The sequence below is a fragment of the Hyaloscypha bicolor genome (assembly GCF_002865645.1).
Source record: "Hyaloscypha bicolor E unplaced genomic scaffold K444scaffold_170, whole genome shotgun sequence".
NCBI lineage: Eukaryota > Fungi > Ascomycota > Leotiomycetes > Helotiales > Hyaloscyphaceae > Hyaloscypha > Hyaloscypha bicolor.
In genome coordinates, this window is record NW_020194672.1 from 3,868 (window position 1) to 123,901 (window position 120,034).

At 37.4% G+C, this 120,034-nt stretch overlaps 25 protein-coding genes across 25 annotated transcripts; 11 read left to right on the forward strand and 14 right to left on the reverse strand.

The window, feature by feature from the left end:
• Positions 1 to 26,752: 26,752 nt before the first annotated feature.
• Positions 26,753 to 28,565, reverse strand: K444DRAFT_543156 (P-loop containing nucleoside triphosphate hydrolase protein; the record flags this gene model as incomplete). Its single annotated transcript, XM_024875945.1, has 5 exons — positions 26,753 to 26,797; positions 26,871 to 27,612; positions 27,666 to 27,714; positions 27,782 to 27,872; positions 27,936 to 28,565. 5 exons carry the CDS (start codon positions 28,563 to 28,565, stop codon positions 26,753 to 26,755), a joined length of 1,557 nt encoding a protein of 518 aa, XP_024729473.1.
• Positions 28,566 to 30,417: 1,852 nt separating this feature from the next.
• Positions 30,418 to 31,365, reverse strand: K444DRAFT_668745 (uncharacterized protein). Its single transcript, XM_024887443.1, has 2 exons — positions 31,169 to 31,365; positions 30,418 to 31,122 (listed from the first exon to the last, which is right to left on the reverse strand). The coding sequence occupies exons 1-2, from the start codon at positions 31,268 to 31,270 to the stop codon at positions 30,613 to 30,615; spliced, it is 612 nt and encodes a 203-aa protein (XP_024729474.1). The 5' UTR covers positions 31,271 to 31,365; the 3' UTR covers positions 30,418 to 30,612.
• Positions 31,366 to 36,642: 5,277 nt separating this feature from the next.
• K444DRAFT_216083 (uncharacterized protein) lies at positions 36,643 to 37,558 on the forward strand. The gene is made up of 3 exons (XM_024871123.1): positions 36,643 to 37,360; positions 37,441 to 37,495; positions 37,553 to 37,558. The coding sequence occupies exon 1, from the start codon at positions 36,800 to 36,802 to the stop codon at positions 37,175 to 37,177; it is 378 nt and encodes a 125-aa protein (XP_024729475.1). The 5' UTR covers positions 36,643 to 36,799; the 3' UTR covers positions 37,178 to 37,360; positions 37,441 to 37,495; positions 37,553 to 37,558.
• Positions 36,910 to 39,871, forward strand: K444DRAFT_572898 (uncharacterized protein). The gene is made up of 7 exons (XM_024877374.1): positions 36,910 to 37,360; positions 37,441 to 37,495; positions 37,553 to 37,743; positions 37,809 to 38,440; positions 38,490 to 38,759; positions 38,807 to 39,197; positions 39,260 to 39,871. Exons 1-7 carry the CDS (start codon positions 37,276 to 37,278, stop codon positions 39,577 to 39,579), a joined length of 1,944 nt encoding a protein of 647 aa, XP_024729476.1. The 5' UTR covers positions 36,910 to 37,275; the 3' UTR covers positions 39,580 to 39,871.
• On the forward strand, positions 39,527 to 41,993 carry K444DRAFT_216098 (uncharacterized protein). Its single transcript, XM_024871124.1, has 4 exons — positions 39,527 to 39,781; positions 40,375 to 40,653; positions 40,707 to 40,871; positions 40,925 to 41,993. Exons 1-4 carry the CDS (start codon positions 39,775 to 39,777, stop codon positions 41,848 to 41,850), a joined length of 1,377 nt encoding a protein of 458 aa, XP_024729477.1. The 5' UTR covers positions 39,527 to 39,774; the 3' UTR covers positions 41,851 to 41,993.
• Positions 41,994 to 43,184: 1,191 nt separating this feature from the next.
• On the reverse strand, positions 43,185 to 45,112 carry K444DRAFT_572903 (acid protease). Its single transcript, XM_024877375.1, has 2 exons — positions 44,405 to 45,112; positions 43,185 to 44,337 (listed from the first exon to the last, which is right to left on the reverse strand). Exons 1-2 carry the CDS (start codon positions 44,943 to 44,945, stop codon positions 43,301 to 43,303), a joined length of 1,578 nt encoding a protein of 525 aa, XP_024729478.1. The 5' UTR covers positions 44,946 to 45,112; the 3' UTR covers positions 43,185 to 43,300.
• Positions 45,113 to 45,545: 433 nt separating this feature from the next.
• Positions 45,546 to 50,331, reverse strand: K444DRAFT_543175 (uncharacterized protein; the record flags this gene model as incomplete). Its single annotated transcript, XM_024875946.1, has 5 exons — positions 45,546 to 45,575; positions 45,626 to 46,711; positions 46,759 to 49,142; positions 49,232 to 49,814; positions 49,960 to 50,331. The coding sequence occupies 5 exons, from the start codon at positions 50,329 to 50,331 to the stop codon at positions 45,546 to 45,548; spliced, it is 4,455 nt and encodes a 1,484-aa protein (XP_024729479.1).
• Positions 50,332 to 51,902: 1,571 nt separating this feature from the next.
• On the reverse strand, positions 51,903 to 52,611 carry K444DRAFT_706026 (uncharacterized protein). Its single transcript, XM_024888119.1, has one exon. It carries the CDS (start codon positions 52,386 to 52,388, stop codon positions 52,110 to 52,112), a length of 279 nt encoding a protein of 92 aa, XP_024729480.1. The 5' UTR covers positions 52,389 to 52,611; the 3' UTR covers positions 51,903 to 52,109.
• Positions 52,612 to 53,153: 542 nt separating this feature from the next.
• Positions 53,154 to 55,178, forward strand: K444DRAFT_668750 (carbohydrate-binding module family 13 protein; the record flags this gene model as incomplete). Its single annotated transcript, XM_024887444.1, has 3 exons — positions 53,154 to 53,615; positions 53,660 to 54,015; positions 54,048 to 55,178. Exons 1-3 carry the CDS (start codon positions 53,306 to 53,308, stop codon positions 55,176 to 55,178), a joined length of 1,797 nt encoding a protein of 598 aa, XP_024729481.1. The 5' UTR covers positions 53,154 to 53,305.
• On the reverse strand, positions 54,901 to 56,618 carry K444DRAFT_600699 (NAD(P)-binding protein). Its single transcript, XM_024878634.1, has 4 exons — positions 56,419 to 56,618; positions 55,871 to 56,361; positions 55,690 to 55,816; positions 54,901 to 55,620 (listed from the first exon to the last, which is right to left on the reverse strand). Exons 1-4 carry the CDS (start codon positions 56,492 to 56,494, stop codon positions 55,307 to 55,309), a joined length of 1,008 nt encoding a protein of 335 aa, XP_024729482.1. The 5' UTR covers positions 56,495 to 56,618; the 3' UTR covers positions 54,901 to 55,306.
• A 1,274-nt stretch (positions 56,619 to 57,892) lies between these two features.
• On the reverse strand, positions 57,893 to 59,231 carry K444DRAFT_619880 (uncharacterized protein). Its single transcript, XM_024881599.1, has one exon. It carries the CDS (start codon positions 58,749 to 58,751, stop codon positions 57,999 to 58,001), a length of 753 nt encoding a protein of 250 aa, XP_024729483.1. The 5' UTR covers positions 58,752 to 59,231; the 3' UTR covers positions 57,893 to 57,998.
• Positions 59,232 to 65,495: 6,264 nt separating this feature from the next.
• K444DRAFT_619885 (uncharacterized protein) lies at positions 65,496 to 66,212 on the forward strand (the record flags this gene model as incomplete). The annotated part of the gene is made up of 1 exon (XM_024881600.1): positions 65,496 to 66,212. A coding segment is annotated over one exon (439 nt), but the record flags the coding sequence as incomplete, so codon positions are not given.
• On the forward strand, positions 66,052 to 67,614 carry K444DRAFT_619886 (uncharacterized protein). Its single transcript, XM_024881601.1, has one exon. The coding sequence runs from the start codon at positions 66,477 to 66,479 to the stop codon at positions 67,362 to 67,364; it is 888 nt and encodes a 295-aa protein (XP_024729485.1). The 5' UTR covers positions 66,052 to 66,476; the 3' UTR covers positions 67,365 to 67,614.
• Positions 67,615 to 67,979: 365 nt separating this feature from the next.
• K444DRAFT_479150 (NAD(P)-binding protein) lies at positions 67,980 to 68,945 on the forward strand (the record flags this gene model as incomplete). Its single annotated transcript, XM_024872967.1, has 1 exon — positions 67,980 to 68,945. A coding segment is annotated over one exon (966 nt), but the record flags the coding sequence as incomplete, so codon positions are not given.
• Positions 68,946 to 70,409: 1,464 nt separating this feature from the next.
• K444DRAFT_600710 (putative phytochrome-like histidine kinase PHY2p) lies at positions 70,410 to 74,912 on the forward strand. Its single transcript, XM_024878635.1, has 6 exons — positions 70,410 to 71,888; positions 71,938 to 72,041; positions 72,108 to 73,469; positions 73,523 to 74,206; positions 74,258 to 74,412; positions 74,471 to 74,912. Exons 1-6 carry the CDS (start codon positions 70,673 to 70,675, stop codon positions 74,607 to 74,609), a joined length of 3,660 nt encoding a protein of 1,219 aa, XP_024729487.1. The 5' UTR covers positions 70,410 to 70,672; the 3' UTR covers positions 74,610 to 74,912.
• Positions 74,913 to 75,552: 640 nt separating this feature from the next.
• Positions 75,553 to 77,613, forward strand: K444DRAFT_656387 (glycoside hydrolase family 125 protein). The gene is made up of 5 exons (XM_024886079.1): positions 75,553 to 75,933; positions 76,044 to 76,594; positions 76,651 to 76,868; positions 76,932 to 77,082; positions 77,145 to 77,613. The coding sequence occupies exons 1-5, from the start codon at positions 75,580 to 75,582 to the stop codon at positions 77,416 to 77,418; spliced, it is 1,548 nt and encodes a 515-aa protein (XP_024729488.1). The 5' UTR covers positions 75,553 to 75,579; the 3' UTR covers positions 77,419 to 77,613.
• A 56-nt stretch (positions 77,614 to 77,669) lies between these two features.
• On the reverse strand, positions 77,670 to 78,421 carry K444DRAFT_706058 (uncharacterized protein; the record flags this gene model as incomplete). Its single annotated transcript, XM_024888120.1, has 3 exons — positions 77,670 to 77,738; positions 77,818 to 78,277; positions 78,327 to 78,421. The coding sequence occupies 3 exons, from the start codon at positions 78,419 to 78,421 to the stop codon at positions 77,670 to 77,672; spliced, it is 624 nt and encodes a 207-aa protein (XP_024729489.1).
• Positions 78,422 to 80,383: 1,962 nt separating this feature from the next.
• On the reverse strand, positions 80,384 to 80,641 carry K444DRAFT_543186 (ankyrin repeat protein; the record flags this gene model as incomplete). Its single annotated transcript, XM_024875948.1, has 1 exon — positions 80,384 to 80,641. A coding segment is annotated over one exon (258 nt), but the record flags the coding sequence as incomplete, so codon positions are not given.
• A 231-nt stretch (positions 80,642 to 80,872) lies between these two features.
• K444DRAFT_509693 (uncharacterized protein) lies at positions 80,873 to 82,642 on the reverse strand (the record flags this gene model as incomplete). The annotated part of the gene is made up of 1 exon (XM_024873426.1): positions 80,873 to 82,642. A coding segment is annotated over one exon (1,770 nt), but the record flags the coding sequence as incomplete, so codon positions are not given.
• A 632-nt stretch (positions 82,643 to 83,274) lies between these two features.
• K444DRAFT_513896 (uncharacterized protein) lies at positions 83,275 to 83,619 on the reverse strand (the record flags this gene model as incomplete). The annotated part of the gene is made up of 1 exon (XM_024873524.1): positions 83,275 to 83,619. A coding segment is annotated over one exon (345 nt), but the record flags the coding sequence as incomplete, so codon positions are not given.
• A 756-nt stretch (positions 83,620 to 84,375) lies between these two features.
• K444DRAFT_543179 (uncharacterized protein) lies at positions 84,376 to 85,431 on the forward strand (the record flags this gene model as incomplete). Its single annotated transcript, XM_024875947.1, has 2 exons — positions 84,376 to 84,591; positions 84,643 to 85,431. 2 exons carry the CDS (start codon positions 84,376 to 84,378, stop codon positions 85,429 to 85,431), a joined length of 1,005 nt encoding a protein of 334 aa, XP_024729493.1.
• Positions 85,432 to 87,330: 1,899 nt separating this feature from the next.
• On the forward strand, positions 87,331 to 89,189 carry K444DRAFT_619894 (FAD-binding domain-containing protein). Its single transcript, XM_024881602.1, has 3 exons — positions 87,331 to 88,332; positions 88,424 to 88,782; positions 88,839 to 89,189. The coding sequence occupies exons 1-3, from the start codon at positions 87,379 to 87,381 to the stop codon at positions 89,074 to 89,076; spliced, it is 1,551 nt and encodes a 516-aa protein (XP_024729494.1). The 5' UTR covers positions 87,331 to 87,378; the 3' UTR covers positions 89,077 to 89,189.
• A 90-nt stretch (positions 89,190 to 89,279) lies between these two features.
• On the reverse strand, positions 89,280 to 91,018 carry K444DRAFT_572939 (glycoside hydrolase family 16 protein). The gene is made up of 2 exons (XM_024877376.1): positions 90,660 to 91,018; positions 89,280 to 90,606 (listed from the first exon to the last, which is right to left on the reverse strand). Exons 1-2 carry the CDS (start codon positions 90,751 to 90,753, stop codon positions 89,582 to 89,584), a joined length of 1,119 nt encoding a protein of 372 aa, XP_024729495.1. The 5' UTR covers positions 90,754 to 91,018; the 3' UTR covers positions 89,280 to 89,581.
• A 2,343-nt stretch (positions 91,019 to 93,361) lies between these two features.
• K444DRAFT_668762 (glycoside hydrolase family 2 protein) lies at positions 93,362 to 96,130 on the reverse strand (the record flags this gene model as incomplete). The annotated part of the gene is made up of 2 exons (XM_024887445.1): positions 94,495 to 96,130; positions 93,362 to 94,425 (listed from the first exon to the last, which is right to left on the reverse strand). The coding sequence occupies exons 1-2, from the start codon at positions 96,020 to 96,022 to the stop codon at positions 93,362 to 93,364; spliced, it is 2,592 nt and encodes an 863-aa protein (XP_024729496.1). The 5' UTR covers positions 96,023 to 96,130.
• A 5,370-nt stretch (positions 96,131 to 101,500) lies between these two features.
• K444DRAFT_543199 (uncharacterized protein) lies at positions 101,501 to 101,794 on the reverse strand (the record flags this gene model as incomplete). Its single annotated transcript, XM_024875949.1, has 1 exon — positions 101,501 to 101,794. A coding segment is annotated over one exon (294 nt), but the record flags the coding sequence as incomplete, so codon positions are not given.
• Between the last annotated feature and the right edge of the window lie 18,240 nt (positions 101,795 to 120,034).

The window sequence follows — 120,034 nt, forward strand, 5'->3', positions numbered from 1 at the left end:
GTCTCGGGATCTAAAAGCTCAGATAAATATTTCTATTTTTAAATCAAGCCTTTTTAGTCTCTTATTTCTCTAATATATAACCTTCTATAAGTAGTCATTCGGTGTTTTCTTTATATATATAAAACACGATTTTTTAGGATATAATTAATATTATTTATCATTATTATATGGGCTTAAAGTAATTAATTACGGGTTCTAAAGTTATGGGCTAGATTTTTATATTAATAATTTCCTGAAAAATAAATAGCTTAGAGAATTCTGAGAGTATATATTATTAATTAGTAAAAGAAGATTTCCGGAATTAGCTTATTATTTTGCTTTATATATAATAATAGTATAACTAGAGCCTTTTAATAAGCTAGTCCGAGATTTATAAGAAGATCTGAGATTATACTATTTATATACCTGAGAGCCCTTAGTAAGAGATAATAATTTTTATTATAAAGAAATTCGGTATTTTATAAATTAGATATAAAACTATATTATAATTAATATAGTTTATTAATTAGTAATTAAATAGTCTCAAATATTATCTTTTCCGGAAATTTAGCTATTATAGAAGCTAATATAATAGTATTTCATTTATCTAAATTTTAATATTTGAATTTAGGGCCTTTAAAAAAGCTATAAATATTAATATAAGCCTCTTTATATATATATTAAAAGAGCTAGTTATTATAGAAATAGTCTTAAGCTAGTTTCTTTAGTATAATAAGAAAAGCTCGTATTAGTACCTTTTATAAAAGCTTTATATATTAGTAAATATTAAAGAAAATAGTAAGTTTATAATTAAAATTACTATTAGATTTATTATACTTTTATTCTTTAGTATAGATCTTAGTAACTTCCCTAATAAGTTTTATAGTTAAAGGAAATTAGGGATTATTTAGATATAGTTATAATAATAGTAATAATAGAAATATACTATTTATTTCTAGAGCTTCTATACTAGTATATAAATCTAATAGAAATATAGAATGTAGTAATAAAGAAAGTAATAATAGTATAAGAATATTAAAGATAATAGGTTCTAGATATTTATTTTTTATAAGAGTAATAAAGTCTAATAGGATTAGTTCCTTAATAAAATCTGGTCTAGCTACTAATATATCCTTATTTAATTATATATACTATTTATTTTCCTTTATAATAATATATAGGATATTTATAATAGTATTAGTACTACTATTCTATTATATAAATATACTACTATACTAAAGAATCTTATATAAATATAGTATTTCCGGGAGTTTAAATTTATTAAAGTTCCCTTAATAAATAAAGTTCTTAAAGTTATATCTAAATAGCTTTTAAAAGTTATTATTAACTATTTTATAAAGAATATATTAAAATAGCTTAGTATTCAAGAATTTAGTTATCTTATTTATCTTAGTAAAGTTTAGGTTAATTTCATATTTCTATTTTTTTACTAATTTCTTGAAATTATTATTATTTATAGAGTAATTAGATTAGATAAATCTAATAAAGGAATTATTTACTATAGTATATTCCGCTATTATATATTTTATAGGCTTATATCTAGTTTAAGGTATAGTAGTTTATAAAAAGAATAGGTTTATAAAAAGAAAAGTAATTTATAAAATAAGTAGTTTATAATAAATATTATATTTGAAATAAATTTTTTATTTATAATAAGAAATTTAGGAAGTAAAATTTAAGGAGTAAAATATCGAGATTCTGGAAGAACTTAATAGTTTTAAAGCTTAAGAGTCCTAGAGATTTAAAAAAAGATAGTTTTTAAGAGGGTTTTATAGAAGTTAAATAGGAATAGAATAGGATAGTTAAATAACTAACTATTTTAGTACTTAGTAAGATTAAGTACTCTTCTTACTTATATAATCGAATTATAGGTAATAGGACTAATAGATATTTCTCTCTTTAATATAGTATAATTAGGCCTTAGTAAAATCAAATATTTTTCCTGCCTATATAACTGAATTATAAGTAATAAAATTAATAGTTATTTTCTCTTTAACTAGAATAATGGCTTTACTTCTAAGTAACTGAATCTTAGGTAAGTATAGCTTAATTCTTCCTGATCTATATATATAAATAGACTTTATTCTAATCTAAATATAAACTAATTAATATTAGTTTACTAGAAATATATAATACTATTATATAAGTATAGAAGTACTATTTATATAAGATTAGTAAAGTTATTATTTAGAAGTAGGAATTATAATATTATAGTATTAATATATAATCCCTAAATCTACTAAGCCTAAAGAAATCTAGTTTACTAGTTAAGTTATTAATAAGATGTGAGATTATATAATTATATCTCGTATTTTATATCTTATTACCTATATCCTATTACCTATTATCTATATCCCGTATCCTATATCCCGTAATTATATATATAATTCCCAGAGAAATAGCTATACTAATAATAAATTAATAAGAATATTTAGAAAAAACCTAAAGCTATTAATACTAGTTTTATATTCGGAATTTTCTCTTTATTTATATAAGTATAATAAAAGAACTAAATATTTTTTATAAACTCGAAAAAATATATAATAATAGAATTATAAGAAATTATAAGAAGATTAGATTTATTACCTAAATTTTATTTATATTAGCTTTTTTAGTATTAGGTTATAAGCTTATTTTTAGACTAGTTTTTAAATATAATTAAAATACTAATACTTATAAAACTAATAATTAGTAATTATATATTTGTTTTTATAATAGTAATAAAATAGTATTAGTATTTATACTAAATATTATTAAATATTAAACAAATATCGAATATTATTAGATAACTAGAAATTAAAGCTTTAGTTAAGATAGTTTAGATAATAATAGATTCGTATTTTAATATAGCTATTAATATAAAATATAATTCTATAATATTCCTAAAAAGTTTATTAAATAGTTCTAATAATAGTTATTATAATAAAATATTATTATTATATTATAATAATAATATATTAATAGATAAAGAGGAAAGAGAAGTATAGTATAAGTAGCTAAAGCTTAAATACAGGAATATAGTCACGTGATCCTATATATAACTACTAGTATATAGTTACTATATAATAATAGTTTATAATTATTATATTATAGTCTAATAATAAAGTTCTAAATTATATATTAATTTAGTAAAGAGACTAGAATAATAGTTATAATAGTAATAAGAAATTTTATTAGAAAAATATATTATATAAAGTAAAATATAATATTAAGAGAGAAAAATAGAATTAAAAGTTTTATATTTATAAGTAATAAGAATTTAGTAAATAAGTTATATAGTTTTCTAGTATTTATTAAAAATAAGATAAGTATTTTATCTAGAAAGAGTATTTATAAGATTTATAAAATAATTAACTTGAAATATATTAATAAATTAGAAGAGAGCTTTATAAAATGAAATAGCTAGAGATTCTTAGAATTATCTCGAGATCTAAAAGATCTAAAAAGTTACTATTTCTAATTCTAATTACTATTAAAGGAAATTTAAAGAATTTAAATAGCTACTAAGTATAATATTACTTCTTATAATAAGAGCCAGAATAGATTCTAATTTTAGTATCTTAATTTTACTCTAGTATATTATTACTTTTTTAATTTACTAGAAAATATAACTCGAAATAAAAACTATTATAGGATTCTAAAGTTCTCTAAAGCCCGGTTACTAGTAAATGTCTTTAAGTCTATAAAGCTATTTCTTTTATTAAAAGCTTTATTATAGCTATAGTTATATAGCTAAATATAATTCTTTTTTAAGTTTTAATATCTTTTAAAAATAAAGAAATTAGTAAAATTAGAGAAATCTCAAAACTAGTACTTTTATAAAGTAATTTTATAATTTATTTAGTATTATATATATTATATATTATAATTTTAATATATTAGCTATATATATATATTAAAAATAGAACTTTATATATATTTAGAAAAAAAATATTATTAGAACTAAGATCTTAGAAAATACTACTTTCTCTAATAATTTATAAAAGAGAAATAGCCTATTATTACTTGGGATACCTTATATTTTATTTATTTTCTCTAGTAAATATATAAGTATTATAGATTCTTCTAATTATTATTTATTTATTTTTTATTTCTTTTACTATTTCTTAGGCTATTATTACTTTTATTTAAGATATTAATACCTAATATAATAGAATATCTCGATTTCTTATATTATATTATAATTAGTAGAATTCTTTTAACTAAGTTAAGAGAAAATAAAGATTCTAAAATATAATTATAGAATAGTATTATAGTTTTATATCTAGTATATTTTATATTAAGGCCTTTTAGTCTTATTATAGTTATATAATAACTTATTTAAAAGATATAAAAAGAAATCTATTATAATATATAAAATCGGGATATTAGAAGGTTCTTATTTATTATTCTCTATTATAAAAAAGATCTATATTTGCCTCTATAATACTTATTATAATAGGTTTTACTTTTAAGTAATTTATTTTATTTTTTTCCAAATTAAATTAGATTATCTATAGAACTTTTATATAGGCTCCTATATTATACTTTCTAAAATAATAATATATTCTATAGCCCTATCTAATATATTACCTATTATTATAATACCTCGGCTCTAATAATTCCTTTATTTCCTTTTAAAAGCCTTATTATATTAATACTACTTTAAAATATATCTATTCTCTTATAATATCCTTAGCTTTATTATATACTAGAATTAACTAATTATAGTATTAGAGGCTGCGAAAATCAGACCTGAAATAGTATTATAATTAATTTGGTCTGCTTTAGATTTAGCCTAAATTCTTATAATAAAATATATCTAATTATCCGGAAAGAGAAATAGATTATTTATTAATATTAATATAGAAGAAAGAGTTAGGTTTTTAAAGGCACTATTAATACAAGTCTTCTTAGCTTCAAGTATAAATAATAGGCTTACTAAATGACTTATTAAAAAGTAAACTCGATTCTTGGTTCATATTTCTATATCTAGCTATAGCCAAATATAAGAAGAATTAAAATATAGGATTAAAATAACTAAAGAGTTAGGGATTAAAAGTTAAAAGTTAAATTATACTATAGAGAATACGGCTATATGTAATATATATAGGGTCGCACGTGACTTAAGGGCATGTAATAAACCTCGGATATTATAGGTATTAATTAGGGAAATTAGAAGCCCTTTAACTTTATAACTAATTATATATATATTATCGGGGTCTCCTATTTAGAAAGAACTTCTTTAGATCTTATAAAAGAGATAGAAATTAGTTTTATACTAAATTTAATATTATAGTTTTATAACTTACTAATTTATTCTATTATTTTATTACTTATTAATAAATACTTTATAAGCTAATTTCTTAACTCTTAAAGAAAGTAGTTTAATAAATAATTATATCTCGAAATCTGCGAAATATATAATTTCTTATTAGAGCTATTTCTATAAAGAAAATTAACTAGATTAACCCTAATATAAGTAATAGTAAAGGCTTATCTAATACTTTTAATAGGGCCCCTTAAAAGCCTCCGAGAGCTAGTAATAATAATAGAAATAATTCTAGTAATAATTAAGATATTAAGATTAATACTCAAGTTACTATTACCTAAGCTATAGAATAGAGCTTATATATTAAAGTTAAAGTACTCTAATAAAAGCAAGAATTAGTAGATATAATTAACTAATATATCTTATAATTAGAATAATATAAGAGTATTTTTAGAGATATCTTATAGTTTATTATATTTTATAGAAATTCTATTTATAAGTTTATTTTATCTTTCTTAATAATTCCTATTAGAGAACTTCCTGAAATAGAAATAGAAATTATTCTTTTTCCTAATATAATAAGCTTTAAAAATAATCTCGATATTATTTATTAGAAGCTATTATATAATATCCTAAAAATATATTTGAATTAAAAGAAGCTTTTTAAGATTTAGATACCTAATTCATATTATAAAAAGTTCTTTAAGAAATAAAAAATATTTATATTTTTTTAAGAAATAGTCTTTAGAACCTAACCTTAGACTTATAATAAATACTTTTTTAGAGTTAATTTTATTATAGATATTTTTAGAAATAAATCTTATAATATTTAAAAGATTATAATAAAATAAAGCCTATTATTATATAAGGTTTATTAGAAGTAATTTAAGGCCTATTTAGCTAATATACTTCAAGTATTTCAAATCCGTTAATAAGATATCTTTAAAGAGCTCCGAGATCTTTATTAGAAAAATAATAAAATAATTACTAAATTATATATTTAGATAATTAGTATTACGGGTATAGTATTTAGGGCTTAGAAAGCAAGATAAAAGATTTCTTATAAAAATAATTTAAAGCTAAGAAAGAGAAAACTAGAATATAAGAGGCTATAAGGAAGTATATATATCCTATAATATACTAGTTCTAAAGAAGCTTAGTTTTCTAAATATTTCTAATATATTCTAAATATATTTCCCTAGTAAGGTAGCTATATTATATATATCTAGAAGATATCTAGTATCTAGTAAGGCATTTCAGATACCGGATATCTGGAAATTATAATATTACTTTTTTCTTTATAATAAGCTTATTTCCGAGCTTTATAAAAGCTATTAATTTATCTAATTTTATACTATACTTCTTCCTAAAATAAAACTAGTATCTCGAATATAGATATTATATATAAAAGGCTAGTATCTTTATTATATAATCTAGGAGAATTTATTATTATTTTTATATAATTCTAAATAAGTATTATTTTTTATATAATCTAGCTAGTATTATAGGTTTTATAAAAGTTTTAGTATATTAATATTATTATTATAGAAACTCTATAAAACCAGGGAGCTATTACTTAGTACTAAAGCTAAATACTATACTAGATCTTTATTCTAACTAATCTACTAAATTCTATACTTTAGTCTATTTCTTACTAGCTTAATTATAATAACTCATTTAATACTATATTCTTATTTACTATTCTCTAGTATTAATAAAAATAGTTCCGGATTTACTTAATCTAGTAAAGAATTCTAGGGGTTTTTTTATAGCTTCTTTATATAAAAAACTAGGTATATTTTTATAATTTCTAGTAGTTTTAGAAGAAATAAGTAGCTATATTATTCTAGAATCTCAAATAGGCACTCTATTTAGTTCCCTAGCTTCTAATTCGGATAATTAGATTTCTAGTACTTTATAATAATTTATACTTTATTTCTTACTTTAAAATTAATTAAATAGTAGTATTTATTAGCTTATATTATATATTATTCCTATACTTGCTTTATATAGCCTTAGGTAAGTTATTATAATTCATATAATTAATTTACTAATACTTTAGTTTTATTTCTATTTAGCTTTTCTTTAGGTAAGTTAGCTTTAATAAAAAAGTTCTAGTCTAGAGAAATATAAGGCTTATAGCTTTTTTTAGTTATAAATAGAAACTAGCTAATAGTTTTATACTAAAGAAAAGCTTATTAATAATTAATTATAGTAATCTATTTATTCTAGTTATTCTAGTAATAATTAATATATAAGTATAATCTCTAATTAAAGTACTAATTAATAATCTCTATTTATTTATTTATTTAGGAATAATTAGCTATAAAGAGCTTAAGCTTTATACTAATTCTCGTATAGAACTTGTTTTAAAAATCGGATATAAATTAGGGTTCCTAATCTAATATAATTATTTCTGGAATATTTATTTAATATATTATATAAAATAAAAATAGAAGTACTAGCTATTTAGCTATAATTATATCTTATACGAGAATTATAATTAGGTATTTAAATAAGTAATTTATAAATATAGTAACTATATTATAGCCCGATTTACTTTCTAAATAGCTTTTAAAGTCTATAGTAATATATTACTAGAAGTAATTAGGAACTAGAAAGAAATAAAGTAAACTAGGCTTCTTATTTCTAGATATATATAATCTCCTATAAATATAATAATTACTATAGTATTATTTAATATTCTTGCCTATAAATAACTAGTAATATTACTTCTTTAATAGTTAATAGAGCTTTATATATCCAGGATATCTAGAAAGAGATTTATTATATATTTTATAAATTAGAGTAATTTATAAAAATAGTCCGAGAGTTATTTTATTCTTTATAATATAAAGTTTTCTATAATATAAAAAAAGGCTATCTTATAGTATTTAGATATTACTTTTAGCTTAAGCTATTATATATAGCTTCTTTAGATTCGGGAATATATAATTATCCTATAAGATCTTATTTATAAGTTATAAACTACTATACTTAGTAAGAGCCTCTAATAGTACTTCTATAGGAGCTATTATAGTAAAGTTTACTAGTAAAGCTTCTAAGAAAATATTTTCTTCTAGAAGAATTATATTTCTAATAAAGATATTCTTTTCCGGAAAGTCTTTAGTATATATTTGGTTTTTAGAACCAAATTCCGAATTAAGTAAGCTAATCTTATAAAATATTACTATAAGCTATAAGTTATAGATAATTTTCGAATTAATTTTATTTTTGAGAAAAAGTACTTAAGTTTATAATTTCTCCTTAATCTAGCCCTAAATATCTATTTTATCTTATTTTTATAATAAAGTATTTACTTATTTATTTAATTTTCTAAAATAATATATAAGCTTAAAATAATAGTAAAATAAAAGCTTAGCCTATCTAGCTTATTAAAAAAAGAGCTTTTTAGTAATTATAAAGTACTTTAAGATATAATAATTAGAATAGACCTTAAAGGAAATATTCTAAAAGCCCTTTAGCTTAGCTCTTTATTTCTCTAATACTCGAATTATAATAAGTATTTCTTTATTATATATATTATAATTAAGCTTTACTAGAAATATAATTTTAGAAAAATAAGCTATAGGATACTAAAGGCCTATTTCTAGGTCTTATTAAAAAAGTAGGCTAGTAATTATTTCTTTAGATATATTTATTTCTATTATTATAAGTAAATCTAAATTATAGTATTATAAAACTAGAATAGAAATTATAGCTTTTTTTAGATAAATAAAAGCCTTTTAGTATTATTTAGATTACTTAAAGAAAATACTCTTTTTTATAAATAAGATAAGAGGTTTAGTAATCCGTTTATACTTTCTAATAAAGTATTTATAAAAGTTATAAAAGCTAAGAAAGAACTATATATTCTTAATTATTTTTGGGAATTACTAGTTATATATTACTTTGACTTTATTAGAATTTATTTTAATACTAGATATAGAAATAATAAAGCCTAAGTACTTTATATATATAACTTTAAATTCCGATTTCTTAATATTTATTTAAAAGCCGGTAAGATATAAGTAATCTAGTACTTTTTATATATATTATTTATACTTTATTAGGTTTTCTAAGTAAATAAAAATATTATTAAGGTATATTATATAAAAGTTATTTAGATACTTAAAAAATATATTATTTATATAATATTAATATATAGCTAGGCTATTTATAAAAACTTTCTAGAAAATATTATATTTATATATTCTATAATAAATATAAAATATTATTAGCTCCTGAAAGTCCGGGTCTATAGCTATATAATAGAAAGCTTAGTAAATATCTAATTTAGTATAAATCTTAGCCTTAGATAATTAACTTAAAGTCTTATTAATAAGAGAAAGGAAATATTAGTTTTTCCGAGTAATATTATTTAGATAGTAGAAATTAATATAAAAGTATAAACCTCTATTTGCTTTCTTTATAAAAAGAACTAGTAAAGTAAAGAAAGCCTAACTAGCTTTAATAAAGCCCTTAACTAGATTATTTTCTAAGAAATACTTAATTTCTAAAAGCTCTTAAATAAACTATTACTAGAGAAATTAATATCTAATACTTTTAGTTTTCTTTAGGCCTTTAATCTAAATCTTATAATTATATAATCTATAAAAAGAAAGAATATTAGATTTTTTCTTAAAGAAAATAGAGGCATATTTCTTAAATTCCGGGAATAATATTTTTTATAGCTACTAAAGCTTTATTTCTCCTAGTTATTAATTTTCTAGGCCAGGAATAGCTTCTTTTTTCCGAATTTTAAGCTTTTTATTAATTTTATAAATAGAGATTTAACTAATAATATTATTTTCTTTCTTAATTATATAATTAAATACTATAGAAATAAGAATAGCTAGGTCTAATATTTACTTTTTATTAAGAACTTCTTCTTGCTTCTTTAGCTTTTACTTAAGTATTATATCTTAATTAGGTTATAGAAGCTTCTTTTCTATAGTCTTATATAATTCTCTCTAATTAGTTTAAAAGAAAAAAAACTACTTTAGAATAGAAGATTTCCAGAAATAGCTTATAATAAAATCTTATTAATTAGTATTCTTTTAATATTTCTTATTAGATTACTTTTCTAGCTATTACTATAAAGTACTAATAATATAACCAAATTATATAGATTTAGGCTTATTCTTTAGTTATATAAGTCTATATCTTCTATAATTAACTAGAATATTAATATATATTATCTATTTTCTATTAAGAATAATATTATAATTTTTAAAGTTTAGAATAATTATAGATATATTAATATTTTATTTATTAATTAGAAATAAAACTTCTATATATTTCTTAGTAAACTTAGCTAGCTTTCTATTAAAACCATATATAATATAGGGTAAGAGAAAGAATTATAGTTCTATTCCTAAAAATTACTTTATAAGCTAAGTAAGCTTTATATTAATAAAAGTATAACTATTAGCTCTAGTATTAATATAAAAAGAAAACTTAATTCCTAATTCATTTATACTAATAGTATAAGATATTATAAGAGTATTTCCTCTTATTAGATAAGTTAAGTTAATCTTTACTAAATTCATACTATAAGTCCCTAAAATAGAAACTTTCTTTAAAGGTATTTATTTCCCGGTTTTATATTAGAATTAGAGCTCGAATCTTTTAAATACTTTACTAGATTAGTATATTCTAGTAAAATAAGAACTAAGCCCGGCTTAATTCTAAAAAGAGCTATTTTGGTTTCCTTATTATATAGAACTAGATAATATCTAGTATAGTAGCCAAACTCGTTATAATTAAAATATTTAATAATTAAGAGATCCTTAGTCTTTATAAAATATTACTTATATTTATAAAAAAGTATATACTTAATAAGAATAATTAATATAGGTTTCTTAGGCTTCTTCTTAGAAATATATAAAAATATAATACTAGAAATAAACTTGGCTAGGATAGCTCCTGCTTTTTTATATTTCTTAGTTTTCTTATATATAGCTTTAATTTACTAATTATTAGTAATATAATACTAAGTAAAGCAAATAGTATTAATAAAAGAATTATTATAATATATATATACTAACTTCTAGAGCTTTAATAAGAGCTTCTTATTTAGTTTATATTTAATATTTTAAAGACTAATACTACTTTCTATAAATAATTATAAGAAAAAAATATAGAATTTCTAAAATACTTAACTAGAATATATTTAAAGCTTATTAAAGTTATAGCAAATATTTTATATCTTATTAGGGTTAGAATATAGCTTTTTTAGGTAGAAATAGAACTCTAAGAACTAATAGTACTAATTCGAATTATCTTTATTTATATAAGAATTAGTTAGGGTAAGAATATTATTAGTAAATTTACTAGAAATATAAATAATCTTAAGATTCTTTAAGAAATATAAATTAGTATTTCCTTATAGCTTATTCTTAATCTAAACTAGCTAGTTATTAAAAATAGTATAATCTCTAGTAAAGAGAATTAGATCTAGGAGCTTAGTAATTCTAGTATCTCTAAAAAAAATATAAGATATAAAAGATCCTAAATAGAAATAAGTAAGAGATAGTTCGGAATTCTTTTAAGAGAAATTTAGAATAGCTAAAACAGAAGTAATTAGAGCTATTATAAGCTAATTTACTATAGTTATATAGTATTTAATATTATCCTTAAGCTTAGTATTATAAAGCTTAGTATTCTCGAAAATAGCTTTATTATAATTATAGATATTCTTATATGAAATAGTTCTTTAGATATTCTCTTAGTAGCTTTTTATAATAATATTAATATCTAAAAGTAAGATATTAAGTTCCTTGGCCTATTTATATAACTCTCTAGTAATAATATAGTCTTTAGTTTCTAGAAGCTTTATAATAAAAGCAAAGAGTTCTATTTCTATAGACTTATTTATAAATTCTCCAGGAATACTAATGAGATATTTGGTTTGAGAAAGGCTACTAATAGGACAACCTAAACTAGTAGGAGCTTTACCGGAAGCCTTAGCAGAAGTTAATATAGTTCCTAGTTATATAGTATTCTAGAAAATTAACCTATTATACTTTTCCTCTATTATATTCTCTCTAGTAGTCTTATTACTAGTATATATATAGGGCCTATAAGGTTATAGGGTAGGGCTTGAAAGTAGTAGTTAGGTTACTAGCTTATAAGTACTTATTACTCTAGGACTTAATTAAAAAATAGCTTTTATTTAAGGTTTTTTAATTTTCGGGTTTTCGGGGGAATTTCTAATATACTACTAGTATATATTTATAAAGATATAAATACCTGATTTCTCTAAGAATTCTAAAGCTTTTTGCTTTTATTATTCTAGAGTCTATTACTTATATTTCTGAGGTTCTATTATCTTAGTAATACCTATATTACTAATAGTTCTAAATTAGTTTATTTGAAATTCTCTATAGGATTAAAGGAAATGAGCTTTAAATACTATTATAAATATAATATTTAGGGCTTAGAAAGCAAGATAAAAGGTCTTTTATAAAGATAATTCAAAGCTAAGAAAAAGAAAACTAGAATATAGGAGGCTATAAGAAAGTATATATATCCTATAATATACTAGTCCCGAAGGGGCTTAGCCTTCTAAATATCTCTAGTATATTCCAAGTATATTTCCCTAGTAAGGCAGCCGTATTATATATATCTAGAAAATATCTGGCATTTAGTAAGGTATCTCAGATACCGGGTATCTAGGAATTATAATAATATTCTAGAAAAAGTTAATTTCAAGTATAATTAGAAAACATTATTTAAATTAATATAGTTTATAATATAAATCCGGAACTAAGAAAACAAAATTATTATAAATATTATAATAGAAATAAAAATATTAATATTAATCTAGAATATATTTATATCTTTTAGTTTTATTATTTACTAATAGAAAAGTATATAAATTATAAATATATTTATTAATTTAATAGAAAATAATATAAAGGCCTATTTAAGCCTAAATAAAAAAGTTTTTCCTTTTTTCTTACTAGTAAATACTAGTAATTTAACTAAATTATTTTCTAAATCCAAATAGGAGAATTTAATTATAACTTAAATACTCGATTTAAAAATATCTAGAAATTAATAAGAAATATCTAGTTTACTAAATAAGAAAAAGAAAGGGAAACTAGTTAATTAAAATCTATATATAAAAGTAAATAAGTTATATTTAGGGAATCTAAATAGCTATTTTATTTTAGAAGAAATTATATTAGAATTATTAATATTTTAGGTTCCGAAATTAATAAATAGTATTAAGATTTAGCTATAAATAGTATTTTTATTAATATTATAATAGATTTCTTATTAAGAAAAAAGAAGAAAGATATAGAAATAGCTAAAAAGGTTTTCTGAAAACAAGCCAAAATAGAAGAAAAGCTATCCTATATAAAAGACTAAAAGAATACTATTTTAAGAAGTAATAAATAAAGAAATAGCCTAGCTAAAAATATAAATATTAATATTTCTAGAAATAAATAAAATAAATTAGAAACCTAGTATACTTTTAATTAAAATAAATATAGGATTTCTAAAGCTAATAATATTCTAATAAAACTATTAAAGAAAATATCTATTTTATTTTTAAAAACTTAAAAAGAAATAAAAATATTTATTAATACTTTAAAAATACTAGATCTAGCTATTATATTTTAGAACTAATAAATTAAGAATAATGCTTTTTATTTTATTATTTTATAAATAGGAAATGCTATTATATTAAATATAATTAAATAGACTAGAAGATTTATAGAACTAGTAGCTATAACTTATATAATAAATAAAATATTTAAGAAATTAGAAATATTAGTTTAGGTATCTAATACTAATAGAATTATTTAATTTAAAAGTAATAGTATTAATATTCGAATATTACTAGCTTATAAATATATTATATAATTTCTATATTTCTGATTTATATTTTAAGAATCTTAGAAAAATATTAAATATAAGGAAATAATTAATATTAGAATCAAAATTAATATCTTTTCCAAAAAGATTTCTAGAAATATTAGTAAAGTAGTATATAATATTATAGATTATTAAATATTTATTATTACTAAAGCTAAATTTGGATTTATAAAAATAATAAAGCTTAGAATTAAGATTATAAATAAAATAGAATATAAAAATATATTTTTTCTAGTTAAAGAAGCTTTAAAGATCCTATTTAAAGAATTATTTTTAGTAAAAATAAAAATAAAAATTATATATAAAAGTAATAATTTATAAGATAAAAGATTTACTAATTATTACGTGGCACCAGTCACGTGGTACCACTGCACGTGACTTAGCATGTAGCCAGTGCTTTTAGCCGGGCGTATAGCCTTTAGCTTAATTTAAGCTTTTTATTACTACTATAATATTACCTTATTATAATACTAATTCTAAAAATAACTAGAATACCTGTATTATTATTATTATAATTATTCTATTTTTAAAAAATATTAGAAAGTAGAAAAAAATAATAGTTTAAAAATACTAAATTCCTAGAATTAAGAAATTAAATAATATAAAATAGGAAACTAAAAATAAAGAAGAAAAATAGAGCCTAGTATTATATCTAGTAATAATATTAGAGGAAATAGAAAAATACCCGGATTTTTTATAAATTCTTTTATTTTAGGTTTAGGAATTTAGGAAATTAATAATATTTTTAAAGAAACTAAAATAGAAAAGATTCTAGTTAAAATATTATTAAGAGTAATTCCGGATTTAATAGAAAAGAAAATAAAAAGAATATTAAATAAAGATATTTCCTAATAATAAAGAAATATATTTCCGAAGCTATAAAACCTGGAATCTAAAACTAGAAAGAATTCTAAAATATATAAGAATTTAAGGAAAGTATTTTAGAATATTAGATAAAAAGATATTTTCTATATCTAAATAAAAAGAAGCTAAATAGAAAGATTATAAATTTCAGAAATTAGATAAAAATAATACTAGAGAAAATAGCTATAGCTTTTAAAAAAAAAGATAATAACTATAATTTATTTCTAGTTATAGGAATATATAAAATAAAAAATAAAAAGATTTAACTAGTAAATACTAATAATAGAATTAGAAAAGGTTCTAATAAATATCTAAACTAGTTTAAAAGATTCAAAGCTAGAGAATATCTATAAAAATATATTAGGAAATATAAAGATTATTTTTTACTAAAAATATTAGCTATTTTAAAAAGTTAATAACTTATTCCGGAATATTTTAAATAATTAAATATAAAGCCTAATAAGAAAAGAATTTTCTGTATCCTAAAGCTCTAGTACTAGTAATAATAAAAATACTATTAGAATATTTAAATTATATAATTCTTAAGAAATATAATAGACTTTACCGGAATTTTTAATTTTTAATTATAAAAAAAGTTATTAAAACTTATAAACTAATTAATACTATTATAAAAATGAATTTAATAATTCTATAAAATATTAATCTATTTTTATTTATTAATAAGATTTCGGAAGAATTTACTAGATATATTTATATTTTTTTAATTAATTTCTTTTCTAAATATAATTAATTTATACTAAATACTTATAATAGAAATTTAATTATATTTATAATATTTCTAAGGCTATTAAAAATAACTATATTATTTCAGGAAACTACTAATTCTATTATATAGTTTATATAAATTATTATAATTATTCTAGAGAATCTATTTCCCAAAATTATTATACTATTTATTAATAATATTAGAATTAAGAAATCTTATATAGATTATAATAAATAACTTATTTTATCTAATATTTAGCGTTTTATATTTAAATAAATCAGAGCTAGTATTAAAGAAAAATTATTATTATTATTAGCTTTATTTATAAAGTATTTAAAAGAAGTCTTTTAAGTTTAGAAATTATTATTTATTACTATATTTGAATTAAAGACTTTATAATTATTACTAAATCTATTTATTATTTAATAAGGAAAAATATAATATAGAAATAGAATAATAAATAAATATAAATTATATAAATCTTTTAAGAAAAGCTTATTACTATTTTAATACTTTATAAATTATATTATAATTTATTAGAAAATTAAAAAATAATTATATTAATAATAAATACTAGTCTAGATAAATAAGGTAAAACTTTTAGTTAATATAATAATAAAGAAAAAAAGAAAGTTATATAATATAAATTTAAAATAATACTAAATAAAGATATAATATTACTAAAAGAAAATATCGAGAACTAGTAAAGTATTTATAGAAAATATAATTCTAGTTATATAAAGTTTACTTTATTCTTAAACTAAATACTAATATATTTATTATATAGCTAAGTAAAGGGGCTATAGATTTTCTTAAAGCTCTAATTATTTATTAGCTAGTATAAATTCAATTATTTAATTTTAAAATCAAATATATTAAAGAAACTAAGTATATTACTATTAATAAATTATTAAAATATATATAATAAAAAGATAATACTAAAAATAATAAGAATATTAATAAATAATTCGTAATAGAGCTTAATATTATTAGAATAATACCTATTAAATAGAAAGTTTAGTTAAAAGAAATAGTTCCGGTTTAGTTATATAATATTATTTTAAGAAATCAGATTTCTAAAACCTTTATTAGATATTTGAATAATAGTATTTAATTACTAGAGATTAATAATTAAAGCCTTATTATATCTAAAAATAAATTAGTAATATTAAAAAATAATAATATCCGGAAATTATATAATAAAAGCTATAGCCTTTTATATATAACTTCTAATAAAATAATAAATAATAATATTAACTTTTATACTTTATTTAATAACCCGACTATTTTACTAGATCTTTTAGATAATAGCTATTTTAAATAATACTAGAATATTATATAATATCTTATAATACTCTTTAGATTAGAAGAAATATCTAGAATCAAATTTCGAAAGCTAAATAGAAAAGCTTTAAATTATAATATAAGAAATTAATTATTATAAAGAGTTATATCTAAAATATATCTATTTTGGCTTATTATTGATAACTAAAAATAAAGGGAAATTATTATTAAAAAGCTATATAATAAGATTAGATATACCGGGAAAAAAAGTACTTTTTATTTAGTAACTAGTTATTATTACTAGAAAGGTTATTATAACTATATATAAAAGTATATTAGTATTTATAAAATCTATTAATATAAGAATAAAAAAAGATAAGAAAAAGCTATATTTTTTTCTATTATTTTAGAATTAATATAATTAAATTATTAGATTATAAAGAATATAACTTATTAGTTATTATTAAAGATAACTTTTTAGAATAAATTAAAGCTAGATTTTTAAAGAACCTAACTAGTAAAAAGATTACTAAGTTTATTTAGGAAGAAATTATTTATAAATATAATTTATTTAAATAGCTCAAAATAAATAATAAATTAGAATTTAAAGAAATAGTAATTCAGGAATTTAATAAATTAGGAATTAATAGAATTATTATTTTGGCCTATAATTCTAAAAGAAATAATATAATTAAAAAAGAATATTAATTAATTATTTAAATATTTATTATACTTATAATAAGTAAAAAGAAGCCCTAAATAGATTTATTATTATATATTTTATTTACTAGTCGAGTTACTATATATAGGCTAATTGGATTTATTTTCTTTTATATAGTCTATAATAAGAAAGCTATACTATTTATAGAAATATATTTTCTAATCTAGAAAATACTTAAATAAAATAAAGCCTATAATAAAGAAATATTTCTAGAAATATATATAAAGCAGATATAAATAAGAAATAAAGATATTAAAAAAGCCAGAATAAAGAAAAATAGAAGATACTAAAAGAAAAAGAAGTAATTTAATATTATTTATTAGATTTATTTAAAGCCTATTTCCAAAAAGAATCTAGTTTTTATATATAATATTAAATTAATAAATTAAAATAAATTAAAGAATATAAAGTTATTATATTACTAATTTAGCCTATATAAAATAAAATATATGAATTAATTAAAAGAATACTATATATTAAAAGAGTTTAATAGTATTATATTCTAAAGAATATATACCGGGAATTAATTTAAATAATTTATTAAAAGAAATAAATTCTAATACTTTTCTAAAAACGAAATTAATAATAAATATTTTAAGATAGATATAAAGTTAGAAAAGAAAGTAATTATAAAATATTATAAATAAAATAGTATTTAGGAAATCGAAAAAGCTATTAGTATTATTATATATATTCTAAAATTACTAAAATTAGAAAAAATAAAATATATTTCTTTTATAAAGAACTAAAAGAAAGTATTTAATAATAGAAGCTCTTTTTAACCTAAAATAAAGCTTATTATTTTTAATTCTTTATATATCTTTTATTTTCTTTCTTCTAATTATTATTTATAGCCTTTTAGAAAATATTATTATTAGATTACTATTTTAGAAAATAAATAAGCTTTATTATTATTTATTTATTACTATTATAATACATTTTATTAAATAATATTCTTAATATAAAATTCTATTACTAGATCTTAAAAATTAAATATAAATTTTTTTTAATATAAATAAATAAGAAATCGAAAAGTTATCTTATAAACTCTTAATTCCGAATTATAATACTTTTTAGAAAGTTCTTATAATACAAATAGTTATTATATATAGAAAAGAAAAAAAGAAAAAGGCCTTTTATATATTTTTAGAAAAAAGGAAATACTAAACTAGAAGCCTTTTAAAAGCTTTACTTGCCTTTTTAGCTAGCTATTTTTATAGCTTATATTAGTCTAAAGCTTAATTATAATACTTATAAATCTCGATTTTAACTTGAATTACTATTATAAATTTATTTATAATATCTAAATAAACTTTCTAATTAGAAGCCTTATAAAAGAAAAGAGAAACCTTATTAAATCTAATAGTTATTTCCAAAGATATTTAATAATATATAATTCTAGAAATATTTTAGATATTAGATAAACTAGATTTATCTATTTAAAAGCCTACTTTATACCGAGAAATCTATTTCCTCTTTTATATAATTATAGCTATATTTAAAACTTATATCGAGATTTAATTAATATATTATATATTTCTATTTTTATATAAAGAGAACTTCTTTTATATAGAATCTATTCCCTAATTATAATACTATTTTATTATTAGAAACTAATTACTTTTTTAAAAAGCTAATATAATTTATTAATTCTTACTATTAATTTATTTTTTATTATTAAATATTACTTAAATAGTTAAGAAAATACTTTTAATTCCTATATCCTTAATACTAACTCAAAATACTAAATTTTATTATATTTTATATTTATTTTAATATTAATTATTTTAAATTTAATAATAGTATTATAAATTCTATTTATATTATTTTAGAATTATTTTTTCTATAATCTTTAAAGCCTTTAATATTACTTTCTTAAATATAAATATTATTTTAAAGCTCTAACTAATTAAATAGCTTTTTGCTATATAAAATCGACTTTAATAAATATTAAATAGTTATAATTAGCTTTTAAAAGAAATACAAATTAGTTTTAAAAAAAATTATTTTAAATTATTTCTTAATTCTATTATTCTAATTTCTTTTCTATTAATATTTATTTTATACTTTCCTAATATTTTTAATATATTTATATATCTTATCTTTTATATATTTCCTATATTATTTCTTTTCTTTTATATTATTCTTTAAATTAATAGAGATATTTCTAAATAAATAAAAAATTAAAATATATTTATATTATAAAATTTTTATTATTTTCGTCTATATTCTAATACTTTAGATATTCTAATACTTTAGATATTCTAATACTTTAGATATTCTAATACTTTAGATATTCTAATACTTTAGATATCTAATACTTTAGATATTCTAATACTTTAGATATTCTAATACTTTAGATATTCTAATACTTTAGATATTCTAATACTTTAGATATTATTACTATATTTATATTTCTATTATATTATCTTTTTATTTCCCTATTATTATTATTTAGTTTAATCTGCCTTAATTATTTTCTAGGTTATATTTTTTTCTATAATAAAAGCTTAATTCTATATTTTATCTTTTATAATTATTTTTAATTTATAATTATATTACCTTAAATATATCTAATTATAATACCTATTTTCTCTATTATATATACTATTATTTTAGCTTTGTTTTTTTATTAAAAAGAAAGAAAACTCGAATATATATAATATCTTTATATAATTTAAATCTATTCTAATTTATTCTTTATTTTAGAAAGTATTTAAAAGAAATCCTTATAATTTTAAGAATTTTTAATTCTATAACCTATAACTATTATACTAATAATATTTATATAATTCCTTTAAAAATAATAAAATAGTTAAAGAATAGGTTTCTTAAGCTAGTAAAGTATAATAGCTAGTTTTTATAAGCTATAGTATTATTAAAAGCCTATAAATTAATAGTATTAAGGTTTAGAATATTAAAGAAGCTTAGGTAATTATAAAACTAGACTAGAATTAACTAAGAAAAAGCTAAAGAATTATTAAGCTAATAATAAAGAATTTGAAAATATTATTAAAGATATTACTAAAAATAAATAAGAAAAGCTTAATAAAATTAAAACTATAGTAAATAGTTTTAAAACCAAGAATTAAAATAAAATCATATAATATAGTAAAGCCTTTAGCTAATATATTAATAATATCTATAATAATCTTAGTAAAAATATTTATAAGAAGTTATATTCTTTTTTTAAAATAAAAGCTTTAATATATAAAGTTATTTAATTAATTAATAAAGCTATTTTAGAATATATTAAAAATAAGAAGTATTAGAATACTAGTATATTTACTAAATTAGATATTATTAAAATATTCAAATATATTAAAGCTATTTCGGAATCTAGAGAATTAGTTTTTAAGCTATTATTAGCTAATATTTTTAAAGCTAGATAATATATCTTTAAAAATTCCGGAATTCTAATTAAAGAAATTTATAGTAATAAACCTTTTTCTACTTTCCGAAATAAGTCTAAAAAATAGATTCCTATTATAATTTCAGCTTTAATTTAATTAGATCTAACTAATAAAAATAAAGCTAATTTAATATAGCCTAGTAATAATTCTATTAATAAAACTAGTAGAACTAGTATAACTAGTTAAAAAGAACCTAATAAAAAAAGAGAATAAACTAAACTTAAAACTTCTAATAAATAGCAAAAATCCGAGTACTAGTCTAAATATAAGGCTAATAAAATAAAGGAAAATAAAAAAGAGGTAAATAAAAAGAAATTCTTTATTTTAAAGAAAAAAATACTATCTAGAAAAACTTTTATAACTATATTTAGAACCAAGAAATAAAAGATTAAGAATATTAAGTTTAAAGAAATTAAAAGTAATAAATATATTTATAAAATACTAGCTAAATAAAAGTTAATACTTGTTTAATAAAATAAGTATATCTTTAAAAATATATATAATAATATTTTAGGATTTATTTATAAATAAAAATATTATAGAATTAATAATGAATTTCTTAAAGCTTTTTATAAAATATATATTTAATAGCTTACTAATATTCTATTTATTAATATAAGAGATAAGAATATTTATAAGAATATTCTAAAGCTAGTTATTATAATTTATAAAATTACTAAAAGTAAGAAATATGTTTTTATTATTTGAGTAAATAAAGAGATATAGGATTTCTTTTTAGAAAACCAAGAGATTATAAAATATAAATATAAGTATTATATTTTTAATTAATTTTATCTAAATCTATAGCTTTAATTTAATATTATAATTTCTATTTCTAAATCTAGTATTAGTAATCTAAATATAAATAATTATATTTATAAAAAGAACTATCTGAAATAGATTAAAAAGTTTAGTATTTAAGAGCTCTTAATATAGAAAATAAAGATATTATAATTTTATTTCCGAAAAAATAATATAATAAGGTATAGAAATCTAGATAATAGCTATTTTATTTTAGTCTTTTAACTCTTAATAGCAGATCTATTAATATAGCTCGGATTTTATAAGGTATTAAATAAGTATTTTATTTATCTAATTATTTATTCTTAGCTAGCCTAATATTATATTTCTAGAAATATTAATTATAATTAATATAAAAGTAATATTAAAGATCTAGCTATTACTAAAGCTTTAAATAGGGAATTCTACCTTAATAAAAAGTATTAGAATATTAGCTATATATTTTTTTATAAATTATAAAAAAACTATTACTTTTAGTAAAAAGTTTTTTTTAAGAATATTAATTACTTTTCTATTCCTAATAATTTTAAGCCGGAAATAGTAAAGAAAATAGGCAAGTATTTACTAAAAGTAATAAAAAGAAAGACTTCGAATATAGTCTATTTAATTAGATAAATAAATACTTTTAGCTAGGTAATTTATAAGTCTGGAATTATAGGCAAGTAATAATTCTCGAATAATATAGAAATTAAAAAATAGCTTAATAATAATTTACTATTTAATAGGCCTTTTATTATAATTCTAATAAGTCTAGTTATTATTAAGAATAGAATATATAAAAATAAAATCTTTTATAAGGTTATGAAAGCCTTTTATCCAGAACTTTCCCTTTTTATTAAAAATTAATTTAAAAATACTATGAATAATACAAAATTCGAAAGAACTATTTATTTAAAATATATTAGTATAATATATAATATAATTTATTATAATAAGCCTTTTTAATACCTAGTAATAAAGGCAGAAATTAAGTAATAATTAAAGATAAATATTAATTAATATAAAGAACTATATCGGATTCAATATAAAAATATAGTTAAGCGGATTTGAATTATCTTTAAATAAGTTCGGGAGTATGAAATAAGACTATTTAAAGGTAATAGATCTTATTTTAGATATATTAAGGAGAAATTAGATTAGCTAATAGAGAAGAATCCTGATTATTTTATTATTTCGGATTCTAAATAGGATTTTTCTATTAGTTTTAGTATTTAGGAGACAAGTACAAATAAATAGGGGATCAAATATAATATAGTAGGCTATACCTTCCAAAAATCATATTATTTTAGCGGTTTTAAGGTTTTAGTTATATAGTAAAGGCTGTGGCCTTTTATATATAACTTGCGGGAACTATATAAGAAATCTGGTTTTTCTATAGTCCTAGATAATAATTCCTCCTCTATATTTAATTAATTAAGCTTTTGTATACTATATACTATTTATGCTTTACTATTTACGCTTTTAATCTTGTTATTTTGCTATCAAGTCACGTTTTATACTCTGGTGTATTTTATATGGGTTTTTGTCTTGTTACAGTTTCCCTCCCATAGTAGCCGGACAAGTTTATAGCGCTAATAAAAGGTCAAACGAAAGATTCGGGAGTACTATATGCTAGTTAGAGGAGCACTTTAGTAAGGTCAGTCTGTATTATCTTCATTAATCTAATCCAATGCATTCTTGAATACTCGATATAGCTTCTCACAAATCGAAGTAAAAGAATTACGAAATGCATCTAGCCTATTACTAATAAAGTTGGCTTTAATAATATCTGATCTAGATTTATTCGCCATAGTATCAGGCCATGTCTGTGCGGATGGAGCGATATTAAACTTTGGGAGAAGGTCGTCTATCGGGATTACTCCGGGTAAATTGTGAGGCTGAACTAGGGGTCACGTGCTATTTGACAGGAGGTATCCAAAATCTGCTCCAACAGAAACCCGGATTCCCGGGCAAAATTCGGTAAGGAAACTATAGCCGGGGTATACAGGAGGCCAAAATGGGTTCCACATTATGGTGCGCAGGCTGACTAAGAGCGTGCTCAGGATACTCAGGCTCTGCTCAGGCTTGCTCGGGCTTGCTCAGGCTCTGCTCCGGTATGCTCACCCTCGGCTCAGGTGTGCTCACCCTCAGCTCAGGTTAAAGCAGCAGTTGCTTACGTCCGCAGACTAAAAGGGAACCAGCGAAAGGGAAAAGTAATACTGAGTCTAGGGGTATCGGATCTTATTCTACTGGGCGCTTCCCAGCGATAATGGCGGCGCCCATGGCAGGATAGGGGAAATAGAAGCGCTTCCAATACAATCAGAAAATGATATTTTCTGTATATTCGACGTCTTTCCGCCCAATTCCCCAATATCGCTCGATATATTCAAAGACCCACAACCGGAAAATCAGATTCATGTGGATCTTTTCTGCACATTTGATGTCTTTCCGCCTGGTTCCTTAACCTCGCCTTATATCTTCAAAGATATAATCGTTTTAGAAATCGGAAGTTGGTCTCAATTTAGAGGCCACCGAGAATTCTTGGCCTTGATGTTAGTACTTATAAGAGGAGATAGTGTTTATAAGCGGGTTGGCATTATAAAGTTCTATGAATATTCTGGATTTTGGAGTGAAGCGTGGGAAATTCGGAATATTGATATTATTTGAACTTTTGCTTTAATTTAGGCTTGACTCAGTTATATTCCCATGCTTTTTATATAGGCCTGACTTTTCATGGTCTAATAGCGGTTCAGCGGCCTCGCAAAACTACGAACCCCCGGCGTCCAAACCGGCTATCTCTAGCATCAACGGCGATATATTCGTTGCCCAAAGAATATATCGCCAAGGACTAAGAGGAAATAGACCACATCTATTGTCATAATAGATAGCATGTTATTAAACGTTAGCAAAACAGTCATACTAGGAGACAACGAATAAGGCAGCTTATAGCAAGTACAATATTCTCGCAATCGCAGTATTAATTGCAGCTCTCGGCCCATTAATAGTAATGCTCTACGGAATTGTGCCTTTTATATGCTTGCGCACAACTATAACATTCTCCTCAACCCCATTCTCCGTTAAGATCGCTATTTTAGAGGCCGAATCGCCACTAATACGCTCTTTCGAATTCGGTTTCCTTATAACAATATACCGTCTATTAAGCTTAGCATCGATCCAGCGCTGTTTAGCACAGTGGTTCTCTGAACTAAAGGTGGAGATCAGGAGCAGTAACGGAACAATCTTGTCTCCAAGTGCAAGCAAAGGTAAAGAGCCGCATCTGCTTGTGATATTCGAGTCCACAGAACTTGAAAGTATGCAAGTCATGGAAAAGTCGTATACTGTCAGGGATTTGCCGCACGGTTTGTTGTACAAAGACGTGCTTGAAACCTCATGACTGTTACGTCAGCAGCCGCCGCTAGGGAAGGACTACTTAGCTAGCTGGCCCCCATAGAGAATAGATCATCTTTTTGCCCCTCTCTTTTGGCATTCGCCATTCGTGAGGACTAGGGAGGTCTCTCCCGTGACAACGACTCACTTGCCGCGTACGCTGGGAGACGGCGCTTCATCAGACTTTTGGAAATTCTTCCCGGAGGATTTTAAGTCAGATATCAGTTTTTGCCCGCTCCATTGGAAGCGCTGTAAGAATATTCAAACAGTCTCTCTCGCAGAGGGCGAAGGAAAGTTCACCACGACTCAGCTTGAGGATTGGTGCATCAGGAACCAATAGAGAGATCAAGAACATAAGAAACTAAATTACCAAAATTTGTTGACGTCTTTTGGTGAATTACCAAGTGAATTACCACCATTCTTGTCTCTGTATTGTGTAATTATGGTCGGTAGGGGCTCAAATGGAATGTTCCAGAAGACCCAGGAGCTCGGAAGCTCAAATTGTAGATCGTGCTGTTTAGGCTGTCAAATATCTTATAGATTTCTTCAGCTCTAGCAAAGAGATTTCTCTACTTCGTAAAGAAATGCTTCTGGATAGAGAGTAAGTAAGTATGGGTGCGAGAGGGAAATTGCATCTGGAAACATTGACAGAGCGATTCAGATTCGGTCTGTAATCCTTTGCTTCAAACTGCTTCAGATATTCTAGGACAACGTTGTATGTCTTGGTGTTAATGCAATCCGCTTTGTGAGTCCTTGCTACTACTCATTTTTCTGCCATTGCAATCCAGCACCACGATGGGATTCTCGCCTTCTCATTTTCCCATACTTCCACTCAATCTTGGGTTTTGAAGGATTCTCCAAAGATTTTAACTGCGTGATCCCAATTCTTCTCGTCACTCGACGTCCTGCCACTCACTATATTGCCCAAAATACTCCACATATATTATATCCAAGCCTACAAAATCCTCAACCTCACTCACAAACTTACCTTCATCATGGTTGCCCATTAAACTCTATCGGTTGGGCTGTTGTCAGGGTTGTACCTCGCTTGAAGAAGAAAAAGAAAAAGAGAGATCATTACAAGGCCTACTCTTCTAAGTTGTATTAAGTTACTAAATCTTTATATAAAAATATGAAAACTTTATATATAAGTATAAATAATTTATATATTTGTAATATAAAAAGTGAATTAATACAGTGTAAGAGCATATAGATCTTTTATTGTCGTATTAAAACTTATTTATGTTTGAAGTTGAGAGAAAAAGTGTGAGTAAGGGACAACCCTGGCCGCAGCGGAACGGAACCAACCTAGATTTAGTCCAAACTAAAACTTTTACCAAAATAGACCATATTATATCAGAGGCTTCTTTAAAGCGTGTCTAGGGATATAAACCTTAATTCAATATTTGCTATGGATCCCTATGTCAAGATCATCTTCATTCTTTAAAGAATTTCCTGCCTTTAAGAACATCAGGTAGATACTGTCGAACTAGATTTAGTTTCAATGTGGAAGGGTTATGCAACAGATAACAGGGGAAGATAAAACTATCTCACCTCCTGCCCAGGGCCAGAGTTGGAGTTCTCCCTATGTTCCATATCTATCATTTCTGCCGGCACGTTCCTGAGATGCATTGGCACTGGCAGAGCAGAGACCCCAGGCTCTTTTAGAGCCGTTAGAGCGCTGGCCAGGCCAAGAAACACGCTCATGCTCTTTTTAGCCCTGGCCAAAGCAACCGTAGCATGCGCGAGGCTTATTCGGCATTCTGGCATACCGATCTTTTCTACGGCAGAATAAGCAGCAGTGGCAAGAGATAGCAAACTATTATCAGCTATTCCAATATCATCAGAGGCAATTAGGATGATATGACGGGCTATCCATAAAGGATCTTCGCCAGACTCAAACATGCGTGCCAGGTAGTACAGAGCAGCATCTGGATTGCTGCCTCGAACAGACTTGTGAAAGGCGGACATTGTGTCAAAGCGACTGCCCCCTACACGATCATAAACAAGCGTTTGCGTCATCGACTTCTTGATGGTTTCTTTTGTAATGTCTGTGCGTGTCGAAAGGCTCATGGCGAGCTCAAGAAGATTCAGCGCAGTACGGGCGTCACCTGCAGCAAAGGCGGAAAGATAGGCTATCATTTCAGGGTCAAGAATAGGCGGTCGAGAATGATTTGGATATTCGAGTTCGAGGGCTCGCTCAAGTATATTCTCGATATCGCTAACGGTCAGAGTTTGGAGGGTGAAAGTGCGGCATCGTGACAGCAATGTACTCTGAATCTTGAAAGACGGGTTTCTGTGAATGTAAACGTGTGCTTCTAGTACGTTGTCGAGAGTGAGGAACCTTACTCGGTCGTTGCGCCGATCAATGTTATCAATCCTGACTCAACAGGCCCCACTGCAAAGGTAGCATGTCAGCTTCATTAGTAAGGAAAACAAAAGAGAATAAGCTAGTAAGTTCTTACAGAATATTTCTTGCTGTGACTTTGAAAAGCGGTGAATCTCGTCACAAAATATGATTGTATTTCGGCGTGTCAACTTCTGCTCGCTCCTAGCCTGTAAGACGGTAAATGCTTGTCTATGAAAAGTCCGCAACACAGTCATGAAACTGATATGTACCTCAAAAAAGATCTTTTTACACTCTCCTACCCCAAAATTTGTGCTGTTGATTTCTATGAACCGGCTGTTGACCATTGAAGCGATCACTCTTGCAATCGTTGTTTTGCCAGTTCCAGGACCACCCCACAATATCATTGACGGTATTCGGGCTTCCATGATTAGTTCTCGAAGCACACCTTTTGGACCAACTAGCTCTTGGCCACAGATTTCGTCGAGGGTTTGTGGCCTCATTCGTGCGGCGAGAGGGAGTTCGTTTTGAAAGGGGTTGCTAGCCTTCTGTCTTTTAGGAGCAAGACCTCCTCCAACAGCATCGACAGGATTGACGTCTGAAATGTGCGATGGTATGACGGATCCCACAGGTCTCTTGTTTCGAACTGCATTCTCATTATTTGTCTTCCTAGTAGGCGATCGCGACGTGTCAGCAGAGATAGGTGCATCTACTTTCCCCACTCCATTGACTGCTGCTCGACTTGCTGCGGGTCTCTGGAAGAAGGATGACACTGGTAATCCGCCATCCTCTTGACCAGGCTCGGGAGAGAGACCCTCAATGAAAGCTTGGCATTCTGAATCGATATGCTGGTTAATATTTGCCGACTTGACAGGTTTTGAACAAATTGGACATTCGACCATTGGAAACTAAAGACAACCTTAATTGTCCGGCGGTTTAGTGGCGGCGGAAGTATCGAACGATTGAGTGCTGTAACGGAGGTTCAAGCGAAATAAGATTAGTCGAATGCCTTGCTCTTGGCTAGAAGAGTTAAGGTGCGAGTAAGATAAAGATCCATAGAAGTAAATAAATGAGTCATGATGTGGCGACGATCACTAAAAGATGTGCTTTTTCTGACTGAGACATTAATGACACGATATCTCCGTGCAAGGGCCATACAAGACAGTGACTCTACCCCGCCCCCGGACCTGAACAAACCGCGATTCTCCGCTTTTGTATGAAAGCGCTACTCCGAGTGGCAAAGGGCACTGGCGGGCGTCGAGCACAGACCAGGGGGCCTGTTATCAAGATTTGGGTGGCGTGGGAAGGTTCCAGAGAGCTGGCAAGGGACCGAAGCAGCAGTTTTCAACGGACACTGGGAAACTGCTGGCGCCACTCAGCGCCCGGTGTTTCAATCCAGGCTCAAGAGCTTGAAGAAGTTCATGAGCGGCTTGTCTAATACATGAGACTGGTTTTGTTAGCACTAAGGAAATGATATATAAACTAGTATATATGTGCAGTAATCTTAGTGAAGGCTGTTAATTCCAAGGCGATCGTATATGGAGCTGTACGTACGAGAATCAGTTGTTACTCGAGGTTTGCTAGGTATCAGAGAGCTGTCACATTCGTGACATCATATGTTTATGAACGTGAACTCTTGACTCGGCTCTTGACTCGTGACACCTTGCTAATCTGCATGTGTCCGAGCACCCATCTTTCATTCGAAAGATAAGTAATAAAATAAGCGAGAAGAGAGAAGATAGAAAGGATTTTGTAAATGTAAGAGGAGATAGCTATTTCTTAAATAAAGAAACGAAAGTATCCTCCTAGGGTATAGTCTCTATATTAGCATAATAGAGTAGTATATTTGGGATCCCTGGTTAGGGGAGGAGCATCTTCGAGCTCTCGTTAAAAGTTGTTGATTTCTAGTAAGGTTAGTCTTGGCTGCGCCGTTACGTAAATTGGGTGAGCACACTTGAGAACACCTGGGCAGACCTGAGCCGGGCCTGAGCCGATCCTGAGCCGATCCTGAGCCGATTCTGGGCCGAGCCTGGGCTGAGCCTGCGTTGGTTATGTGAGCCTGAGGATCGGAAAGCCTGGTCATTCTGTGGCGTAACATTAGAAACAGGTTGAATGGTCCGAGTCAATCTTTCCCCCTATTTAGAGGAGATTTTCCGTTTCAGCAGTGCCGGAAGCAAATGAAAAGAGGAAATTAATCCATGATACCCTAGACTCAGGATTAATTTTCCCTTTCGCTGATTCCGTTTTAGTCTGCGGACGCGAGCAACTGCTGCTTTAACCTGAGCCAAGGGTGAGCATGCCGGAGTAGAGCCTGAGCAGAGCTGAGTGGAGCCTGAGCTATCTTGACCACGCCCTGAGTCAGCCTGCCCACCATGATGCGGAATCCATTTTGGCCTCCTGTGTGCCCCAGCTACAGTTTCCTTACCGGATTTTGCCCGGAAATCTGTTTCTGCTCCCTTACAGGGTTCCTGCCGAAGCAGATTTTGGATCCCTCTTGTCAAAGAGTATTTCAGCCTCACAAATCAGAATACGGTGGGCTGTTTTGACCTCTGTGGCATGGCATCAATTTGACACGTGCATCGAATGTCAAAAGCTCGCCCATGCCCGTTTCAGTGCACAACTTATGCCGGTGGGTATCTGCCCTACAATCCTCCCGATACACGCACAGCGATCCTCCTAGTTGATGTTTTGTCAGCTCATTCGCATTAAGAAAGGAGTTCGTGCTAATTTTTGAAATAGATGGATTGAAAGCTCCTCGACAATTGTCTTTCTTGGCTCGTGAAGGTTGAATATTTTTCCAGTGGAATTTTAATCTATGAACTTCGGAGACTCCCGACTTTGCACTCCAGAATAAGAACACCCACATCTAATGATTAAATTCTCTTTCCTCCAGCATTTTTTTTTTAAGGAAGCTTTAGATAAAACTCTATTACCCCAAACTCTCCAAGCCTAGCCCTTCTGTCCTTTCTTCTTCTTCTGCTTGCCAGAGACACTCTCACTCGCATTCTTCTCTTTCTCTTTTGACTGGCCAAGACCGGTTCTCCTCAACCTGCTCAAGAACTTCTCATTCTTCAAATCTTCTTTCGTAATGCCAAAGACTGCTTGATAAATTGGGCCCATGTCATGGGGTCCACATGGTCGAGCATCACCACTTGCTCTGCGCTTTTCAAAGAAATTTTGGAGACAAAATTTGATGGCGGCTTCGATGGACATTGTCTCCGGTGTTGGTACTTCTTTGCTGCTTCCATCGACTTCGTTGGGATTATCCATACAGAGAGACTCAAATTCTGGGATCTCGTTCAGCGATGGGGGCGAAACCAGTGTAGCTTTAATAATCATGGCTTCCTCTGGTGAGAAGTAAGGGCCGCTAATGTATAGCTCATCAGTTGTGGCTAAGGTACGTGCTTCAGCGGCTCGGTCACTGGCGATGTTACAGAGATCATAGAGTAGGATGTGAATCTGCTACCATTAGCATGTATGTTAATAGGATGAGAGGCGTGCTTACCTTGTACCAGATCTCCGAGTTTGATTGGAGACTCAACAGAGTTGATGTTGAGGTGCTAGATCGCTTCTCTCTCGTAGTAGCAGGTACCTTCGATTCGGCCATCTTGATTATCTTGTTTTAAGTAAGAATTTAGGTAAGGGAATATTGAAGCGCAGCTTTTGAGATGATGGATAGAAATAAACTTTGAAGCATCTAGCTAGCATATGACGCATATGCTTGCCGATTCCAGTTAGTGGGCGTAAAATTCTTTGTCTCTGTAAATTGGCGGTCAGCTCGAAGCGGAAAGACCAGAGGCGGTGAAATTGGTTCTGCCGGCAGTATGGGCTAGTGAAGGAGCACAGAGCTGTATAACACTTCAAGATTCAACCCCCTCGATCTTATTCCTCCAACTCTGATGATTCTCGATGATCTTGCGACTTCAATGTTGCAACTTCTTATCTATCAGTTTCGCGATCTCTTCTCTAAGACTTCTCTGCACTTCTGCGACCCAAATCATCATGTCTGCACCTTTCAAGACCGCTCTAGATGAGCAACTCTGGTTCTTCCTCAAGGAAGACATGAATCTGCCAACATTCGTGCAGCATCAGTACACTCTCGCGGATGTCAGGAGAAATGGCATCAAACTCGAAAACATTCTCACCATTCTCAATGTCAAAGATGAAGTCCAGAAGTTCGCCTTTTATCTACACTCTGCAAGCATGGCTGCAGCTGTTCGCTTGCTCAGCGATGAGAGCATCTTGGTCACATACAATCTCTACTGTCAGAAAGATGATGTCGTAACGATTCTAGTCCGCGGTATCAACGAGCCTTCGCCAAACACTTCTCGCTCTCCCAGCCATCAAAACTCTCTCCGGGAGCGAAGAAAGATTTCTCGTGGCGCGCTTGTTCCAGAGATCTTCATTCAGCCGGCGCCTCGACATGCATCTGGCACGATTGATGTTAGCACAATGGAAGAGATTGAAGATGAGAGAAAGATGGTAACTCTTGATTTGGGCAATGGCGACTTCGTCACCGTCACCAAAGAGTATCTCATTTGTAAGAAATCGCCCGCGCTGATTTGTATATTTCTAGCTAATACAAATTCTAGGCTGGATCACTTCTCAACTCGAAGATGGAAAACCCCTCATCGACATCGTCGTACAATGCTTCGGCCCCAGTGGAACTATGCGAAAGGTTCGGCTCACGGCAGACATTTGGCAGCGATCGCTCATCCGCGGTGCTTGGGGAAAGGACTTTCCTCCTCTCTGGAACGACTATAACAGAACTAGAGGATCCCGCGAAGCTATTCTGGCCAGTCTCTCGCAAGAGTTTCCCAACTTCACACAGTCGTGTCAGAACTTCATACACGATCTTCGCAAATTCAGCGGTGATAAAGCTGCGCGAAACAGGCTTGATCAAACAGGACATGCATACTCTCCTGGCAAGCCATACTTTGAAGACAACATCCGCGAGAAGATCTTGACCATTCCTACCAAGAACGGCACCTTGCAGGATGACCTCAATCTTCTTGCTGCTAAGAGAAGTGAAGGAGAAGTGTGTGCTGCTCATGATCTCTCGCCTCTTTATGAGGCCGTGTTGGGAGTTGAGTGGGACAAGATTCGGGGAAAGGGTGTTGCTCTGCACAAGCAGATAGGTGGTCTCAGTCTTCAGCAACAAGCATCACAACCGGGAACTGCTAGACAACTAGCGAAGAAGGGTAGCCAGTTCTTCAAAAGGACTTTTGGGAAGAGGGGTGGAGGTCGTAGGGATGATACTTCAGGTGCTGGTGGAAGCAAATCCGCAGGATGATAGTAGAATTAGCTAATTCATTTAGAATACTACCAACATAAAGTAGTCTTCTCCGGTATGATCTTGATAATACATTCGCTTTAATATGTTGTGATCTTAGTATGCAAAACACGTCCCTCGCGATCGCCTGCAGCGATGCATGCGATAGCTGGGTGGACACAAAGGGAAATGGTTATCTTACATGCTCCGACCCACGCAAGGGATTGATGTGGGAGATACAAACGTGAAGGGAAAGATTCTCGTCTGCCCGGCCAATGGGTAGCGGGACTCCGACTCTCTAGAGCTTTCTCAGTCGTGCGGACGGCAAATTGTTAACGATAGGGCTGGCGGCATGATAGAAATGGTATCGAAATGGTCTGGGACGAGGTACTACGTGGGGGGTGCGAAGGGCTTGATATTGGGACCTGACAGCGGAGGTCGTGGTAATGGATATGTGGTCGTATGAGTTGTACGCCGAGAGTGTGAGGCTCGGTGGTTGTTTGATTGAATTGTATCCTAATGGGACTACTCATTTGACTAGGCTTCCCCCCAAGCTACCCCGGAGCCGCTCAACCCGATCCCCTTTGTCATGGAGGTAGTGTATCAGCAGACTTGACAGATGCAGTCACAGTGGTGCAAAGTGCATAACGAGGTCAAAGTTAAGGGTAAAGATGATTCTGTGTGAGATGTCTCAAGTACAAGAAGTGGTCGTGGTAAGAGGCATTAAATAAGTCTTGAACTAAGCTAGTCTAGAATAAGAGAGCGAGGGGCGATTCACCAGATTTGTACCCACAAGATTCTCAACCCGCTTTGATACCAGCTTATTAGAAACGCGTCTCGGTAGCAAGGAAGTGATGGAACGAAGTTTTCTAAACACTTCAACCATGGAATAGATGGGTACAGATCCTCATTGGAGAAATGGTCTCTCATCAAGCTGAGAATATGTGTATTAATACCAGTCACCAGAGAGACATATATATGACACCAGGTTTCAATTCCAAGCAACTTCCTCCTCGCTCCCTTTTAGCTTGTCTGTTTCCATCTTTGCTTCAAGACCTCTGAATCTCAATTTTGGTTGTCAAAAACACTTTTCGCAGGCAGTCCCAGTAATATTTATGCTGCGTGGAGGGAACCATCCTGCCTTGGGTGGCTTGAACACCGCTAGCTTTCTCAAACAAATCGTATTAGGAGCGGCGCAAAGGAAAAGAAGATCCATTCATTGGCATGCGTTATCTTAACTGGTGTGGCGCGAATCTTCGAGGCTTTTACCCATTGTGGAGAGGAGAGAAATAATTGCTCGAGGCAATCCGGTGAACGCACCCAGAGCACGAAAGGTGTGACGCACCTAGAGTGAGGTTGTTTGTTTGTACGACAAAGGTGGGAAAGTTCTAGTTGAAATGCGTGTGGGAAGACATCTCGGTGAAGTGTGGGAGAGATGCTAATCTTCGCGGTGAGTTGAGTGACAGTGGGTGTGATACTACCCTATCTTAGAGGTCGGGCGGGACCTTGCCCGAGTTTCCAAAACGCCAAGTCTGCGGAAGTATTGAGATTGGGTGAACGGCTCTTGGCAGAGTGAGGTGTGTGCCTGTGTTTTGTGAGACCAAAAACGGTTTGAAACATTTTTTCACCCCCCGTGATGCAGAACTTGGTTGTGTGCCAAGTGCTGTGAGCAAGTGATATACGGGTAGTGCTGATGTGTGAAGTACAAGATGCACTTCGTGGGAATGAGGGGGCAGAATGAGGTGAGAAGTGGAGAGCACTTCCGCTCCTTCCAAAACAATCGAAAAGCGGGCATACGGACATGGGAATTTGGGAAGTAGACACCCGCCCAACTTCTGGTATTTGAGCTACCGCTGAGAACGGAAAACATCCACCTTCCCGACGGCATTGTACTCCGTAGTCAGACATCCGGTATCTGACAACTTCACAGGGGGGTCTACGTTGTAGATCTCTTCCTGCTTCCTCCTTCCCAAACCATCGTGTCATTCAAAAGATGCACATAACCTCATCTCACCTTCTAATTTCGGCCTTCCAACTTCCATTTCCAATATCCATTTAGCTATGACTCCCTCCTCCCTAAATTGAAACTCGGCGAGAAATTGGGAACAAATGCAAATCAAAGATCATGAGCCTCGGGCAAATCCCAATCTCACGATCTTTATTAGTGGGGTTCTCGGGCCATCAAGCATCAAGGTCCTTCCCTCTCGTCCCTACATAGACACCGCTCGCAATCCTCGCCTCCCATTGGCCAACTCGTCGAACTCTCGGTCCTGCCCCAAGATTGTAGGATTTTCTGATGTCAAAGTTCCTGGTGGACAGAGTGGACGCCAAACCTCACTCAACCTTGGCAAATGAGGGCACACCGTGTCATGCTAAAATAACGTAGCGAGACCAGCGTGTTCCGGGCTGGCACAGACCGTGAACAAACTCCACGCTTTATTGGCTCTCATCCCCCTGTCTCGCTACATCATTTTCCCTTGGCTTTGGTACAGTGTATATCCGGGGAATTTCTAAGCATTCTGCTGCGCTCCGTAGATCCGGGTGTGATCAAGGTTGTTCCCTTTCTCAACCTCCATTGCGGTTTGAACCTAATTTCTGATGCCATTTTGCGCCAAGCCACGAATCTGCTTGGAGCGTTTCTTGAACTGTATGATACCAGGCATGGTACACGCTTTGAAACTTCAGTCTTCGTCGTCGACGCAACGACTGTGTGATAAATGACCAAGTGACATCAATTTTTGCTCTCCTCCCCCTTCAATTAATGTACTGGTGGGGCCGAGCCTTGTTCCGAGCACTCTCAGTGGCTGCAGCTCCTGTTTGCAGGGTCGGCACAGGCCAATGATGCCCTAACTGTGGATATAAGTCCCTTGACGATAGCCTCAAGCGAACGAATGCTATTCAAGAAACCCTTGCTCAAGTCTCTACTTTCGACCCATGTTATTGTACTCCGTACTCAGTTCAACACATTTATTCAGAGGGGGGATACGGAGGGTAGACCAGAGTTAAGATTCCTTCGGACGGATAACACCCGATATCCCCGTCTCGACCACGCGGTGCAGGGTAGCCCTGCGGGGAGAATCCAATGGAGTCTTGGCAAGCGTCTTCCTTTTGACGCTTGGAAGGCGGATCTGATAACGGTCTGGGTTGATTCCTTGTGGCGTCTTTTGCCGGACTGCCGTCTTGGGTTGTGTTTGCTCAGCTGACCGTGCAGCGAGTGCTCTCGTTCTGCTCTCGTCTCCCCTCTGATTTGCTACGGAGTGCGAAGTAAGGGGGGGCGAGAAGATGTGTTGTTTCAAGCACGCATTGATTTCCCGTGTGCAGAAGACAAGTGCGGAAATAAGAGACACAGTAACCTTACCATAGCACTAGTACGTAGTAGATTTCAGCGCCACAGCCTACTGGCAATCTAGCAGTCTGCGAGCAGCCCTACAAGGCCGATGTGGGACGCTGGTGACTTCTGGAAGAGTGGAAGACTGGGCCTCACTCACTAAGTAGAACTACTGACTCAATTTCGCTTGAAAACACCGGACTTGTGATTCAGCTCGCCTCAAGACTCGCTTCAAACCTTGCGCTCCGAAGGCCTGGCAGGGAGTCGTACAACCGTCCAACCGTCCAACCGTCCAACGGCTTCGTCATGGGCGGCTCTCGCGTGCGTCGTGCCCCCTATTCGTATTCGCTCCATGTATCTCCGTACCGCCCCTGCTCTGGAAGCATATAGCCGAGCAGGCTGCGCTGCGGCACGATATCCCCTATGGACGCCACAGGAGAAGCGTCCACTCCCAGGAGTCCAGAAGTTCACGGGCGCGCTTCTCGACGAATAACCACCGAACAAGCACTGGCCTGTGGCTGACCAGCGAGGCGAGCATGGCCGCATCGCTGCATCACTGCATTGCTGCACCGCTGCGCCGCTGCATCGATGCCCACTCCATGCTGCATGCATGCTCCCATCGAGGACCCCCGCAAAGCCAGCAAAGGCCCGCTGCTGGCGCCCAGGCGAAGCGAGCGGCACGCAAAATCCCCACATCGACCCGACCGAACCTGGAGCTGCTCAGTGTGCTTGCTCAATGCTCAATCAGTGCTGTACTGGGACCGGGACTAAGAAGCTTCTCGCTCTCGCTCGCACCAGCACTTGCAGCACTTGCAGCACTTCCAGTTAGCACGCTCCAGCCTGCCCAGCCCAGCCCCAGCCCAGGAAAGCAAGAGAGCAAGAAAGGCCAGAAGCTCGGCCGAGCAAGGGCGTGAGCAGGATCCCACTAGACCGGGCCCCCGCTGGCTCCCCAAATAAACCTCCCTCTGTCGCAACAGCCTGCCTGACGTTCCACCACAATGGTTCCGTCAAGATGGAGGCTCAAAGCCTGTCGACCTGCAATCAATGTGGCAAGAAGTTCCAGCGCAAGGCCCATCTGCTGCGGCACCAGCAGCAGCGTGAGTTCCCTTCCCTCGCATACCAGTTTCCTTCCTCTCGTATCTCGTATAGCTTTCCGGATTCTGATATCGCATCGCAGACTCCGGAGATCGCCCGTACAGCTGTAAATTCTGCTCCAAGACCTTCAAACGCAGGTATGCAACTCCTCAAAGCCACCGGAAAATTTTCCGCTGACACTGGGGATGTGGTAGCGATGTGCTGCGAGACCATTTCAGTCGCTGCGAGCGTCGTGGAAACTCCGCGATCCCGAGTTCGCTGGAGAGAGGACGCAAGCGTCATGCCTGCGATGAGTGCTCGAGGCTGAAGGTCAAGTGCGACAATAATGTACCCTGCCGGAAGTGCACCGAGTTTGGCAGGAAGTGTGTCAAGAGCAGGACGACAGGTTAGTGACGGGGTGTGGGTGGTGAAAGTGTGGTTGGTGCTGGGCTGACGTGGGAAACATGGCAGCCGCTTCGAGTCCTGAGGAAACGACAACGCCTGGCCCGTCGACTCCGGACACTGGCTCGGATCGCAACTCAATTGGTTTTCTGCTGAATGGCACGGGGGAGACGGACTTCATGCGCGAGTTCCCGAAGAGCACGACGTTGAGCCCGCATAATAAGGCGGCGGATTTTGCGTCCATGGCTGTGGATGCGCGGTATGAACCAGGGGGGGTTGCCCCCTCGATGTATCAAGGGTATAGGCAAGCGACTCAGGAGCACAATCTGGATATTATGTTCAGTCACCTAGAATTCACCACCTTTGAGCAAAGGACGAACAACTGGCAGATGCCCGGAGAGAATATAATGTTAGGATCTGGACCCGATGACTTGTTTGTGGACAGGGCAGCAATGGACCAGAGGGCTTTTGATATCAGAGAAAAGTTGAAATATACGGCAGCAACTCAGAATCCGCCTCACCCGCCGTCAAAAGGTTTACTAGACGCCATTGAGCTGATCACGGTGGACAATTTTGCAGCATATGTTAAGTTATATTTCCGGCATTGGCATAAACACGCTCCCATGGTCCACGAAGCTACTTTCAATCCGACCACAGCTGCTTTACCTCTTGTTTTGGCGTTGATGAGTCTTGGAGGGATGGTAAGTCGCGTCTTACTCCCGAAACGAAACTTACTGATGATTGGCCCAGTATTCCAAAGAAGCAGGAGATGTGTTGAAGCTCAAAATGCTCCTAGATACTATCGAAGGGTACATTTTTTCGATTCCAGGCCTGAACGACGAGTATGAATTACCAGGCCGAAGATACGTTAAACAGGGAGAAGACGCATCCCCTGAATGGCAACAATACCAGTTAGAAGAGTTACAAGGCGTTTATTTAATGGTTGTCCTACAATACTGGACTGGAAACGACACAGCGCGAATTCGAGTCCGCCAACAAAGATTTTGCCGAGTCGTAGCTGTACGTCTCCTCCCCCAAACCCAAACCCAAGTACTAACAAGCGGCAGATATTTCATCACCTAGAACTCCAAACTGTACAGCATTCCCCGACACTCGAAATAAAAGACCAAGCTTCATTCCAAACCTGGATCCGAAAAGAGTCCTTCATCCGCCTCATAACCATGGCCCTAATGCTCGACAGCTCCTTCGGCATCTTCCACAACGTCTCCCCACGCTTCCAATGGGCAGAGCTCGACGTCCCTTTCCAATCCGACGACCACTTCTTCCGTCTCGCGAACTACGACGCCGTGCTCGCGTCAAAGCGGGTCCCGCTACGAAGAATGAAGATCAAAGATGCGTTTCTGCTCTTGTTTAGTCCGCCGGAGACAGTGGAAAGGGATTTGGAAATATTGAGGAGTGATAAATTGAATGCGCTGGATATGCAGATGTTGATTCATTGTTCGTGCTCTCCCACCCCACCCCCTTTCCATCTCAATCCACTGGCTAACGTGGCGAAATAGTCCTCTACACGCACCTCTGGGCCGCCACCTTCTCCAACCCAATTGCCTCCCTGCCTTCCACCTCAATACCGCACCTCCTAGCGCCCTTCAAGTCCGCCATGAGCAACTGGAAACTCCTCTGGGACGAAATCAAGAGCGAGAGTTTAGACAAGGGAGAGTGGAACAAACTCGGTTTTCAGCGGACGGCGGAAGGCTATTTCGAGACCGTCAAGGAGGTTGCGGAAGCGTTTGAGAAGAGGGGGGGGGGGAGCGGGGGAGGGGGGGGGATCAAGGGGGATTGTGAGAAGGGGTTGCATTTGAAGCGAGTTTTGAGCTTTTAAATGGAAGTGGAGGGGACCTTGAGTACACTGTTGGGGGAAATGGTGGAAACATTATCAATGGGTTGATGGAGGAGGCGATGGGATACGTGGGACGGAAGGGAAGCAGAGACTATCTGCTTGGAGTTAGGGGAAACATACATCTGGGATGGGCTGGGTGCATTGCAAGACAGACAGAATACGGCTTCGGCGCAATGAATGAATGGTACGTGTTACGTTTATTCGATACACAAAATCAATGGCGTTTGCATGCTTTTGTTGAACCGTTTCTGTTTAATTCTTTCTTTATTTCTGCATCTCATGGCTATGCTGTTCAAGCGAACCCTTGAGAGTCCTAAAAAGGCACTTTCTACAACACCAAGGTTTCTATTCGAACTGCAACACAGAAACAATTGGCTATCACGGAACAACATCTATGGCCCAGACATCAAATCATATGAGAAATCTGTTGTGTGACAATGCAAGCGGCCCAAAAGAGAAAATGAAGGGATCTCAACCAGTCAAGAGCGTGTTGCTTGTCCAGTAAACACTGCCAACAGAGCCACGCCCGGTTTGTTAGCAAGACCCCACATTTCGCGATCAAATGGAGTTTTGGGATGAGATTCTTCCTTCTTTTTCCTTCCTTCGAGCTCCAACTTCCCCTTACACCTTTCCTGAAATACGAAGTACCCTTCGACAGGGACTCGAGTAAGATTTCGAACTCATTTCGCAACAAGCTGCCGGAACCTTCTTTCCAACCTTTAGACCGATGTTGAGCTCCCAGCCTTGCGTTAACTCTTGACCTGATGGCTCCCCCAGAAGTAGTTCGGAATACCGAACGCAGTACCGGAACCCAGTCCGGCGGTGCCAGCTCGAGCCCTGTCCCGCCGACAAACACACAGAGAGAAAGGCCAGCGTCTCGGGAGCAGAGAGTTATCGTCCCGAGAGGGCAGTCCCCTCGTCCACCTAGGAATGTTGGAGCGTCCAGCCCGGGTGATCGGCGGCTTTCGTCCAAGGCCGAGTCACCTGGCTCCTCAAGTATCATGGATAACGGGCAGGATGAAGGGGATGGCAAAGCAACTGCGGCAAATACTGGAGGTTCGTCGGCTAGATCACTACTGAGGTGGAAATTTGATAACTTAGTGCACTAGATTCTTCGGGCGACGTGAACGGGGACGATCAGGGACTTTCTAACGGGTTTGTACCACGAAGGATTTATGAAATAAATCAAAAAGAAACGATCAGTGACCAGGACCCCGACACCTCAGCCGCTATGAATAAGGGTAAGGGCAAAAGCCGGGTTGAAGATTCAGAAGGTTCGTCATTCTCTCAGGAATGGGTAATAGAAAGCTGATTGTGTCGTCGTAAGATGTCTCGGACGACTCCGACGAAGACTCCGTCATTGGTGAAGTGAAGGAAATAGAACGGTTGCTCGAGGGAGAAGCCAAGCGCAACGCCAAGTTTCAGAAACAAGTGAACAAGAGAAAACATAATATGGATGACATCAATGCGCGACAAGCGGAGGTGAGGAAGAACTTAGTCTCCGGCACCCTGACGGGCGCGGAAAGACAAGAGTTACTCGATGCATACGAAACACTGGAGACGGCTTATGAGTTGGCTGAGAAGGTCAACGCTAGATTAGCTGAGAAACTTACGGCTGCCAGCATCGAGATAAGAGGACTAGAAAAACGACTGGGAGAAGTGACGGAGGCTCTCCGACGCCAGAAGAAGAAAGGGACTGGTCTGCAAATGCTGCTAGATGAGCTTCAGGACAGGCTGGAGATGACGGAAGCGGAGCGAGAAGGGTACAAACGGGAACTGGAGACGACGAAAGAGGATCGAGATAGGTACAAACGAGCATTTGAGGCGCTCAAAGAGACCGACTCATCTACGCCGACGGGCAGTGAAGTTTCCTCGAAAACGCCTGAAGATAGCCCGGCTCAGGGACCAGCAGGATCTGGCACAGGGCCCGAATCCCAACCTCATGCTGCTCAGACGGAGCAGGCCAATAGAGATGGAAGCCCACACGGGACAATCAAAAACTCAGAAATCGGTGCTCCTATCACGAAAACGTCCACTGGTTCATCTGGAAAGCATTCGCACCACAGACGAAGCTGGGAAGTAGTGGCACAGTCCGTACGGACTCACGAGTATGGCTCAGCGGTAGTGCCCGGTGGCAAAGTGGTGAAGAGGGAAACTTCAACACTCCTCAAACCCGAGAAGGCTCGTGACAAGAAGAGCAGCTCCAGTAGGTCTCAAAAGAAGACCAGAAGGGCTTCGAAGAACAGTCCTTAAATGATGCGTCATCCCAATAACATTCTCATCGTCAGGCGGGAAGGCAGGCTCCAAGGTCACAAATCCCTGATCTGACTATAAGTCTATATCTTCGCGTGCCGGACAGGACTTCCCAGACTTACTTTACGAAGAGTAGTCTTGGAGGTAAGCATCTTTGGGTGACGGCTAGTTTCAGGATGCAGAAGTCTCGAAGGAGAGGCGGCAACAGATCAACTGAGAGAGGGGTGAAAAGGGGGCGGGGGTGGCTTCTTTAGGGTTCGTACCTACTGTTAAGTATCTGGAGTTCATGCTCACTCTCGGTTTAATGAAATTATATTTCTTCAAATGCCAACCTTCAGGCCATTATTCCTTGGAGATTGGGACTGTAGTGCGGTATTGTTGGGTTTTGGGATTACTGTACCTTTATGTCGAGGGAGAAGCAACCAAGAATCATGTGACGACCTTAATTATACCTCACACTATTCACCATTTCTCCATCAACAGACAGACACACTTATTTGTCTCACTTAACTATTTGGTCATGACAGTCTCACCAGCCATTGCTATCCTAATCATGTACATTGTGACCTGGACATCCCGAGCCCCTACCTGAGATTCCGTTAGCTGTTCGAGGAAAGGCCGATTGCAAAGCAAAAGTGGAAGAACGCACGGCCACGCCCACTAACAAGGACACAACAAGGTCCTCACTCTCTTGCTCTGTGATTTTATTTAAATAGTCTGGTTGTCATTGATTTCGTGGGCGTACATTATATTTCAAGTAAATGAGATTGTAGAGGTCTTCTCTCCACCCGCACACCCCCCCGTTGCGCTCTGATAGCAATAAAAAACCTCCCCAAATTTCCCGCATCGCAGTTAGCCAGCGCCTAAAATGAAAGGCGAAATCTGGTCGGCATACGTGGGCGTCATGTAGTTTCCTTCAGAGTCTGCATTGTTTTAGTTGTTGTAGTCGTATGACGAAGAGTCTGTCTATGGAACTACACAACGTCCTCTCCTGGGAGTGTTTTCTTACATACCTCGGTAGCTTGATTATTCATTAATTGAGTTCTTCGGTTCTTCGGTTCTTGCTACCAACTTTGGATATTTCAGCGGATGGAGTTGAAACCCACGTTGAGAACTCTGATTTCTCATTATGAGATTGTCGATGTGCAAATAAACTGATCAAGCACGTGGCCGGTTTACTCACTATCTACTCTAAGTTGAAAATGACACTTAAGCTAAACTGGAAATGGGAATTAATGAATTGTGACGGAGTTTGAGCTCGTCAAAACATCGGCGTCGCTTAAAACCCCTTTACTGCTCGCTTACGACACACACTTCACTCCACAGTATCGACCGCAGAGAATCGTCCCATATGTCAGGATATCTTACATAACATTCACTATTGCTTTAGCTACATCTGCACAATACATGTAATTACATTACTGATATCTCCCCATCTCCAACAATCCATCTACCCAAGAAGCCACCCTGCACCAACCAAAGAATACAACCCCACCACCGTCAACACAACCAAACCCCTCGCATCAAAAGGCGGGGGACTCGACAATCCAGCCGCAGCTTTACTCGAGCTACTCGACGCAGCCCCGCTCCCCGTCCCCGTCGGTTTAGCCGTCGTCCCTGCCCCTCCACTCCCGGTACCAGTGCTCTTTCCAGTCGCACTACCTGTGGCACTCGACGACACTCCACTCATAACCGGGAACCCACTCTCCGCAGCAAAAAACTCCACAACACTACTCGTCGTGGAATTAAACACCGTCTGCGCAATCCCGATACTATTGCTCTCAAGATCATAAACCACGTACGCACTCCTCAAAAACGTATCTCCCAGTATCATCGCGCCGCCCGTCTCATCAGCGCCGAGGAGACCAAGCAAACACGTATCCTTAAACGGCAGCGTGCCCAGTGCCGAGATATGCTCTGCTATCGCCGCGTAATCTGAGAGTGGGAAGACAAATTCGTTTAACGGAACTTTGATGATTGGTCCAGTGGGGGACGTGAACTGGAAATCAACAGTAGTGGGTATTCCCGAGGCTGGGACGAGTAAGGCGCAGTCTACGAAAATGAACGAGGAGGAGACGTGCGAGACGACGGCGTCGAGAAGCTTGTAGATTGCCTGGACGGGCGCGGTGGGCAGGTAGGTGAACATGGCGCCGGAGTCGAGCACGACGCCGATTTCGTTCACCGCTGAGCCGTCACTTGCTGTTGAAGTGAGGGGGAAGCTGTTATTTGCATCGGAGGAGGTGATCGTCACGGAGGTTAGGACGACGCCGTAGTAGGAGATTGGGTCGTTGGGGAGGGCGGGGATGAGAGGGAGGGTTTGCAGGGTGCCGGTGAACTTTGCGGTGTCGATCCCGCCGAAGAGGATGTTGCCTGTTGAGGTGGTGAGGTCGTTCAGGTAGAGGGAGAAGGCTTTGCTGTTGATAAAGCCTTGGGATACTAGCTGGTCGATGAAACTGGGATATTTTGTTTTGGCGCCTTCGAGAGTGTCTGCCCGTCATCAGTCATCCATCTTCGAAGTCTGGAAAGGGGGATGGAAAGGGAAGAGGGAAAGTACCATATCCCAACCCCAGCGTCCCTTGCGAAACCGTAGACCTGAATGCAAGACCCATTTGCATCCCCTTCACCTCATTCCCCGCAATGCTCAACATATCCGTAATAAAATCCCCACTCGCACCACTCTTATCCACATAGGTCGCATTAAAACCCCCAGGAACCACCGTCTCCACCGTAGAACTCTTATTAGCATTAAACGTCCCATGCGCACAGGTCTCACCCTCTTTCATCAGCGCCACATCCACACATATATTCGCAGTGTTGGACAGGACCCAGGTATCCGTACTCCCGGTATCAATTCCGAGAATTAGAGGCTGTGGGGGGGTGCCGACGGATATGTTGGCTGTATACCCGTTCCCGGCACCTATGTTGTCTATCACCTCCGTGAAGCTTTTAGAGAGGTCTCTGCGTCTGAGAATCTCGTTGATCCCTGAAATCGAATTCGCTCTTCTTGAAATGTCAAACGAGAGGACCTTTGCCGCTTCGACATGTTGAGCTGCTCCGAGGAGGCTGAAAACGAGTGACTCCAGCCGTACCTTCATATTTGGCACCGAAAAGCAATAAATCGAGGTTGATGATGGTGGTGGAGGAAAGCCATGGCGTTGCGGGGGAGCGCCATGACCATAACTTAATCAGATCGTGAAATTAGACCTTTGCCACATCTTGGATGGTAGCCTGGGCCTGGCTCACAATTTGTTTTGCGGCGCAGCTTCTCGTAAAGTTGGGTGGGTGCGGCGTGGGATGCGTAGCAATGCGGTTTTGGGACTGCTATCCGATTGACGCCGAGGATCCGAGTCCAGTTTGGTACTCGGTAAGGTTGACGTGTTTGTAATTTTAATATTGATGTTGGACAGGGGTGGTGAGGTTTGGGGCAATGACTCCTGAATCTTGTTCCCGAGGCACGTGGTAGGATGCAGCTGGGGGGCTGTGTTGCAAGTTACTTAACAATCCGAAGTAAAAGGCTGGTACCAAACAGGATGGTTTCTACTAATTACTATGTACAACTCATCTACTTGCGTACTTACAACCCAACCCAACCACTTGTTCAATCCATCTTTTAATATCCTTCCAAATGCAACCAAACAATCCAAATCGCTTCTCTCTCTCTCTCTCTCTCTCTCTCTCTTCCTTCCATCTCCCATCTATCTTCTATTAAAATTAAGGTATCTCGACTGTACACCTTATTAGCAAATCCCCTCGTCACGGGAAGGGGAGAACTTACACCCAAAAATAACAAGCACAAATTACTCCCCACAAAAGCAGCCAGAATGCCCAGATCCCTCCACCGATTATCAAAGCTGAAGCCCAGACCAGAATAAAACTGATCACCGACCTTATACGCACAATACTCACAGGCACTCGTGGCATTGCTCACAATATATCCCGGTCCTCCCCCCTCAAAAAAGTTACTCATGTACTCTCCGCAGTTCTGGCCCGAGGGAGCAGTAAAGCGCCGGAGCTCTGTGCTCGTGCAAGTTACGGTTCGCCCGTGGAGCTCCGTGACGACCATGCCGCCGATGAGTCGCGTGAAGGGATCGAGTTGGTACAGCCAAGCGCGCCAGAACTTAGGGATCTGGGGCTTGGGGATCGTGACGCCACAGAAAAGGGCGAATGTGATGATGATGAATGGGTTCAACAAGGCGGCTATGAACGGGGACGGCGTGATAGCAGCGACCATCTGGCCCAGTGTTACAGAGAACAGTTCCGTGATGAGAACCATGAGAAATTGATACCCCGCTCTGGAAGAAGCGTGCTGGAAGCCAGGCATATAGTAAAGTGGCAAGAAAAAGCCGACAGCACAGAGGATAGAGTATGGGAGCTCGGCGACGACGAGGGAAGATGCGAAGGCAAACTGGCCGTACATTTTCGACGAGGCTTCGCGATAGTAGATCATCCTGGATAAGGCGTATTTAGGCTCGACCTGTGCGAGGATCAGCGCGGGCAGGACGGTGACCTGGAAGATGACGAAGACGCGGTATTGAAGTGACTGCCGGGAGTCGTTGAGGTTGAGGTATGCGAGGCCGGTGAGCAGGGCGATGATGACGTGGTTGAAGAGGCGGGTGAAACCGTAGTTGGGGGAGCGCCAGAAGGCCAAATTCGTGCGCTTTTGTACGATCTTCAACTGGTACATGAGGGGGGTTGCGAATTCTCGCTCGTCGGTCTTGAAGTTGCTTCCTACTTCTGCGAGACGTTCGGATTTCATTTGAGTAATGCGGTCTTTGATGTTGGCTAATTCGGGGGACTCGGAGAAGATGTCGGCCCAGTCTCGATCGCCAACCCGAGGTGCTTGTCCAGCTCCTATTGCGTCCTGTGCACTTGTTAGTACAGAAACCTCAAAGAGAGAAAAGAAATTACCAGCATATACTCCGCAGGATTAGCATCCGGAGGACACTCGGCACCATGCCGCCTCAAATAATCAATCAAAACACAAGCATCCTTCCCAATATCGCCAAAGTAAACAGTCTGCCCACCCCTTTGCAGTAGTAGCAACCGATCAAAGTTCTCAAATAAAGCGGCATTAGGCTGATGAATAGTGCACAGAATGGCCTGACCAGCGCCAGCCAACTTCTTTAAGAACCGAACGATGTTGAAAGCAGACTGAGAATCGAGACCAGAGGTAGGCTCATCCAAAAAGAGAAGCAGTTCAGGCTTAGCCGCAAGCTCGACACCGATGGTGACTCGTTTTCGCTGTTCAACAGCCAGACCAGATTCCGGATCACCGATGATAGTGTCAGCCATGTCTTCCATTTCTAGGAGACTGAGAACTTCTTCAACATAGGCGTACTTCTCGGATTGTGGAACTTCAAAGGGTTGACGAAGATTTGCAGAGAAGCGAAGAGCTTCACGGACGGTTTGAGTCGACTCGTGAATATCAAGTTGCTCGGCGTATGACGTCCCTCGTTGGAAAGCGGTGCCTGGCTTGATGCCGTCAACCAGAACATCGCCGGTAATGACACCAATGTTCTTTCTTGAGGCCAGGACATCGAGGAGAGTTGTCTTTCCAGCCCCACTTGCACCCATAAGAGCCGTAAGTTCGCCAGGTCGGACATAACCATAGATGTTATTTAGGAGTCGTAGTTGTCCGGCAGGAGTTGGGACATCGTAATTCAGCCCTTCCCAAGTCAAGATTGCTTTGGAATTGATATTGATTTCCGATGCCTCCCCCTCGCCTTTCTGAGTTCTTCGCCGGTCACGCTTGGCTATTAACGCAGCATTCAGTTCGGTCCTCTCCTTGTCCGGCTTTTGAAAGACTTTGGCTACGTTTCCGCCTGCCCCAAAAGTCACCCATTCGCCCAAAGTCGAATTAGTGATGAGGAAGGCAACGGTTAGGGCAACGATAATGCCAAAATTCCTCCAGAGATCGCTCGGGCTGTATGAAAATCCATCGGTGATGTATGCAGAACCAGACACAAGGTCCGTGCCAGCAACACTACCAGCCAAAGTGCAGACCTGGTTGTCGATGTTGGTGTATCCCGGCCCCGAAGGAATCAACGATTCAGCCGTGCATGTCAAGTTAAGCCTACTAAACTCGTTCTCCATCAGTGCTGAGAACCCCAAGCCCAGCGCATTAATCCAGTAAATCCACCTCAACCACACCTTCTCGGACTGGTACTGAATAATGTACCCGGACGTAATAACAAACAACGTGATAATCGTAGCGGCGAATTTGATAGCGTAATCAAAGTCTGGACAGAAGCAGCCGATAGTCCGGAAGAAAAGTGTCATGGAAAGATAACCGCTCACGATGACAATGTAGAAGGTGAAGAAGGCGCCGGCTTCTCGCACGAGACCGCACATGAAGTAGACGATGATAGAGAATATCAAGATTTGGGTGGCGGAAAATGCTAGGTCGACGATAATTTGTGCAATCCAGAGGGCTGAGGGCCTGTGAAATGTGTAGGCTTTGTGCTTGTTGACGATGGGGCGACCGATCATGGTACTCGCTAGCTCAGAGAAAGCTTGGAAAGCGTTGAAGAGTAAACTGATAAAGAGGAGACCGCCTCGTGTGAAAGCGCCAGCTGAAGTTTTTGGCAGATTCAGCCAGACTGTACCGAGGACAATCGCGATGGTAATGCTCGTGATCCAACTGACTGTCAGAGAGAATTTGTCTTGCCATTTGATCAGAAATTGCCTCTGCATCAAAGCCCATATTTGCAGGTAGTAAGGAATGCTGTAAACGGATTTCGATGCCCCTTTGCGTTTGCTCTCGGCAACTGCAACCTCAAAATCTCCATGTCGTTGCTCGTCCTCAGCAATGATCTTTCGATACTGAGTCATTTGTTCATCAAGCTGTTTCGAGAATTTTGAATCAATGAAAGCTTGCGCCAGGGTTTCCGAGCTGTGTGGTGCATCAGCAGCCGATCTCCCATCCGAATATTCCCTTTCAAATTCATCCGTACAGCCCGTCAAATAATCAGGCGTAGTTTGTCTCGGCTTCTCCTTGAAGCCAAGGCCTTCGAAATATGCTCTCGCTTCACTGGCTGGTCCGAAATACACTTCTCGTCCGGCGTCGATTACTAAGACTTTGTCGAATTGCTTGTAAATGTTCTCGCTGGCTTGGTACAATGAGACGAAAGTGGTGGTCTTGTAAATATTTGTCATGATTCTGAGGGATTTGGCGTAGTCGAGAGCTGTGGATGCGTCTAAGCCGCGAGTTGAGTTGTCCCAAGCGCAGACAGTGGCTGCTGTGACCATCATTTCAGCGATTGAGACTCGTTTTCGCTCGCCCCCAGAGACACCTAATTGCTGTTAGTACCTTACAGTCCCTGTGGATTCAACACGTGAATTCAAATTACTGAGCAATTTGAGAAGGAGAATTTTAGCATACCTCTCACGAACGGATTGCCCACAATAGTATTTCTGGTATGCTCGATATTAAACATCTTCAGAAGCATCGTAATAACCTTGTCCTTGAAATCCGCCTTTGACATGCCAAATGGCCTCTTCCCCGGCGTCTTAGTATCCAACGCAAACCCCAGCGTCTGGCCAACTGTCAGCGTAGGATGATGCACATCATCTTCCTGGTTATACACCGCTTCGCCTCTATACTGCTTCGCAAACGTCTTCGCATCAAACGGTCCATACAACACCTCCCCATTCACACCCGTATATCCGAATCTCTGATTCGCAATGACTTTCAAGAATGTCGTACATCCTGAACCCGGTCGGCCAAGAACCAAGACCATCTCGCCGGGGTGCACGAGACCGCGGAAGTTTTGCAGGATGTTAACTTCGCGCCCTTTTTTGCCGATGCCGAGGATGTGCATGCCCGTCTCGATCACGTTGAAGAAGCTAACGAAGGCGCCGGGGAAAGTCTTGACGAAATTTGTGATGCCGCCGGTACCAGATACTGTTAGGTTCTCCCAGATTACACCAATGTGTTTTGATCGTATGCCGGATTCTTGCTCCGCCTGTGGAGGGTCAGCTTCGTAGGTAAGATTACAACAAAGATATAAGAAAATGAAAGATTCAAGATAGATATATGTCCATGGTTACCCATTGCGCCCTTCCATGCCTGCGTAGTATTTGCCAAGGAAAGTCATGCACAAAACTCACAGTATGGTTCCCCCTCAACGTATGCTCCAAATCAAACTGTTCTCCCTCTGTCGTACTCTCACTGGCCGCCACCTTCTCGACATCCTTCTCTCGCTTCTGTCCCTTGCTCTGACTCCTACTCAACCGCATACTCGCCTGACTAATCCCACTCAACTCCCTCTGCAGATGCGCAAACTCCTCCTCCGCAGCCTTGACATCGACCCCACTGGTCGGCCGCGCAAAGCCATTGGGATTCCCATTTCTCGCGTTCTCTCTCGCAGTCTCGGAATCGGTGATGGTATCGATGGAACTTCGGGGTGGAGGCACAATTGGTTTTTCCGAGAGTTCTGCGTGAGACTTTTCGTTCGTTGAAGTGGAAGGTACCTGAGACATCTCGCGTGGGCAGCGTCGTGCCCTGTCCCCTGGGGCTCGCCTGGAAAACGCCGTTGATGACGGCGAGAACAAGCGGGGTAAATTGTTCCCTGCTGAATCAAATCCTTGCTCTGCCTCTCAAGTGAAACTAAAATAAAAGTAGAGAGCAAAAGTTTTGGAAAAAGACTAATAATGAATGCAAATTTTGTTGATAAAGGAGGGAAAGCTTGGGTGATGTCAACAACAAAAAGGCCCAACTTTTTTTTCGCAGGGGAGATCAGAGGTCTCGGACAGCTATGTGGAGACTAGATTCGGACTTAACCTTAGGACGGGCGAGCAGTGCATGCATGCTGTGGCCCACAGCCTCGGGGCCATATCGACCGCAACCCCGGCTCCGTCTCTCTTTCAAACCGACTTCAGCCACTGTTCTTTCCCTGAAGCAGTTAGAACTATTGGCTGCCCGTTCTCGAACCGCGTTGTGGGGACTCTTCCCTATGGGAAGGTTTCCCGAGCTCCGGTAGTCCGGGTCTTAGTACCCGGATTATGTCGTGCTGCTCTGCGCACGAGGCATTTGAGGAGAGTTCATGAGTCATTTTGAGTGAGGTCTCAGCGTTGGCAGATTCATAGTTGGGTCATATAGGGTGAGGGGTCCCCCGAAGGTGCAGATGAAGATGAATCGGTATGCACGAAATTTCCCTCCTCGCCCATTATTCGCCTCTAGTCAAACCAACTCATCAAGAATCATGTCTAGCCTGCGCCCTCGCTTTCAAGACCCTAAAGGGGTTCGCCGGAGAGAGAAGGTCACAAATCATTGGCACGTTGCTTAGAAATCAGTCTGGATTTAAGCCCAGTTTTCCTCCTTGGCATTTTGGAGACGAAGGCACACCGCCTCAAGAAAAGCCAATTCAGACTGCCGTGAGTGCCGTGGGTGCCCTGAGGACTTGTGGGTGTTCATTGGTGGGGGTTGGAGGCAGAGGTGGATAGTGCGGAATTGAGAAAGCTCCAGTGTCCCACTTTGAAGAAAAGCCCCGCAGGCCACGGACGCCGCAAGGCTGCAGGCTTGAATGGAGGATGGATCTATTGACGGCCAAATCGAAGTCATAAGATGATTTGCTGAAGATGGGATATGCAATAAATCGAAAGTGGACGGCGATGGAGTCTTTCGGGTTTGTCCCCATTGGCACAGAACTCGAGTCGACGGGTTGAGCCTTCAGGCGCATCTCCCCGATCAACTCATATCATACCCGCCCGGAAGGAGGCGTGGTGCCTGGATTTTTATGAATCGTTTCATTGCCGAGCGTTCGCATCAATTTATTTTTCTTCTGAAAATCTCGGTGGCCATCAAGCGAAGCGTCAGGAGACTGAACCATCAACTCAACCCTTTCCACAAGATCTGTACTGGACCACCCTTTCCTAGGTTACACAATGTTTTTGTAATATAGATATATATGCTTACATATATACAACCCGGTATTCTTCGTGTCAACAAGAGGTCCGCTTCGTCTAGCCGGTGGCTTCAGACCTGGAGTGGCCTTTAGCGTTGCAGGAAGCACATCACCAGGTAAATCACCCCCATTCTTCTTATCTGTCAACTCCTCGCAAGACTACAGCCACAGGCTCGACATATCCGTATACCTATCACTTGTCGTTATAAGCAGGCCCCCAACATTCGCGTTCGTGATATTGTTGATCAGGTCCGCCGGTATCGTATTATTGCCGGTAAAATTGTGTACTAACACCGTCGATTTCTCCAGCAGATCCCAACTCACCGTGCTTAGAAAGGTGGTGTTGAACCCCCCCTAGCTGTTCTCGAAGACTATCACCGTGTCTGCCATGTTGTAGAACAGTGGATCGACGACCATCTCCAGGTTATACTTTATGTGGCCTCTCCCTGGCCCTAGAGCTGTTTTCGCATACGTAGATGTCGTTTCCACATATGAGAAAGTAGTAGTACTTGGCAGTGATGGTGCTTCGTCGATAAATATGCCTTGCACGGCAATATTCGCTGACGAGAAGTTGTTCCATGCCGCATAGGCGCTAATGTCCCTATTACCGCCGTCTTGTCTCGATTCGCCCATGACGTCGGCACATGTCTCAATGTCTGCACATTAGAATACTTGTTCAACCCACTAATGGCAGTCTGATAATTGACGTCTGGGTAGAAATTGTTGAGGTTCGGCGCGACCACGGCTTGAAATCTCAAGGTCGGGTTCGCCGCAACGACGTCGTCATCGCACTCCAAGATGACGCGTTGTAGGGATACAAGTAGAGAGGAAGAAATATGAAAGCTAGGCTAGTCATTGTGAACTCTATTCAACCAAAGCAATCAGCGTGGCTAAGCCCAGCATGCAAATACAGAAGAAAGACAAGAATCGCAGAGTAACAGCGCAAGGCAAAACAACGCGAAGCCAGGTTTAGAATAAGATCAGACGCAAGCAAACGAAGGGGCTAGACCTCCGCAGGAAAAGTCACCAGTAATACGTATACCCTCTCTTGGAAACCACATTAAGACTGCGTGTCGCTCCGATACGATGAGAGAATCATCTCAGGCTGAAATGGCGGCGAGATTGCCCCTTCAGCGGATCATGCAAGTCTTCACCTGGCTAATCACGACATCTGGCACGATTGGGCTTCGATATGAAGAGCCCCTGGCATATAAGAGCATACAATGCGCTGAAGTGAGCGCGGAAGATCGTGTTTATAGATTGCAGAAGCCCTGATGAGGAAGCTGCCAAGTCGGAGGTTCAGGAGAAAATGTGGGGCGCCGGCAGACAGCGGCCGGCTTGGAAGCCCCCCTGAGAACTGCACCTGCGTCTTGATAAACTCTATCACCGGACTACATATCCGTCCCAGGATGGCAAGCGTTACTCTTAACTTGATCGTGGTCCACTAAGCTGGAAGCAGATTGATCGTGCGTCGTAACGTTTCAGTCATGTGCAGCATCACGTTTTTGGGGTCCTTCTGCTAGGTACTGGGCGGGGAATCGCCCTTCCGGATGAGCCCATCAGTGGGATACTGCAGCTATGGTCGTCACCAAGTTGCATTGAACTGCGAGTTTGTTGATGATCGGTATGGCTCTTATCTGGTATATCAAGACGATCCAACGCCATGGAAAGAGCTCGGGAAAGACGTCGAGGTGGATGCTTCGAGCACTCTCAATCCAGCCCTTGACAGCTTCCTCTTCAGCATCACCAACTGCTTTGAGTGGACCGCAAATATGCTTCGAAACGGACTAAAGTATCTGCTCTCTGGGGCGGCTGTACCTCATGTGCTCTCCTCTGTCCTTCAGCCAACCCCACCGATGGGTACGTCTACATCCAATTTATGAACTCTAGCTAACCTATTACAGGATTCAACGACTGGTCCGCTCTCATGTGCGGACTCAATGAGTCTGTATTCGTGGAGACAGCCCATGCTATGCTGAACAGCGGACTCTTGGCTGCTGGATACAATCGAATCAACCTCGATGACTGCTGGAGCACCATGGACAGGGCAGCCAATGGCTCCATGCAATGGGACACAGAGAAATTCCCACATGGCTTGCCTTGGTTGACCACCTATCTCAAGAAACTCGGCTTCGAACCCGGAATTTACACCGATGCAGGCAATCTGAGTTGCGGAGGGTACCGGGTGCCTACGGCTACGAAGAACTCGACGCTCAAACCTTCGCCTCTTGGGGCTTCACTTACCTCAAGCTCGACGGCTGTAACATGCCAGCCGGCACGGAAGCCGAATAGAAAGCCGTCTACGGGAAATGGCACTCGATCTTGTCAAAAATGTCTCCTCCCATGGTGTTCTCGGAATCCGCACCAGCATATTTCGCCGAAGCAGCAAACCTGACAGACTGGTACGACGTTATGTCATGGGTGCCAAAGTTCGGGCAGCTAGCTCGACATTCAAGGGACACATTAGTCTTCAACAGCACGCTCTACTGGCCGGACATCACGGGCTGGGATAGCGTGATGTTCAATTATGGACAAGAAGTGCGACTTGCACGCTTCCAGAAACCGGGATATTTCAATGATCCAGACTTCTTAAATGTGGATCATTTCGACTACACTCTCGAGGAGAAGAAGTCTCATTTTGCTATCTGGGCTTCGTTGTCTGCACCGCTGATAATCAGTGCCTGGATCCCGGATTTCACCGCTGAGGAGATTGAGTATCTGACGAACAAGGATATCATAGCCGTTGATCAAGACCCGTTGGCGCTGCAAGCTACGCTCGCCAGCCAGGATGGAACTTTTGATGTCTTGACTAAGAATTTGGCGAATAGAGATAGACTGCTTACAGTCATCAATAGGGGGGACAAAACAGCAAACTTCAGTGTCTCGTTCTCGAGAATCGGAATTGATTCGTTCCCAGGGGTGAGGGTCAAAGATCTGTGGACAGGTGGCACAAACTATGCCAGGAAACAGGTAACAGCAACAAATATCCCTTCTCATGGAACTGCGGTTTTGCGACTTTCTCCTCTCGGAGGAGGGGAGTGTGAAGTTATTCCCACGGGAATGATCTTTAACACATTCTCTCTCACCACTCTTACCACAATCCATGGGAGAGTTTCATGGTCCAATTCAACTGGGGCAGATGGACAGGTATGGCAAACGAGAGAAGATGGAACGATTAGAAGTATCGTGGATAAGAAGCTTTGCTTGACCGAGTTGAGCGGAGGCAAAATAGTGTTGGAGAAGTGTGTGGAGAACGAGAGCCAGAAGTGGGATTACTATTATTCGGGAAATTTGCTGAGTCGGCGTTCATATAATTGTCTTACGGAGGTAACGAATGAGGCAGTCATAACGTCCGACTGCATGTACGAGGATAACACCCAGGTATTTGGTCTCCCAAGCGGGGTGGAGATATTGGAGGGCTAGGCGGAAAATGGTCTGCACGATTGTCACGACGGGCGGGTTTTCAAATACAATATTAAATACATCTTGAATTTTAGCACTCCCACTGTATCACAGAATTCTCACGCGTCCAGACACGCTTCATCACCTCTCTACCACACAAACCCCTCCCCAACCAACTCCTCACTTAACCCCCACAGTCTTGCCTGATTCTCCACACTCTCAGCCCACTCCGGCGGCCCAAACTTTGCAATATCTCCATCCACAAGATAACTTCCATTCTTTCCCTCAATCTCCGGATCCAGCGCAGCCACCAAACTCGTCGAACATCCCTGCTGCAGCGTCTTCAGCGGATCCCTCTCATACTCCCTCCCCTCCTTCTCTTCCGCTGCTGTGGCGCGAGCGAGACCCTCTTCGAGGAGTCCGGTGGTGGCAAACATGTTGGTTTGGAGGTTGGATTTGATTGCTTTTTTATGTCAATTTATGTATTTTGGGGGCGGAGGAGGGGAAGGAGAATGGAAACGGGCGGACGTACAGCCAGGATGCAGTGAAAAAGCGTATAGGCCTTTGGGACCGAGGAGACGAGCAAGTGAGTGAACGAAGAGAATCAGAGCTGTTTTGGACTGTGCGTATGCTTCCCACTCGTTATACTCTTTTCCGTCCTACACCCCACCAATTAGTCACTTTTCGCACCCCTATTTCGCTCGCTTACGCACCTTAAAGTTGATATCCTCAAACCGTACACCACCCATACGATGCGCACTACTGCTCAAAAGCACCACTCTCCCACCTTTCCCCTCATACCCTTTCAAAATCTCGGGAATTAATAAGTTGACGAGGAGAAAAGATCCAAGGTAATTCGTAGCAAACTGCCCCTCCACCTCTCCCTTCCCGTCCTTTCCCCAACCGGGAATTTTCTCATAGGGAGTAACCATGATACCAGCTGAATGAACCAAGATATCGATTCCTCTTTCTTTTACTACCCCTTTCACTTCTTCAACGCATTTTCGTACTGATTTCTGATTTGACAGATCCAGGGGGACGAAATGTACGGCTGTGGAAGGCGATATGGAATGTATAGAGGTGATCAAAGGCTCTAATTTTGCTTTCGACCGACCTGTGAGAATCAAGATTGAAGGCCGTCCGGAGGCGAGGGTTACCGCAGTTTCTGCTCCGATTGAATTTGGGGATGGGCCTGTGACGAGGACTTGAGGCTTCTTGTCAGTCTCTTTTCTCTCCTGCTTGATACGGCTTAGGTACTTACTGGTTTTGCCTTCTACGCGCTCTTTGAATGCTTCTACGACCTCCGCACCTGTGCTTGAGAAGTTCCAGCGCGTCATTGTGATGTCCGATGGATATGGAGTTCGTGATTTTGTGAGTGAGGTGGAGATTGCGGGACTGCAATTCAAAAGTTCCAAAGGATGAAATGTTTTGATTCAGAAGAAAGTGAATTTTTTGAGAAGCTTTAAAGTGAAAAACGAAACTGTTTATATACTTCGTGGCTGTAAGTATGTGGCTTAATCATCGTCAAAGTCCGGGCGGACAACACCCACCTGCGGCATTGCGGCCGACTTCTTGCAGCTGAGCGAATGCAAATCCGATGCCTAACTCCGCGCCCCTTTCCGTTTCCGCACCTGCATCAAATGACGCAAGCAACCGCTGAAAACGAGATCTGATCGTTAATTTATGCCTCCTTCTTTTCTTTTTTGGAATCCCTTTGTCTTCTGTCTGCGATTAAAGATTGGCTGCTTTGCAACAGTGCAAAGGCACTCGCCCTGGGGCAGGTTATTACGTGGTTAAGGATCAAGAGTTCTACGCGAGAAAACTCTGAAAATGCGAAATTGCGAAAGTGCTCAGAATTTGGTGTGTAACCACACCAAAATCAAGTACATAATCACGTGCAAGCTAAGTACTTATAAAAAAAACTCATTATTTCTTTTACTTCTCTACTTAAATAATCGCTTTTTAATTACGGAGGTCGCGGCCATAAGTCTTGCAAGCGGCAGGGATGAGTGCCAAGCCTCAGGAGGTCACATGTAGCTGGCCTAGCAACGAACATTAAGGGCTCGATAGCCTGTAGGAATGTTGGGTTTAGCAATGTCTATCCCTTCGTCCGGCGAGACATAGTCCACGCTAGTAAAGGGGCCTGGCTCAGGGCGAAAAGGTGATAGATGACTAATAACTTTTTAAGCAAAGGTATGACTTTACAGTCTGAGCTAGGCCCCCTTGCTAGCGTGGACTATGTCTCACCGGACGAAGGGTTAAGGCCAGTGCGCTATATTTTAACCCCTGAACGCCTGCAAGGCCTTGTAGTTACAGCGCTTCCGGTTGCTGTCCAACGGCCCTGCCACCTAAGCGAGAAGTGACACCGACCCTGGTAATTGGAAGACTAAACCTTATGGCCGCGACCTCCGTAGAAGGGATCACCCACCAACCGCCCAAACCCCCTTCCCGCTCAACTTGGATTTTGGAGACCTTAACGCTACAAAATCGAAAAATTAATGTGATATTCGCAATGTTTCGAGTATTCTCTATAATCTGGAAACTTTTTAGAATTTTCCAAAGACTTTGAAAAATCGAGAAAATTTTGGTGGGGTAGGCGTGGGCGGAAAGGGTTTGGGCGGTTGGTGGGTGATCCCTTCTAGTTTTCTCGTTTAAAACTTTTGATCCTTAACGGCCTGAAAACCCGTACTCGCCCGCTCGTAGCCCCGAACCTCAAACTCTATATCATTTGCTCGAAATAAACGAACTGATACTCCATCGCATTGTTTTGTTACAGTGTCAACTAACCCTCAACTTCCACACATAAAATCTGTACATTCTCCCCCCGTTCCCACCAACCCCTCACGTACCAGCCGGTCCCAACCCTTCAATCCAAACACACTGACACCTCCCCAGCTCACTATTGAAAACCGGGTGCATCTCACTAATACAATACAAACCCGTACAGCCCGTCCCAGTCGCTGGAGGTAAAGCCGCTGGCGCAGTAGCAACAGGAGGAGCAGCCACCGGCGCCGTCTGGTAAAAAGGAGGAAGTGCCAACGACGCGCTCACCGTCTGGAAGGTAGTCGGCCGATGCGTTGGAAATGTAGGCGAGATGGGCGGGCCAACTCTCGTTCCGCTGAGGGTAGGTAAAGTCGTAAAAGGGAGATCAGTGATCGGTGGTGCTTGCTTCGCTACCGAATTGGTGGTCGGTGGTAACTGTTTGATTATGCTTGAAGTTGTCGGCGGCAATTTCATTACAATCGTTGGAGTTGGTGTGTCATCAGAGAAGGCGGACATGTCCTCGCAAGTACAGGCCATCGTTGAGAAGTTGTAGTAGGTGGTGAGGGGTAGGATGCAGGTGAGTGAAGGACAATCGAGATCACAGCCACAGCTCCCTGTTGTCGTGTGGTATACGGGATGGTATCCACCTCTGCATTTAATAAGGGGGCAGGATTCTGCTAATGGCCATGTTGCCACACAGGTACAGGTATCTCGATCCATTGTGCTTCCTGCTCCGCAAAACACTTCGGGACAGATGGCTGGCGGGAGCGATGTTTCTCTTTTCGAGACTTTGCCTATCAGGGAGGGAGGTATCTCGGTCGGCACGGGCATGATACCCGTTCCGAACTCGCAGGTGCATTTCCCGGTCTTGTTGTCGTAGGATTGGTGGTGTAGCGCGTCGCATATTAGGTTTGCGCATTGTGGGGGGATAATCTTGCAACCGCAGGTATTGAAGACTTCGTTGAAGACGGGGATGGCGGGAGGGGTGCAGGGGAAGGACGTGCAGTAGGAGTCGGGATTTACTTGGCGACGTATGTTATCTGAGAATTGATTCTTAGTTTTCTTGATTCATTGGAGGAACGAGGAGGACTCACTTGTCGTTGAACTTGGATTGGGAAGAGCATCAGCAAGTCCGCTTAGCCCTATGGCCAGGAGACACGAAATGGTTAGACACCTCATGTTCGACAGATTGATAAATTGGAGATCAGTTTGCCAGACCGTCCGCAAACTTAATTTATCGACCTTCAGATGGTTAAGGAGAATGGGTCCCCGCTCCGACTTCTTATAAGATTTCATGCGGCACGGTTTGGGATTGTTCGGAATCAGAACCCGTTCAGCCTTCCAGGCTGATGTCAATACGTAGAGTCCCACTAACTTGGCACTTTAATCCAGTCCTAAAAAGAACGTCGCGTGGCTCCGAACCCCGCGATTTCAGAGGAAGCTAATAAAGAGATCTATGAGCCTATGGATAAATTCCCGATTTCAATCAATTATCGGCACCGTGGTCAAGATCGACCTCGGTGGTTCGGCGCTGTCAGGAGATGCTTAGATGTTGGTAATCTTACTTGAAAGGGTCGTGCATGCTAGGACATAAATCAACAACACACTGTGAACTGACTTGGAACTACCAACAGGACATTATAGAGAGAGGCACGGAGACTTTCACTTGGTATCTTGGAAGATCAGAGCACATTGGTCGGATGATTGACAGAAATTTCAAGCCAGATCTGAATTCGCCAGTTCTTCGTGACCCCATGAGCACACCATACTAACCAGATCCCCCAGTCGATGATCAGGGGCGCGATACTTCGCTAGAAACTTGAGAACCAAATCAACAAAACCACTCGGATTCTCTTCCGCTATTCAGTGTCCAGATTCCGGTACTAGATCCGTAGTGTAATCCTCACACATCTCCAACAGCATACTTTCCATATCCTGAGCGAAGGGGCCAAGTTCTCCAGTAAGACCAAAAAAAGGAACTTTGCACTTGCCCTTCCCCATCACACCTTTCAAGTTTTGATCAGCATCTAGTTCGAACGCCTCATACACCGAGAAAGCAGCTCGAAGTGCTCTAGGCTGCGCATATATCCTCGCATAGTGATCCGGTGCATCTGGAGGAATCCCACTCGTATTGTATAACAACCTTTCGGAAGTGCTTGAGACACTATCTCTCTTCCTCTATGACGAGCTATACTACAAGATCGATCTAAGATTGAAACGCAAAATAAAATAGCAACCTCGATCCATATTTGTCTTCGTAAAAGGTGGTGCCTGGAATCAGGCGCCACCCCGAATGGCGGCGTTGACGGATGATGGGTACCGAAAGGCGAAGGCATGTGCGATCATGCCTCCAATATCATGTCCGACGACATAGATTGGCTTCGTGATGTGAAGATGGTTTTGAAGGAGATGTTACAGATCGTCGGCAATCAATGCTTTGGTGTAGCCGTGGGGAGGATGTGAAGAGTTACTGTGGGAAGTGATATCTGGTAAGATCTCACGAGGTGGTAGCCAGCTTCGGAGAGCGGTTTTAAGACCTGGCGGCATTGGTAGATGGTTTCGAGAAATCTGTGAATGGGAATAATGAAGCCTTTCTCTTCAGGTTGAGGAGATGGGCAGTCGATGTGGAGAGGCGAACGACTTCGCCATCCGTGGTGACTTTTACGATGTGCTTCCAGGGGCCTGCCAAAGCCATTTTGATCTGAATTCAAAGGGTATCTTGGAAAGAAACTAGAGAGCTCAAAATTTTGGCATTTGCTGGGATCTCTTGCGTGTACATCTTCAGCGGCATAGTTCTCCAGTCGGAGTGAGATGACAGGTCCCGAGACTTCGGAGACTGTCGAACTGGCGAGTATTAAAGAAGTTTCATCGGATCAAAACATAAACAAGATCAATTAAAAAATACCCCTCGAGAATCACAATCAGTCCGCGAATGCATAGGTCAAACGCCAAAGAATATGATTCCCACTCTGCACTGGGAGGCGGCGGGTTCGTTGAACGTCGATGTCATCTCTGTTGTACGTCAAAGTGTGTCCCGGTGAATAAGCGGGACTTGTGCCTGCCTCTGATATGGCGTTGAAGACTGAATTGGCGTAACGAGAGAATGCAAATGGCAAAATTGTTGTTGAGAAGATATGAAAGGTGTGAAGTAGATGAAAATTGAAATGAGATTTCAGCCACCACTCCGAGGTCGGCTGACTCATCGGGGATGCCAAGATTTCTCCTTCTTCTTCTTCACCTTTTCCTCTTACCGACATCCCCCGCCTCTGGCTCCCTCCCGCCATCCTTCAGAATAAGTCACACCAAACCCTTCTGGCTGCGCGGTAGTCGGTCAGACGGAATCCGAGTCTGCCACGGTGAAGCTTTCACGACGCCCGCTCAAAGCACGGTTGTCATGCCTTTCTCCCTCAGACCGCCTCGTGAGGCTGTCAAGCTCCACAGACCAAACGTGATCGGTGAGCGAAATCCGACACCCTTCATCCAGAATCACATGATCGGTGAGGTGGAAATCAGGCCATGGCGCTGCTCGGTGAGGAGAAACTGCCTGGCAAGGCGTATTTTTGCTTACTTTCAGCTCGTCACACCATCGGTCATCGGCAAGAAACCCGTAAGAGACAGGATTGCAAGACCCTCTGGTTCACACAAGCGTGGGCTTCTCTACCCCCCTGTTCGTACAGCTTTGCCTCACTTCAAGAAGCTGAGTAGATTTAACACGGCATCCACAACCCTACATTACAGCTTAGCCTTCCTTTATTTTGTTTCTCTCCTCTCAGCTTACTCCTACCACCAAAAATCTAACGTCGATACTGTCCATCAAAAATGTCATCGCCACTACCTCACCACCTTACATCTGTTTGACCTCTGATGAGACGAGCCTCTGGTTCCGCCGAAGGTAAGGTATAACTGCGCCTAGATATCTCAGCAGCGGTGGATGAGGCGAAGGGTTATGGGTGTGCTTCCCCAAACGATCAGCAACAAGTGTTTCTTAAGATCTGTACTATCAGTTTGTTAGTATGGACATCCACCAGCCGCTCATTACTGACATAACCACCTCCCTATTAAATTCTCTAACAGTCTCCCTTCCTGGGCTTGTCATCTATGGTAAAGCCCCTCACGCACCAGCAGCCGAGGTATACCAGGAACGAACGTCACTCTCACGGAGGTAAACAAAAACCGGCAGACAAGGAAATTCTGCATTGACTTAGCGACATATAGGCAGAGACCAGAGAGTCGAAGAGGACCTGCTTTGCGAGAATTATTGAATTCTAATGTCCCTAGATCTAGCGAGCCTCGACTTCCGAGGAAGAACATCCCAAGAATCTTTTCCAAAGCCCCAAAACAACTTTCTGTTACTTTGTTCGCATGCAGTCACTCATACCCATAGCCCTACCTTTGGGTCAGATGCGGGAAGGTGAGTATCTTTGGATAATGTCTACAAGATCACGAGTGTTGAGTCGCGTAGTTACTTTCCCAGACTTCTGCTACAACAGCCTTCTATCTTCATTCTTCTTGCTTCCCGCCTGTCAATTACTCTGTCAGATTGGGTTCAAAGATATTCTACAGATTAAATTTTACACGCACATCTTTCGAAGACCGCAGAATCGAACTTGTCCCAGAATTGAGATTTTTGGTTTCACAATATTCTGGCTTGTTGGAATGACGCTGAGGTGGTGGCGTAGACTCCCCAAACGCTTTCTCACATGAGCGGTCAAAGTTCACCCAGTCCTCCAACTCCTACATTGATAGCCTGGTCAGAAAAAGTCTCCAGAGGTCGGACACAGCAGCTGAAGTCACCTACTGGATTCCCCTGAGCCAAAAGATCCTCAAATACTGCATCCATTGTGTTGTTATAGCACTCCATGTCCCGTCATCGAACCCAGATTATTGATATCGACGGGGTCTCGAAGCTGCGTATCTTCCTGTGAAGTTACACTTTCGATTGAGGGTCTTCACGTGAACTGGTCGCTGTTTGGAAAGGACACACCATTGAGGTTGATATTTAAACAACCCAGTCCGTGCTCTATCTGAGCTCGGGATAAAATTGACCAATTACTCGCACATCCGAAGTCAGATGTGACGGCGTATTGTTGAATCTACATTTGTCTAGGATGATTCGAGGAAGTGGCCAGGAATCTGCCTCGCCAAGGCGAGGAGAATGCACGGTTACGCTCGGTGAGTGAAACTTGCCTTCACCACATGATCGTTGGACCATTGGAGGTAAAAGCCATGATGGCAAAGTGCATGCAGGCAAAGCATACCCACGAGTTGTCGTAACTGGTGAGGAAGCAGACAGAGTCACATGATCGGTGAACAATTTGCAAGTAAGTGCCTTACGGCATAGTTCCACGCAACCGTGGCACACCACTTTATTTTCTCTATTCCTGACGCGTATTTGTGGTCAAAGGCTACGACTTGCTAGCAGGCCGTGGTTCTTCATTGATCTGGTTGGCGGAAGCTTCCTGGCAGCTATTTCATAACAGCTGGTGGTGGGGCTGTCTACCTTACGATACACTCACGGCCCCGTCTTCAAATTCGTTCTACTTTGGAACCACGGTGTTCAAAACTTTGGTGTTAACCCTCAATTGCCAGACTCTAGCATGAAATGGTATGCACAATGGACACCCAACTCAACCCACCTTCCAAGCTCAGGCACGATAGCGAGCCAGCCTGTCCCTACTCAGGGTATTGTGCCAGCTGCAACTGCTCCTGTTACTTGAAACCAGCCCTATTGGGTAGGCAGCGGCACAACCATGAGAGTTCATTCCTAGTTGGATCCTACGGCCCACGCCAACGCACTCCAAAGACTCTGCTCGCCTTCCATCTGTACACTCTTCGAATAATTGGAGAGAATTTAGCAACCGTCGAACTGAAAATCATCCATTTCCCTCGACAGCAACACTCCACGTCTCCAGCCTTGCAAAATTCAAATGAAGCCCAACAAGGCGACCAAGCTAGATCCTCTTCGACAAGGCAACCCGAGGGTCTGAGGGCATCCCATGACAATATATATCCAAATCCTCGATCCTACCGAAGCTGCACTTTCGTTGTATGGCAGTTTGTGCATCTTGGAACACCGCATTCCGGACACGCACTGACCATGATATCGATGCCCGAGCACCCGCATGCACACTATTCGGGCGTTCGTCAGGTTCGATGAAATGAGGCTGTGCCATCGGGCAGTAACTCACACATTGCCATATATACACGTATCTTCGCTTCGGCCCCTGGTAGAAGACCGGTTAGTATCGCATGTCAATTCAAAACTAATGCAACACAGAGTGCAGACTTTAACAGGTCATACACTCGACTTACCTGCGGCATGGCTTTCTCAAAACGCTAACGATAATCCGAATCTCGGTCTTTGTGATGCAGAAGTAACTCACAAGCGCGTTGGCACAAGCAGCCCGGGATGCTGCAAAGCCTACGAAGGCGGCGGGCATTAAAATCCGTCCAAACTCGGGATTTGGGAAGTCTAGGGGCTGCGCGGTTATAAATGTCTCGCAATTTCTCCCTAAATTTAATCGCTATAAAATTCTTGGAAAAGATTAACGTGCTATTTTTCTGTTATGTAACACTCTTATAGAAAGTTTTGGGCGTTGCGTTGGGGATTGATGCACTTTCCGCATACGAAGGCGCGCCGAAACGAAAACCGTCCGTTTCGCTAAGCGAGAGTTTTGAAAATTATTCCCTCACCTTTAAAAAATCGTAATAAAATTCCCTAAAAGTTCAGAACCACGAAACTATAACAAAAGATACTTTGACTTCTTTTCTATTATACAAAGCTTAATTTAAAGTATTCGGACTTGGTAGTGCTACGATGCGCAATTTTCAAAAACTAGAGATTTTGGTGTTCCTTGCCTTAGGCGAAAATGGACGGATTTGCGACAAGAGCGCGAAGACGAGATGCAGGAACTCGGACGCTGAGTCAGGAGATTGCTAGAAGGAGACCATGGGAAGGAGATTGTGCCGAACCCAAAGAAGGGGGAGGAGGTGGAAAAGGAGTGGTGGGATTGCCCGATTTGTGGAAGGCCGCAAAGTGCGAGTGAGACGCCCCGGTGTCGATTAGGGGTGTCGATTGGGGCCACACTAACCGAAATCAGCAAGCGCTTTCACCGGTGGGCTCGACAATAGTGGTGTTCCTGAGTTTGCAGCCACGAATTCATCCATGACCAAAGGGTCGCCAATAAATCCTTCCGCACCTTCACCCGGTACTCTCTCACAGCAGACTGTTTCGTAGGAGAGATACATGAGATCTTGGGTGACTCAGGTGAGGACTTCAAGCCCTTGTGTGTAAGCCCAGCCAACAGGGCTAGGGAACGATAGTGTCGACAGAGCAATGGTGTCTTCTGTAGACACGGAGGATGAGAGCTTGGCAGTACATATGGTGTTTCGAGAGAAGAATTCTGATAGGCTGGTTTCGGATTTTCTAGAATCTTTCTTATACTGCACGCCACAGAGTAGAGAAGAGATGGAAACCAATACCGGACTTTTAGTCTAAGATCACCTGACTCGCTACCGGATTTAAAATTTCCCTCCACGCTTCACCCGTTTCCTTCATCAACATCTCTTTGCAAAGATGGATACAGAGTCCGCTGCGTCTGGTGAAACCAATCTCACGACATTGGTTTCCACTCTCAAGTTGACAATGAGCCCCGAAACCTTCGTATTCATCACCATCCCAGGTTTGAAGCTCCCACCGCCATCTCTTCAAATCCAAATGTCCTTTCGAGAAGCAGAAGGCACCACAATAATCACCACTCAAGACTCGGCTGATACTTGCCACATCGAATACACATTCCCATGCAAGATGATCACCCTCAATGTCCACTCCAGCCTCGAAGCAGTTGGTTTCATGGCCGCTATCAGCACCAAGCTTGCCGAAAATGGGATTGGGGTCAACCCTGTCAGCGGCTACTACCATGACCATTGCTTCGTCCCACTTGGAAAGGCAAATGAGGCCATGAAGGTGTTGCAAGACTTGGCTACAGAGGCACAGAATAAAAGTAAGGCATGAATGTCGAATCCGAACTCCGACACGTGATGCAGTGAGGAACCCGCAGGCTTGGGACCCCACCCTTGATGGATGGAGGGGTATATCAGGATCAGTCGATATCGACGTTTTTAGCCATACAGCACATACACTGTCAGCCCGGCGAATCGAAATAGCGTCCGCGCCTGTCTCATCGATCTGCCCCGGGTTGTTACGTTACATGCTTTCCTTTTTTTCTCTCAAGGTTGCAGTAGCTTCACGCGGGGTGCTGTGCATCTTTTGATATCTTGTGCAACCTGCCAACTTCACCTTCATCACCTGACGAAGAGGCCAGGACCACAACTTCTGGATCAGGCTGAGAGGGCCACTTGAGCCAGAAACGAGAGATAATTACATAGCAAACCCCGGCTTCACCCACTCACCAGGAGTCAACATCTTCTCTCCCCACCAAGTCTCTAAAACAACCTCCACTCCTCCACCACATTACCATTGACATCACTTTTACATACGCATCGTGATCCACCATCAACCCTCAGAACATTGTCAACTTCAACCACTCACCCAGAATGTCCAAACCAAACTACCTCGAGTCCCTCGAACGCGACGGCTTCGTCCTCATCCCCTCGGTCCTAACCCCGGCTCAAATCACCACCCTCCGTACCGCCAGCAAAGAAACTATCGACCTCGCTCGCTCGGGCAACTGGGCCTGGGTCCGCACCCTCCCCAAGCAATTCCCACCCTGGAACATCGAGCCGGGAGTGAACCCGGCAGCCGGTGGGATCTGGGGCGTGCAATTTCTCATGCACCCAAAACTGCCTAACTCCCCAACCTTCATCAAGAATTACTTCTCCTCCGCAATCATCGATGTTGTGAAGCAGCTTCTGGAATGCGAGGACGAGGATTTGGTGATGGAGTTGTTCAATCTGTTGATTCGACCCGATCGCGATTTTGAATTGCGGTGGCATCGGGATGATATCGAGGCTACGGCGACGGCGGAGGAGGAGCTTGAGAGACTGAAGGAGCCGGCGTGGCATGCGCAGTGGAATTTGTCGTTGTACGATGATGACAGCCTCATTGTTGTTCCTGGCAGTCACAAGCGTGCCCGAACAGACGTGGAGCGGAACGCAGACCCATTTGCGAAGGATATCCCGGGAGAGATCAAAGTGCAGATGAAGGCTGGAGATGTGGTGTTCTACAACAACAATATTCTGCACCGAGGGGCGTATGTTAGTAGCCAGGAGAGAATGACGCTGCATGGAAGTATGGGCCATGTTGGAGGCAGCAATCTCAGAGCAAGAAATGTGCTGCAGCATGGAATTGGGGAGTGGGTTTCTGATATCGATTTGAGTGTCCTGGGTGAGAAGGACCAAAAAAGAGCTGAAGACATGCGGGAGAGGTTGCTGAGTATGGGACAGTATGATGAGAAGACGATGGGTTACTCGTTGAATGGATGAGGTACGGATCGCTCTTATTCTCACTTACTTCGCCGTCACCATTTGTCAAATATTGCCTGGATTCACCCATATCACAGTTGCACAAAAAGCTTTACCTCACATGTCGAAGGCAATGGATCTTTCGTTCTCACCAACCCGCGAGTCCGCTTTTGTCACGTGATCACATGCTTAACTTTCATCCATTCCCCAGTGTCGTCGATCCGCGCCGAACAAAGGCCCTTGAAAGTTCAGTAATCATTTTGAAGTCATTCCATGAATAACAGTTTTTAGATTTGGATATTCCACAGGGTTTAGGAAGCCAATTACTCTCCTTCGGACTTTTCTCCTTTAACGCCGGCAAGCCACGCTTAAACCCCTTCGGACTTTAGACCGGAAGCAGTCTCATATAATCATATTGCATTGTCGGATTTTGGGAATTCTCCACGGAGTAAGTGAATAGTATATAATTACCTCAAAGTCTTCTACTCACTGTCTTCCTTCACCTTTCAACTTAAATCCCAATCACAATCCGATTTTCAATACCTTTTCTCCTCCTTCAAGGAACTTTCCGGCTTTCGAAACTACAGAATAATTTCAATCAAACCACGTTAACACCCAACTCCGACCTCATCCAAAATGCCAAACATTCTTATCCTCGGCGCAACAGGCTACATCGGCAGCGCACTCTCCCAATCCCTCCTCCGGTCAGGAAACCGCCTCGTTTACGGCCACGCCCGCACCCCGGAGAAAGCTAAAGCTCTGCAACGAGATGAGATCACTTCAATCCTCGCCCCATCTCTCACCTCTCCCTCCCTCATCAATGCCATCGCAACCCATCGAATTGATATCATCGTCGACGTCGCCGGTGCCGATAAAGAAACCTTCGACCTCCTCAACCTGGTAAAGAAAGCCGGAGCTGAGAGACTCGAGAATGCTCAACGAGAGGGAGTATTGGTGCCGAAGCTAGGCTTCATCTACTGCTCTGGGACCTGGGTCCATGGCTCCTCCCTCCTCCCAGTGAACGACCTCATGCCAGTCGGAACAGCAAGCGCTCCGTTACCGCCGGCAGAACTCGTGGCTTGGCGCACTGGACTTGAGAAAGAGGTGCTTAACGCGAGGGATGTGTTGGACGTTGCGATTGTGAGGCCTGCACTGGTATACGGTCGCTCATCTGCTATTTGGACCTCTCTCTTCTCACCCCTATTGCAAGCTGCTCAGGGTCAAGGAGAGGGGAATTCAGCCTCCTCGGCGGCGGTGAAGATCCAAGCAGATGATGATTCCAGACCAGGCCTGGTGCATGTTGATGATGTGGCGTCTGGCTTCCACTGTGCGGTCGATAAGTTGAGCATGATAGCTGGCACGGGTGTCTACCCTGTCTTTGATTTACAGACGAGTCAGGAAGACATGAGGGGCATTTTGGGGGCCGCGGCGAGGGAGTTGGGGTGGAAGGGGGGAGTAGAGTTGGTTGGTGCTGGAGAGGATTTGTTTACGAGGGCGATGTGCACGACTGGGAATTGTAGCAGTGGACGTGCGAAGATTATCTTGGGATGGACACCGAGGAGGGAGGGGTTCGTGCAGGGGATGGGGGTTTTTGTTAGGGCTTGGGAGTCGGCGAGGGGTTAAGATGTGGTGTGTGGGTGTGGGTGTGGGAAGAGAGAAGTTGGGGAGAGGGAGAGGGAAAAGAAAAGAAGAGTTCGGTGTGTACATTTTATGAGGTGAATTTGCCAAGCGAGTGGAAAGGGAACTTTACGACACTTCAAGATTTCGAACAAAAAGGAAAGGTTTAGGAGCTCAATTAGAAGAGGCAAGATAGACAATAAGCCAGATAATCACGCGATAAATGAAAGGCTTCTAGCATGATTTTGAGCCGCAGATGTATCTCATTTGGGTGATTGCTATAAGTAACTTGATCCGTCGTTTTACAAATCGAAGGTCTCAGAGAAGAGAAATCAAGAGTCTGGATATCTTCACGGAGCCGAGTTCAAGAAAGAGCGGGAAGCGGGAGAAAGAAGCTATGACTGCAGAAGTAGGAGATCTTGAGAAGTGATGTGGTAGTGTTGGATCCGACCACCGACTAGATTTGAGAAAGGCGGGGTGGAAAAAACTTTCCAAACAACTCTTAGCGACAGCCCATGACTCAAACACCACGTGTACGTAGACTAGACATGATCGCATTGACAATCAGGACCGTTTCGGGCTAACCGGGCTGTGTTGTGCGTACCTTGTACAGCTATTTTCCAGGGGATCTCACCGCATTGGGCAGAGACCAAAGTATGATCTGGAGGGTAATGGGCGAAAGCATAAGAACGGAAGAGCGTGCTCAACATGCTCCACTATACGAGTAACAAATAGAAAGGGCAGTAGCTCCAGATTTCTTGTTCTTCTTGAGAATCACGTGATGTTAGAACAGAGCAATAAACCTAAGCTGTTGTTGAGACTGCGATAAGCAGGAAGTTACCTTATGCTTAGCATTGTAAGCGAGTACTTGAGAGGAAAGAGTGAAGGCAGGGGGCGCGTACGGTAAACAGGTGCTTCTTCGGTTCCTGACCACCTGAGATGCATAAAACGTGTCTAGGGAAACTATCGAGACCAGAGTGTTCCAGGCTGGCACAGGCCAATTCGGATTTTATTGGCTCCCGTTCCTTGTCTGCGGCTGTCTCGCTAGTTCTACACTATTTCCCACAGCCGCAATTCGATGACACGTGACGACAAGCTTTTGCCAGGGTACCCGGTAGCTCCTGCTAGCTTCCCGTCGTTGATTTAGCCCTTCGAACTTTCTTGTTTGTCTTCAGCGGAAATCCACCTATCATATCATAACCTACTGATGATTGCACAAAATAAATACGAATCATGGTCACCTGTTTGCCAAACAAAATATCCTCAAAACTTCACGCACGGGACGTGTGGAGTTGTCCGACAGAACTCGGCATAGTTCGTGATTCTCTACACACACGATGCCTCGATGGCCATGTCGCTTGGCAGGTTTTGACATCGAGATCGACAATTAAAAGTCCCATGTGCTTCACAACGCCATCGCTTCTACAGGGGAGAGAATGATAGTTGCTTCTTTTCCGAGAAAGTGGGCTGATTTCCGTGGCTAGGTCTAGACTGTGGACCCCTACGGAGAGTAGTCAGCTCGCAAGCCACACTGTGGCAACTGGAGTCTGGATGCCCCGAAGATACAATTCCCCATCCAGTAATATCGCGGGACCTCTTTTCCCGGTCAAAAGCCCGCCTCCACGACCACGACCAACCTAGACCTTCTTTCAACGTTCTACGCACCCGTCGAGCTCCACGACCCGTACCGTCAAAGATGCCAGGCCAGAGTAATGCCCGACCCAAGTTCTCCAAAGGCGGTGGTCTTTGTACCCCCCACGGAATTCACAGTTGAACGGATATTTCCAATCCGCAATTTAGTTGGTGATTCAAGGGACACATTGGCGCAGGAAGTGCTGCATCATCCGATTGCAGAAACGAAAGGAGTTGGTGAATTGGCATCTAAAGTTCCGGCCCAAACATCCTCGAAAGGTGGTGTCGAAGACTCGAAGAAACTAGATGCTACGCCCAAATCCACCTCGCTCCCTCCTCCATACCCGAAAGTGCCTCCAGGAGACACCATCCGAAAACTCTCCGAATCATACTTGGATGATGGAGAGGGACACGGCAGAAGGAGAACTGAGAGGGCAAGACTGATACCTACAACAGACGGAAAACCGGATGTTCTCCTTGGCATCATTTCAGATCGGACCACTCCGACTTTTCAAAGATGTGAGGATGAGCCTATCCATACGCCAGGTGCAGTTCAGCAGTATGGTGTCCTTCTTGCCCTCAAATTCAATGACCACGAAGACCGCGATCTTGAAGTCCGGATAGCCAGTGAGAATTCGCGAATTCTATTGGGGTACGGGCCGGAAGAGCTCTTTCGACTGAAGTCTTTTATCAACATACTCGATTCTGAGACACAAGAGGATCTTCTTGCAAGAATACACAACGCTCTCAAGCAGAGAAGTAACGACAAACACCCGGACAGAACCCAGGATACCCAGCTCGACGTGTTTCATGCCACTTTTATATTGCCTTCAGGCGCACAAAACGAGCTTTGGTGTGCGCTGCATATCGCAAACGGCAGTCAGGATCTGGTGATTCTCGAATTCGAACCGTATACCGAGATTTTCAGCTTGCCAGAAGTGGACTATCAGAAGACCCTTCCCCCGACCCCGGTCCATACCTTGGATATCGACGTCCCACCAGAAGAGCAACAGAAAAGTAGAACTACAAAGAGTTTCCCCCTCAGGATTACCAAGATTGCACGACGGAAGAAACAGTATGGTGTTTCTTCGATGGATATTTTCAATGCAATGACTCAAGCACAGCAGCAGCTCGCGGGTGCAAAATCTGTGCAGCAAGTTCTGGATATTGTAGTAGGTATCGTAGCAGAACTCACTGGCTTTCATCGTGTGATGCTCTATCGCTTTGATTCACAGAAGAATGGTTGCGTGGATGCAGAGCTGGTCAACCCCCAAGCAAGCGATGATCTCTTCAGGGGTAAGTAGAACTTGATCCCCTTTCCACCCCGTACTAACTTAAGTAACAGGACTGCACTTTCCGGCATCCGACATCCCAAAACAAGCCCGGGAACTCTACAAAATCAATCGCATCCGCATCTTGTATGATCGGGACGCAGAGACTGCTCGATTGGTATGCTTGTTTTGCCAAGTTCCTGCTTTGTGAATCATGCCGGCCAAAAGCTAACTCACAGACTAGGTCTGCCGCGAATTGACCGACTTCGAAGTTCCCCTTGACTTAACACACTCATATCTGCGGGCAATGTCACCAATTCATTTGAAATATCTCGGGAATATGGGAGTCCGATCGTCCATGTCCATATCGATCCTGATAAACTCCGACCTTTGGGGCCTGGTAGCGTGTCATGGCTATGGAGATCTTGGAATACGGGTCACACTTCCAATACGTGAACTCTGCCGAAACATAGGGGATTGTGCAGCAACTAACATCGAACGACTGCTCATGCTGCAACGAATCGAGTCTCGGAAGCCTCCCACTACGACTCCTCCAACACAGAATCCAGCTGGCTTTATAGCAGCATCCTCTGCCGACTTGCTTCGAGTTTTCGGAGCCGACTTTGGCCTCCTTAGCATACAAGGCGAAGCTAGGGCTATTGGGAAGTTAGAACCATATCGAGAGGCTTTGGCAATTCTTGCATATTTGCAGATGCACAGGTTCACGACTGTTCATGCATGCAAGAACATCAATAGCGAATTCCCAGATATCAGCTATCCTCCGGGCATCCACACATTATCTGGGCTCTTGGTTGTCCCATTGAGCATTACAGGAAGTGACTTCCTTGTATTCTTCCGCCGAGGGGAATTACGGGAGGTCAGATGGGCGGGCAATCCATATGAGAAAGTAAACAAACCCGGGAGTGAATACCTCGAACCAAGAATGAGTTTCAAGCGCTGGACTGAGACCGTGCGGGGAATGAGTAAGGAATGGACTGAAGATCAGATGGAGACTGCTTCCGTTCTGAGCTTGCTTTACGGCAGGTTTATCGAAATATGGAGGCAGAAAGAATCTGCAGGGCAGAGAAACAGGATGACGAGGTTGTTGATCCAAAATGCAGCCCACGAGGTTCGGACGCCACTCAACGCCATCGTGAACTACCTAGAGATGGCTCTGGAAAACAAGATTGATGACAACACACGAGAGATCCTGGGGAAAGTATCAACTGCCTCAAACTCACTTGTCTATGTTATAAATGACCTCCTTTCCCTCACGAAGATAGAGCATGGCGTTGCTCCTTCCCGAGAAGACTCGTTCGACTTAACTGGAACAATTCTGGATACTCTAAACTCTTTCAAGCATGAAGCGATTAGAAAGGGCCTGGATCTTACGGTGTCAGCACATCAAGGCTTACCGGACATGATCAAAGGAGACCCCGCCCGTCTTCGCCAAGTCCTATCTAACGTTACCAGCAATGCTTTTCAACATTCGGTAGAAGGCGGTATCAAAGTCGATATCCGACCTATCCGCATAGAAGGAAACACTTCTATCATCAGCATCACGGTTCAAGACATGGGAATTGGCATGTCAGAGAGTCAACTAGATGTGAGTCCTTGTGAACATATGCAAATTCCTTGTACTAACTCGTTGGTTCTCAGGATCTATTCCAGGAATTTGAGCAAGTCAATGACGAAGAAATAATTACTAATTCTAACACGCCAATATCCATCGCATGTGAGGGGGGTTCACTCGGCATTGGGCTTGCTGTAGTTGCGCGCTATGTCAAAAACCTAAAAGGGCAAATCAGGGTACAGAGTGAACTGGGTAAAGGAACCATCTTTGGCATCGAGCTACCTTTTGAACACGCACCGGAAACAAGTCCTACAGCGCAAATCGTCCCACCATCGCCAGACGAGGCCCCTCAGCCCAAAACCGTACCTTTTGAAGGCGATGCACCTGTTGTCACAGCGCAATTTACCGGACAGACGAAATCCAAGCTTATCAGACCAACCATACTTCCAGATGGGGTCATTTCACCCACACCAGATTTGCAACAACCTGACAACATGACCTCTGGGGACGAGCCAAGCGGCACACTAAGCAGTCAATCAAGCACGGACCCTTCGTCATCTAACTTTCCATTTCCTCGGATGGATGGCGAGCCTCAAGGTCCTTGTCTCTCAGTTCTCATCGCCGAAGATAACCCCGTCAACGCGAAGGTACTCACCCGCAGGCTACAGAAGCTAGGCCATGAGGTTGACCTGGCACTCGATGGCCAGCAATGCCGTGATCATTTTGCTTCGAACCCGCAGACTGTCGACGTTATTCTTATGGATTTGCAGGTATGTTGTCTAATTCGCTCATAGCTTTGGTTTCTGGTTGACCTCGACTAGATGCCATTGGTAGACGGCGCATCATCCACAAAAATGATCCGTCAGTACGAGACAGAACTTATCGAGGAGCTGAGACGTACTCGTCCACGAGTTCCTATCATCGCTGTGTCGGCTTCGCTCATTGAGGACAAGAGATATGACTACGTGCAAAGCGGGTAAGTGTCTTCCTCATGCGCGTTGACCTCTTGAGGTTGTACTAATACATCTTGCTAGATTCGACGCTTGGCTCTTGAAACCAATTAACGTGCAGCGCTTAAGCCTTCTATTAAGAGGAGTGAAGTCTCCTGAGCTGAGAAGAAACGCATTATATACACCAGGGCAGTGGGAAAACGGCGGTTGGTTCTTGGCATGACCGCGGCAACTGCAACGCGCTATTCGAAGCACCTTTTTTCATTATTTATATATTTACAGACGATATAAAAAGTCATATGGGTCATTTAGGTGATATGGAGTATACGAGGAACAAAGGAGCGGGGATCTATTTATAATATTCCCCGGTATTTACATATGAGGCTCTATATACAGGGCCAAGTCGTCTTCGGGGTCATAGGGGTCGAATGATTTTGCGATTTGCATGGAGAGGAAGCATGGGGGGTTTGCTATGCAGCGAATGTCGTTCTTGGCCTCGCATAAATAAATAAACATATACACGCCGTGTCCTGGGCCTCCCTCAAATCGGAGAAGTGATTCCCGTAATGAAAATTTGAGCATCGGAAAAGAGGAGAATCGAATATCAACATGTTGGAACTTCACGATATGATGGAAACATTCGGCTAAAGCTAATACTAGCCCAATCAAGGAACCACATCCAAGGGGCTCGATCACGTGTTCACCCTCTCAGTCTCGGTCACAATTCCAGCGAGGGCAGGCATCTCATATTAGTCATTCTCCCTAACGACACCTCATCTCATCTCACCGCAAACATTCATCCCCATGGCAATCTCTCTATTACCCGAAAGGGCCGACTGTTCTTCCATTCCCCGCATCATATCTTTACAAACAAGGTCAGCAAGTGCTGGCATTGTAACGTTGTACTTGTATTCCGCTACTCGTACTTGTTCTCCGGTGCTCCACACGATCCAGTGATTGTGATCGGCATTTCTAGCCTCAAAAACCTGCTCCAGTTCGTCTCACATGCCCGCACAGCGCACAGCGTGCCAAATGTCAGCGGGGTAATTGGCAGGGAGTAAAAGGCGGGGTATCTGGTACCTGAGCCATCGATCGTCCGATCATATATCATGGCATCCACTCCCGCGATGGCGTAAGGCACCAGGAGGCCCGCTTCTTCATTCGACCTTCTTGTCGCGATCAATCTATCAAGCATGCAAGACATTCTCAGCCTCCTAAAGCTGGCTGCCACCGTCCTCGTACCCGCTGTGACGGTAAAGGCACAATGTCCCGACTACTCAATCTACTCACAGCAACGGCACGAGCCTTTCTCCACTGGAAAGTATAGTTTGCCATACATGAGGCCAGAGCCAGCATGCAGGATGTTTAACTCTTCAGATGTCGAGGATGCGATTGTAGCTATGAAGGACGTGATCAAGGATCCGGATCTGTATCGCCTTTTCGAGAACAGTTTTCCGAATAGTCTTGACACGGCTGTGAAGTGGAAGGGGGTTAGTGCGAGTAATGCAGAGGAAGAGTTGACGTTCTTGATCACGGGGGATATAAATGTACGCCTTTGTGAATTTCTGAAGTCTGAATTACGCGTCTTGGTTTCATACAATCATTTCGAATCATTTCTTGAGTCAGAGGTCACGAAGGAAATACTAACTCAACGCAGGCAATGTGGCTCCGCGATTCCGCAAACCAGATGCAATCATACCTCACGCTCCTCAAACCCAACACCTCCACCTCCAGTCTCGCCTCTCTCTATCGCGGTGTTATAAACCTGCAAGCACGGTATATCCTCTCCGCCCCGCACTGCAACTCCTTCCAACCACCCATCGAATCCGGGCTCTCACCAACCAGGAATCAAGAACTACCGGACAACTTCACGCCACCCATCTCAAACGCCACCGTCTTCGAATGCAAATACGAGCTCGACTCTCTGGCCGCCTTCCTCGAAATCTCAACCAACTATTACCAGGCGACGGGGGATGTGGCGTTCTTTGCGAGGTTCGAGTGGGTGCGTGCTGTGCAGATAATCTTGGAGACGACGGAGGCGTTGTTAGTGGGTATGTATGCGAGTAATGGGTCTGTGAATGCGGTACCATATACGTGGATGCGGACTACGACGAGTGGGACGGAGACGCTGAGTAATAGTGGGAGGGGGAATCCGGTGCAGGATGGCACTGGACTGGTGAGGAGCGCGTTTCGACCGAGTGATGATGCGTATGTCTCGAACTCTCCAACCCCTTTAGAGTGGTTGGGCTGACCGTGGTATCAAGTACCATCTATCAACTCTTCATCCCAGCAAACATGATGTTCTCCCGGTATCTCGACTCCGCATCCGAGATCATGGCCGCGATAGGCGGACAACGGAATCTAGCAAACCACATGCACAACTTCTCCCAAAGCATCCGCCGTGCAGTCACCCAGCACGGAATCGTAAACGACCCTACATATGGCCAAGTCTACGCTTTTGAAGTTGATGGATTTGGTTCTGGTATAGCCCTGACTTCTTTCCCTTGCGAGCTTGGAGTTCGTGACTGATGCTGGCGGTGGACAGCGAACAGAATGGACGACGCAAACATCCCCTCCCTCCTCAGCGCGCCATTCATAGGCTACCTAAACGCCACAGACGCCGTGTATCAAAACACAAGACGCTTCATCCTCAGCAAAGATAACCCCTATTACATGCGTGGGCCGGTTATAAACGCGTTTGTCCCCTTTTCCTCCCCTCATTCCCTGAAATTCCAGCTTTCCCTAACATGTATATCAGGGTCGGCGGCCCACACGTCTCCTTCGGCTACGCGTGGCCCATGGCCAGCATCGTGCGCATCTTCACGACCTCCTCCGCTTCCGAAATCCAGACCACGCTCACAGAGCTCGTCAGTTCGACGGCTGGACTGGGGCTGATTCACGAGAGTATTAATTGTTTTGATGAAGGGGATTGGACGAGGCAGTGGTTTAGCTGGGCGAATGGGTTGTTTGGGCAGTGTTTGCTTGATTTGAAGGAGAGGGTGCCTGGGGTGCTTGGGGCTAGTTATCAGTGAGTAAGAGTCACAAGATGGCATCGAGAAGTGAGGAAAATGCGGGGCAAAGGGAAGGGGCAGTAAGAACATAGCGGCTGTAATGAGAGCTTGTAAACAAAACTCTTCGCATATCCGGTTCGAAGTCCAGTAGCTGCGAAGCATGTAGGACTCGAGCAAGTCTCCTGGGTAGTAATATACAAATATCCCACGTTTGACACCCATACCGGCAATCTAAAGGATCCCATGAACACATAAAATCTATCTCTCGTCCTTCAGGCCGGAAAAGGTCTCACAAATCCACAGAGGTCTATCAGAAAGTCTCCAAAGCCTACAGGGCAGTCCTATGAGGATCCATTAGCAAACATGCCCTTCACTCTAGGGTAGATGGTTAGAGAATAGTGGGACCCAGGTAGAACATACATGCATGGAGGTTTGGTCATCATAGGGCGTCCAATACACATTATCAGGCTTGTCATTAAATCCTTTGTTGTCAGGAGTCGAGACCTGTCTGCATTTCGAGAGTGAGTTCCCGGCTTCGACGTTCCCTCTCGGTGTGACCGTTACATGGTGCCCATAGAATATGTTTCCTGGTTTGTTCGGGATTGGACTTGGGATTACTGTAGGAGGTGGTTGCTGGACGATGTAGCCATCGATCATGCTCAAGTCCCAATAGGTCCGGAACGTGGCCTTATTGTCCACCGTGTACTCGAATTGTAACTGGCCAGTTCCAACTTTTCCAAGATCCGGGTCGATTGTCATTTTGATGTTTACCGATGGTTGTGTTGATGTTGGGAATCGTTGCTCTGACAATTTGGAAACGGTGAAACGCTCACTAACAGCCGGTCCAATGATTGACCAGGCATACACAGGGAATGGACACCTGTGTGTTTGGTTACTTAAGTGTTTAGCTAGCAGGAGGGGGGCGTTACCAATTATAGAGGATGACATCCGCGGACACAATGCAAGTCCGAAGCAATAAAACCAAGAAGACCGAGCCAGCGACCAAGAAGTTGAAGAGATTCATTGAAGATTTGTATGTCTTTTGTAAGCCCGCAGAAACCGATGAATTTGGTAATTGTTTTGTGCGATGCTAATCCAAAAAGTTTATCGTAATGGTTCGGATTTTTCAAGAAACAAACATGTCCTGCGAAGTATTTATGCACGTCGCACCGAATCCGTGAATAAGATATATTTGCGGTGTTTGATATATAGAAGACAACATTTATAGAGTAAAAATACGGTCCAGTGTGTCTCACCAAGTGCAAACATTATTATCCTGAGATCATTCACTGTCATTGTTTCCCAATGAAAGATGACATTGCAGCAAGACATAGAATGATGAAGCTGCGACAGTACTTTACAGTGTGAGAAGTCGCAGCGTGGTAAGGGTGGAGAGGAGGGGAGTTGAAAGATGAAAGAGTGATCAACTATCACTTTTTGACCAAGTTTTGAGTAGGAACTATCCAAGAAGATGCCCAGATTCTCCACGAGGACTCACGCTTCATTCAGACTTCATTCCCCAGCAACTTGAAGGGTGCGACCGCAGTCTTCTCATGCCTGAAGCCAATCGCTGTTCTAGAATCGACTTCGAAGACTCTCATCGGCTTGGTAACGTTCCCAAAGGCTCCAATACTTTCTTCTCGCTCCACCCAAGCCAACCTATGAGAGGAAATTGAAACTTGACTCTGGTTAGTTCCAGACCCTCCATTCCAGCGATACTGTCCCACATTTCAGGCCATACATCAAGCCGGAGGAATTTGAACGCTTGAGTAGGCCTGCCAGGATTGTAAAGATCTCTTTGCAAATTGGTCGAGACAGATTTTATGCAATTCAGCAAGGATGGGTGGACCGTCTTCTTGAATATCATGAGTGACATGGGATGGTCAAATTCGAAGGTGTTTTGGGTGTAGAAGAGATTGCTGACCTCCTGGAATCTGCAGACGATCGTCAATAATAGGCGAAGTTTTCCACTTGAAAGCTTGATAGCAATACGAAAACGAAGGGATGAGGGCATACATTTCCCGACATGACCGCAAGAGCTCACTGACGGTATCAAATGACCCAAAATAGCAACCTTGCCCTCCCTCAGCGAGAAACCGCTTGCAGTCGTGTAGGACACACTCATCAAGATCCCACCCCGCTCGACTCCTCCGGTGCACTAGGGGGTGCAGAAGTCTATTAGGACGGCGCTTCATCCTTATGTGGAGTGTCTCGCGCCGTGCAACAACGAGTCCGTAAATTGTTTCCCGTAGTTCGAGAGGAAGGTGGAAGAATGGAGATTCAGCTGCGGATACTGGTTTCGAGGGCTTTGAAGCAGGGGAGCTTGGCACTGACGACAGATTGGAGGGGTCAGAGGTGCTGGACCGCCGGAATGAATTGCGCGCGCGATGGGAGACATTGTCGAGGAATGAGCTCGAGGATGCGATTGAGGCTGTCAGAGCTCGTGGGGGGGGGGCTCGAGACTCTCGACTTGAGTCGATGTGCCTTGTCGTAGGCACTTGCAGTGGCAGAGACAAGAGCATTGAAAGTGAAACTCATTTAGGCTGGAAGGTTGGCTGCTGTTGTTGTTTGGCAGTGAGTTGTAAAGCTGTGAAGGTGAAGGAAGTTAAGCTTTTGGCGGGGAAATGGCGTCCATTTTTAGTTCTAGACGGGGATACAGTATCTAGAAGCACCTTAACAGAAGGGGATAGACGCCGCATCGTCAATAGCGAGCAACAGGTAGCTTTCACGATACCCCTTGAGCACTCCACACATGCACGCGTTATTAATACATACCGTAGAAGAACGTTAAGATAAGTAGATTTCGTGACTAGTTGTAAGTTGTTACTATAGGACTAGGTGGCTAGAAGGGATAGTGAAACTTCTAGAATATTCTGGGCTAACTTGTCTATTGCCTTGGAAATCACCTAGCTAATATATAAAGTTCATCTCCCTTGAGCCTCTCTATATTAAAGTTATGAAAATAAATATACTATAAAGTAAATAATCAATTAACATGCTTGAGCAGAAGCTTGACAATAGCCTCGTGCCCGCGCTCAGAAGCGTACGACAGCGGCGTCTTACCCCTTATGTCCTTCGAGTCGGCTTTGACCTTGCCAACCCCAAGCAGCAGCTTGGCGACCTCGACGTGCCCGATCTTTGAGGCCCAGTGCAGTGGCGTTAATCCTACTCGATCAGCCGCATTCGCATCGGCCTCCTTGTCGAGCAGTAGCTTGACGACCTCGACGCGCCCGTTATCTGAGGCCCAGTGCAGTGGCGTCAATCCTTCTTCATCAGCCGCATTCACATCGGCCTCCTTGTCGAGCAGTAGCTTGATGACCTCGACGCGCCCGTTATCTGAGGCCCAGTGCAGTGGCGTCGATCCTTCTTCATCAGCCGCATTCACATCGGCCTCCTTGTCGAGCAGCAGCTTGACGACCTCGACGCGCCCGATCTCTGAGGCCCAGTGCAGTGGCGTCCATCCTACTCGATTAGCCGCATTTACACCGGCCTCCTTGTCGAGCAGTAGCTTGATGACCTCGACGTGCCCGTTCTCTGAGGCCTGGTGCAGTGGCGTCGATCCTGACTGATCAGGAGCATTCACATCGGCCTCCTTCTTGAGCAGCAGCTTGACGACCTCGACGTACCCGTTCTTAGAGGCCCACGAGAGCGGTGTCCGATCGTACTCTGTATCCTTGGACTCGGTATCAATATTAGGCTTATTCCAGAGTAGAAGTTGTACAACAGATGTAAGACCAAAATAACATGCAATTAACAAATCACTGTTGTTTTCTGCTGGTAGATGATGGTAAGGCCGATGTTTTTGGAGTATTCGATACCAAAATAAGAATGTCTGAGCCTTGGTATTGCAAATTTGCAACGCATTCTCTCCTAGCTCTTTGTCGGCTTTCTCTCCGGCTTGTTGGAAGTGGAATGTCCAATGTATTGATGCGTATAAGAGGAGAGGGTGATCTTTTCGCGAACTACTTGGAATATCTTGAAAGTCAAGTCGAAGGTACCACAGACACGCTTTTAACGCCTCCAAATGCGAGGCTTGTAGCGTGAATGTATACTTCCAACAGGAAGGACTCCATGGATTGGTCCTACCTTTTTTGTTGATAAGAAACTCTTTAGCCGTTTGGTGAATCAGGTAGATCTTTGAATCAACAATAGTGACAAATAGGCCGCAAAGATTCATGATCTTCTTTCGAAAGGCTTCCTCCTTGTCCAAAACGAGGTCGTTCTCCGAGGTATACTTCTCTCCGCATTCATTCATGACCAGAATCTCCAATGCAGTGTTCATCTCTTTCAAGGTCAGCGGCCTTTCCGCTGCCAGAATTAGACATAACACCTTTTGGGCTTGAATCGGATCCGTGGCTCTCTTCAAGATCTTCTCGTATGCTTCGTCAACAGAACTGGGTATTGTTCCAAGGAGTCCTATCAACTTCCCTTTAGTTGACTCGAGTGATTTTGATACCTCCTGGAGCATCAAATACACCCAGAGATAGGTTCGATTTTTCTGGTCTTGGAGATGCTGTATAAGACTGGCCTGGATTTCGCCGTCAAGTGGAGGTTGGCGGGCTCTGCCAATGCGGGAAATCTCATGGCTAATCACAAGGTCAATTTCTCCGCGAATTTCTTCTGACATTTGATTTCCTTCGAGGTGGATTGATGGCAAATCATCAACTTTAAAATCTATGTCCAGTTCGTGATAAGGCCGGCTAGTTACAATAAACTTGAGTGTCGAGCTGGTCGTCTTTGAGGCGCAATGGAAGCTGCTAATGTTCTTGATTAAAGATTTTCTCGTCGACGTTTCGCACTCGTCAAGCGCATCCAAAATACATATCAGAGGCCCAGCATTCGTATCTGAGACGGCTTTTATCAGAATCGCCCATAATGTTCCAAAAGAAAGGTTGGGGCCGTCTGTACGGTAGTCGTTTATTGCATGTTGAATGAGCCATAGCTTCTGTTTGAATAGCTGGTGAAGTATAGAACGGAGAGCATTTACTCCGCTCCCTCGCTCTGCGTCGTCTTTGAAAAAATAGTAGCAGATTGAAGTTGTCTTAGTGTCGGGATTTTCAGGATTGAGTAGCCCTTCATCCACTAAGGCCTTCGACAGGACAGACTTGCCGCATCCTGGGCCTGCGGTAACCCAGAGAAGGTTTGCTATAGTATCGCGGCGCCACTCGAGAAACTTTGGGTGCTTTAGGAACCATTCGCATGTTCCCTGTACCCGTTCTGGATTAATATCTTTTTGATCCTGGTAGTGGAAAGAAAGTGCCTGCATACACTCTTTCTCTTCACGTGTTAATGATCGGTCGGCGCGGATCTTATCCACTACATCCTTGATTCTGCCGGACACAAGCTTGAAGCTCGGGTCCTCGGGTCCGCGATATTTATTCATCATTGCGTGACGCACGTCAAGCGGGATATGCTCGTGACAATCCAAACACGCGGAGACTCTATCCACTAGCTTCATAACATTTAGTATGAATCATGTCTGTAGCGGGCTTTAAGACTTACAAGTATTTCCTCAGGTTTGAATGGCGAATTCCGACTGATCGCGTTCAACAGCTGGGTTTTTCGAGTTTCGTAAAAGCATCGTATCTCCATGCCCGCTTGCATTCGATTTTGCACTGTCAATTTTCCGAATTCTGCCACCAGGTTTTCTAGCCTGCTAGAGTTCGCCTTCAGGTCATCAAGAAGCGTGCATGACGACCCTTGGTTCGGGTCCAGAATTCCAAAAACGAAATTTTGCCAACCCGCAAAAGTTGCTGCTGGGGTTCCTCGCAGCGGCGATCCCAGAAATAGGACACCAGCGGTCTGGCGAAACACAGCCTTTTTGCGTTCATCTTCCCGCTCGCGGGATGCGGCCAAAAGTGCCTGGTTTTTCACGCGTTAGAATTGATTTGGCAGCCCGCGTCTGGATATTATTACCTCAGCAACCACAATACCACCAAAGCATGATCCAATAAAGACAAATTTTCTCGACTCAAAATCATCGTGCCTGTCCTTGATACAATTTAACAAGGTCGCGGCAAGACCATCAATCCGCACTGTCTGCGCATTATGCGAATAGTTTGAGTTGTAGTCAAAGACCCAAATTCGAGCCCTCTTAATGACTGAAGGTAACATGTCGGCATCCTTCAGCCAGTAGAAGGAACGGCCCTTTGGTTCTGTGTCCCGCTCATATGCGGTCCACGTTTTTGGAGAGGTGGTTTCAATACCGTGAACTGCGATAATGCTAGTATGAATTAGTCTGTGTCTTTGATTCAAAACATAGTACATACTCTATAGTAGAGTCGCCTTTCGAGCCGTCGGCGGGAAATATTGGATAAAGCCTTGGAAGCTGGACGACCTCGAAATTGTTAGTGTGTGGGCTGGCTAGACAAGGAGCAGGAGAGACAAACAGGTGACGGAGTTGATGGTAATTCCGTTTGAGAATTGGAGATCGACTGGTGGGTTTTGCTGGAATCGAATAGAATAGCCGTCGCGAAATCGGAATGTCGTATCAAATCAAAAACACGCCATAAGGAACGCCAAGCATGATACGCTAACCAAGAGGCCATTGCAGCCAGGGAAAAAGTTAAGGTATCAGGACTTAGGAAGTTAGTTGTTAGGATACTCAGGAGCAAACGGATGTTGGAGCTGAGGAGGTAAGGCAAGCCGAGCTGATGATACTCGAGTAAGCTAACCAGCTCTACCTCGATGGTTCAAGAGGCCGCCGATGATAGAATAACAGCTAAGAAGGTAGGCAGTTCATTAATAATCTCTCGAAGTATTGTCATCAAAAGTGAAGAGGGATTTGAACGTCGTCTGACACTCTGAACAGACGCCCTGTATTGTTTGGGTTGGCAGTGCCCGATGGCGCTTACAGACGATTTCCTATTGGTGTCTCGGGTGGGGTCTTTCAGCCGCACTCGAGAAAACATCTATTGCTGGCAGAACGTTCAACAAAGTTTGACGTCGAACCGATCTCAGTCAGTGAGGACGGCGACGATGCCTATAGTTGATACCAAGATTGAACTTAACAAAGATCTTTCTCTTATCACATCGGCGAATGGCGAGAACAGCCTCAGCAGAACTGGCCAAGAGGACTCGCACTCCCTCCCTGGCCAAGCTCGAACTTCCCTCGACAACGCTCCTCTGAAAGAATACCTCAGAGAAGCGCTTTTAGCTCCGAACCTCGATAAGATAGCTCCATATCTTTGGCTAGTTCGTACGATAAATGACTTAATAAGATATATACGCTAACCATTCTCCAAGGCCTTTACTCCCGACCATGCTCACATCTCCCCGCTCCACTTTCAAGCCGCTCGAGGCCGCAGCATTATCGTCACCGAGGAGGTCTATCTCCACCTCGTATGGTATTATGATCGCATATTCATTAAACCTCTCCCGGCATACCTCCTCTCATCTGCCTTCTGGGAATACATCGAGAAAACAGACATAGAGGTCTGGCAAGCCGCGGCTGGCTTCATGCGAACATACGCCTACCTCATAAAATTCGAAATCGATTTTCGAAAAGCCCAGAGCGCGGAGCTGGGAATAATACCAACCGATGACAAAGTTCCCATCACATACGAGCGATTTGCAGCATTCATCGCTCCGTTCGCAGAGCTTGATGACGATAGAGTCAAGCCCCGTTACCATTATGGAGAGATGCGTTTGACCCGCTTGAACTGGTTTGCGCGCTTCTTGCTTGGGAAATTGACCTATCATCACATCCATGCTCAATGGAATGAGTATCTTGGCAGGTTCCTAGCACCATTCCTAACTGTATTCATACTCCTCTCCACAGCGCTCAATGCCATGCAAGTAGAACTCGCAGTGCAAAGTGCCCCCAAAGGTTTTAGGAATTGGGACACATTTTCCCAGATGTGTCGTTGGGTCTCTATCATCATTCTCGTTCTTGTCCTCGTGATTTCTACTCTCTTAATATTTCTCGTGCTATTTATGTTTATACACGATCAAATCTTTGCACAAAAGGTTTTACATCAGAAAAGATCTAAGGTTAAAAAGTCAAAGGCTGGTTTGAAATCTGGCGTGGTTTAATGGTAAGTTTCAAGCAGGGATGCTAGCTCTCTTGGTACAACTAACGTAGTCTCTAGTTGTGATGATTCGGACCTGCTTCCAGATGGCCATGGAAAATTGAGGCTTGCATGCGACGGTTCGGGATTCTACAACATTGCCAACTACGTCCCAGCGGCCATCTTACGCACCTAATTCGTTACATCTCCTCTATAGCGACTACTGTTTGTGCGCCCAGTGAACTTGGTATGCCAAACTAACAATCGCAGTTGCTAGAAGGCGCGCGTGGAGGCGACCTTTTGACCCTCCTACCTCCTCCTTACCCGTTCCCGGCACATCCTTCGAACACCTCTCAACCACTGCTCGAAACTTCGATTACAAGCCCAGGCCCCAGCGCTGGCAATACTACTAGCTTCTCCACGGCTTGCACAATGCATCTCCGCTCTCAATCACGATGAGTACGAGTTCCCGCAAGAAATTTTGACCTGTTCGAGGAACTCCCTCCGGAACACCGAACGGTAATAGGGTTCTTGCGGCTCCCCAAGCACGCGTGTTTGTATGAGTCCTATAGTAATCGCGGTTACAAAACCATTGTTTACTACTTACATCCACACGGTCTCATCAAATTTGTTGTCGTAGCTACCTGCCTGCTTCGTTGTATTCTTTTGTGGGGACATTTCAATCTGTACTTAGAGTTGGAGGGTGAACGTAGCAGCGCTAGTTTAGCTTTGGACATCACTATCAAAAATTATTAGTGGAGGTCGCCTGCCTAGTACTTTCTTAGAGTGGAGACGAGAGCATCCGAAAGATTTATACAATAAAGAATAGAAAAATGTAGAACGACCCCTCCCTTCCCTCCCCGGGTGTCGATTGGGGGCCAGACTAGCCACTAACCCAAAGTAGAGGCGCTTGGACAGGAACACCAAAACTCTGGCTTTTTCTTTAATTTGATGCAATTTTATAAAGAATTAATATAATTTGATACTTGTTATATTTCCTTATAGCGCTAATTAAAGGCTATTCAAATATAAACTTTTTATAAAATTTAGATTAGTAATAGCTCCTTAAAGTAAAGAAGTTAAAATTTTCATATTTTATAGCCTAAAGGTAAGCTTAAGAAAGCCTAGAAATTTAGCGGATAAAGTCCCTAAAACCAGATAAGAGCCTTGTAGGTCTCAAAAACTAGAACCTAATTAATTAGTATATAAACTCCCTTAAATTAAAATACTATTTTAAGGAATCTTTTTATTATAAATTAGGAAGCACGTAATTATAATATAAGGGTTATAATATACTAGCTTATACTTATATTGAAAAATCTAACTTAAGATTTTTAAAGAGCTTAGGTAGCCAATTACAAGTCGTCAACACCCCTGCCCCAATCGACGCCCCCAATCGACACCCGGGGGGGGATCGTTTACATTTTCCCGAAACAAGTATTGATTGTCTGATGTCGATTCCGCAGCGTGGTTGACTGATGACATTTTGATTGCATAAAATCAAGACCCATTACTGGGCACGTTTCGGAAAACCAAAAGTTCGGTTTTCAGCTCGAAAGCTGGCTGCTTGTGGCACCCAATGCGGGGTCTCGCCAAGCTGCCTGCCGTGCCCCTCACAGGGCTGAGGCAAGCTGTGTAGTTCACGGCTCTTCTTAGCTGCTTTATTTTGTGGGGATCTGGAACCTGACGTTCAATATGGCCAGGTCGAGGGGTTATGTGGCTTGGTTTGAGTTGTGAGATGGCGGTCACAGGTAAGGATGAATGGATCGGAGCGACCGAAGTACTTTTCTGCGGTTGAGATGCGCTTCGATTTCGTGGGCCGACTCTCCTTCTTCCACTGATTATAAGAAAGCCTACTCTCTTCTGTTTGTTTTCTTCATACCCACATCACAAATATAGCAGCACGGAAGTCTCGCGTTGACCACCAAACAAGAGTTTCTGATAGTATATTCTCAATTCTCAAATCTTCACAATGGCAACACTCAACACAACTATAAACGACATAGCAGTCCCCACCGCAAAACTCCAGGACGTCCACATCTCCGAATCCGAACTTCCTATTTCCCCTCCCTCCACCAAAGACCTCCACACAAAACTCACCACCCTCCTCCTCCCCCAACTCTCAGAAAAGGCATCCATCAACCTCCCTTCAGACGATGAATTTAAACAAAACACCGCTCGTTGGAGCGACACCACCTTCACTTCTCCAACAGCAGTGGTAAACGTAGCCTCCGAATCCGACATCTGCGCCGTCGTTCGTGTCCCCTCCCTTCGTCCCATGCAATCCCAAACTAACCACCCCCTCTCCTCACAGGTTAAATTCGCAACCTCTCACAACATCCCCTTCCTCGCACAATCCGGCTCCCACGGCCTCTCCTCCTCCCTCCAAAAGCTCTCCGGCAAACCCCACATAATCATCAACCTCCGTCTCATGAACGAGGTCAAAGTCGACCTCCCCTCGGGAACAGCAACAATCTCCGCTGGCGCCATAACAAAAGAAGTCCTCGACGCCGCCCATGCGGCATCCGCACACATCGTAACCGGCGTCTGCAACACAGTCGGCATAATCCCCGCGCTCCTCGGCGGCGGAATGGGGAATCAGATCTCTCTGTACGGTCTCGGCGTCGACCAGATCCTCTCCGCTAGACTAGTGACTGCGAAAGGAGAAGTGGTTGTTGTGAGTGAGGAAGCGAACCAAGACTTGTTTTGGGGCATCAGGGGCGCGGGGCACAATTTCGGGATTGTGAGTGAGCTTAAGGTGAAGGCGTATGAGCAGGAGAACGGGGGTGTGCATTGGACTGGGACCTTGGGGTTCCCCGGGAGTAAGGAGATGCTTACTCGTGTCACAAGCACCATCAAGGAAATGGGAATCGGGAAGGGGATGGGTGTGTTCATGATCTGGGCACGGCCGCCTCCTGCTTTTGGGGTACGTACTGTACCTTCTTCTTCCTCTCCTTTCTATCTTTCTTTCCCATTTGCGGGGGAGAGGAAAAGAACTAGACACTGACTCTCCACAGCCAATGGTCGTTCTCAACCTCTGGTACTCCGGCCCCTCCGCCGCTGCCGAGGCCGCATACAAACCCTTCTTCGACCTGGAACCCGTGATGCAGATCTGCGCGCCAACGCCGTACACCCACATCAACGACTGCAACGACGCGGTGTGCGCCAAAGGCCTGCGCAAACCCTCGTACTGTGTCGGTCTCGACGAGTCGGAATTAGGGGATTTGGAGAAGGTGTGGGAGCAGTGGGTTGAGTGGAGTGCTAGGGAGGGCGCGGGTCAGAGCGTGGTGTTGACGGAGTGTTATGGGTTTGAGAAGGCGAGGGAGGTGGAGGATGAGAGCACGGCGTATGCGTGGAGGGGGACGGGGGTGTACGTGTGAGTAATATCCTCCGCTTCTCCCCCTGAATTGAAGAGGCTGATGGAGAGAATAGACTTACGATACCGATGTATGAGAAAGAAGAAATGGACGCTGAAGCTCACGCATATGGCACGAAATTCCGAGATACCCTGCAAGGAGATGGTCCTAAGAGAGTGTACACCAACTTCGCGAACGGAGATGAGGAGCCGAGTGCTTTGTATGGTGGCGGAGAGCGCTTAGAGAAGTTGAGGACGTTGAAGGGGAAGTGGGATCCGCACGGGGTGTTTGGGTGGTTCAATCCTATCTGCTGAACCTTTGGTCAATTGGTGTTCGAGGAGTTCTGTTGCACTTCGCTTCAGTATTTGGAAGTCCTCTAGGACAATGAGAGAGCCAGTTGAATCCTCTGTCACGCGTTTTCCAAGCACAATGAGACTATCAACCTTGCCAGAACCATGAACAAGAAGTAGAGTTGGAGCAGGGACTACCTGCTCTGATAGGACATCGGGCTGGCATGCAGAAGGCTCGCAAAAGATCGAGGAGCCAATTGTGGTTCTGTTTTTGCTTTGATTGAATTATTGGTCAGTCCTAATTATACACAAGAAACTCCGTTCTTCCATGTAATGCAACAATTCCATGTTTCAATGTATTCCCGCCAAAGGCATTGAGGTCACCCTCCATCTTAGTTTTTCTTGTTCCGAAAATGCAAGTTACCCACCTCGCGACGCCTTGCTCAAATGCTCAGTCTAATAGTGGCAAAGAAAAGTATTCGATCCGTTTATGCATGCAATATCATGGAATTGTTCCGAGGTGGAAGATTTACATGACCAGATATCCGAGACCCAGACCCAGTGCAATGACCGCAACGTCGATAACGCCATACTTTGACTTGGCCGTCGGGTTGCCATCGCTGGTTGTCACTTGAGAAGGTGCACTGGTCGTCGACGACGAGGAGCCGGTTGTCTTGGTGGTGCTTCCAGAAGCAGTGGCAGTGCTCATCGTGGTCGAGTTCCCGGCAGCAGTCTGGGCAAGGACGGCACCGGATGTAGACGTCGTAGCCGCGGAAGAGGTGACAGATGAGCCAGAGTCGGATGAGCCAGCGCAAGTTCCGCTGCTCTTGATGCTTTGCCAGCTACCAGTCATATCAGTGTAGGTGTACTTTCCTCCACAGCCAAAGTCATTGATGGTAACGTTGGCGACGAGCATAGTCCAGGTGGTGGTGCCAAAGGTTGCTGGTCCACCGGCCCACTCGCACGTTCCCTTGGTGGCAGCATCTGCGGCCGCGGCCGCGCTGGCACATCCAACCCAACTGCCCATCTTTATACGCATGGGTGTTTGCGGGTAGTTCTTTCCATTCAGAGCCAGAGCATCGCCATAGTTGAGGGTTCGCATCAGAGTACCGTCAATGTACCATTTTGTGTAGGCGGCGGTCCAGGTGATGCTGTAGTTGTGCCATGTCTCGATGGGAGTAGCAACATTGTGGTAGATGGCGCGGTCATATGTGGTGGTGTTGCCCTTGCCGAAGAAGTTTGATTCGACGGAGTTGTCCGTGGAGCCAAGCCACTCCCAGTCGATCTCGTCGAGGTCGTCAGATTCGAGGATGAAGGAGCTGACGATACCAGTGCCGGGAGAGGCCTTCAGGAAGACGTCGACTTGGCCGAACATGATGTATTTGTCGCTGCTGACGGTGGGGGCGTCAGTGGAAGCCTTGATGTTGAACTCGGCTCCACTGGTTCCATAGGTGAGGGTGGTGCCAGCAGCTATCTCCCAATTGGTGGAAGCGCCCTTTGTGAAGTCGGTGAAGATGGTGTTGCCTTTGCCGTAGCCCTCGTCGGCAGGGCAAGCTATATAACATTAGCAGTGTACTTGTTGGGGGCGAGAGTGAGGGTGAGCGTACTCTTCGCTGTAGGGTTGCAGTCAGTGAATGTCTGGCCATTGACCAAGCTGAGGCTCGAGAAGAGCACAGCCGTTGCGGCGAGAGTGGAGAGCATCTTGTTTGTGTGTTTCGAGATGTTTGTTGTTGGTGTTTTGACGTTGAAGTTGTAGTTGTAGTTGAGGTTGCCGAAAGGCGGAAGCGGAAGTTGTAAGTCAGAGAGGATAAAACGAGTGTTGAGCGAGTGTAGTTAGGAAAGGAAGGAGCAGAACACAGTGCACAGTGCAGAGAAATCAAACTGGATGTTTTCCGACGACGCCTCCAAGACGGAGAGGTTGGGGAGGAAACGAGACAAATAAAGCAAATATGGGCGCACAGCTCAGCACTGCCATTCGGCAACAGGGAGTGGCTTGCAGGGCCGTCAAACGGGGTCTTGTATGAGGAATGATGCCTGGTTGGCTGCGAGCGTTGGCACGAGTCCACGACCCCGACGCATGCAGCATGCCTGTGCAAGTGGCACACGCCCCTGACCAGATCTCAGGACTCGGGATCTCAGGACTGGCCAGTGGCCACTACTATCGATGCAGGTACGAGTGCGCAGCCAGTGGCCCAGTGGCCGCTTTCAACCCGACGGCAAAAGGACAGACAGGGTTCTCCTGCCTCGGCCTGCTCCAGCCTGCTCCAGCCTGCTCCTCTAATCAATCTACCTTTTCCTAGCTGTTTCTATCGTTGCTGCGCAGCTGCTCTGTTGCAACTCAGTGGTCTCCTTCCATCGGGTCGTGAAACGTTTCCTGGTGGTGTTGATGACAGTCGGCAATCGGTGTGCGCCTCTGAGTGGGCCGGTCACTGGGTCACATCCGGCGGGTGAATCGTTGCAGGGGCTCTGGCGGGACCCCTCCCGGCTCGGCGTCTCCATAGCAGCAGCTCGTATGTTCCGAATGGAGACCAGCGAGCCAAGTGGCTGTGCCACACTGGCGGCCGAAGATGGTTACCCACTGCAACCCCAAGATTTTTTTGAGATCTCTTTTGCGTCACCTGGTTTCTTTTCCGGGGGCTTCCGCGAAAGTTCGTCGAAGCCTGGGATCCTGACAAATACTTGTATTGAGACCGTTGACGGCAAAGGCGTTGGTGGCAGTTTGATAGGTTAGGGGGCAAACATCACACCTTCCAGTGGCGCTGCAGGACAATTTCAGTAATCACGATGAAGTCGATAATCGAAACAACTCAAATCGAAAAGGGGTAGTCATTAACAGTCACATATGGATCCTACAGGCATCTGTCTCGCCGCACTCTACGGCCTCCTATTCGCAAATTTCACTTGAGCGGAAAGTTTCACCAGGGTCTCGAATAACAAGCGAAGAGACCTCTCAATCCCCGCGATCACCTCTTGGACCTTTCTCCCCCAGCCCCTCAAAATCGACCTCAGCTTCCAGAGTACAGTATTACCATTACCTAATTCCCTAAAGCTTCACTCCATGGAAAAGGAAAATAGGGGAAGTCCTCTTGATTGCCTGCACCAGTCTGCCCATCAGCGCCGCTTCTCCACATATCCACGCAATCTTGGCATACGAATCTCTGTGGAGAGAGCCCCACTTTCTACTTCCAAAAATAGGGGGTACTGTACTCCGTACAGTATCGCACAGTATTCCCGGAAACCTAGGCTCCGCAAAGCCGTCTGGAACAGGGCCATCCCGCAGCCTGCCTAGAAAAATTTAAACGCGGCGCAGCTATCTTCAATCACGAGATCGACGTCCCCTCCCCCCCTGGCATTTCATGCCATGAACGCAGCAAGCATAATTTTGTATGCGATGAGAAGAGCGACAATCAAATTCTTCGCGACGACGTCGAGGGAAATTTGTTTTGTTTTGTTTTTGAATTATTACCGGAAGGGCATGCTTTTAAATGAAAAGCTTTGTCAACAAAGTGTTCGCGAGGAATGGAGGGGGAGAACTTAGGGGGTTTGACGTGTAGGCATTACGCGGAGATGGGAGATTTATTTCTTCCGTTCCAGATGAACCCGAGTCTTCCCAAGGTCGCTCTAGGCGCTTCAAAAAGTTTAATACTCGTTTCATTTCGCCTGTTTTCTGAGCAATTTAATTCTTTGCTGTCGTTTTTATACCCTACCTAGTTGAGTTCCATGCTTTCCTTCACCAAACACACCATTTCACTTCAGCATCTCGTGCCGTTTCACATTGTCAAAATCCATTCCATTTATCTCTCGTATGACGTGCAGCCACGATACCGGCATTCATCTTGAGTGCCGAAAATAATCATCTGATTAGATGATTGATTTTCCTTGGCCTGCTCCCAAGGCCGTGAGTTGAGCGATGATCAGCTTGGCTTCCGGGCTGATGTGAGATGGGATGGCGTGACGGTTATCCCGAAAGCACTAGCCTGGGTTCTGTGCTGCGGCGCAGTTTATCTTGAAGGCTCTATCTAAAGAGCGGCTTGGTGAACTTTTGAATAATTGCATGGAAACATCGAGGGTATTGACGTTCGTGTACTTTTTCTTTGTTGGTCCTGGAACGAGTTGCGAATAGCTTCGTGTCGGCTGAATGGCACATTTGCTTTTTTGATTCAAGACTAGAAAAGCAAGCTCTGGCCAATATACAATCAATCTCTTGATCAGAAACAAGCAATCTCTATTCCTTTTTTCTCTTCTCATTGACTTCGACCTACCCCACAATCCCTCACTCATCACTTCTTTTCCATTTCATCCAATACCCCTAAAGTTCAAACCCCGCCTCCCCCTCCCAATCCCCCAGCCACCTCGCCTGTACCTTCCTCCCCTTTAACCCGTCAACACCAACCCTGACCACCTCCCCAGGAACCAGATCCACAAAGTTGTCTTCCCACACAGCATCGTCTCCCTCTTCAGTCGGTACACTAAGCACCACGCCCTTAACCGGCGCATCAGCACTGATCTTGACCTCCTTCTCCCTTTCCCCAACTTCGATCTTGACTTCCACTCCTTTCTTAAACACCACGAATTTAAGCGGTTCAGGCCAATCTACCCACCGCGCGAGCTGTTCGCCTGTCTTCGCGTCTTCGAGATAGGCAACAACAACCGTCTTCCCTGCCTCCGTCCCAATACTCAATTCCCCAATCTCCGTCGTGCCATTTTCTCTCACGCTTACCTTCCTCTCCCTCTCGCCCTCAGGAAGCTCGACCTCCCTCCCACTCTCGATGTCAAAAGCCTTGAGCTTCAACACCGCATCCAGCGCCTTCAGATATCCGCTCACAGCCCAAATCTGCACTTTCTCTTTGGGCTCGGGGTACGAGGTGACCATGTAAGGCGTGGCGCCGGTGACGATGCGCTCCATGCCCACCACCAGCTTGCTCAGCGCCCTCTTCGTGATGTAGAACGCCGGCTTCCTTTGCAGATTGACGTCGACCAGCGCCCAAGAAGTGCCGGGCCAGATGTCGTTTAGCTGCCACACCAGGATCCCACTACAGTTCTCTTCTCCTTCGCCCCGGAATTCGCGACGCCAGTGGTTGTATGCGTATTTCATGGCCTCGGCTTGCAGGAATTGGGAGCAGTAGACGAAATCTCGAAGGGGGTTGAAGCGGAAGCGGAAGTTTTCGCCGCTGTACATGCCGTACCGTCTCTGATGACCCGGTCCCTTGTCGTGCGCGTCGAAGGTTAGTGACTGCCAGTGGCGTTCCGAAGGCTTGGTGATTGCTTGGTGGAGAGTTCGAAGTGAGGGAGCAGACTCGAAGCCGAATTCGGAGATGAAGCGCGAGAGGTAGGATTTGTAGGCTTGGTAAGGGGATTGCTTGCCGTGCCAGACTGTGTTCTGTTGTCAGCAAAGGATGGTGAAAAAGGGACGGGGATACGGAAAGCGGGGGCTAGACGCACCGTTCCAAATGTGAGTGTCTCCTATTGTGAGGTCATTCGAAGTCTTTCCACCATAAGGACTACTCCTCCAATACGGCACATCGCCCGCCAGCCGCTCGCAGATCTCAGGCAGTACTCTTTCATATATCTTCCTTGCCGGGAAATTCGTGTGATCCCAAGGGCCTTCCTGATCATTGACATCATATTCCCACCCCCACCTCTCAGCAAGCATATAATCCTCATTATTCCCCGCCCAAATGACAAGACTAGCATGGTGCCCTACTCTCTTCACCTGTTCCTCCGCCTCCCCTTTCACCGCCTCGCAAAAATCATCAGAAGCAGGATAATCACCACAAGCAAACAAAAAGTCCTGCCACACCAAAATCCCCAATTCATCAGCAATAGCATAAAAATCGTCAGACTCGACCAGACCGCCGCCCCAAACTCTTATCATGGTTTGGTTTCCTGATTTCGCCAGAGAGAGCCAGGAGCGGTAGCGCGAGGGAGTGAAGCGAGGCAGCAGCAAGTCGCCGGGGATCCAGCACGAGCCGCCGCAGAAGACGCGAATGTTGTTTATTTCGAAGGTGAAGCTTGTTCCTTCTTCCTTCTTTAGTTTATTCTGCAACAGTCTCAATCTCCTGAAGCCAATCTTTCTTTCCTGGGTGTCGAGTCCGGGAAGGGAAGCAGAAACGGTGTACAAAGGTTGACCGCCGTAGGTGAACGGGTACCAGAGGTCTGGATTCTCGATATTCAATTCTGTGCTGAATGTTCCGTTCTCGGTCGTTTTGATGGTCTCCTTGGTCACACAATCTCCATTTGGCGCCTTCACCTCTAACTCGACCTCCTTTCCAGCCTCTCCTGCTTCAACAGACCCCGTGATTTTCACAGTTGCGGACTTGAGATCTGCGGAAACTTCTTGTCTGACGAGGAGTTCGGAGATTCGATGTTCAAATATCTCGAGATAGACAGGCTTCCAAGGCCCAGAAGTGTTAAGAGCAGGTCCCCAGTCCCAGCCCCAGTGATACTGCGCTTTACGCACGAAGAGGCGCTCGGGGCCGCCAAAGTGGACGTCTGTCCCGTTGCCTTTGTATCCAATCCTCTTCATCTCTTTCTTTGCGTATTCTGGTGCATTTTTGAACTCTAGTCTGAGTTCCACCTCTTTCCCTGAAACCTTTTGCAGGGGGGAGGTGATGTCGACGCGGTGCAAGATGTGCATGTTCTTGCTCTCTAGGATTAGGGTGGAGTTGAGGTAGACGAAGCAGAGAGTGTCGAGGCCTTCGAATACGAGATGGATCTTTGAAGAAGAGGGAGCTGGTATAGAGGGGAGGAGAGCGCGGTAAGTGAAGTTTGCGTCGTTCACCCATAGACTGTCAAGTTCATTGGTGTCGATGTACGGATCCTTGATCAGGCCGTGATGTAGGAGATCAAGATGGGCGACTGTGGGGAATTGGGAGACGGGGAGGTAGGTGCTTGCTGTGTTGTTGGCTAGGGTGGCTGACTGTTTGAATTGCCAGCCTTTGTCAACTGGGATTCTGGTGAGGGGCGCCATGGTGAGTGGATGGGATGAGAAGGATGAGACAAAGTGAAGTTAGAAGAGTGAGGCGAGTGAGAAAAGTGCAGCAGGATGCGGATATATGAACAGACAGAGAGAGTGGAGTGCAGAGAGAAAGTCAGCCTTGGCGGGGTACAACGTTCCTTCCGAGAACGGCTTCGCGGGGTAAGCTGCATAGAGTGGGGGTCTTCTTTTCCTGTACCTTTCGCTGATCTTTTGAGACAAATTACTCATTTTCACTTGCTGTACGTGAAGCAGTGGAGTCGAGCCTTTTGCTAAGTGGGATGTTTTCTCTTGTTTCGGAAGGTGGACCTCCGAGCCCGATCAGGACGAGAAGAAAAGGGGGGATCATGCGCTTGATTATACTTCCTCATCTTCGACAATTGTCCTTTGGCATTGTGAGATTCGCTTTTCTTGTCAGCTCAGGTCGTTTTAAAGTGAACCCAGAATACGACCTCTGAATTGAATAGTCGAAGCCCACGGTTTAAAAGGTCACGTGATTCAGTGCGCCTTGAGAGGAAAGGTTGTTGAAATTGCGAAGGAGTGGGGAACCGATGCTTCATGCTAAGATTCAGTGCCAAATTATGTTGTGAGGGTTGTTCCAAGCTTTGTGGTGGCCAAAACAGAGTTGATGTCCTCAAGTGATTCCTCGGTTGTGTCTTTTTCAAGCTTGTTCAAGGGACAAATGCAATGAGCTTTGAGGCAGACTTGCATCATTAACAAATTTCAATGTGCAGTGGGGTGGTATAATTCACAGTAGAAGTCAGCCGAACACTACCTTGCTTCACCTTAGAGTAATCTCCATAAATCATTTTGTTCTTCTGTAAGTTTCGAGCGATTCAAATAAAGATATCAGAAGAGATAAATGTCAACATTGAGCTTGAGTCAAATAGACAAATCGTTCTTGCCTATATAGGCATTTTGATTCAAAATTAGCCCTTCACTGGAAGGTGTCGGACGATTACTTGTTCATGGATGACTGTTCAGAAGCGTGGATCCCTTTGATTTAATTATTGGCGGAAGGAACGAGTTTTCCATCAACGGAGACTGAGTTGGCAGATTTTGCCTGCTCCGCTTCCCCGACAACCTTCTTCACATAATTGTCCTCCATCACCGGACTTCCATCGACGAACCGACCTTCTTCCATTATTCAATCTCGTTTATCTTATTATCTAGGTCTCTTGGTCGATATCCTTCTATTCCTCCTCTTCCATCCACCCTACTTTCCCTTCAGCTCATGATACCAGTTCGACTTTCACAACGAGTTATTGATATTGAGTAACTTTGGCCATACATAACCTCCACCCCAAAATTCTCCATTGCAGCAGTCAGAATGAAATACAACACCATCACCTTCATCACCGCCATCTGGCTGGGACTCATATACCAAGTCACTCCACAAGCCCACCCCAAACCCAAACCCTCAGCCAAACTAAGTACGTAATTCCCGAAGTAATAGCTATACTATTACTTACTTATTATTCCTATTTCCTTTTCGAAACCGCTTAAATAAGTAATATATAAATATAAGAATATATTATTTTTATATTATTTTATAGATATTAAATATTAGTTTTTATATAAATAATTTATTAATTGAGACTAGAGATAAATAAACTTTATTTATACTAGTACTTTATTAGTCTAAAGCACGCTATTAAAGTAGTATATATATTACTAAAGTAAAAGGCAAGCCTTAATTAAATTTTAATTATTAGATAATTATTAAAAAGAAATATAAATATAATTAGCTCTATTTCTTAGTTATAGCAAATATATTATCGAGCTTTCTTTATTAATATCTTGGTATTATTATTTTTAATAAAGCTATATTTAATAAAATTATTAAAATATAAAATAGCTATCTTTTTAAAAGATTTTACTAACTAATTAATTATATAATAATATTTTCTAAAGCTCGAAATATACTTAATTATATTCTTATCTTATTATTATTATTATAGAAGTTCTAATTCTTGTACTTAATTTTTTATATAAGAATTATATCTTTTTTATTTTTATAAATAACTTATTATAAGTACTTACTATTTTCTATATTTTATAAATATAAAATTAGAGCCTATAAAACTATATATATTAAGTACTTTCTAGAATAAGGTATTAATTATATTAGAGAATAATAAGAATAGAGAGCCAGTTTTATTATTTATATAGTAGAATTAAATAAGTATTAAGCTTATAATAATAATTTATAATAGCCGGAAATATTAGCTTTAATCTCAATAATAATTAAAAACTATTATAATTATATTTAAAATTATAAAAGCAATTTTTAAACTTTTTAAAATACTTCTAGTTTATTACAAATCAAATTATATTACTATTAAAGTTATATATTATAATAAGGTAATATTGCAATAGTAATAAAGAGCTTGAATTAAGCTAAAGGTTATATGTCTGGCTAAAGCACCGGCTACACGCTAAGTCACGTGCAGTGGCACCACGTGACTAGTACCACGTAATATTATATAATACTTTTTTATATCTAGGCTTATATTATCTATTATTCTCTCTATTAGTAATTATAACTATAATATAAATAGTATTAATATTATAAATTAATTTAAAAACAAATAATAATATATAGAATTATATAGAAATCTTAGCTTCTTTACTAGTTTTAGCTTTTAAATATAATACTTATAAATTTCTTTTTATTATAATAATAAAAAGAGGCAAGTTTATAAATTAATTATATATATAAAATATAATATAATTAATATTTTATTAGAAAAATAATAATTTAAGCTCTTATTAGGTTAGAAGATTTTAATTATAATAGTTTTAATAATATTATTAACTTTAAGGTCTAGTAAAGTTCCGTTATATAATTATATTTATTAAATTAAAAAAAGTAGTTTATATTTAAAGTATTACTACTATTAATAGGAGTATTATAAAAAGAGAATTATATAAAATAAAAACGAATCTTTTATATAAATTACAGGATTTCTTTATATATTAATTATTTTAGAAAGTATTATTATATTATAAATTAATTAGAAACTAGTTTTCTTCTTTTTTATTATTTTATATTAATAGCTTTATTTATAAAAATAGTAATAATAAGATTTATATATATATTTTATTTAATAATAAAAAGTTATAATTAGTTATTTTAATAGCTAATATTATATAAGGTTCTAATTAGTACTTCTCGATTTTAATAAAACCTATATAAAAGTAATTAGGCCCGAATAATAGAGATATTATTTATAAATTACTTTATAATAATAGCCGAAACTTATAATTAATTAATTTATATATAAAATAATTATTATTCTTATAAAATATTATTATTATAGGCCAGGCCTTTATATAAAGAAAACTAGTAATATATTTGACTAAATAGAATTCTTTAAAGAATAAAAAAGAGAAAAACAGGAAGAAATAAAATTATATTCCCTGAAATATTCGAGCTCTTTTAAATAATATATAATTATTCTATTAATTCAAGGAAATATATTATATAATAAAGGCTTTGGCCTTTATTATATAACTTAATAAAGGCTTCTAGCCAAGTATATAAATCAGGTTTTAATTCATTATATTACTTTTTTCCTTATTTATAAATACTAGTCCTATAAATATATAATATAAAAAGGAAACTATAATAAAACAAAAACCCATATAAAATATACTAGAGTATAAAACGTGACTTAATAGTAAAATAATGAGATTAAAGGCATAAATAGTAAAGTATAAATAGTATATAATATACTAAAGTTTAATTAAATAAATATAAAAAAGGAATTATTATTTAGAACTATAGAAAAGCTAGCTTTTTTATATAATTTCTATAAGTTATATATAAAAGACTCTAGCCTTTATTATATAACTAAAATATTAAAACTATTAAAATAAAGTAATTTTAATAGAATATGGCTTATTATACTATATTCGATTTCTTATTTATTTATATTTATTTCCTAAATACTAAAAACTAATAGAAAATCCCTATTTAGAATCCGAAATAATAAAATAATTAGAATTTTCTTTTACTAGTATTTCTAATTTCTCCTTAATATATCGAAAATATAATCTATTAGTTTTAAATTATTTTATTTTATATTTTCGAATATATTTAAATATAATCCGAACTCGTTTAATTATATTTTTATATTAAATATAATATAGTTCTTTTTATTACTTAATATCTGTTTTTAATTATTAGTTAATCTTAGTCTTTATAGCTAGATATTAAAGTAATTTATTATAATAAATTATATTAATATATTTCAAATAAATAGCTTCTTTGAATTTTATATTACCCTTAATATTCTTAAATTAGCCTTTAGTAAAAGAAGAAAGCTTTTAATAAAAAGCTTTAATAACTTTATAGAAGATTCTATTTTTATATATTTCGCTCTAAATAATAATTAGGCTTTTCGAATAATAAATTATTATTAAGCTATTCTTTAATTATTATTTTATTCGAGAATTATTATTTAATTATAATTCCAGACTTATAAATTATTTAGCTAAAGATATCTATTTATCTAATTAAGTATTTTATATTTAGATATTTTCTTTCTACTTTCTTTACTAGATACTTATTTAATTCCTTTATATCTTTCAAATTAAAATTATTATAAATAAAAAAATAATTAATATATTTAAAAACTTTTTTATTAAAAAAAGCTGTTTTCTTATAATTTATAAAGAAAATATAGCTAATATTCCGATTTTCTTTATTAAGGAAAAACTTGCTATTTAAAGCTTTAGTAATAGCTAGATTATTAGTATTACCTTTATACTAATAGTAATTAATATTTCTAGAAATATAATATTAGGCTAATTAAGAGTAAATAATTAAATAAATAGAATATTTAGCTAATACTTTATAAAATTCAAGCTATATTAAGAAGTCTGCTATTAAGAATTAAGAGGCTAAAATAAAGTAGCTATTATCTAGATTTTTATATTTTAATACATTATTTTTTCGGAAATAAAATTATAATATCTCTATTTTCTTTATTAAAAGCTTTTAAATACTAAGCTTTTTAGTTTACTTTAGATAATTCTTTTTATAAATATAGCTATTTATACTTAAATTAGAGGTACTAGACTTAGAAATAGAAGTTATAGTATTAAATTTATTATAGACCTATAAAGAGAGCCTACGGATAAGGCACTTATAAGAGAACTATTTATCGAGAAAACTAAGCTAAGGAGGAAAGGAAGTCTCGAGCTAAGGTTCCTTAAGTATTTATAGTTCTTTGCTTGTGGCTCGGCCTAATGAGGCTTAGCGTCCTAAATTTCCTGAAGTATAGCTTTCCCTAGCTTTATTATGTGTAACTGTCATGTGACCCCAGATACCAGATACCAAATACCAAATACCAGGCTAGGTAGAGCATGGAATTGTAATATTACCTCTCCTCTTGGAAAAAGCTTGTCCTCAAGCGGGTAGGCACTGTGACGGGAGGAACAGAGCAATGGAACGAGGCTCAAAGATCAATGATTTCCTATGTCTTGAGAATCTAAAGCTAAGGAGAGAAGGAGTGAGGTGTGGCAGTGGATAAGTAGGTATGGCCAAAACCACTGAAACGCCGAGCTTTGGAAGCGAGCTTGGTTTGAACCATAGCTTGGAACCTTAGCTGAAACCAACCCCTTTGGCTGAAACCACGTCCGTATCAACCATGTGACACCAGCCGTCACAGGCATTATAGAATTATTATTTAAATCATTATAGTTCTCTGTCCCGTCCTCCCAGGCTCGTATCCAGTCGACTAGCTTCTTTGGTGGGCCTGGCTATTATTAATTGGCCAAGTAGTAGTCTCGCAGCTTATAGGACGAGTATTTCAGATCGGAGGCCGGATACTAGTTAAGGTCTTCGTTATACCTAACCTAACTAATCCTATATAGGAGCTTTTCTTGTTTTGCTTTTAATGCCAGAATATCCTATACTTTGTATTCTCGGTTTATTATTACTTGAATTAGTAGAGATAGTTCGTTCTTCTGGCCAGGTAATAGATTATTAGTAGCCTTATATAGATAGTCTAGAGAGAATATATTATGAATTTTAATATTCTCGGGTAGTTTGACCTTATAGGAATTATTAATTTAATATAAGATCGGGTAAGGCCCGGCTATTTAGTAGTCTAGTTTATTACTAGGGCATTATATTTTCTACTTCTTTATTAATATATATATCTTATCTTCTATTTTAAAATCTATAGAATAATATTTAGTATTAGTATATTTCTCTATTCTCTTTTATACCTATTCTATATTCTTCTTGCCCCTCTTTATAATATTCTTTATTTATCTAGTAATTTATTAAGCTTTCGTATTACTTAGCTTGTCTTGGGATATAGTTATTAGAGTTAACTAATTAAAGAAGATTTATAGAAGCCTGCTATTAAGGAGTTTATATAGAAATATACTAATAAAGCTATATAAGAAAATAAGTTAAATATAATTAATTATTAGTAAGTACTTATTCTAGTTATCTTAGTAATATATAATATACGGGTATAATTATTAATTAATATATTAGTTTATAATTTCCGTCTACCTATTAATTTATAAGTAATATATTATTAATAGCTTTAACTTTATATCTAGAATTCTATTAAATTTCTTTTAGAATACTAATATAAATTACAGACTATAATTAGAAATAATAAAAGCTAGAGGGCTATAGTAATAATAAATAGTTCAGAGATATATCTTTACTATATTTTTTGCTATAATTATTTTATAATAAGGTATAAAGATAGCTTGCTTATTTAATTAGTTAATTATAATATATATAATATTATAGCCAGATTTCGAGTTAGGTATTAACTTGAAATCTATTATAATATATTATTATAAGTAGTCCGGAACTAGTAAAGAGTAAAGTAAACCAGGGGTTTTATTTCTTGAAATATTTGCTCGTTTATATAGTTAGTAATTACGGATATATTAAGTAATATTATATTATATATTTTTCTAGTAATATTATAGCTATAATAGCTTATAGGTTTTGTCTTTACCGGAATATACTATAGAGACTTAATTATAAGCCTTATGAATTAAATCTATATATAACTATTTTCCTGGTATTATAAGTTATCTATAATAAAGTAGTAACTTATTCTCTATAATAAAGTTAGTATTATTCCGTTTGGCCTGCTTATAAAAGGCTTATAAAAAGAAGGCTTTATAGTTATCCCGTAGGATCGGTTTAACTAAATTATTTGTTTTATTAAGATTATTATTATTATCTTAGAAAGTAGAAAGAAAGTTAACTTTAATACTAAGGTCCTAAAGTATCTTTGGATTAACTTAGTTTTAAGAGAAGAAGGCCTTAGTATAGTATTTCTCTTTTACTTTATCTTACTAGATAATCTCATTATTTCGGTATATTAAAGTATTAGCCTTTATATTCTGTTTACCGGATCTATATTAGATAATAAAGTAATACTTGGCTAAGGCTTTAGCTTATCTAGCTTATTTACTTATAAGCTTCTTTATTATTATAAAGTACTCTAATAAGTAGTAGTTTATATAAATCTGGATTTAATAAGTAGTTCCTTAAAGTTCCGGGTACTATTAATCTAAAGACTATATAATAGTAAGTATCTCTTTATTATATATCTCGTAATTATATTCTATAAATATTATTATTTTTGAGAAGAATATTACGGGATATTACTTATTATTATATTATTAGAAGAGAATACTAGTAATAATACTATTCGAGGTATTAGTCTCGATTATTAATTATTATTCTAGGTTATAATAATAGAATAGGGCTAATAATATAAGATAGGCTTTAAGCTTCTTAAAAGCATTCTAATAAATCTTATTAAATAAGAAGGAAATATTTATATATATATAAGATTTAATAAAGGCTTAGTAATCTTACTATAGTTATAGATAAACCTCCTATAGAAGTTATAGAATCCTAGAAAGGCTTATATTTCTCTTATAGTTTAAGGAGCTTCTTAATTCTTTATAACTATAATTTTTTTTAGAATTAATTTTAATATTCTTTATAGAAATAATAAAGCTAAGGTATTTTATATATATAATATGAAATTCGCATTTCTTAATATTTACTTATAAGCCTATATCCTAAAGTTACTAAAGAATCTTCTTTATATAAAGTTCGTATTCTAACTTGTTATTAGAATAAATAAGGATATTATCTAGATAAGCTATATAAAAGTTATCTAGGTAATTAAATAGGATATTATTTATATAAATACTAGTAAGTAACTAGCCTATTAGTTAATCCAAAGAATAAAACCTTATATTTATATATTCTATAATATATATAAAACGTTATTAATTTCTCTAATTCGGGATCTATACGAATTCGGTAGAAAGTCTAATAAATATTAAGCTTTATAAAGATTTTGGCTTTACTAATTCTAGCTAAGGTCTTCTTAATAAGAGAAAGAGAATAATAGTTCTTATAAGTAATCTAATTAAGCTTCTAGTAATTAATATAGAACTATAGGCTTCTATTAGGCTTTTTTATAAAAAGAATAGGGGCTATAAATAGTAATTAACTAGAAGTAATAAAACTCTTATTAAGGTTCTTTAGGAAGTATTTTTTAGTAGCTTCTAATTCGGCTATTATTATCTTATATAAAGGGCTATATCTCAGATATTTCTCTGCTTTCTTTTCTAATTATATCTTATAATTATATAACTAATAGAAAAATAAAATATTAGAGGCTTTTTTAGAGAAAGCCTTATTAAACTTAATATATTATTCGAGAATAATAGGGTTTTCTATATTAGTTCCCGGAAAGAGCTCTCTTTATTATTTAAAAAGGCTATTAATCTTATAGAAGTTTATAGTAAAGGCTTTATTCTCGAATTATTAGAAGTTATAATATATACCTATAAAGCTAATACTAGTAATCTTAATAGTAAGAGCTTTTACTAGCTTTCTTTCTATATATAGTTTCTTCTAATATAGGATATTTATAGGGTAAATAATACTAGCTAGAAAGTTTTCTATTTAGTAATAGCTATCTTAAATATCTTACTTATAGAAGTATTTAATCTTTGGCTTCTATAAAATAGGAGTAACTAGTACTAGCTTAGGCTCTTTATCCGGATTTAATTCGGAATTAGTAAAATTATACTCGGAGATAGTATTATTAGTAAAGCTAGTATATAAAAAGAAGTTAGTAGCAGAGTCATTTTCTATATTATAGTTTTTAATAAAAGCTTATTTCCTAGTAATTCGTTATTAGTTCTTCTTATTAAATATATAGTCTCTGGCTTTAATATTTGCTTAATAATTAGAATAAAAGGCATATTTCGGGACAGGAAGTAAAGCTTCTCGAGATATAGAAATCTCTTATATAACCGACAGTAATAAAAGAAGAAGCTCGGGCTATATTAAATATTAGTAAGGGAATATTATATTATTATTTCTAGTTAATAATAAGATATATTCTTAAGAAATAGATAATACGGGTTCCTAGCTTACTATTATATTTCTTAATACTAATAGGCTTAAATAAGTACTAGAACTTAAAGTTAAAAAAAGTAATAATATCTATAATAAGAAAAGTATTAATAAATATAAAACTATTTACTCCGGAGTTAATAAGAGAAAAGATATTAACTAAATATTTATTATAAGATAAGCTATAGGATATAATTAAGTATAGTTCTTCTATTAACTAGTCTAGATTAATTTCTATAAAATTAACTTCAAGTTTGCCTAAGAAAAAGTCTTTTTCTAGATATTTTTATTTCCCGGTATATTATTTATATTAGTTTCTATAAGCTTATTATTTTTCTCTAGTTCCTTAATATTAGTAATATACTTTAATACTAGATAGTTACGGGCTATATAACTAGTCTAAAAGTAATTAAAGCAGGTTAAGATTAAAGTAGAGGTATTTTCTTTTTTAATAGCTAGCTTACTAATAATCGGAAGTATTCGGGTTAGTATAAAGATATAAGAAGTTATTATATAGAGCTTAAGAGTAGTAAATATAGAGGTATTAGAAGTAGTAAAGATTAGAAAAATAGTAATAGCTCGAGCCTTAATATACTTTTTAAGGCTATTATAAATCTATAATATCTTTATCTCGGAATTAACTAATAAGGCTATATAATATAGGTTATAGAGTATATAAATAGAATAGTACTAGCTTATAAGTTATTTTTAAAAAAGAAGTATTAGCTTATTATATAGCTTATTAAAATAGTCTTATAAATAGATCTGAGTTTTATTTACTAAATAAATAAACTTAGTCTTAAACTTATAAAAGATCTAAACCTTATTTATTTATAGCTTCTTATATTTGCATCTAGCTTTATATATATAATAAGGATTAATAAAGTATTTACTAAAGTAGTTAATTATTTCTATAACTATCTTAAAAGAATTAGTAGTATTAGGCTTATATTAAATATATAAGTAGTATTAGGTATTGCCTTTTATATAGTTAAAGATATAATATATACGAGTGTTTTTATTTATATAATAGTCTATATTAACTTTAAATTTACTAATAATCTGAACTTACTAATAATTATAGGTTAGGTTTTTACTATTACTAAGCTTTAAAGAATCCGGAACCTTTATAGAGCAGAACTTACTATACTTAGGAACTTTTCTGGCTAGATATATTTATTTAATAAAAGAAACTAGGAAGTTAGGTACTATATTATAGTATTTAGATTAGAAGCGGATATTACCCGAAATATAACCTCTACTAATAGAATATTCTCGGGGAAGCTTCTCTATATTAAGCAAGCGAGCTAGACTAATAGCCAAGCTATTTAGGGTTATATAATTAGTTTAGGCATTTATCTGGATCTTGACTTGGGCTTATTATAATACAAATATATTAGAATAAATATTAGATAGGATAAGTAATTCTCTCGAGGCAAAAGGTTCTATTCTAGAGATATTCTTAATACTAGATATAAGAGATAGAATTATAGGATATAAGTAAAAACCTTTAGAAAGGCTATTAGTATAAGAGGCTATATTAAAGGTATTAGATATATATAATTTATATATAGGAAGTTATTTTTTAGAAGTAAATAATTATCTTAGGAGAGATATTCTAAAGCCTTTTTAGGCAGAAAGAATAAGCTTAGTTTAATATTACAGACCTATAAAGGAAGCCTATAAATAAGGCACTTATAGGAGAACTATTTATTGAGAAAACTAAGCTAAGGAAGAAAGGAAGTCTCGAGCTAAGGTTCCTTAAATATTTATAGTTTTTCGCTTATAGCTTGGCCTAATAAGGCTTAATATCCTAAATTTCCTGAAGTATAACTTTCCCTAGCTTTATTATATATAACTATTACGTGACCCCAGATACCAGATATTAAATACCAAATGCCAGGCTAGGTAAAATATAGAATTATAACAAAATTAGAGCTATAGATTCGGGCGGAATTAATTAGAAATCTAATACTTATATTTATAGTTTATAATCTCTTTATTTTCTAAAAAGGAATTCTATATTTCCTTATTTATTTAAGTAATAAAAATGTATTTCTTATTTTTAGTAATTATCTTTAAGATATTTATAAACTTAATATTAATTATCTAAATAAAGAAAGTATTAGTAAATTACTAAAGATATATTTTATAAAGAGCTTTAAGGAATTCGTTAGTAATTCTATAGTATTCTTATTTATAAATGGATTCTAGAATACTATTATATAATTCTTTAAAGATATAGTTATTTTAATAACTAAATATTGGCTTCTATTTAACTAGTATTTTATAAGTATAATATTTAAATATATTATTAATATTATTAGTTTTCTTTTTCTTAATTCTTAGAGTTTTTCTAATTAGTATTTCTTTCTTATTTTCCTTTACTTTATTTCCTAGTATATTATTAGCCTTATACTTAAACTAGTATCTAGATCTATACTATTTATTAAAAGTCTTAGGCTTAGCTTATTCTTTTTTCTTACTAGATTCTTAATTAGTTATATTAGATTTATTAGCTTTATTAGTAATATTAGTAATAGACTTTATTAGATTAGCTCTAGTTTTACTAGCAGAATTTAATTAAATTACTATAGAAATTATAATAGGGGCCTATTCTCTAGGCTTATTATAGAAGCTAGAGAAAGGTTTATTACTATAATATTCTTTAATAAGAATTCCGGAAGTATTAAAAATATATTATCTAGCCTTAAAATTATTAGCTAATAATAGCTTAAAAACTAATTCTCTAGATTCCGAAATAGCTTTAGTATATTTAAATACCTTAATAATATCTAATTTAGTAAATATACTAGTATTTTAATATTTCTTATTCTTAATATACTCTAAAATAGCTTTATTAATTAACTAAATAGCCTTATATACTAAAGCTTTTATTTTAAAAAGAAAATATAACTTCTTATAAATATTTTTATTAAAGTTATTATAGATATTATTAATATATTAACTAAAGGCTTTATTATATAGTATAATTCTATTCTAATTCTTGGTTTCTAGACTATTTACTATAGTCTTAATCTTATTAAGCTTCTTTTATTTATTTTTAGTACTACCTTTAATAATATTCTCGAATTCTCTATTATTAGCTTAATAATTCTTTAGCTTCTCTTTAGTTAATTCTAGTTCAGTTCCGTTTCTAATAAAGATTTTCTATTTTAAGAGTTTATTATATATATTATTTAGCTTATTAAGGATATTCGTATTAAATTCAATAATTATAGCTATTTTTTCTAATATTAGTAAGCCTTTTATAACTATTTAAGTTCCCTTAATATTCTAAACTTTAATACTATTAATTTATAGGCTTTTAGTAATATTATAACTTGTAAGAACTAGCTACTATATTTTACTAGATTAAGAAATCTATTTTTTAATTATTTAATTATTTTTAAAAAGATTATATAGATATTATTAGTATAATAATTATAGGTTATAAAGTTAAAGGTTTTTAAAATTATAAGAATTTCTTTTAAATACTTTCTAAAATAAAAAATAAATTAGAATAAACTTGAATTATATAAAAGTATTATATATATTCGAGTTTTCTTTTTTTCTAGTAAAGAAATAAAGCTAAAATAGTAATATATATAATAGAGAAAATAAATATAATAATTAAGTATATTTAAGATAATATAATTATAAATTAGAAATAATTATAGAAAATAAAATATAAAATTAAGCTTTTACTATAGAAAAGAATACTAATATATATATTTAAGGAAATATAATCTGAGAAATAATAATAATAGGAAAATAAGAAAGTAATATAATAGAAATATAAATATAATAATAGTATTTAAAGTATTAGAATATAAAAGAAAATAATAAAAAATTTATAATATAGGTATATTTTAATTTCTTTTATTTATTTAGAGATATTTCTATTAATTCAAAAAATAGTATAAAGAAAAAGAAATAATATAAGAAATATATAAAAAACGAAATATATAAATATATTAAAAACATTAAAAAAATATAATATAAGTATTAATAGAAAAGAAGTTAGAATAATAGAATTAAGAAATAATTTAAAATAAGATATTACTTTTTTCGAAACTAATTTATATCTTTTCTGAAAGCTAATTATAATTATTTAATATTTATTAAAGTCGATTTTATATAATAGAAAACTATTTAGTTAATTAGAACTTTAAAATAATATTTATATTAAAAAAGGTAATATTAAAGAATTTGGAGGCTATAGAAAAAAGAATTATAAGATAATATAAATAGGGTTTATAATATTATTATTAAGTTAGAAATAATTAATATAGAAATTAATATAGAATATAGGAAAATTAAGTATTTCGAATTAATATTAAGAATATAGGAATTAAAGATATCTTTTTAATTATTTAGATAATATTTAATAGTAAGAAATAAATTAATAGTAAGAATTAATAAATTATATTAGCTTTTTAAATATATAATATATTAATTAAGCCTTAGTAGAAGTTTTAAATATAGTTATAATTATATAAAAGAGAAAGCAAGTTTTCTAATACAAGATAGGCTTTAAATAAGCAGATTTAGTTTATCTAATATCTAAAAAATTCTTAGAATTATATATTATTAAATATCTTTAGAAATAATTATTAGATTTAATAAAGTTCTTTTTTTCTTTTATAAAGCTTCTAGTTAGGTATTTTATTTATATATAACTTCTATTTAGGAAATTTACTTAAATATTATAAATAAATTTATAATAGTAGTTTAAATTAAAGTCGAGATTTATAAGTATTATAATTAAGCTTTAAACCGGTATAAGCCGCGAGATTAGCTAATAGTAAAGCAAATAGGGCTTCTAAAAGGCTTCTAGTTTAGTATTTCTTTCTTTTCTAGAAATATATAAAAAGACTTCTTTTTCTTTCTTTTCTCTATATATTCTAACTATTTATATTACTAAGATATATTAAAAAGAATAATATTTCGGAATTAAGAGTTTATAAAATAATTTTTAAATTCATTATTTATTTTTAATTCCTAAGGCTCTAGTAATAAAGTCTTTTCTTAAAAATACTATTTAGTAAAATATATAATAATAGTAATAACTAGATAATAATAAAAAATAAATAATAGTAAAACTTATTTAATTTTCAGAATAGTAATTTAATAATAATATTTTCTAAAGGCTATAAATAATAGTTAAAAGAAAAAAATAAAAAGATATATAAAGAATTAAAAGTAATAAGCTTTTTTTTAAATTAAAAAAAGCTCTTATTATTAAATACTTTCTTTTAGTTCTTTATAAAAGAAATATATTTTACTTTCTCTAATTCTAGTAATTCTGGAATATATATAATAATATTAATAGCTTTTTTAATTTTCTAAGTACTATTTTATTTATAATATTCTATAACTATTTTCTTTTCTAACTCTATATCTGTTTTAAAATATTTATTTATAAGTATATATTTATTATTAATTTTGTTTTTTAGGAAAATACTAGAATTTATTTCTTCTAATAAATTACTTAAATTAATTTCTAATATATATTTTCCGAAATATAATACTATTAAGCTTTTCTAGTATATAATATTTCTTTAATTAATTCGTATATCTTACTTTATATAGGCTAAGCTAATAATATAATAGCTTTATATTTTTTAATTTATTTTAATTTATTAATTTAATATTATATATAAGAACTAGATTTTTCTCGGAAATAGGCTTTAAATAAATCTAGTAAATAATATTAAATTGCTTTTTTCTTTTTTAGTATTTATAGTTCTTTTTTATTCTGACTTTTTTAATATTTTTATCTCTTATTTATATTTACTTTATATATATTTCTAGAAGTATTTCTTTATTATAAACTTTATTTTATTTAAGTATTTTCTAGATTAAAAAGTATATTTCTATAAGTAATATAGCTTCTCTATTATAGATTATATAAAAGAAAGTAAATTCAGTTAGTTTATATATAATAACTTAATTAATAAATAAAATATATAATAATAAATCTATCTAGAGCTTCTTCTTACTTATTATAAGAATAATAAATATTTAAATAATTAGTTAATATTCTCTTTTAATTATACTATTTTCTTTAAAATTATAGGCCAAAATAATAATTCTATTAATTCCTAGTTTATTAAGTTCCTAAATTACTATTTCTTTAAATTCCGATCTATTATTTATTTTAAGCTATTTAAATAATTTATATCTATAAATAATTTCTTCTTATATAAATTTAGTAATTTTCTTACTAGTCGAATTCTTTAAAGGTCTGGCTTTAATTTATTCTAAGAAATTATCTCTAATAATAACTAATAAATTATATTTCTTATAATTTAGTAATTTAATTATATTAATTTCAAGATAATAGAAAAGAAATATAGCTTTTATTAGATATAAAGCCTTTTCTTGTCTTCTTTTATTCTTATATTAATAGAATTTATAAATACTAATATATTTCCGTATATAATTATAGTAATTTTCCTAGTAATAATAACTAGCTATTAAATAAAAAGAATTTTTCTTTCTGGTATATCTAATCTTATTATATAGCTCTTTAATAATAATTTCTCTTTGCTTTTAATTATTAATAATAAGCCAAGATAAATATATTTTTAGATATAACTCTTTATAATAATTAATTTCTTATATTATAGTTTAAGGCTTTTTTATTTAACTTTCGAAACTCGGCTTTTAATATTTCTTCCGGTTTAGAAAATATTATAAAATATTATATAATATTTTAGTATTATTTGAAATAGCTATTATTTAAGGAATCTAATAAAATAGTCGGGTTATTAAATAAAATATACGAATTAGTATTATTATTTATTATTTTACTAGAAGTTATATATAAAAGACTATAGCTTTTATTATATAACTTTCGGATATTATTATTTTTTAATATTACTAATTTATTTCTAGATATAATAAAACTTTAATTATTAATCTCTAGTAATTAGATATTATTATTTAAATATTTAGTAAAGGTTTTAGAAGTCTGATTTCTTAAAATAATATTATATAACTAAACCGGAACTATTTCTTTTAACTAAACTTTCTATCTAATAAGTATTATTCTAATAGTATTAAACTCTATTACTAATTATTTATTAATATTTTTATTATCTTTAGTATTATCTTTTTATTATAGATATCTCAATAATTTATTAATAATAATATATTTAGTTTCTTTAATATACTAGATTTTAAAATCAAATAATTAAATTTATACTAGCTAGTAAATAATTAGAGCTTTAGAAAAATCTATAGTTGCTTTATTTAGTTATATAATAAGTATATTAGTATCTAGCTCAAGAATAAAATAAACTTTATATAGCTAGAATTATATTTTCTATAAATACTTTATTAGTTCTTAGTATTTTCTTTTAGTAATATTCTATTTCTATTTAATATTATTTTAAATTCTAGACTTATACTAAATAACTTTCTTTTTTCTTTTATTATTATATTAGCCAAGAGTTCTACTTTATTTATTTAGGCTAGTATTTATTATTAATATAATTATTTCCTAACCTTTTAATAGATTATAATATAACTTATAAAGTATTAGAATAATAATAAGCTTTTTTAAAGAATTCATATAGCTTATATTTATTTATTATCCTATTTCTATATTATATTCTTTCTTATTAAATAATAAATGGATTTAGTAATAATTATAAAGCCTTTAATTCAAATATAATAATAAATAATAATTCTAATAAATGCTTTACCTTTAGTTATATTATTATAATATTTCTATTTTAAAATCTTAATAATTTCTAAGCTTAAAGAATTTCTTCTAAATACTTTATAAGCTTTATAATATATAGAATATAGAATAATTTCTAGAGATTTATATAATTAGAGATTAGAAAACTAAAAAACTCTAGCTAGTTTATAATACTTATATTAAGAAGATTACTAAGAAGTTTAGGATAATAGATAGGAAATATTCTAATATTTTATTATCTGGAATTAATCTTTAGAAATATAGTAATTAAGCTTATCTATATTAAATTAAGGTATATTAGAAGAAAGTTGGATTACTACTTTATATTATAATTATAATTAGATTAGATATAGCTTTTATTATTTTACTACTTTCTTAATTCTTAATAAACCCTGTTCTAGAATATTTTATAGCTATAAATTAGGCTTTCTAATATCTTTTTAGAATTTGATTTTTAATAATTTAATATAATAGAGAATATAGAAAAATATAATTATAGATTATATCTAATATTTTATATATAAATAATCTAGATATATAATAATTAAGCTATAGGTATATAATCTCTTTATTTAAAGGTTTAATATTATAAAAAGCCGCTTAATAGAATATTATAATTACCTTTTTAACTAAATTAGAAATATATAGAATTACTTATATAATAAAAGAAATTATAGCTTTCTAAAAGCTCTGAATTATATTCTATAATAATAAGTAAATTATTTAATTAATTATTAGAAAGAATAAAAGAATTATTATAAAGCTTTATTATATTAATATCTAGAATATATAGCTATATTAAAAGTATAATAAAGATGTCTTTTAAGTTATATATCTTTAAACGAATAATATATCTATAGACGAATTTATAAAAAATCTATTCTAATTCAAATTCGAGAACTTTAGAGCTTTATTAAATCTTTAAAATATTAGAATAAAAATTAAAATAATTAAATAATATAAAAAAAGACGTTTATTTATATCTTTTATTTATAAAATCTATTAAAATAATAGAACTTAAGAGCTAATAGTAAGAGATCTAAAAGTACTCTATTATAATATTAATAAGCTTATATAAAAGACTCTTTATCTAATTAGACTATTTCTTATTTTTTCTAATAGCCTTTAAAGCTTTAGTAAAAGAGCTTTTACTACTATTCTCTTTATTAAATTTAATAATTTCAAATATAGTATAAATCGAATATCTAAGAATAAATAAATACTTGAAAAGAGTCAGAATCTATAAAGAGAATTAAGAAAAAGAAGTTTATAACATTTTTAGTAATTGGAAGTTTAATAAAAAAGAGCTATATAATAGAAATATAAGAGATTAAAATAGTAAAATAAGAATAACTAGAAGTATATTTCTAGTAATAAGAACTTCTAGTAATAATATTATAGTAAAAGCTATTACTCTTGCCTTTTAGAGTAAAAGAGATTATATTAAGTTAAAACAAGCTTTGAAATAATATAGAGAACTTATAATAACTCATATAAGAGATTTCTCTAAAACTAATATAAATAGAATAAGAAATATAAGGTTTTAAGGTAGTTTTTTTTACTTTTAATAAAGAAGTACTAGAAGTATTAGAAAATATTATAGGAATCTGAACCTTAATATTCTATTAAATATAAGCTTTATATTAATAGTTAAAAGCTATATATATAGCAGTTTTATAAGCTATTTAATATTATCCAAAATTAGTAAAAAATAAAATAAGAATATATTTTAGATTAAAAATATCTTGAATTTGCAAGCCGGAATTAACTTAATAATAGTATAAGAAGAAATAGAACTAGTATAAGCTATATTTGTAATAATTAGAAGTTTGAAAAGAGAGCTCTGGAATATTAAAGAAAAGCGGTTTAATTAGAGGCTCTAAAGTTAGTAAAAAGGAAGGCTTTCTATAGGGCTCTTCTAGAATTTAATAATTTGGGAAAATAATATATACTAAGCCTATTTAGTTCAGAATATTAATATGGCTCTATAAAACTCATATATTAGATAATTTTTATTATTTTAAAGCTTTCTAATTAGATAAAATAGATAAAATATAATATTATATCTTTCTAGAAAGTATATTATAATAAGAATTATTAAATTAGGGCTAGTATAATTACTTTATTTAGTTAAGATCTATATTCTTATTTCCTAAAGCTTTATATTTTACTTAAGCTCTTTTCTAACTAATTTAATTAATTCTTATATTATTTAATATAATTCCCTATTTTATAATCTTTATATATATTATTAAAATATCCTATAATATATTTTATAAAGCCGAATATATTTAGCTAATATAGAATAATTAGTATATATAATTTAAGGCATTTAGGGCTATATATATATAAGCTATTTACTATTATAAAATAGTAATTAATTTAATATTATTTATTTAATTTATATTATATTTATATAATTCTAGCTTTATTATTAAGCTAATTAAATAAATTATAAATACTAAATATTATTTCTATATATTATAAATTATTAAATTAGCTTATATATATTTATTAGAAATATTTTTTAGAATATATTATAAAAGATAATTTTAGTATAAAAAAGTCCCGAATTACTAGATTTATAAGACCTAATTATAGGCCCTAAAATATTTAGATATATAAGCTTTTAATTAGTATAGTATAGTAGGCTATATTTGCTAAAAATTATATTATTTTAGTAGTTTTAAGGTTTAGGTTATATAATAAAGGCTATGGCCTTTTATATATAACTTATAGAAATTATATAAGAAAGCTAGTTTTTCTATAGACTTAGAGAATAATTCTTTATAAGTATTTAATTAATTAAGCTTTTATATACTATATACTATTTATACTTTACTATTTATGCTTTTAATTTATTATTTTACTATTAAGTCACGTTTTATACTCTAGTATACTTTATATAGGTTTTTGTTTTATTATAGTTTCTTTCTTATATATTTTATAGTAAGTAATATAAGAAAGATAAAAACTTTATAATTAAGGTAATACTTTTATACCCTTAAACATTATATTAATCTCCTTCTAATGATAAAAGCACAAAAATCTCCAAAGATCATAATCATATCATAAAGAAATCTTCAGTGTCATATATCAATGCCTATGCCCATGCCCTATACTCATTCTCTATACCCTTGCCCTATATATCCTAATGCCGATATATCACGTACACTGGACGCAGGCATAATCATTGAGCGATCATCCTCGATCTGGGCGGGTAAAAATCCGAATCGTCTAAATCCTTAATGTATAATTATGGTATGTATGATATTAAGAATGAAGATTTATTATTATTGAAATGATTAATATATCATTTATCGTAAAGTGCTTATACATTATCATGGATATATAAACTGATCGATTTGGCTAGTCTTTCTAATATAATATAATCTTCTCGATAAATGATCAATGTTAGTTTATATCCTTGATAATTCATTAGATCTCTTATACGAATTCTTAATATTCTTGTAAACCTTTTTTTCGATTATATATTATATAATGGGATTTACTTTATAGATTTTTTTAAAAGATTAAAAATTTAATCATAAATAAATTTATGGTGATATAAATAAGAATCTTATCAATATATTATTGAATAAAGATTAAAGAAAATTAAAATAAAGATTAAGAATAAATAATAAATTAATTTTAATTTTATAAGAAAGAAAATCTATAGAAAAAGATCTGAATCTTTATTCGAAAAAATAATGTTATTGATTATGATGGGAAATAAGATCAGAAGTAATATTGATTTATTATTATATATTTAATTATTATATTGAAATAAAGGTTCATGATTTCAGATAAAGATTGATTTTAGATTGAATATGATAAAATCATATTAAAAAGAAAAGATAAAAGAAATGAAAAAAAGAAAAATATATATATCGGAGATAAAGATAATAAAGATATATTATCATATGATTATTAATATAGAATATCGTTATTAGCATAAATTTATGATCTATATAATCTTTAATTATATTCTATGATTCTAATTATGATATATATAAGGATTTAAAATATTATCGGAAAAAAAGGATTGAATAATTCGATTATTAGACGGAATATTATAGAGAGTCTTGGAAAAAAAAAAAAAAAAAAAAAAAAAAAATCTCCTCACACTTTTACTGTAAAAACTAGATATATCTTTAATTAAATATAATTATTATAAAATAATAATAAAAATAATAAATATACATTTTTATTAAATTTTCTAATTTTTCCTAATACTAAGTAAAGAAATAATAAAAGAATTTAGAAAAATTAAGAATAAATTAGTAATAAATATATCAGAAAAATTAGTAAAATTATATTTATTATTTTTATTATTATTTTTAATAATATTAATAAATATATCTAGTTTAGTAAAATTAAGAGAAAATACTATAAGTATTAAGCTAAAAAAATAAGAAAGAAAATATAAATAATAGAAATAAGACTAGAAAAGCTATTACTTTATTATTACTAATACTAAAACCCAAATCTTAATTATATCTATTATTATTAACTAGTTTCTTTCTAATTATAGTTCTTAAACTAAAAGATATACTTAAATAGGAAGTTAGTTTTTTAAGAACCTTATTAGTAGAAGTTTTAGATATAAAAACTTTATAATTAATTATAAAGGAAATTATTAAAATTAATATAGCCAAGAATAAATATATATTAGTACTAGGTTTAAATCTACTATTTATAAGAACTTCTAAAATACTATAATTTCAGGGAAATAATATTTCTATATTCTTGAAATAATATATAAATATATATAAGAACTATTATATTTCTAATAATACTAAAAGAAAAAGAATTATTAATTATATTTCTCTTATTTATAAGAATTAGATTAAGGCTATATTAGAATACTATATTAATAATTCAAGAAATTACTAGAAGACCAAGTTTTTTAAGGCCTTACTAAAGGAATTCCGAGAATATAACTAGAAAATACTTAAAATTAGTTATGACTTTCTTAATTAGATTATTATATAAGCCTAGAATAAAGGAATTTCTTCTAAGTCTTATATTAATATATTTAATAAAATATTAAAGAAGTTACTAAAGAAAAAAGAAATAAATAAAATTACTTAGTACTAAGAATTTATAAAAGAATTATCTATTTTAGTAAGAGATTATATTCTTAAGAATATAAACTTTAAGCTTATAAATATTTTTATTTATAAATATAATAAAATATATAAGAAAGTAGTAATATTTTATTAGTATAAAAAAAAGAAATACTATTTTAATATTACTAATAACCCAAATATATCTAGATTTAGATAAGAATATTTAGATATAGTAGTTTATAATATAATTCCTAAACTAGAAAATAATTATTTCTTACTAGTTTCTTCTATTATATTTCCTAAAACTATTATAAATATAAGTAAGAAAAGAATCTAGCCTATAACTAATTATATGAAATTTACTAAAAGTAATAAATTTAAGGAAAATAATATTAACTAGCTAGTAAAGAATTTAGAAAAACTATTTATTATTATTATAACTTAAGAGAACCTATAAAAATAACTTAATATAGCTACTATTATAATTTAAGAAAATATTTATAGCTTGCTTATATAACCTAGTTAATTATAATAAATATAACTAATATAATAGTATTAATAATCTAGTAAGTATAATTCAGGTTTTTAGGAAAAATATACTAGAAGTTATAATAAAAAATATAAAGAATACTATAATAGCTATAGTAATTAAACTAAATTAAATAAAGAATCTAGATAATTATATTCTAGAGAAAATTAGTTTTAAGTATAATTAAAAAATATTACTTAAATTAATATAGCCTATAATATAGACCTAGAACTAAAAAAATAAATTTACTATAAGTACTATAATAAAAATAATAATAATAATATTAATCTAAAATATATTTATATTTCTTAGTTCTATTACTTACTAATAAAAGAACTTATAAATTATAAATATATTTACTAATTTAATAAAAGATAGTATAAAGGGCTATTTAAGCCTAAATAAGAAAGTATTTCCTTTTTTCTTATTAGTAAGTACTAGTAGTTTAATTAAATTATTTCTTAAGTCTAAAGAAAAGAATTTAACTATAACTTAAATACTTAACTTAAAAATATCTAGAGATTAATAAGAGATACCTAGTTTACTAAGTAGAAAAAAGAAAAGAAAACTAGCTAACCGGGATTTATATATAAAAGCAAGTAAGTTATATCTAGGGAATCTAAATAGCTATTTTACCTTAAAGAAAATTATATTAGAATTACTAATACTTTAGGTTCTAGAATTAATAAATAGTATTAAGATTTAGCTATAAATAATATTTCTATTAATATTATAATAGGTTTCTTATTAAGAAAAAAGAAAAAAGAAATAAAAATAGCTAAAGAGGTTTTCTAAAAATAAACTAGAATAAAAGAAAAGCTATCTTATATAAGAGGCCAGAAAAATACTACTTTAAAAATAATAAATAAGGAAATAGCCTAGCTAAGAATATAAATATTAATATTTCCAGAAATAAGTAAAATAAATTAGGAACCTAGTATATTCTTAATTATAATAAATATAAGATTCCTGAAATTAATAATATTTTAATAAGGCTATTAAAGAAAGTAATTATTTTATTTCTAAAGATTTAGAAAGAAATAAGAATATTTATTAATACCTTAAAGATATTAGATCTAGTTATTATATTTTAGAACTAATAAATTAGAAATAATATTTCCTATTTTATTATCTTATAAATAAGAAATACTATTATATTAAATATAATTAGATATACTAGAAAATCTATAAAACTAGTAGCTATGGCTTATATAATAAATAAAATATTTAAGGAATTAGAAATACTAGCTTAGGT

Excerpts from the sequence above, each read along its gene's own strand:
- K444DRAFT_216098 (XM_024871124.1), top strand. Across the intron at positions 40,654-40,706 it reads AACTGCGGCAAATACTGGAG|ATTCTTCGGGCGACGTGAAC; the intron begins GTTCGTCGGCTA and ends TTAGTGCACTAG. Across the intron at positions 40,872-40,924 it reads CCGGGTTGAAGATTCAGAAG|ATGTCTCGGACGACTCCGAC; the intron begins GTTCGTCATTCT and ends TGTCGTCGTAAG.
- K444DRAFT_600699 (XM_024878634.1), bottom strand. The coding sequence starts at position 56,494 with ATGACGCGCTGGAACTTCTCAAGCACAGGTGCGGAGGTCGTAGAAGCA. Across the intron at positions 56,362-56,418 it reads GCGCGTAGAAGGCAAAACCA|TCCTCGTCACAGGCCCATCC; the intron begins GTAAGTACCTAA and ends AGAAGCCTCAAG. Across the intron at positions 55,621-55,689 it reads TTTTTCACTGCATCCTGGCT|CAATCAAATCCAACCTCCAA; the intron begins GTACGTCCGCCC and ends GACATAAAAAAG.
- K444DRAFT_216083 (XM_024871123.1), top strand. The coding sequence starts at position 36,800 with ATGGCCGCATCGCTGCATCACTGCATTGCTGCACCGCTGCGCCGCTGC.
- K444DRAFT_619886 (XM_024881601.1), top strand. The coding sequence starts at position 66,477 with ATGTCCAAACCAAACTACCTCGAGTCCCTCGAACGCGACGGCTTCGTC.
- K444DRAFT_619880 (XM_024881599.1), bottom strand. The coding sequence starts at position 58,751 with ATGCCCGTGCCGACCGAGATACCTCCCTCCCTGATAGGCAAAGTCTCG.
- K444DRAFT_572903 (XM_024877375.1), bottom strand. The coding sequence starts at position 44,945 with ATGAAGGTACGGCTGGAGTCACTCGTTTTCAGCCTCCTCGGAGCAGCT. Across the intron at positions 44,338-44,404 it reads GACGCTGGGGTTGGGATATG|ACACTCTCGAAGGCGCCAAA; the intron begins GTACTTTCCCTC and ends GATGACGGGCAG.
- K444DRAFT_619894 (XM_024881602.1), top strand. The coding sequence starts at position 87,379 with ATGGCAACACTCAACACAACTATAAACGACATAGCAGTCCCCACCGCA. Across the intron at positions 88,333-88,423 it reads GGCCGCCTCCTGCTTTTGGG|CCAATGGTCGTTCTCAACCT; the intron begins GTACGTACTGTA and ends GACTCTCCACAG. Across the intron at positions 88,783-88,838 it reads AGGGGGACGGGGGTGTACGT|ACTTACGATACCGATGTATG; the intron begins GTGAGTAATATC and ends TGGAGAGAATAG.
- K444DRAFT_656387 (XM_024886079.1), top strand. The coding sequence starts at position 75,580 with ATGCAAGACATTCTCAGCCTCCTAAAGCTGGCTGCCACCGTCCTCGTA. Across the intron at positions 76,869-76,931 it reads AGTTGATGGATTTGGTTCTG|CGAACAGAATGGACGACGCA; the intron begins GTATAGCCCTGA and ends GGCGGTGGACAG. Across the intron at positions 77,083-77,144 it reads CGTGGGCCGGTTATAAACGC|GGTCGGCGGCCCACACGTCT; the intron begins GTTTGTCCCCTT and ends CATGTATATCAG.
- K444DRAFT_668745 (XM_024887443.1), bottom strand. The coding sequence starts at position 31,270 with ATGGCCGAATCGAAGGTACCTGCTACTACGAGAGAGAAGCGATCTAGC. Across the intron at positions 31,123-31,168 it reads ACTCGGAGATCTGGTACAAG|ATTCACATCCTACTCTATGA; the intron begins GTAAGCACGCCT and ends TAATGGTAGCAG.
- K444DRAFT_572939 (XM_024877376.1), bottom strand. The coding sequence starts at position 90,753 with ATGCTCTCCACTCTCGCCGCAACGGCTGTGCTCTTCTCGAGCCTCAGC. Across the intron at positions 90,607-90,659 it reads CTGCAACCCTACAGCGAAGA|CTTGCCCTGCCGACGAGGGC; the intron begins GTACGCTCACCC and ends AATGTTATATAG.
- K444DRAFT_600710 (XM_024878635.1), top strand. The coding sequence starts at position 70,673 with ATGCCCGACCCAAGTTCTCCAAAGGCGGTGGTCTTTGTACCCCCCACG. Across the intron at positions 71,889-71,937 it reads AAGCGATGATCTCTTCAGGG|GACTGCACTTTCCGGCATCC; the intron begins GTAAGTAGAACT and ends CTTAAGTAACAG. Across the intron at positions 73,470-73,522 it reads TGTCAGAGAGTCAACTAGAT|GATCTATTCCAGGAATTTGA; the intron begins GTGAGTCCTTGT and ends GTTGGTTCTCAG.
- K444DRAFT_706026 (XM_024888119.1), bottom strand. The coding sequence starts at position 52,388 with ATGGGCGAATCGAGACAAGACGGCGGTAATAGGGACATTAGCGCCTAT.
- K444DRAFT_572898 (XM_024877374.1), top strand. The coding sequence starts at position 37,276 with ATGGAGGCTCAAAGCCTGTCGACCTGCAATCAATGTGGCAAGAAGTTC. Across the intron at positions 37,496-37,552 it reads TCCAAGACCTTCAAACGCAG|CGATGTGCTGCGAGACCATT; the intron begins GTATGCAACTCC and ends GGGATGTGGTAG. Across the intron at positions 38,441-38,489 it reads TGATGAGTCTTGGAGGGATG|TATTCCAAAGAAGCAGGAGA; the intron begins GTAAGTCGCGTC and ends TGATTGGCCCAG.